The 143,034-nt window shown below is 51.8% G+C and overlaps 5 protein-coding genes and 2 non-coding genes across 8 annotated transcripts; 5 read left to right on the top strand and 2 right to left on the bottom strand.

The window, feature by feature from the left end:
- Nucleotides 1-12,263: 12,263 nt before the first annotated feature.
- muc (dihydrolipoamide S-acetyltransferase muc) lies at nucleotides 12,264-19,938 on the top strand. 2 transcript variants are annotated; one of them, XM_037214756.1, is made up of 2 exons: nucleotides 12,264-12,370; nucleotides 18,113-19,938. In XM_037214756.1, exon 2 carries the CDS (start codon nucleotides 18,133-18,135, stop codon nucleotides 19,600-19,602), a length of 1,470 nt encoding a protein of 489 aa, XP_037070651.1. In that variant the 5' UTR covers nucleotides 12,264-12,370; nucleotides 18,113-18,132; the 3' UTR covers nucleotides 19,603-19,938. The 2 variants fall into 2 exon arrangements, with proteins under 2 accessions (XP_037070651.1, XP_037070650.1); XM_037214755.1 differs by having other exon boundaries at nucleotides 18,110-19,938.
- Nucleotides 19,939-21,851: 1,913 nt separating this feature from the next.
- LOC119092640 (transcription factor AP-4) lies at nucleotides 21,852-29,513 on the bottom strand. The gene is made up of 4 exons (XM_037215604.1): nucleotides 29,324-29,513; nucleotides 25,062-25,233; nucleotides 22,538-23,136; nucleotides 21,852-22,164 (listed from the first exon to the last, which is right to left on the bottom strand). The coding sequence occupies exons 1-4, from the start codon at nucleotides 29,401-29,403 to the stop codon at nucleotides 22,020-22,022; spliced, it is 996 nt and encodes a 331-aa protein (XP_037071499.1). The 5' UTR covers nucleotides 29,404-29,513; the 3' UTR covers nucleotides 21,852-22,019.
- Nucleotides 29,514-37,071: 7,558 nt separating this feature from the next.
- LOC119092055 (uncharacterized) lies at nucleotides 37,072-43,415 on the bottom strand. Its single transcript, XM_037215014.1, has 6 exons — nucleotides 43,246-43,415; nucleotides 39,709-39,811; nucleotides 39,281-39,481; nucleotides 38,894-39,017; nucleotides 38,422-38,536; nucleotides 37,072-37,567 (listed from the first exon to the last, which is right to left on the bottom strand). Exons 1-6 carry the CDS (start codon nucleotides 43,273-43,275, stop codon nucleotides 37,421-37,423), a joined length of 720 nt encoding a protein of 239 aa, XP_037070909.1. The 5' UTR covers nucleotides 43,276-43,415; the 3' UTR covers nucleotides 37,072-37,420.
- Nucleotides 43,416-61,430: 18,015 nt separating this feature from the next.
- Nucleotides 61,431-66,893, top strand: LOC119092566 (transcription factor btd). Its single transcript, XM_037215523.1, has 5 exons — nucleotides 61,431-61,925; nucleotides 64,227-64,346; nucleotides 64,795-64,939; nucleotides 66,068-66,222; nucleotides 66,433-66,893. Exons 1-5 carry the CDS (start codon nucleotides 61,535-61,537, stop codon nucleotides 66,891-66,893), a joined length of 1,272 nt encoding a protein of 423 aa, XP_037071418.1. The 5' UTR covers nucleotides 61,431-61,534.
- A 51-nt stretch (nucleotides 66,894-66,944) lies between these two features.
- On the top strand, nucleotides 66,945-67,016 carry TRNAP-CGG (transfer RNA proline (anticodon CGG)). Its single transcript has one exon. It is a non-coding gene; the product is annotated as a tRNA-Pro (tRNA).
- Nucleotides 67,017-68,116: 1,100 nt separating this feature from the next.
- Nucleotides 68,117-68,188, top strand: TRNAP-AGG (transfer RNA proline (anticodon AGG)). Its single transcript has one exon. It is a non-coding gene; the product is annotated as a tRNA-Pro (tRNA).
- Nucleotides 68,189-83,486: 15,298 nt separating this feature from the next.
- Eip78C (Ecdysone-induced protein 78C) lies at nucleotides 83,487-122,627 on the top strand. The gene is made up of 10 exons (XM_037215522.1): nucleotides 83,487-83,611; nucleotides 83,780-83,925; nucleotides 101,748-101,872; nucleotides 111,209-111,350; nucleotides 111,872-112,083; nucleotides 112,809-112,956; nucleotides 115,145-115,308; nucleotides 115,767-115,946; nucleotides 118,505-118,719; nucleotides 122,309-122,627. Exons 1-9 carry the CDS (start codon nucleotides 83,487-83,489, stop codon nucleotides 118,703-118,705), a joined length of 1,443 nt encoding a protein of 480 aa, XP_037071417.1. The 3' UTR covers nucleotides 118,706-118,719; nucleotides 122,309-122,627.
- The last annotated feature ends 20,407 nt before the right edge of the window (nucleotides 122,628-143,034 follow it).

The raw sequence follows: 143,034 nt of genomic DNA, 5'->3' as shown, positions 1-143,034 counted from the left end.
TTGACTTGGTGATGGGCTGATGTGTAGGAGTCCAAGGTGTTTTGTTTGAGTGTTGTATCCTTGTTGAATTTTCTGTTGTTACTTCGTTATTGAATTCCTTTGCTTTGTTTTGTTTTAAAAGTGCTGTGGAAGGGAATAGAAAAGTGCGGCATCAGATTATTGGTGTTAAGAATTTGTTATGCTCATAATACTGTCATGAAATTACTATGCTTTAACACGTGCACGGTTGGCCCGTTAGATGCCCTTTGCTCGGGTGGGGGGGGGGCAATTTGGACCCCCCTCTGAGATCTCGGGAACTAGGAAAGCTAGAGACACCAAATTTACAGGGTGTCTTGACCTATACGTGAACTCACTTAGGTCAAGGTTTCAGCTTCCTAGGTCATGACCTTCAGGACGAATAATATTAAACAAGGTCAAATTCCAGGTTGGTCTCCAAAGCGCCCCCAGAACCTAGGCACTGTCTCTAAGCAAAAGGTCACAAGCCCATTTGAGGTCATTGACCTTGTTTGAACCTTTCAAGATCATGGTGACCAAAATGATATGACTGCTCTGCGTTTTGAATTTGAATAAGCGACAAATATTACGCTAGGCAGTATGTTCCTAAAACAAAATGTTCGACCCGGGTCATCTTAAGTCACTGGCTTTTTCTGACCTCTAAGAAGTCAATTGAAGATGCATAATGCGTTTCCTGCTGTCAATAAATTCGAAATGAGCACCAGGAACTATCCCATACAGAAAGCCTTAGAGTAATAAATCAGGTTGGTCTTAACCTTGGTCTGATCATCATACCTGACCATAGGTCAACGTAATTTGCAAATTCAATATTTGTGGTGCCTAAGAAAGCATCTCAGAGATTTATGTCTTCGTCAAACACTCCGTTGTTGTATCAGGTCGAACGATTCCCTACAAATTGCCTTCGCTGAAACCATGGGCTGACTTTGACCTGTCATAGGTCAGCGACCTTACAAGGTACATGTCAAATTTTTGTGTCGAACGATCCACCATGCAATTTTCTGCAGCTATGCAAAATTTGGCGCGGCTACGCCGCGCCGTTCAGAAACCATTCGGGAAAAGCCCTCGGGGGGTCAATTTGCCCCCTCCCCACTCCCGAGCGCGTTTTAATGTATTTTGCTTCATTTTCATGGCCTAAGATGTTAAAAAACGAAGTAGTTTTGATCGGTTCCTGATATTACGTCCATGCCAACTTGAAATAGATGTGTTTGCTGAAGCAGTAGTCGCGAGCTCATAAGTTTCATCTTTTCTGAATTGATTTTTTCACTCCCTTACGGTCTTTTTGTGATGGAATTTTTCACTCCCACCCTGGTTCAAAAGCGATTCTAGCTCCCTGTTTATTCAGCTACTTTTGGTTTTCTTGGTATCATACCAGTGTGATACCACTTTATTCTTCCTTCCTTTTCGATTGTCTTTAGACGTACCATCTGCTGCTTAAAATTGTGACCAATTTCTCTGCCAGATGCTCCAACTGCAAACCCGTACGTATTTCATGCATAAATTGGATTAATTCGCCAGCCGCCCAACCATGTTTGATATGCACCAAGGGGGGACAATTTACAGGAAATGAAGGAGACAATTTGAGGCACGAAACATATTTTTACCGCCATTTTTGCCCTCTCAGACCTTTGTTAACCGTTTTCTCGGCTCATGGCGGTACTCAATAATGATAAATCCAAGCACTTCGAGTGTCTGACTCACCAGGCTACCTGGCAAGGCTATTCAAATGCTGCCATACAGAGCCTTGGGACAGACCTGACGCAGCTAATACAGAAGTGTTTGATGGCGAAGTTCTGCCCCCTCTGGAGATGTTTATCATGCACACCTCTTACCTATTTCGTATCTTTATCTCGAAGGTTGGTGGGCATGATTGATATTTATATTCGGGGGGGGGGGGGGGTGAGTCGGATGACTCCGTCTGCCAGCAGACCATTGCAAAAGGCTACTGAATTTTTGTTTTTGGGGAGCAGGAAAAAGCCAGTAAGTCTCCTGCGGACCAAGTAATTGCTTGCCTTACCTGCTTTCAACACATAATTGATGACCAGAGTTAGCCATTTTCTGTCTTACTGCACTGAGTTTTGGCATAAGACAAATTATAATGCCACCAGGCATGCAATGGGCTTATTTTGTTCCATGTTCTTGGTTATTTGCCCCAAATTTCTTAAAGTGGTTCCTCATGGCTGCTTTAACCAGATGTTTTCTATAGCTGTCATGGTTTGCTGGCCGGCAAATGACTGTACTGTATATATGCGCTATATTTTTTTAACACAGAGAGGCTCTAAGCTGCATAGCAATTATAATACGAGTTGAATATTGGTATGTAACGAATAGTCAGACCACCCCATTTAAAATGTAAAGCCAACATCTCAGACGTTGTCATTAAATATGAATAAACAAGCCCAAATGGATGCATTTGCTGCAGCTGAAAAGATAAGCAGCAATACTGGCATGGTCATCTGAATGGTACCTTATTTTTGGAGAAGAGAGATTGTTTTTTGGAACATATCCATTATTGCCCTTGACAGGTTAACCATGACAATCATAATAGGTTGTTCAAAGTAATTTAAAGTGTTTTGATTTGTGTGCTGTCAACTTTTCTGATGTCAACAAGCATACACAAATGAACTAAATATAAACGCAAGTTGAAACCAGCCAAAAGCTAGCTTTAAATATCATGTTTTTATCACAAATGCTGCTGTCAACAGATAGGTGAGTTGAGATTATGTTCATCATATGGGCTACTCTAAGTTAGGTTAAGTTGGTCAAATGCATGGCAAATGGCGATAGGAATTGTGCAAGAATCAGTTACCCGGTTTACATGGGCAGCCGAGGATAATTCGAATTAAGATCGGAACGGATCATGCGACGTTAACCCTCTCGGCGAGGGGCGTTTACATGGGCGAAACCGGCTTTACGTCGGATTAACGGTCGATAGTTCGATCCCGCTTAGTTCGAACCAAGGAACGGGTTATGGGCGAAAACTGCGCTTTTGAGGCGAACTGAACAAAACAAGAAGAAAAAAGCCGGTACTCTGCGTATGGATGGCGAATGTCACGAGCCATGGTGGGCGCGAGACAGCTTTGAGGGCGAGGAGGAAGATGGACTTCGTTGGAAAAATGATCTGTGCGGGACTCATAGGCTTTGTAGTTACAGCACAAGCCATAGCACTTGAAACACAGGAGTTGCGCAGTCAGCACTGCCAAATCTGTCACATAAGCAGTGTTATATGCAAATTTTTACTAGCAGGAAACTGGCTAGCACGAAATCAGTATTTTCTTGTATTGGCCAATGACACTCACAAACTTACCACACTCATCAGTATGCCACCCAGCATCATGTCATCTACTTTGCGCAGCCCAAGAAACACATTACCTAATCCCGCACCAATGCATATATGAGCAGCCTGCAACAGTGAGCTAAGCTACAGAAATGACTCATGAATGCTACATAGTTTGTGGCAAAAATTGTGTAACTATGTTGTCTTTCCCCATCCAATGCATCATCAGTACCTGAGGGCAGCATTGCCATTTAGACTTGGCATGGACTGGCAAGTCAGAATGCAGCTATTTGCTTTCTTGACATACTAGGGTTGAAATACTGCTTTGATATCCTTGCAGTCAACAGCATTGGCTGATATGGACTGATGGCTAGGTGGCACAAACAGCCGTGTTCACACAGTCCAAAGATCATAACGTGAACCAGCCCCAGAGCTGTCATGACAAAAGCAATCTGGGCTCAAAATTCATAACAAATGATTAATTATAGCAACAGCTCAATTATCCACCTCATGGTTTGCAAAGATATGTGTCACAAAAAGCACCAAGGCAACATATTTACTCACCAGTACAAAAACAGGTAATGATGTGCACTGCAGATGTTCTCTGCACATCATGTGGCATTAGGTTAGGTTTACTTAGTTTATGCACTGTTTTCTTCCACATGAAATGCACAAACCTGGATTTGACAGAGTACTGATGACAGCTAATTTCATCCAGTGCTCACATTTGCGTTCTTGACATTTTGGAACCATCACTGGGCAATTTTGGTCCCATCATTAAAATAGTTCACATTCTGCACTGACTGCAATGATCTATTGCCTATATTTGTTGATCCTTTGCATCATGCAGGAATTATTGAGTTACCTATCTCACACACATTAAACTGACAAGCAACAAACAGCCTAATTGCATCAAAAACAAATATTCCAGCCCCCGCTTCCTTGCCAGTTGGTCTACCAGTGTGACGTAACTTCATATTTCCTTGACAAGCCAGTCACCAATATCCAGCACATCCCTCCTGCCAATAGGTGGTCAACCAAATGTTCAAGTCACAGGAGGAATGTCTGCAAAATCAATCCTGGGGCATTTATGTATTCACCTAATGAAAGAAACTATTGGTTCTCCCTGCAAGAATTGTTGAACAGCTGAATTACCTACCTCGTGGCCTGCAGACACCCATCACAAAAAAGCACCAAGGTGACATATTTAATCACCAGCACAAAAACAGGTGATGATATGCAACACAGACGTGTTCTCCATGCAGCATGTGCCATCATGTTAGGTGTTAGTTTATGCACTGTTTTCCTGCACATGGAACACACAAACTTGGATTTAGCAGAGTAATGACGACAACTATTTTCATCCAGTGTTCACATTTGCTTTCTTGCTGTTTTGACCCCATCATTGGGCGATTTCAGTCCTACCATTATAAAAGTTCACATTCCGAGCTGAGTGCAATGATCTATATTTGTTCATCCGTCATATCATGCAGCAATTTTTAATCTACCTTTCTCACACAAATTAAACTGACAAGCAACCAGCATCCTAATTTAAGGAACATCTGCAAAAACACTCCTGGGGACTTAGGGTATTAACTTAATGAACGAAACTTGGATGCATTCTCTGCAAGAATTTTGAGCAATCCAAAAATTAAAATGAGAACAAGTCAAAGCTATATAAAATAACCATATTACCTCCATCTGGCTTTTGGAAGCATGGAGCCTGCCCCAGATGTAAACTAATCTAACCTTTAGGCGGAAAGATAGCACCAAACACCGTCGACGCCTGCTGTCTGCATAGATCAAGCGCCTAGCAAGGCTAAATTACGTGAGCATTTCTGTGCTGCTAGCCACTCAAGGCCCTCAATAATAAGAGTAGTTTTAGCAGCATGATGTCAACTTCACCTTCCTTCTCTTTTCCCTTACCATCTTGGACTTGAACCGTCTCGAGCAATAGCTAAAAACCCGTGGGAAAAGCGGTAACACCGCACAAAGCTGAAATGGCTATGAACAGAACTGCGTGCGCCAGGCATTTTTCTTTTTTTTTGTTTAGACAGCTGACGGCCGATAATTCGGACGAAATCCCTTCCTGAACGGATGATCCTCTCACGGGAAGGGATTTCCTCCGGCGCACGATTCGAATCAGCGGAACGGCGCGTGAGTGTATACATGGGCCGGATAGTTCGGATCGAGGACGGGTCCCGGCTTAATTCGAATCACAGCTGCCCATGTAAACAGGGTAAGTGACTCACAACTGCTGCTGTGATACAAGCAGGTTATACAGGATGAGACGATGTTGGGCCTCTTTAGGTTAGGCATAGGCTACTTTCATGGAAATAAGCATTGGTGTTTTGTAAGAAACAGTGACAAAATGTTTCTTTTCCTTAACCCCATCTTAACCGAAGCCAGAAGTATGCCTATTGTGTTTGACTTGGTGATGAGTTGATGTGTAGGAGTTCAAGGTATTTTTGTTTGAGTGTTTTATGCTTGTTGAATTTTATGTTGTTATTTTGTTATTGAATTCCTTTGCTTTGTTTTGTTTTAAAAGTGCTGTGGAAGGGAATAGAAAAGTGCAGCATCAGAATATTGGTGTTAAGAATTTGTTATGCTCACAATACTGTCATTAAATTACTATGCTTTAACACGTGCGCGGCTGGCCGGTTAGATGCCCTTTGCTCGGGTGTGGGGGGGGGGGGGTGGGGGGTCAGTTTGCCCCCCCCCCCTCTGAGATCTCGGGAACTAAGAAAGCTAGAGACACCAAACTTACAGGGTGTCTTGACCTATACGTGAACTCACTTAGGTTAAGGTTTCAGCTTCCTAGGTCATGACGTTCAGGACGAATAATGTCAAACAATGTCAAATTCCAGGTTGGTCTCCAAAGCGCCCCCAGAACCTAGGCAACTGTCTCTAAGCAAAAAGTCACAAATCCATTTGAGGTCATTGACCTTGTTTGACCCTTTGAAGATCACGGTGACGAAAATGATACAAGACTGCCTTGAGTTTTGCATTTGAATAAGTGACAAAGATTACGCTAGGCAGTATGTTCCTAAAACAAAATGTTCGACCCGGGTCATCTTAAGTCAATGGCCTGTTCTGACCTCTAAGAAGTCAACTGAAGATGTACGATGCGGTTCCTGCTGTCAATACATTCGAAATGAGCACCAGAAACTATCCCATACAGCAAGCCCTAGAGCAATACATCAAGTTGGTTTTGACCTAGGTCTGAACAGCATACCTGACCAAAGGTCAACGTAATTTGCTCATTCAATATTTGTGGTGCCTAAGAAAGCATCTCAGAGATGTATGTCTTCGCCAAACACTCCGTTGTTGTATCAGATTGAACGATTCCCTACAAATTGCCTTCGCTGAAACCATGGGCTGACTTTGACCTGTCATAGGTCAGCGACCTTACAAGGAACATGTCAAATTTTTATGTCAAACGATTCACTATGCAATTTTCTACAGCTATGCAAAATTTGGCGCGCCGTTCAGAAACCATTCGGGAAAAGCCCTGGGGGGGGGGGCAATTTGCCCCCTCCTCCATACCCGAGCGCGTGTTGAGGTATTTTGTTTCACTTTCATGGCCTAAGATGTTAAAAAACGAAATAGTTTTGTCAGGTTCCCTGATATTACGTCCATGCCAACTTGAAATAGATGTCTTTGTTTGCTGAGAAGTCAGTCACAAGCTCATTAGTTCCATCTTCGGCGCATTGATTTTTTCACTCCCGTACGGTCTTTTTGTGATGGATTTTTTTGACTCCCACCCTGGTTCAAAAGCGATTCTAGCTCCCTGGTACCCGATGTGATTGGACGACCGACATCCTCGGCGCGACATCATGGCTGACTGCGAAACGCGCTCATGTTTACTCTCTGAAGCATATGTTAGTGCTTCACATTTCTGTGGGGGTTTGAACTGAAATAGCCATTTTAAAGATCAGTCTGTGCAGTTCACAGCCCCGCCCATCGTGAGACCTAAACCCCTCTAGTTTCTGAACTACATGCCCGCGAATATAAGGAGCCTTTTTCGGGGAGAGTATTTCAAGATCACCTTGGCGTTCGTGACGTCATAATAAAGTCACTCAAAAACCTTGCCATTCCATAGTCCGTGTGGTGATTCAGGCCAATAAAGATATAGTCGTTCATATCAGTCACTCGTGAGCACGATTTCCAGATATAACGGTTGTCGATTGGCTCTCAATCAATGTTGTGCAAGGTGTCATGATGTATCATCATGATGTATCAACAATGACGCATCGAAGAGTACATTTAAGGTGTTAAGTGCATTTGCGAGGAATATTATTCACATAGATAAGACAGTGGTAATAGATTTATTCGTCGGTGAAAAACGAGGAAAAAAGAGATATAGATGCCATGATATTTCGGCAACATGCCTGTATCGAAACGAACAGCGAAGCGAATTCACCTCCGCTATCTGTCTGTCACGTACTGCACGACGCTTGAAATCTGCGTTTGCTTCCATTCGCCCCTCGGCCCCCACTTAGTCACACAGCCGGTCGCACGTTTCGTGGCCGGCCGGGGCATCGTTGCCCGCGAGACGGACACTTGCCGCTGAGTGCTACGGCGGGGAGGTCGTGCGAGCCTACTCACTTTGTCAGATGATGATTTGAAATACAGCATCCCCCGACGGATGCGTTTGTCGTGATTGGATGTCACGGGAACTGAAATGGGGGGGGGGGGGACGCGCGTTGAAGAGACCAAAACAGCCCTTCTCGCCAGGTACACGAATGTCTAGTGTTAAGCTGTGGGTCTGTTTTGCGGATCAGGCAGAACCGCCCGCCAAATTTGCAGCTAATGCCTCCGCTCAATCACTGTATATCTGTGGGAATAATGACGCGCAATCGGTTGGACTCGGGGCTCGGACACACACACTAGCACAGAGGCTGCCCAGCTTGACGGTCCGGCCGGCAGCCACGTCCGCGGCGAGCCGGCGGACGAGGCAGCCCGGCCACCAAATAAAGAACGAATTCACGCGCGCGCCGTCCTTCGCCTGAGAACGGAACCCCGCCACATGCGCGCGAGGCCTGCCCGTGGGGTAGCCCGTCCGCGGTCGAAACACTGCCACCTCAGTCGGGAGCGCCGCCATCTTCGCGTCAGAGCCCGAGGCCCCTGACTCGGTTTCACTCGGTTCGCCGCGGTACACACCCCGGCGCACCGGACATCCGGACATGTCGGACATCCCGGGGTCTCGCTCGTGCTGGACCGGACCTCCCCCCCCCCGCCCCTCTTCCTTGACGGGCGTCTTTATGGAAGAGCCTGGTATCAGTCAGGAACCAGCACCGGACAGGGTCCCTCTGCCCGTTTTCTCTAGGGCCCAAATGCGTCGAAGTAGGATCCCTGTGCTATTTATTAAACCCGCTATGCTTGGGACCTTTTTGGGTCGGTGAGTGACCCCATGTTGATCCAGGATCAACCATCCCGGTCAGGAGGCCTTCGGCGTCAGACAGGGGACCAATGTATCATGTGTAGTAATAGTAGCCGATTGGAAGTCTAAAAGGGGACGGAAAGGTCCCTCAGTCCCAATCGAGAAGTGCACGGGGCATCAAGTCTCGGCTGAAAGCTCTATTGGGGTCTGGATGTTGAATGGGGGGGGGGGGGGAGAAGGGCAAGGGGTCCAGGAACCCCTGGGAGGAGCTCTTTTCGGAACCGTGAAGTCCAAAAAATGACCATACTGGGTGACAAGAGTAAAATATATTGCTAACACAAATTCTGATAATACCGTAGCAGCGTCTAGCAGTCCAGGAAGCCCCCTCTGGTAGACTCGTGGACCTCCTCTGGCCGCTCAGTCGAGACTTCCTAGTCGGCAGGGGTACACTAGTATTCAAGGGCCCTTATAACTACTTAGACCTCTGTTGCCCTTCAAACTATGGACACTAAGGGAACTGGAAAACTACTAGGATGCCCTGGTCACTCAGGGGTCGCATTCACCGCTCAGTTACCCCCAGTAGCGCACACAAATGTACAGGGGCCCGTGCCCCGCCCCCTCCCGACCAAGGGCTCTGAGGACAGACGATCAAAGACCCGATTCGTGGCTCCGAAGGGCCCAAAGGGCTCGGTGGAGGTCGCATTAGGAATCCGAGCCCTGCGGTCTGGGTCCGCATAACCGGTGTTATTTGCGCCTGACCGGCATTACAAAAACTGATGTATGTAGGAATAAGATCCATATAAGAACAAGTACGAGATAAATTACGTAAGTTGTTCAATGCACTAGCGAGGAACATTATTCACAAAGACAGGACAACAGTAGTATGAGCGTAATTCCCCGGAGAAAAAAAAAACAGTAGAATGAAGATATGGTTGGGTTGATATTTCGGCAACATGTCCTTATCTAAACAGTAGCAGAAGTGAATTCAAAATTCCTTGCCGATAATCCTACTAAATTTTTCGGCTTGTTTAACAGCAGGCCACATATTTTACAGGACACCAACATTCAGGGGATTTAACAAAGAGCGATTGCCGGCCATTGCAAATTCAATGCAAATTCAGTAAACACAAATTCAATAAACAACGGAAATAAGATGCACGACGTAGACGGTGTGTAAAATTATGTTCGACAATGACAAACACGAATTCATCCGCGTAATCGGCATAACCGTAAATGCAGTCATGGGTCGGTAAGAAGCATTAAATTATTAAGGTGAGATAAGCCCCAATAAAAATTAAGCCCCAAAATAACGCCCCAATAAAAGTTATTAAGATTTAGGTCCCCGTCAAAGGCGCAGGCCCTCCTATAATATGGAAAAACCCGAGACTAATAAGGACGGCACCTGAACAATCGAAACTCCCGTGGCAGGTCAACAAAGAGGCTTCAGTGAACAGTGAAGGGTCTTCATAACAAACGAGAAGAACCTTACACCAATATGGTGGGACCCCTGAACGATTGGAAGCACCCCGGTGGGTTAACATATGGGGTTCGGCAGGAGTACAGGATCCCCGGAACAAAGGGCAATAAGCAAAGATCAGTGTACATGAATAAACACCCGTGTGATCAAGGGTGTCTGAGCAAGTTAACAGAGAGAGCTCTGACAACTGTAGGGTCCTCAGCAAATCAGCACAAAAAGGAAACGAGCCATAGGTCAATGAAGAGGGCCCCTGAGCATCGAGTGCCTCGGAGCGTCACCTTATATGGGGCCCCAGCAACAGCACGGGGTGCTCCAAGCAAGTGGAAATAACCCGATATGTAGAACCCGGTACCAATATGAAGGGCCCCTGAACAACCGAGTGCACTCGTACATTTTTGGGCCCCGGCAGCAGCGGCGGGGCGGGAGAGCCCGCTTGCCCCGCGGGCACAGCGGTCCCCGTCGAGCCCGGCCGCCCACCATGCCTCCGGTCGCGCCGCCGCCTGGCGCGTCTGCGCCCAGTCCGCCGGTGAGCCCCGGGGCACGGCCGCGCCCAGGCCGGACACGGCCGCTAGGTGTCCAGGTAATTTAAAGTAGCCATGCTTGACGGTACGCATCACGTGCTCATCAATGGAACGCCAGGTTGAATGAGCCATCTGTTGACAAAAGAGGGAAAGAGCGGCAGGACTCAAAGGTACTTCTGTAGTGTTATCTAGCGGCAGGAATCCAAACTAGCCTGGTTGCTATGGATACTGGACGTTTTGAACACTGGACTTTACGACTCTGGACTTTGCGACTCTGGACGTTGCGCCCCTGGACCTCATGAACGCTCCCAATGGGCACGGAATTAGACGCATTCTGGACGTTAGGAACGCTGGATGCCGCGATCCTCGATGATATGAACACTGGGCGCTGCAATACTGGATGTTTTGATGGCTCCCCATCACCGCACCTGCCGCTGTTCAGCGGGGACACGCCTTTGGGCACCCCGCTGAACGAGCGCGGGTCGTGACCCGGTCGTCACCGGATCGCGACCGGGTCGTGAACGGGCGTGTGCTGGCTTGATGCCGGCTGCCGCACCCAGCGCAGCAGAGGGACGACAGCGGTGGCTGTCGCCGTACCTGCCGCTGTTCAGCGGGGCCACGCATTCGGGCGCTCCCACGGGACTCCGCTGAACGGGCCAAGGGGGCGACGCCGCCGGGCCGCCGCGATCGGTGGCCGCTCTGCACTCCTAGTCTCAGTCTGCCCTGCGGAGAACGCTGATGGGTAGCCAGCCGCCCGCTGGCCCAAAATTCAAAACTTAAAACATTGCGTACTCGAAAGTGGGCGAAAAGGAACCCGGCCGGCGAATGACCACAGCGGCCACGCCACGTATTCGTCGGTGGGAGCCACCAGCGTGCGGACGACGTACTTTTCTGCAAGTTAAATAGTCGAGGGAGTAGAGGATATTTCAGTTGGGTGGGGGCGATCGTCGGCAGTTACAGGAAACAGGCAATGTTGCTCGGCCGACAGTTGGACAGAGAATCTCCCATACAGGAAACTTACAGGGAATTCGTGCTGATGCCTCACCAGATTGCGCATTGATGCGTTCGATAGCTTCGGATCTTGTAGAGGTTGCAGGGGACAGTCCCCCACGCCCTGAGAATTATGGGGGAGGGGCGCGTTCTACGCGTCCTCCGCGCTATCACCACTCCCGAGTCGTTGACTGGAAGGAAATAACAAAGAATGCCTATCATTCCACCCCCCCCCCCCTCGCCAACTGGTAAGGACCATTCCCGTCCGCGCACATCGAGGGCGGCGCCGGTTGCAACGCTTATTGTACTGTCCACGGTTACTGATTTCGCACGTAGTGCATTGGCACAGTTACAAAACCGCGAGATCCTTTGAGCAGTGACGTTCCAGTGATGGTATCTGAACTGTGAGATATACGATGATACTAAGTCAAAAATGATAAAAAAAAAATTTAAAAAATTAGAAAATAATATTTTTTACTTTGAAAACTGTTCTTATGTTCAAGTACAACTGTTTTTTCCTTTACTGTTCATAAGGCCACCAGGTTTGCCTCCTGTTACAGTGCTCTTCTTTCAAGGTTGCACAGAATGCCTTCTTCGCCGAACTGCGGCGGTTGTGGCTGAGTGGTATTCGTTTGCTATATGGGTGTGTGGCAGCGATTGTGGATTGACAGGAGCTGGTTAAGCTTGCGGACGGTGGTCACGACGTTCAGGTACCTACTGTGTGTAGTGATAATTAAGTAGAAAAGGAATTGACTCATTGCTAGGCTGTTGCTTCTTATTAATGTGGAAGGGACGCAAGATGGTTGGATGCGGTCGGCGTAGAGATGGTGCGCTGAAAATGTCAACTTTGCATTGAGTACATAACTCAGGTCCAGTCTGAAAAAAATCCGTTTGGTGTGCAGTATGCCTTCATGATTTGCATGTACTGAACCTGGGACAAACTTGTGGGAACTCAGGGCAGGCCAAACTAAGCAGGATATTTAATGTATTCTTGTCTCCAAAAATTGTTTGGAATATTATTGCTTGGGATTACCTCAGCAATATTGTAGTTCATTAAAATAGTGGGTAATTTTGCTTTGAAATATTTTAAAACTCTGCATTAAACATAGGCTCTTGTGCTTGTAGTTTGGTATGCTGGACTTGTTGCTGGTGTATGATTATGTCTGGCATAATTTAAATATTTTTAGTCTGTATGTGGGTCCTAGAAAACAAGGCAACACTCTGCTCAATAAAAAGGCCTGCATCAGCTTAATCAAGCAGGCAGACAATACAAAATTGTTAGCAATAGTAGCACCAGACATTTATGAATGGGCAACTTCTTTAACTTCTTTATATAGCACCTGCATTCTATACAAGGTCAATTAATTACATTTTCCCTCATGTTTGTCAGTCCAAAGTTTCCACAGCTGGTGACAGGGATTGGTGGTGCAGCTATCAGCTGATTGTTGTGAGGTTCAGTAACACTTTCAGCTGATTGTATGGCAATGTCACAGAGCCACAAAGTCCCTGCCAACCTGGTCATAGTTTGCGTGTCTACTCATGGCAAGGCTAGGACAGGACCTGGGCACTTCTTGTCACATCTCAGTCCCTGCGAGTCAGGTAGCAAATGATGGCTGAAAGTTGTGTGGTGTAAGAATATGTTCATGGCTCACTTTGAATGATTTTTGAGATGAATATGTAATGAGACCAGATGGTAGTGGGCATGACTGATAGGACAACGCCAGCATACAGATGGGGCCGGACAGAACCTGACAGGAAAAACCAAACCAGGCGAGACCGGGTGAACAAGACGATACTGAACGGGCGGCACGGACTCCGGATAGGATCAGACCCGACCAGTCATAATCAGACAGGAGAAGACGGGATCCGAGGGTACCATGCATGACTGCGAGCAACGGGACGAGGCGGAGCATACAGAATGGGACCAGGCGGAGCTGAATAGATCGTGATGTGGCCAGGCGGGACCGAAGGGGATAAGACTGGATGTTACTGGAATGGACCGGACAGGAACGAATGGGACCGGACCAAACCCGACGGGACAAAACGACCGGGCAGGATCAGACAAGATGGAACGGCATCGTAAGTGACCGGAAAGGAATCGGGTGGGACAGAAAAGGAACACACAGCTTAGAAGAATCGGACCAGATCAGACAGAACCAGATGAAGCGGCGTGCATGGAGATGGAACCGGGCGAAAACAGATAAAAATCAGGGGAAACCGGGTAACACGAGACCAGACGGGACCGGAGGAGCCCAGAAGGGGCTTGGCCGGATCGTGCGGTATCAGACGGGACCAGACGGGACTTGCCGACAAAAGTCCCTCCGTTCAGCACTGCGGACCCCTGACCAACACATGGTTCCTCCTTTTTTCAGGCATTCCGAATAATACAAATCGCGTGCCCGGCCTTGTTCCTCCTCGAGACATGGGCCAGCGTGGCTGGGACTGACACGGAGCTTACTGTTGGGTGTCGGTAACAGGGACTAACTCTGGCCTAACTCGAAGCCCGCATTGTCCCAGAGGATCTCAATGGATGCAAGGGTCCATCTGATTGACATTTGAAGTCATGACCCTATGCGCTGGGATCCTAAATGTGACCTGCAGCCAGCTGTTCGGGCCCCTCCGCCTTCCAATCAGGCTCTTGATCGTCAGCCTCGGCGGATATTTGGGCTTCTCTTTAGACACACTTGAACACTGCCCCGTCGACTCGGGGCATCTTGCCAACACAGGGTCCCCTGCTACGCACTGTGGACTTCTGGCCAATCCGAGCCATTGGCTCAGGGGTCAGACCAGTATAAATCACAGGCCTCATGCTTGTGCTTGCTTAGGAAATTGGTGCTCAGGTCCAGACCGACACGGGACGGACTGTTCGGTGCTGGTGCTGTCTAACCGACCGACCAGGCCCCTGACCGGTGGGAGCCCCATTGACTCAGGGGACCCCCAGTCGACGAAAAGGGCCCTCTGGCTGGCATTCTAGGGTCCGGCACCGCGAGTCTGGTCGGGAGGAAATACGCGTACCCGTCTGCCCCCCTTCCTACCTGCCTTGCTGTCCAGACAGCAGTGTGGGTGTTTCCGAGGAAATGCAAAACAAACGATGGCAGCGCGGAATACTCCTTACTGATCGAATTCATCCGCTCAATGGCATTTAGGACTTCTACCAAGAGCGACCTCTGGGCAGCACAATGAACCTTAAGTTTTCTCCCACCACTTTCTTATTCAGCGGATGATAATTTTTTGTCTGTTCATAGGTGCTTCACTTACGCTTGCGTATGTTTTTGGTCGCTTGGAAGTCCAAAGATATCCAATTCCGTTACGTTTGGTGCTAAAAACAGCTTCCGTTATGTCGGCTATGGGCCCCTTCAGAGCCCATGGAGCCCCTTTGGGTCACAAGAAAAGAAGCGGTGTCGTAATTTCCTCTCTACATCCCCCACCAGGCATATGCGGTCCCTTACGAAGTTGTTAATAGTTTGGCAGTAATATTGTAGCTTTGTGACGCCACCGTACCATCAACTGAAGTGTGAGCGAACCCTACTACGATCAGCTGACAGCTGCATCGCCGATTCCAACGCCCGGTTGTGGAAACTATTGAGTGACAGCCGTAAGAGAAACTTACTTTATTAGCCTTATACAGGACATAGAAGCTATATGAAGGCATTAGAGAAATTCATCAATGTCTGGCGTGTGCGCTGGATAAAAATTTGGCATGGTTTGCTAGCTAGATTTAGCTTGTGCGGGGCGTTTTGCTGAGTGCGAGACCTGTTCCGGTTTTACCGAAAACAATTCATTGCGCTTTAGTTTAATGTTTTTTTACCTGCTTCAAATGTTAACCACATTGTTGCACTGAACATCATTTAGTGATTTTCATACTGTGGTAAGGTTTCATCATGTGTGTTATTTACTACTTTGTGTTATTAGCTACCTTGTCAAGGTTATGAAACTCATTTCAACACCTTGCACATAATATTGTAAGAGCTATGTATCTGTTTAACTCAAAAGACATTTGTTGGTTAGTTAGTCATATCATTTCTCAGTGATATGTATTAGGATCATGTGGCATGGAAACATGTTAATGACTTATTTAGAGAGACATGTTTGATATGGGAAAACATGTGCACCATATTTTCTTCAATGATAGAATGATGGTCTATGTTTTTCCATGAAAAAACTCGGGAAGCCCACCAGCTCAGGGAGGGGCCCCGATTAGAAAGACCAGACATCTCACAATTCCAATAGGCTTTATTCAGGTGTATTTGCCTATGTTATCTTTGTAAAAATAGAGGAAATCTGAGAAAATTATCTGAGACAGTATTTTGAATAGGGGCCCATAGGTCTGCCTGGGGAGGGGGGGGGGGGGGCAATGGAGTTGTTTCCTAGTGGAAAAAGTCTTGTTCTGAACAGACTTGATTGGTTGCCTACTTAGGCATGTACCTATGTAATGTCAGAGATAGCGACCGTTCAAATCTGAGAGTGGAGCTTGATATTAAAACTAGATCTTGCCTCACCCCACACAATTGTGTCTGGTGTAGAGAAAGCATACTTTTGTGTCTAGGCCAGATGTTGGCTGAACCTGTACAACATGATTTTGAAGTGTGAATGAACCATTCACATCTTTTTTGATTATTATGTTTTCTGGTTTGTCATGTTGTTAACAAATGTATGTCAATCCACTATGCATGAGCTTATGCACACCAAAATTTGAGCATGATGTAAAAGAGGCCAAATAATTCAGCCACAACATGCAGACTGAAGCTGGCCTTTCTGGAAACTTTATTTCCAGGGCAGGTGCGAGTTTTGAAATTTGCTGAGTGCAGAGCAAGGACATTCTCAGACTCTCAAAAAGTGGCAGTAGTAGTTAAAGTACATGACTTAACAACCATGGGGTTGCAAAAGAGCTTTTTTAACATCCTGCACTGCACCCCGTTCGTCCGTCCACGCAGTGCGGCATGAATTTCGGCGGTAGCGCCACACAGAAGTCAGAAACGCCACACGTTGAACAGGCGTGCCCTGCGCCACCCCTGCTGTAGCAAGCGGGCCTGCCATTGCCGTCGGAGAATGCGGCTCTGTTCAATATTTGGCTATGTGAGCGTGAACACCAAACCCTCACATGTGCCAATGAAACTGCGGTGGCGCACGCTGTGGCCCCATCCGAAGCGCGGCCGCTCAGTACTTCACGTGTCGTTCGTTCGTTTGATACAGGTGCCGTTCGCTAGTTTGAGCTGTGAGCGGCGAAAACGCTGCGTTTCTGCTTGGGTCGTTTGCTCGTGGGCTGTCTCGTGACTGCCCGTGGCACCAATTCTGGAATCACGGGCTGGCACGAGCGACAGAGCCACAGCGTCCATTCGTGATACAGCCCTGTCACGCATACAGTCACGGACTTGTACCTCATGGTTTTGCGTGGCACCGCAGTTTGCGCGATGGATTCAGGAAATGAGTATTTCTGCTGGTGCACGGAAATCAATACAGGCACGGTTCTTACACATGCAAAACATAGGAATGCAAGCCCCACCAGCTGAAGAGGAGACCCCGATTAGAAAGACCAGGGCTTTACAATTTCAAAAGCCTTCATTCAGATGTGTTGCCTGAGTGATCTTTTGAAAAGGGGGAAAAATCTAAGCCATTTGTCTCATGCAAGAGTTTGAATAGGTGGCCTGCAGATCTCCTTGGAAGGCAAAAGGTCCGTTTCCCAGTGGAAAATGTCTTTGGCACAAGCTGTGTGGTCGGGCACATCTGTCATCTAGTCATGGTAGATCAGGCTGTGTGGTCAGGCACATCTGTCATCTAACCATGGTAGATCAAGCTGTGGGTCAGGCACATCCGTCATCTAACCATGGTAGATCAGGCTGTGTGGTCGGGCACATCCGTCATCTAGCCAGGGTAGATCAGGCTGTGTGTTCAGGCACATCCATCATCCAACCATGGTAGATCAGGCTTGCATTCCTGTCCAATTTTAGTTCAAAGTCCTCAAGATGTTTGGTGGTGCAATGTGACCAAGGCAATTAGCATACCCAAAAACTCCAATCACCACCACCACTGGTTCCAGATGTTTGATGTGTTGCCATCCCCTTTAATTATTGCTTCATGGATTGATTCATCACAGGTGTCCCAAACATGATGTTGAATGGTACTTCACTGTCTGCTGCTTGCGGCATGTTTGTGAGGACTCCAAACTGATCATCTGCCAGCTGTGTTTTGATGTGATGTGATGTTTCCTGACCCTGAAATATTATCTGGATGATTTGTCTGGCCCTTGTGTGTTTTGCACCACAAGTCGTGCCCTGCTTCTAAGATGCACTGTAGATTGACTGTCCACTGTTGTTTACGAGTGCAATTCTATGGGTCTGTGGATGGGTCTCAGAGAACTCTGTTTCCCAAATCAGACGCCATGAGGCTGGCTCTCGCTGTCCACTGCCGTGTTTGTGCTCGCACCCTAACCTCCGTGGCGCGTCTGGCAGCAGGTGACCAGCCAGCCGGCGCCATGCTGCTGCGCCCCGCCGTGCCGTTCAGCCGGGCGCTGTGCCGTCAGACGCGGCTGCGTCACCAGCTGGGCCGTGCCTGTGCCGCCTCCTTCCAGACGCGCGCGCTGGCCGACGCGCTGCGGCCGCCGGGCGCCACACTGTGCGCGCGCGCGCTGCCGCGGCCGCCGACCTGGGCGCGCCGGTACTCGTCCCAAGATTTGCCGGCGCACCACAAAATTGTGCTGCCAGCGCTTTCTCCCACCATGGAGTCGGGTTCCATCATCAGCTGGGAAAAGGCTGAGGGCGACCATGTGGCCGAGGGCGACCTGCTGGCCGAGATCGAGACCGACAAGGCGAGCATGGGCTTCGAGAACTCGGACGAAGGCTACCTGGCCAAGATTCTGGTTCCCGCCGGGACAAAGGACATCCCGCTTGGTAAACTGCTCTGCATCATCGTCGACAACAAGGAGGACATCGACAAGTTCAAAGACTATGTGGACACGTCGGGGCCGGCGCCGCCTTCAGCACCATCCCCGCCGCAGGAGAAGGCCGCCGCGCCCGCCGCCGCGCCCGCTCCGCCGCCTCCTGCCGCCGCTGCTGCTTCTCCGGCCGCCGTCCCGGCGCCCTCCGCTGGACCTCCCACTGGCCGCATCATGGCTAGTCCACGCGCGCGCCGGCTGGCCGCCGAACAGGGCGTGGACTTGGCCTCGCTGCGCCCGGGCAGCGACGGCCTCGTGCGCGCCGCCCAGGTGACGGCCGCGCCCGCCGCCGCGCCGGTCTCCGCTGCCGCCCAGCCGTCCGCCGCGCACGACGATCTGGAGTTGTCGGCCATGCGCAAAACGATCGCTAAGCGGCTGCTACAGTCGAAGCAGACCATCCCGCACTACTACCTGTCCGCCACCATCGACATGACGCACGTGACGCGCGTACGCGCCGAAGCCAACCAGCGCGCTGGGAAGGACGGCGTCCGGCTCAGCATTAACGACTTCGTCATCAAGGCGGCGGCGCTGGCCTGCGCCAAGGTGCCGGCCGTCAACTCGTCCTGGATGGACACGTTCATACGTCAGTACCGGTCGGTGGACGTGAGCGTGGCCGTCTCCACCGAGCAGGGGCTCATCACGCCGATTGTGTTCGGCGCCGAGGCGCGCGGCGTGGCAGACATCTCGGCGGAGGTGCGCCGGCTGGCCGAGCGCGCGCGCGCCCGCCAGCTGCAGCCGCGCGAGTACCAGGGCGGTACATTCAGCATCAGCAATCTGGGCATGTTTGGCGTGAAGAACTTCGCAGCCATCGTGAACCCGCCACAGGCGTGCATCCTGGCGGTGGGCGGCGTCGAGCAGAAGCTGGTGCCGGGCGAGGCGGGGCCGCGCACCATCGACGCCATGGCTGTCACGCTCTCCTGCGACCACCGTGTGGTGGATGGCGCGGTGGGCGCCCAGTGGCTGGCCGTCTTCCGCGGCTTGCTCGAGCAGCCGGTTACTATGATTCTGTGAGAGTCGGCAGCGGCGGCCGTAGTGGGGCTTCTTACCTCGCCGCGCGCGCCAGCGTGGCGACGCCGACAATACTGATCAGGGTGGGGCGGCAGCCGTCGTGGCAGGGCAGGGTCCGCTCCTCGGTTGCACGCGACGGCGGAGGCGCGGAGCTCGCCGTCCCCGACAGCCGTTCGTGAGGCGCGTACGGAACGCGGGTCGGGTGGCGGGTGGAGGCCGTTAAGCGATCTGGATGTGGTTCGTTTTGTTAACTGAGTACGTGTGTGTTGTTACTTTGTGAGGTGTCGTGGTTCGGTTCTTGACTGATCTGACATTAAAGTCAGTTGGGCGCAGAAAGTGGCCGTGTCTGTTTCTTAATCGGAATGTCTGAAGGTGCCGAAACCGGTTGAATCGGACGAAGTACACAATCCCAAGTAGGTAACGCAGCATAGCGCATCATTGGTCGTTGCGCATGGGGCGCTCGATACACTAGGAGTGTTGCGCCGATTTGTATTTACCAGAGAAAACCAAAAAAGGCTATGTGCGGTACATACACTGGGGCTGTCCCTCGTGGGGCGTGCTGTCCTGGATAATCCGGCACGACTTCTGGTACCAAGGGTAGCAATGGCCGATTTTTGGCAGCCAGCCCGCATCGTAGTGGTTGCCAACGCGCGTCCGCTCGAAAACTGGTGGTCGTGCTCTTCACGCGGAAGGCTCTTGTAAATAGCGTTCCGGCTCAGTCCGTCAGTACGAGTTCCGTCTGCAGCCGCTCACTGATGCTGCGATATTTGCTTATTATCGCCAATGGCTTCTTACTATCGCCAGCGGAACCTGACGTTGGACATGACAGCATCAGCCTCCTTCATGTCCCACGACACGGCTTGGAGCACCGGGCAGCCTGCCGCGCCAGCCGCTGGTTGGCGGCGCCGCTGCCGGTTCGCACCGGGAAGATAGGACCGCAAACGCCACCTATTTCCAGGTCCAGGTTAACTCGAGCCACCACGCGGCCGCGGCCAATGAGGCAAAACGCTGCCGAGGACGTATGGGAGTGGATGCATAGTGGCAGCCGAGGGCTGAGCAATTTGTGGCTTCGGTTTGGCAGCGGGTTGCGGGCGGTCATTACATGAATACCGCAGATGACCATTCCGCGCCCATTGTCACACCGTGCCCCTCCGCCAGTAACACAGTGGAAGTTCATTTTGCTCGGTCTCGCACCACTGTACATTACAACTGTTGCGAATATCCGCGCCTTCCCCGCCTCGAGTGTGGGATCCCCCACGTTACCCAAGTACTTTGCTTGTCACCATCCGGCAGCGCTGCGGGGCGCTTGCAGAAACTTCAACCCACACACACTTGCAAACCACAAAACGTCAAAAACTCCTCCGCGCCATGAGGGAGCAATAACTTGCATACCAGGCGCGACGACTCGACGCCAAGCAGCTGCAGGTCGCTTCCCCCGCGCGTCTAGCACTAACGCCGGGACGCCGGCTCACCTCCGCCCTGGCCTCGCTCGCGCCGGCCCCGTCCGTCCAGTGCACGCCCCGACGCTGCTTCCTTAGCCCCACCATTCAAGACACGCTGAACAAGCTGTTTATTACAAGAATGACGCCTGTTCAGCGGCGGCCGGACCCGCGCCAGGTCCGCTTAATACACATAACATAATCTGTACTTAGTCGTAACACCGATAACGCGCCATTAGATATTTCCGAGACTAAGGTCAGCGTCGTATTTACACCAACGTTCGAAGCTGGATTTCGAGACGGTTCCGATGCGTCGCGCCGTTTTGTGCCGGTGCTTCACGACTCAAACTGCGTACAAAACAATGAGAAACCGTACGCACCCAGAAAGAAAGCAGCCTTCGGCAATCGCTGGCAAAACAGTAATCAAGGAAACACTAACTCAACTTTGGTAACGCCATCTATATAAAACAACAGAGCAGAGCCTGGCGTTACACAAGCTCCAGTCCGCTCGTGGGCCCAACGCATGAGTAGAGAAACGCTCTTCAGCGCCCGGACGCTGACCCCGCACCCGTGAGCGCTCAGCGCGCGGGCGCCCGGACACCCGGAGCGCGCCCCGCACCTGACCGACCTGAGTTCAACACGCCCCCTACAACCAAACGTCAAAAGCTCGTCCAAATCAGTAAATGCAGGAAAACAGGGAATAAGGCTGCCGGCGAAGACGCCCGGCCGCCACGGCCGTCGCGCCGGCGCCGGGCCCGCCGCGCCCGGCCAGTTGAGCAAGCGCCGCGCGCGCCGGCGGCGGCGGCGCCCGGCCGCCGCGTCTGCGCCGCTCACGACTGCGGGTGATGGTGGTGCGGAAAGTGCTGCGGCGGCAGCACGTGGTGGTGCGTGTGGTGCTGGGCCACGATCACGCCCGGCCGGTAGGCGGCGTCGGCGGCGGCGCGGTCGTGCGTAGTGAGCTCGAGCGGCGCCTCCTGCGGCTCAGGGTTCCTCCAGGCGCGCCTCCACCTCCAGCGCCGGCTCCGGTACCAGGTCCTGGAACAGGTGGTCGCCCTCCAGGTGTCGGATCGCCTCCACGATCGTGTCCAGGTTCTGCCGCGACGTCGTCGAGCTGCCATACAGCGCCCTGCGGACACGAGAACAAGCCGTCAGACAGCACCGTCAGAAAGGCATGAAAAGGCGCCGTCACTCTATCGTCAGATAGGTCATAGAGAGGGGCTTTCAGCTGCACACAGACTCGCTGCCGGTTCGCCCGGCAGTTACGATCGGTCAAAACGGCACTTGGACGGCTCCACCTGACGATGCAGTTGGCGGCACCGCGGTAAGCCAGCATCGAAAGTCATACCGATAACATAAAAGTGGCAAACTGGCAACATTAAACATTTCGACACCATCACCGCGCCCAAACCAGCAGCAAAACAAACCGCATGCCCCAACCCCACCATGGCGGTCCAAGCGACGTTTCGCGTTACTGGCGCCCGGCCGTGGCAGCTACTGACCGGTGTCCGACAGGCTGCGGTCGCGGCGGCTCCACCGGCGCCAGCTGATGGGTCGCCGGCTCGGGCAGCAGCAGCGGCGGCAGCACTGTCTGACGCTCCAGGCGCGTGCCCAGGGCCGGCGAGTCGGATGCGTCTGGCCGGCGCAGCGGCGACGCCGCCCGCTCCAGTTTCGGCTTCTTAAGCGGAGGCGGCGGGGCAACGTGCAGCCGATCGGTGTAGCCTGGTGGTGGCAGCGGCGGCAGCGGCGGCGCCTCCGCCAGCCGCAGGCGGTCCTCGGTCAGCAGCCGGTGGTGCCGCTCCTGCTCCAGTTGGGCGCGCAGCTCCGCCAGCTCGCGGCGCAGTGCGGCCCCCTCGGCGTCGGGCGGCGAGGGCGGCCGCTCGGCCGGCGGAGGCGGCGCAGGCTCGTCACTGGCCGCCTCAGCGCTCTCGTGCGAGGCGTTCCGTCGCGCCGACGCCGGACTATCGGCAGCCGTGTCCGAGTCGGCGCCCTGCTGCTGCTGGCCCAGCAGCCGCTTCAGCTGGCAGTTCTGCGTCAGCAAGCGCGTCTTCTCCTGTTCCAGGCTGTAGATGAAGTCTGACGTCTGCTGCAGGATCGCCGCCTGCCGACGCAGAGAGCGCTAGCTCAGCCGAGGGTTGTGCTGAGCACCGGACCACCGCCGAACGGGGGTGGGTGGGGTGCGGTCAACAATCGGACACTTGGCTACCACGGAGATATCACGATAAGGTCCTTTCGTTAGCGGCCCCAAGAAGCGAAGCCACTCATCCGAACGAATTTTGATTGCACAAGTTTCTCCTCACCCACACGTTACGGAATACCTATGTAACAAAATCGTGTGGCCACCCACGCCGCTCGTCTCAGATAGCTAAAAGTATATGAACGACACAGAAAGCGAGATGCCTACAACATGTGGATGGCTATAAAAAGGGATGTTTATAAATGTACCAAACAACAGTATTTAGGCCAACGTAAAGGCCAGGGAAGAAAACAAAAAGCAAAAGCCTGTCTCAGCTATGATGAACTTTCAAACCAAATCCCGAGGCGCGAGGGTAAGGCCAACGTCCAAATACAAGGCCTGTAACCTTATCCGGGACCATTGTTCACGTCCGACAGTTTGCGCGCTGTGCAGGCGCACGGTTTCAGTAGGAAGCTAAGCACAATATTTGACAAGTACACCGGAAGCACAAAATGCATATGAATGTCACAATATATATAAATGTGTGTGTGTGTGTGTGTGTGTGTGTGTGTGTGTTGTGCGTGCGTGCGTGCGTGCGTGCGTGCGTGCGTGCGTGCGTGCGTGCGTGCGTGCGTGCGTGCGTGCGTGCGTGCGTGTGAATGCAACATGTAGATACGTTTATATGCACTGGAAAATTAAGGCACCATTTTATGACGGTCAGGATAGTGAGCAAAAAGTAAGAAGAGCTTATCCAATGCCGGTCTTGAGTCAAAAAAGCACTGAGATGGTTCGCGTCCCGATTATAGGGTGCACAACACCAAAATAAAAAACGGCGTAGATTTGGATCTTTTACACGCCTTGTTGGGTTCCGCTTCATTCGCGTCTTTAAATATTATCAGTACCACGCATTGTTACCTAATGCATACTCTCTCGGACCCACGATGAGCAACAATCATGACAACAGCTTTAACATTACATTTTCTGAAGAAATGAGCCCAACCATTCAGATCCCAAATCACCCCAGGTTCTTGCAAATTGGAATAAGCTGTGAGCATCAGACGAAAACACCGAAAGTCTCACAGATTGGATAACGTGCTCGCACACCAGCCGACAAAAACTGGTTTGCCCCTTCCGACAGCGATTTCGTCGCAAATTATTACGCTTCATTCGACGTACATTCTCCTGATGGTCGCGCACAAAAGGTGTCCACTTACCGGACGCCCCGCCCCCTCCCTACGTCCGCAAACATCGCGTACTATGGGCTCCGGCCGCGCCCCTTTGTAGTATCCGCCCGCCACGCTACCCGTCCGAGCCCGCGGCGCCGTCGCCGCCGCCGCCGTATCGACCGTTGCCGCGCCCAGCCGGCCAGACACAAGGCCGGCTCATTGAACGGCCGCACTATTTTCAAGATTGCGCCAACCCGCGCAGCGGCTACACCACGCGGCGGCCAACGCGCCAATTGGCCGCCGCCCGGCCGGCTAGCCTCTGCCACAGCGCCGCGGGGCGCATCGGCCGGCCGCCGCCGTCTGGCGTCAGCTGGAGAGCCAGCTGATGGTGATTCACCGCGGCCCGGACGCCACCTGATCGCTGGGACCTTGACTGAGCGGGCTGCGAGCCGAACGGGACCGGGGCCGGGCGCGCCAGGTCCCGCCGGCGCCCTACAGCCGGACAGGCGCCGGTGCCAGCCCACATTTCCCGTTTCGCGCCCAGACGGGCTGCGGACAGGCGGTGGCCGCAACGAGGAGAGCTCCAGCCGATCTCCGTATCGACCCGTCCCAGTGACGCGGCCGCTACAGACGTCGCACCTGGACACGTCGGCGCCGCGCGAGCCCAGCGCACGGGAGACGCACCTTGCTCAGCTTCTCGCCCTCGTGCTGCGGCAGCAGGGCGCGCAGTGTCTGGAAACCGGCGTTGATGCTCTGCATACGGCGGCGCTCGTTACTGTTGGCGATTTCGCGCCGGATCCGCTTCTCCTGCTCCATGGCTGAGCGCGGGCTGGTGGTGGCGCCGGAATCGTCGAGCCTGTCGGCAAAGTGGCATGTCAGGGGGGTACAGACCGACGGTTTAACTGACAAACCAGACTGGCGATGTCAAATTACGGGTTAAGTGGTCTGGGAACTCAGTGTTATTTCGGGAGGGCACAACTCCTTTCTGACTGTCTTTCCAAAGTTTTGGTTTATTCTGCATTTATCCATGGCACGTCTGATGTTGACATCATACGTAGCACGGCACGATCCAAAACTACAAGCGAGCAATTGTACATTTTCACTAGAGTACCGACACATGTACAGAAAACACAGCTTGCATTAGGTGCAACTCAAGTGATGGGACGCTAGTGCCGTCAGCTGGACCCCACTCCTCCCCCCACACATCGTGATGTGCAATTTCAGCGCAGGGCAAAGGAAGCAAGGATGAGAGACAGGGCAGGGCACAGTGACACCGATTAGCTCAATCACCGACAACGGCATGGCCAGTTTGATTACAAAATATGGAATGCCACCCTAGACAAGTTATTCGCGTTTGGACTTCGATTGAAGAGCAGGCCGAACACGTTTAGGTGCCATTTTTGCCGATGACGATACCTTTTAAGGCCAGTTCTATCGCGAGACGTCGCACTGTGTCGACGTTCACCAAGAACTTTTCAAACAAAAGGTACACAACCGTCCCTCGGCCCACAATTACAGTACGCATCATGCAGTACCACAGGTGTCATTGCGCTTAATAAACAGAACGGCGTTGGCTGGCTCGATTGGCACACGGTATGGAACGATCTGCTGGATCTCCCGAAGATCCCAAATGAAACAGAAACACATCTGGACACGCGTTGTTCGACGTTTCTGGAAAGGACTGGGTCAGAATGTCCGATTCAGTGACAATGTTCAGTTAAGCGTTTCTGAATGATAAGAATGGCAGCATTTATGAAACCTACAACCGCTGAGTCTTCATCGTGTGTAATCAACAGTGCCTTGGTACGCGCGGGGATGTTTGTGCGCAATCAATGAAAAAATTACGTAAGCTGTTCAGTGCATTAGCGAGGAATATTATTCACATATACAAGACGGTAGTATTAGCCTTATTCTTCGGAAAAACCAGGAAAATGGAGACAGTTGGGTTGATATTAAGGCGACATGCCCTCATCAAAACAACAGCAGAAGTGAACACTCACTCCTGCTGTTGTTTCGATAAAGGCATGTCGCCGAAATATCAGCCCAACTAAATCTTCATTCTCCTGGTTTTTCCGAGAAATAAGCCCAAAACAACTGTTTTATTACTGAAAAACAGAACTTTCTCAAAAACCCAAACGCTCAAGACGGTTCCCACCACGCAAGAGAAGTATATATGAAAAGCAAGACGCACCTGAAGTCCAACTGATGTCTTTTAAACATGTAGGGGCGTACGCACATCGTAGTCCCGGAGGTACGTACCTTGCATTTACCAAAAGCGTGGCATGCATTACTGTGCACACGACTAAATGCTGGCAGTTAAAAATTTACTGTAGAAAAGTATAAATACGGGGATCAAGAACAAACGATGTTATAGTACAACACACAACAAAATGAGTGCGCCTGTGGCACACTTAACTTGTTTTTCAGACGATATTTTTGGTTGTGGCCCTCCTCCACAGTTTCTGCGCAGATCCCTACTCACATGCAAAGGACCTGTGATCGCGATAGTGCAATGTCTCTAAGCAGGTGCAGAACACTGATAGGGTTCGGACTTCAGGTGTCGTCGTCGTCCGCCCGTCATTCGTCAGGTGTCGTCGTCGTCGTCATTGGGGCTTAACGACGCACTTAGCTACTGAAGCCACATAGCGTCACCTGCCTCCCACACTGGCGGGAAGCGCGGACACCGTGTGGAGTCGAGCCCGCACCTCTGGTTTCCCAGAAGCGCAGCTCAGCTACTTCACTGCCATAGAATTTCAGCTAACATTCACAGCGTTATGGGATTCGGGTAACTGGGCAGGTGACTCGGTTTCAAGATTTTTACCATTTGAATTTTGTCATAGAAATCTAGAACTCGTACATTGCATTGCGGACGGTGACTGATGGCGGTGCAGAGCCGACGTGAGCGTGCTCCGTTCAGTTGATCGGAAGGAAATGTTGGCCCAGATAGGTTAAATACATTTAAAAGCATTTTCAAATGATAGCCTCGTTTAGGATTGGTGTGGTTTTTGGATTTCAAGGATTGGCAAGATTTAATTCATATCTAATTGACTGCTACAAAAACAGATCCCAACTCTCCTCAGGATATATTTCAGGGCCACCGTCAAGACGATCAATGGATGATTTTCGGAGCATGGAGTATTTGTGATCCACACGCCTGGGCATATACACATACACACACAGGTGTGAACTGCTACGAATGGGTGGTCCACAAACCACAGGTTTGCCCAGTATTCCTCAATACATATTTAAATAAACGCAGAAGGCGATCGTTGGCAATGGCTGATTCAACTGCCATCATCGCTGGTGAGGAGTCACACAGGGACCATTCGTATTATACGTCACAAAACAGAGTGCACTCGGATACTAGACCGGCCGTGGCGAAAGGCCACGAGGTGGGCACGGGCGCAGCCCATTCCATTACAGAAAACATTACCATTACCTCTCAGGCATTGGATGGACGGCCATGAGCTGCCAGCGGTCACCCCGGTCTTCTGGATTCCCCGAGGAAGCCGCCTTCTCATACCCATACACAATATGATGACTTTACCAACATAGCGGACAGTATGAACGCAACACCTTCCCAGATGCGCATGCACGCGAGCTCGGTCTCAAATACCACGTTCGGCACATCGGGACTCGTGGGACACATACCGTCAAATACATTACAACTAACCGCCGGTGCAGACCATTGTCAAAGACCAAAGAACAAACCACAAGGCAACTCACCCCATTCGCGGCACCGATAACCACGCACCTGCTACGGCGTTTATTTCTGGAGCGAATTCGCGCACAAAGTTGCGTTGGTATACTCACGAACTCAAACCCACGGACATTATACTTTGAATTGCCTATTTGAAGCCGGGTGCAGTTGCACAGGCAGTTACTGGACACGGCTGCACGACCTCAGGGCCATACAGCCGTATGTCGAAAATAGCAGCATGAGCCGCCCTTCAGGCCATTCAAGCAGTCGACGGTATCATGACGCGACAGTTCTAACTGGAGGCCGCTCATACGTGTCCTATGTATTGCAGGAACTAGCGTCAGCAAAGCATCGGCATACACTTTTCGAGCGCACATTGCCAGGAGATCCACATGCTTCCTCCCCGCACGTGACCGCCACCCCACGTGGGGGCACACGACGTCCACGACGCCTGTCCGGCTTAGGTATACGGCAAACCTGATGGCCGCTGGTCATGACGTACCTGATTCATGCTCGTCATTGATCGGTGGGAGCAGTCCAGCTCATTGGTATCGTAAGGTACGAGCCGAGACAAATTTCGAGCCGAGACAAATTTAGCAGCATAGGAAAGATAAGGAATCAAGATATTTCATGAGGATCATATGCTGGTTGGGTCCACACCGGAGCAGACTACACCCTGGCAATGTGTTGGATCAAAATCGTAGTTTTGATTCTCCTGGCCCTATTAGACGCATGGATTTCTCGCCCGCCTCTTCCAGGCCAGTGAAATGAGCTTTTGTCACGTTGGGACTGAGCTATATGTACCTTAGAGGTGATTCCGTAACCACCCCTCTCAGCAGCTAGCGGGGCTCGACCCGCCCCCTCACTAGTGACGCGGCAACCCGACTCAACCCACCGCCCACTGGGTGCATTACGGCCCAGCCGCTGATACGACAAAGAAGTGTGAGATAAAATGAAACCATTCATTGCCATCTCCAGATGTCGCCAGTCCACTAACGCGGCCAAGCGCTCCAGTCGCAACCCAGCTGCAGGCCGTACATACCACAAGACAGCCATCCAGTAGGTCAGTGCCGCCCACACGGTGATATGCTGTGCACGGCCCAGACCCCATGCAAATGCTGGTGCGCATACATGAAGCTCCAAAACGCAATGAGCTGACCAACCCACCCGCCCTCCACACCTCCACACGCACATCACTACACATCGACCGCGCGTATCAGCCGGCGGGCAGGCACATTGGGCTCACCTGCACGCGCTCCCGGCGAGCTCCTCCCGGCTGTCCGATATTTCGTCAAAATCGGGCTTCTCCGACGGATCTGGGTGCATGTCCAGATGAAATACCACCTGAGAAACAGTTTGGTGACCAACGGTCGCTTTTCACCCCCCAATTTGCCCAATTTTTGGTTCCACTACAATGCCGCTCCCACCACTACCGCCGTCCACAACGCAAACTAATGGCGGGGGTCTTGGCGGGAAACAGCTGCAGTCGTTCGTGAGTTCATGCGCACCAAGGTCATGGTTAAATGTCCACGCGATCAGTCTTATCCCGGCTTGGCATGTGTTAGAATTTCCGAACAAGTAATACTCGCGGTAATAAGGCACGGTTTTCCTCAGAGACTATTTGTGTCGCGGATAAAACATTAGGATCTATATTTGATGGCGGAGGCGCATTATGCCATTCGTCCACAAGATGGCACCACGAGTCACAACCGGCCGGTCAGCTGGCGGAAAGGGCGGATTCGTCTGAGGTTGGAAGAACATTTTTTGTCTGCCAGTAAGCCTGCATTACATTGGCAATAAGTTACTTCAAACAGCTTAATTTTAGACCTTTACAACTACTAATGCGTAACACATGTCTCAGGATAACACCAAAGGGAATATGTGTGTTTATTTTGTAGGTTTCAAACACTGATTACAGCATTCAACGAAGTTTATCTCAAACCACGCAACCCGGCTCATATGAGACCACGTGGGCAAAATGGGTAGCAACGCCGGCCCCGTGTTTACGAGCAAAGGACCAAATGGGCGTGAGGAAATTTATGTCTTAAACATTTACGTCATATCGTCTTCGATACGAGGCATGGTTTGGACAGGATGTGGTGTGCATGAAAAAGTAGGTCTGAGCCACGGGTGGCAGTGAAAACTGGAGGGTGTCTGGTACCCTGGCCAGGTTACAGCCGGAACTCTGGCGCTGGCCCTCACTCACGCCTAACACACATGCTCGGCTTCGACAGGCGGGTGGTGTCTTTGCTGCGTTTGGACTCGATAGATACCGCTTAAATTCGTCTGCATCCAATTTGGAATGGTGAGCTAATGCTGAGGAGCTCCGGAGGCAGCGGCACAGATCGGAGGAGCCTTACCGCAGGAGGGATAACAGTGGCACGGATTGGAGGGGCCGTTCGGCGAGAGGGATAACAGCGGCACGGATTGGAGGGGCCGTATCGCGAGAGGGACAGCAACGGCACGGATTGGAGGGGCTGTACCGCTAGAGGGGTAACAGCGGGACACGCCCAACTTGGAATAATTCAGAATTGCACCCAAGCGCATACTCCGGGGAAAAGCCCTTGGAATTGATACCTATATTTTAGTCATTGCCGCGGGGGCACGGGAATTGGGGAGGAGGGCTCAGCGTCCCAACTCGTGAAAATTTAAGATGGGCCCGTGGGCGTCGACTGAAAGCAAATAACCAGAAGTGACGATTTACTCACGCCCCCAGCCCCAGAGTGAGAGTACTTCAGCTGTCCATCCGTGGCGTGGAGCCCAAGAATGCTAGCTACACCGACCTAAAATGAGGTGCCGACAGCTACTTCTGGCACCATGGGGAGTTGGGCCCCAGGGAGCACGTTGGTCAGGCGCACCTCAAGCGCCAGGCGAAATGTCCCCGTACGCTCGAACTCTGATCTCTGCGCGCTTCGCGATCGTGACGTCATGACGAGCCCCCGGAATGTTGACCATCATCCATCGCATGAGCAGCCCGGCATTGTGCTTAGAAAATAGTCCAGAGGCCGCGAATTATGCTGGCCAATTCGGTCGGATGTCAAAACGGAAGCCAAAAAACAAGCCTCCGAAGTACGGCTCCCATATACGGGCGTAACCACAAGCTCCCACCGGAGTCGGCAGGGTCCAGTCGGACCACAGTAACCTCAGGGCAGACTGGATTATATTGTTTGTGTTTTGATCACACAAAACGGCACCTGAACAGAAATGGTCCCAGGAACATCCAAGGCGTCGTTGCTGCCATCCAGCAAGCGCAACAGACCAGCAAACACATACCGCTGCCCGTGTTTTCGTCCGTCCGCGCCTCAGCCCGCTTCAGTTCACAAATTGCCACCCACCCAGCATGCTACTCGCAGATTTCGGACGCCGTCGCCGATCGCTGCACGTGCCAGTACGAGGCAATGCAGCAAAATGCATGGTCTTAGACTTGACGTTTACTCATGGCAGCCATAACTTCAAGCTTCTCGGGCATCTGAACCCGATAGGCACATCGCCGTCGTCGGCGCATTATACCGGCACGCACCAAACGGCGTCCTGGTGGCCGTTGCCGACCCCAACCTGGTGACGGCTGTCATAGTTGAGGGCTATGAAGACTCTCGGAGGTAAGCTCTCCTGTACCTAATCATTCTGACACCCACAAGGTTGTGTTCACACCCATCTGCTACCCATTCATGATCATTTGTACCCACTAGCTCCCAACCGTTTGCATTTTCCTCACGCTGAAGTCCTAAATCTTGGTAAAGCTTCAGGGAAGTTTGCACCCAAGCTTTTTCCTTTGTAATATTTTCAAAAGTAGTGCGAACAAGCGTTACGCGCTTGCTTCGCTGCGCAAGAGGAAGCAATTTCAATTCGCTATATTTTGCAGTTCAATTCTCGTCTCTGGCCGCTCCAGATGCCGAGATACCGCGCAAAACGTGAGAAAAAGACGTGGTCATAGGCCGCGCGCTGATGGCGGCCTCTGCCGGCCGCCGACAGCAGCAGCAGCTCTGGAACATGGACAGGCCTGTAACATGGGACCACTGATTGATCATGGGACGTGACTGGTGATTTTTCTCCATCCCATCATTCGTCTGCCCTAGAATGATGGCAGCACGCACTGACCTTGTATTGAACAGTATTGTATTGTATCGAACGGTGAAAAACGGTCGGCAAGGGCCAAATCCATGTTCCCTTGCCCTGCACACGTGACGCTTCAATGTATACCACGTGATTGCCCGTTCGTTTCCCTGGCAATGCGTGCCACTCCCGAATGTGTCCGTGCCCTGGGTGCAGAGATGTGGCACAACACGTGTAAAAGTGTGGAAAAGAGCAAAACCCGCCATCCTAAGCATGGGTGTAGGAATAGGGGGAGGGCCAGGAGGGTCATGGCCCCCACTTTTCAAGGTGGGGGACCAGGAGTGTTAACTGCCCCCCCCCCCTCCCACACACACACTTTTCAGACTAAGGCTGTGATTGGCTTACTTTTGCACCACATTACACGTATATTCCGATTTGCCTAGTTCACCAGCCATCTTCCTTAAGATACGCCATCTTTTTCGGTTGCTCATTGGCCACCACTTTGTGTTACAGCCGCAGGGCCGCCGCCGCTCGGCCCATGGACTGCAACGCCGGGCACCGAGGCTTTCGGTTTGAGTTGTGAGCGCGCATGTTCAAACCGTGTTACATAATTTTTATCAGTACTCGATTCGGACTGAATCTTGAACATTCTAAGACGAACATGGATTAGCCACGCAAATACCAATTTGAAACTACATTTTATCTACAATCTACGTTCAGGGCGTCCTCAATATCTCTGAAGAACACAAAAAAAAACATGGAACCGGAGTCAGTGTGACAATTATTGGACTACCTGCGGCTGTCAGGGGTGTTGTTGGGCCAGTGATGGTTTTCGTGGTGATCCAGGGCCAGCTGCGCAGGTCGGAAGACCTTCCGTGTCAGGGAGGGGAACAACTTGATATAATATATCCTTCCAATGGCCTCCGGATCGACCAGGAGATTCCGCCTCATGTTGTCGAAATGACAGCCGAAAGGCACTTTGCGATGGGACGGAATGCCCCTTGAGCCCTTGACCTGAAAGGTTGATGTGCCCCGGGTGCTCTTCTCAAGGGGTCCTTCCCTGGAAGAAAATAGGAGGGATCAATGTTCTTAAGTAGGGTGGTAGTCTATTGTTGAATGGAGTGGGTTGAAATGAGTCAAGAAAAACGAACAAGGACATCCCATGTTTGCCTGAGAATGTTCATTCTTTTCAAGAATGGATTAGCAAAGCAAATAACATCAACGTGTTTGAATAGGCCCGCCCGCAACCTCGAGCGCAAGGACAGGGATGGCCTGAGTTGAGGCTTCCGTAAAACCGAACGGCGCTGGCCACTGCAAATGCCACCATACGGCCGGCGCCGCGGTAATCTGTCTTCTGGACAAATTAATAGTAAGTGAAACATGAAAAATAGTGATTCTACTTTTACTCTTCCAATTCCACGACCCGATTCCAGCACCACTTTGTGCTGTTTTAAGAGTCCGCTCTTATCATCAGTCTAAAAATCGCACACGTGAAATATGTGCCCAGACCGTCTTTTAAATGTAAGATTAAATTCCTGCAGCTTTCAAAGGCGCTTCTTTCAGCAGCGACATCATTTTCAAACACCCGTTGGCCACGGCTTAGCATTAGCTGCTGGGCCGAGGCTGCGCGGCCTGGGGACACTGGAACGCCTGGCGTCGAGATTTTGTTGCTAAGATTTGCCAGTGCGCATGCCCAAAATTATCCCACATAGCTTGTTTCACTAATCTATTCGAATACTTAATGGCAATTATTTCAAAGGTGTCATCATTTTTGTCTATCGATGGGCCATGCCTAAAAGCTAGCCACTGAGCTAACGCTCTGCGGACTACGGAGACTGCAATGCCTGGGGTGGAGGTTTTTGTTGCTAAGATTTGCGAGCGTGCATGTTAAAAAACCACGTTACATAGATTGTGTCACTAATCGATTCTGTCTGGTTGTTGAACATTTCCAGCCAACCATGGCTTGGTCATGGCAACACACATTATTGACCACTCGATCTGCGATCAAATTTTAATCTTAAAATTTCCATTAAACATATCGATCCACAATCTACTTTCGTGATGTCATTAATGTCGACAGAACCCAGATAAAACATTCTGACAAAGCTCCTGAATGCTATCGTTTTAGAAAGAGTTCACCAAATCAGCGTAAATTAAGGGTGCCAGTGGTTTATTTCATGCGGTCGTTCAACGCCTGCTTTTTGCAATTTATTGACTTCAAAACTTAAACATGATTGATCTCACGGTAGCTCTTGTTTTCTGTTCTGAATGCAAAATAAAAATAGAAACGAGAAAAACCGCGTCCCTTGTCAACAAGTAAGCTATATCCGGGGCAGGTCAGCATAAGATGGGCCTTTTCAACCCCGTGTTCCTCCCTGGCAAGGCTCTGGCTACGCCACTGTCTACACACAAAAGCAAATCAAGTCGTCTACGTTGGATGACGGGCGATGAAATGTCCGTTGGGCCAATTCTCACCTGAGGCAGCTCCCCGTAGGGTTTTCTGCGGCGATGTGGTGTCAGGGAAAATAATTCAGAAAAAAGAAACTGTGACAGGTGTCCAACATGTCTTACACACCAATTATTTAGTCAATATAGTCATTGCACACGGGGCCCGTGCTACACGCACGTGCTCGCAGTGGGGGCTGCGAGCACACCACCAGCTACTGGGGAAGATGCAAGCGCGCAGTGCCGCTCGTGTTTTTCGGACACAGCACGGGAGCTGGTCGAACCCATTTGGCTGTGTCAGAGCAGGTGAAGCCCTGGCCAGTCAGGAATGGTGGTGTCTGTGGAGGCCAGGGCGCGCGGGTATGGCGCTGACTTGTGACGGAACGCGCGCGATCACTGTGACGGGCTGCCACCCTCACTTTGCTTGTTTTGAATCGGAAATGTGTAGACGGCCGCCACGTCGAAGACACCGAGGTTTTAGGTGCGCTATATTCCACGACCGCCCATCGCCAACACCGCGCCTCAACTCCTCGTGGACGCCGGCAGGAAAGCAACGAAACCTCGGAAATGGACAGACTTGACCTAGAACTAAACAGGGCGGAAACCGACAGGACAGGGACTAAAATTAGCAATACAAAATGAACACGAAAATAGCATGGATTGACTAACACTAAATTAGACCTCAAGATAATAGCAAACTAAGTGACTCAACAAACGAGGAGCAAGCACTAAATCAAACCAGACCTGCAAGCGGTACACCGACTACACCCGACCCTGTTAACAAAAGAGAACGCATCACTTTGCAATCTTCCGCCGCAGCGCATGATCACAGAGCATGGCCGCAGAAGGCCGACGCGGAGCTCGGCCGCAGAACACCGACGCAGATCTCGGCCGCAGAGCTCGTCCGCATACAACTCGGCCGAAGAGCTCGGCTGCGGAGCACAGCCACGGAGCTCGGCCACGGAGCCTGGCCGCGGACACCACGGCCATGGAACTCGGCCGCGGAGCTCGGCCGCGGACAGCACAACCGCGGGCAGCACGGCTGCGGCAACGACCCATCTGCGAACGCTGGGCAAAACACACGACATACGCAGCACACGCGGTCCACAGTTCAGTGTTAGTTAACCCACACCGCACACAATCCTCGGGCCGTGTGCGATGCAGCTTTCAGCTTCACTAACTGGAATAATGAAGAACAGCTTCGGCTTGAGGCATGGCTGGGGGACTGGGAAACAGGGGTCGTGAAGTCAGAGAGCAACACTCGAATGACATGTCATGCCTATGTACACTGTCCCATTAACAGGACACAACAACCGGTAGCGCTACACCGGTAGGCCTGCGAAGACATTGCCAAACACGACACCAGGACAACACCCAGACAGTACATTGTGTCCTGATATCACCCCATCGCATTTCATCCATTCCCATTGCATTTCAGCCACATTTAGCCAAACCTAAGCAAATCTTAACTCTTAACTTAACTTAACGACTTAACTTAACGACTTAACTCGGACAATAGCGATCCGGTGGCCTAGAAGCTCTGTCAGAGCGCTGGGGGGCTGGCACAGGAGCAAAGGCCATCGGAGACACATCAGGGACCAACACAGGAGCGGTCACGGGCCCATCAGGCACCAACACAGGTGCGGTCAGTGGTCCATCTCCACCATCTGGAGTTGAAACAGGAACATCAAGCACACCAGGGGTGTGCTCACACACATGTCCCTCCGGAACCACAGTGGATAAATCCTGCACCTCTGGCGGAACAGGCATCCCTGTGGAGAGAGGCGCCGGGCCACCCACAGCAACAGCCGCGGCCACCGAATTCTCGCAGGCTGGAAATGTGTCACAAGCAAACGGCGACAAGTACGAGTCGCCCTCCGGTGACGCGCCTTCTTGTGGCTGAGGTGATCGGGGTGAAGGCTGATCTCCAACCTCGGGGTCCGCAGATAATGCCGAGCCAGGAATAGTCATGTCTGGGCCTGCGACAGGCACTGAGGGGTCATCGGAACGAGGCTTCAGTCTATTGTGGTGAACAACGACAGACTTTTTCCCTCCCAACACCCTCACCCTGTAATTGACATCAGTCAGCTTGGCCATAACCACCGCAGGCTTCCATGGCCTGACAAACTTGTAGCGCTGGCCTCTCTGAGCTACACTCCTGAAAAGATGCACCGCGTCACCAGCCTGGAAGTGGTACATGGTCAGCTTCTTGTCGAACAATCTCTTGTTGCGCGCATGACGCTTGTTTGAGGCATAAGGCATAGCACCAGGCATACGAACGCCGGGGTTGGCAGAACTAGTTAGCATGAGCAGACAACCAGAGGGAACACATTTTTGCACGATATCGTAATGTTCACTTTAGTTATTCCTTCACTGGTCCGAAGCTTATGTAAAAATGTTCAGCTATTTACGCGATGTGATGACTTGAATAGACCCTTCATATTGTGACTGTTCACGGTGACGTTTCTGGCCATCACCCTTCAAAGCCAGCGGGAAGAACACGTGCGCGATGCAAATCAGCATCATAATTTATTCATTCAACACGACATGAGTGAAGCCATGACCACGAAAGCGCACCCGCCCCGGTACACCGTAACGCTGGTGATTTCCTGCCGACTGGGTCGGGCAGCGCCCACATGCACGATCTGGCTGTTTGGCTGGGCTCTCAAACGATAGGCTTCACACGCCACCCAATGCCACAAACAGCAACATGAAATTGATTGCTATGAATAGAAACACACGTGACCCGTTGACCACGTCACTGGTCGTGCTTGCGTGATTTGTGCTTAACACGTCCCCGGCGCGCTGCCGCTAGCTTCCCGCGCGGAGGCCGAAGACTCGGCGACTATGGGTGCTTCAGGACGTCACCACGCGGCGCCACCGGGGCCACCGGCGGAGGCGGCGCCACGGGCGCGGCGGCAGGCAGCGAGCCGACGGCGGCGCGCCCCGCCTCCACCAGAACTTCCAGCAGTGCGGCCCAGCGCTGCCACTCCTGCGGAGGGACACGGAGTGACGCCGAGACTGCCGCACGAGCTCGAGAGGAGCGTCGCTACATCACGGCATGCTTCTCTGCACGCTCGGGTGCAAGCTGCTGTGCCAGGCTGCTTCCTTCGATCTGCAGTCAGGCAACAGCCGAGACGTACTGTACATCCTGCCACAACATTGCTTCAGGCAGCTAGGTGGCCGGCATCTGGCCAGGGACGCTTACATTAGAGATTGGTCTGTCCCAGGACAAGGCAAAGCAGTCTTCAATGTTGAACCGCAAACCTAGTCCAGGATTACATGTTTCCACACGTCTGCTTGACATTGCCTGGCTACTCCACCTCCTGCCCCCGTGCCGCCACTAGATGTGATGTTGGTTGGGAGTTCCAACTGTCCCCAACAACAGCATGACACTGGCTAACATCGTCAGTAGTCCAAGCGTAGACATCGGCCCGATATGACTTTCATTCCTAAGAATCCCCAATAGAAGCACAAATATGCAGTTGACGACCAGAAAATTGTACGAGCGAAAGGTCATGCTACTCAGTTCAGTGCAAGAACGAAAGACTTATAGCCTAGAAGGATCCCTGTTCGAATCTCACCAACTGCAAGGAGAAAACTCTGATTGTGACGAGTGCATGGTTGAGAGCTAAATATCAAGCTGTCTTCCCAGAGCCCCTGAACACCTGACGACTGCTGAAGAATTACTGGCCGAAACGGTGTGCAAATATGAACACACCGGACGAGCATGTCAGCCCGAACATGATCCTATCCGCACTACCAATGATTCGTCTCCTCCCCCGCATCATGCCGACGTCGCATCACGACACTCGGCTGCCAGGCACCGTCTGCGCCGATGCTCACATAGTAGCCGATGCAGCACAGGCCGACCAGCATGACGAGGAAGAACAGCTTGACGCCGCGCCGGACCCATGGCCGCCGCTCCTTCTCGTGGCGTCCGCCGACCTCGGCCGACACGCTGGGGGCCACGGCCCAGTGTCAGGCTGACAGCTCGACCATCCGCCCCCCGGCAGCGCACGGGCTCCAACATTAGGTGCGGGCCGCTCAGCTCGTGCCGCCCACTGTCTTTGGAGATCTGCGGCAGGTCCAGGTGGTGGCCGAGTTCGCGAGTGCACGGCCATGAGGACCGCTGTTGAACGATCTCCAAACACCACATACGTGTACAAAAAACAAACGCCCTATACATATTGCTCCCCGAATACTCTTGAACAGCCCGCAGCTTCTCGCGAAAGGACAACCCAGCGTGTCCGGTGGGCTAGTACATGCACAAATGTCACCGGGGAGCGAGCTGTCGACCATGAGCGCTCCCTCGCACCTGCCGTGCCCGATGTCCCGACCACCGGTGTCAGTTCCGTCGCGGAGCAGATGTGGCTGGTCGGCCTCCTCCTTCACGAGCGTCCCCAAGTCGGGGTATTTGGCGGCCAGGTCTGCCACGGGCTCTGACCGGCGCACGCCGGGTCAGCTCCCACGCCACGGCCACACAACAGCTCACGGGCCCCGGTCACGTGACACCGGGGTACGGCTACGGCGTCAGACGCGGCTCGGTCACGGGCGGCGACCGAACCCGGGTCGCCACATGCGCAGAACAAAAACGCTTCATCTAAACGTCCTTCATTTAACAGCATACGCATCATGGCAACCACTAAACACCCTTCGTTTCACCCCGAACGGCCAGAACGTCAGAGAACACTGGCGGCCTCACCGTCAGTGCCGCCGGGAAGGCGGCGCCGGATGGCACTGGCGCCGGGCGCCGGCTCGCCCACACGAGGCCCGTCTGCTCCCAGCTCGTCCCCGTCCGAGCAGTCGTCAGAGAACTCGTCCACCACGGGCGGCGCCGGGCGGTCCCGGCGGCCGCCAGCCAGCAAGCCCACCAGTTTCTTCTCGTAGAGGCGCCGCGTGGAGCCTGCCCATGTAACCGAGGACCAAAGATTATAGCACAAAAGCCTCATTGTGAAGACACACATTTCTTCTCAACAGCCAGGACAGACATGACAATATCCCCCCCCCCCCCCAAATTGAAGCAACTGGTTCATGAACGTACTTGTCACATACTTCATGCTGGAGCTGCGCCGCGCAGGGTGGATAAATATCTCATCTTCACAGCCATCAACCTTTATGAAGTGCACTTACCAACAATGGGCCCCACACGCACACCACAGGATCGGAGCTTCTTGGCAAGCTCATCATTGCTGAGACGGGAGACATCAAAGCCCGTTTCAAGATTTCTCGGAATCTGTAAAAAAAAACCATCAAGAACAAGAAAAACGCACCTGCTTTCAGCACACCTGCACCAAACAAACATGCGAGGGCAAAATATTGTTTTACAGCATGTAAATTTGTTAAAGAATTTGCAGAGGGTCACATATTACTACGCTTCGTGGTAATTGTGGCCATCTATGTCTACTTTGTTGCAGCTAACCTGACATGCTAATTCCGTACCCTAGAAGCAATACTTCAGAATTTAATTGGCTGGACTACCTGTTTTGCAAAAAAAAATTGCGAAGATTTCAAGCAGATTTTTGCCTTCTTCAATTCAGGTTCAGAACCATGTCAAAAAAGCATATATTTTCAGCGGATTGAGACCGATTTAAATGCCTTCCTTTCGCAATTAAGAATTGGGGTTTATTTTACTTATGCTATTTGGATTAGCCAAATATCATTTACTCCAATTGGATGAATACCAAGTAATCAGTGCCAATAACAATTTGAAAGGTAGTTCCACTGACCGGTAACATCAAACTGGATATGTCCGGGCGGTCTTCTTCCAGAAGACTCACCGCATGGAACACAAACTGCGGCCAGGGCCATGTGTCGTCACATCGTGGCTGTCAGTTTTTTTTTGTCGCAAAAAGCTGTCCTGGAAAGGACTTTCGTTTCGGGAGGTCCAACGTCGACACAAGGATGCAACCACCCACAAGGACCTACAGAGACGTCCTCACTAAACTGGCAATAAACTTTGCCAACCGCTCCCAGCAGTCAGCGAGATGCTGAAACTGCCGGCTTGATAATATTTAAGGCATGACCGTTGGCGAGCTTGTGCAGCTGATTTCATCTGGCCCTGCTTCCCAGTCATCCAGCAAATCTGATCCTACGACGGAGGAGCCAGCTGCGGGATTGGCCCCTGCTGGGGAAGCCCAGCCTAGGGGGTTGGAGCCGGTGGAGCTGCCTGTAATCCCGGTATTGAGATGCGAGCCGGGAATGGGGGATGGACCACGGTCCAGCGGGGCCGTGGGGTTGGCCCCCACCACCATCGCAGCCCAGCCCAGTCCCTGCTAGAGACGCGTCCAGACTGTACAATAAAACAGACTGTAGTATCACGGCGATCGTAATGCGATGGACGCGCGCTCTCACCGGTATCAGAAGACTGGCACTCCGGTGACCGCTGACCGCAGCGACAGGTCGGCCCCGCCCCCGGCGGTCGGCCGCAGAGGCGCGCCCAGGTACGCGCCCAGGAAGCATACCGTATGTCTCGGAGGGCTGCTTACGTCGCTGACTGAGCCAGTCCTGATACCAGCTCTGGGACGGACCGAACTCCCGACGCAGTGTCGACTTCAGGCTCCGAACATCCCTTGTGTCCTCTTCTGACAGCGTATCCATCACCGCAATCCGCGAACCGAGGCCAAGAAGCGCCTTCCCCACCGCTTTCTTCTCGTCCCCCACCGCCAGCCGACAGGCATCCAACCGTCGCAAGAGGTCTTCCAACTCTTCCCCACCACACCAGCCAATTTCTCCCTAGACTCCGTTTGGCACGCCCCCACTCGCTGCCACTAGTACAATGGACGCGCGCTCTCACCGGTATCAGAAGACAGGCGTCCCGGTGACCGCTGACCGCGGCGGCAGGTCGGCCGCAGAGGCGCGCCCAGGCACGCGCACCCGTAACGCAATACACCACAGTATGACGTTCCTATGACATCGCCATTGCGGAAGTGGCTCTGAAATAGCCCCTCAACAAACTTTTTGCCGCTTTTGCAGGCATGTAACTCAGGAATCAGAGGACTTTGGATCTTAAAAGGGCATGGCCTTGAACTGCATCAAAAGGTCCTCAAGATGGCCATTTCAGTCCAAAACCCCATGTCAATGTGGAACATTCCCTTTCATTGGGCCCTTTGCTGATGCAGCAGATTATCCTTCTATCAAAAAGGACTTGTTACAAAAGCCAAGCTAACTGTGGGTTGTGCTTATTTCCACTTATGCACAGTGCAGATAGGATGTTATCTAATCCAGGGCACAGTTTTCCAAGATGAGCTGAGGAGGGGGGGGGGGGGGGAGTGGCTGAAAGTGAACAATGGTGAAGCCAGCCCCCCAAATATGCCAATTAACAGTTCTTCCTCATGTTTTGCCCACTGTCTCCTCAAAGTTGGGGGAAGGCTTGAGTCCAAGCTGGGGGGGGGGGGGGGGGAGGGCTGTAGAGAAGGAATGGAGGTCCCTTCCCAACCTCAATAGAAAACTACCTCCCTGCTCAAATCTTACAATGCTGCTGTACAGCTATGCTGTCTCGCACCTAGCCACCCATGCTGCACAGGAGGAACTCCTAGCCTCAGCACATCTCAGCTAATTTGGAAAGAATTCAATGGCAAATTGACTATATAACTTATCTAGCTGAAAATATCAACAAATTCCACAATGGTAAACATAGTACTTAGTGACATGCTGTAAATCAGTTGTGACAAATTAACACAAGCTGCACAGTAAAAGAAGACACAATGTTTATCCTGTGGTATTCAATGCATAATGATGTTTCTTACAACCTACCCCAGCTTAATCTACCACTAATCACAATTCCCCCATCCAACCCCATTACCTTATCCATCTACCATTAAGCATGCACATGAATTCTCTCCCATACTGCAGAAGTTTTATGTGACCAAAGGCTTTTAAAAAGGCACACCCTGACATTTGTAATCAAGTCATAGCCATGTATACCTATCAGCCCATCATATCCCTTACAATCAATTGTAACCCGCTTCAGATATATGCACATGATTTAAGTACATCATCTTTTAAACAACAGATCAACATGATCAGGCTCATTTTGCTGTCACAAACATCCTTAATGTAATGATTCTCACCATGAAAAATATGAGATCACAATGATATTTGTTGTGCTCCCAATTCACTACCAATCATGGCCAATAGGTGCACATCACTATAGTACTTTTATTCCAGACTCTCCACAAACTAATCACATTTGTGTGCAAAATCTAGTTGACAAGTACCCAACCATATTAATTATGTTATGGAGGCCCTTTTGATAAAACAAGCAGGCTGCTTTCACATCATCATTGGTATTGTGGGCTGCAGAGTAATCACTTTATTCAGCAATTTTTAGTGTCATTAGTCACGGGCAGCTCAAGTCACATTGCATCTGATATTCATTTCATTCTGCTGCCTAAAAACCAATATTCATAACAAGCAAATCAAAGCAATGGTTCCAGCTCTACTTTAAAAAATGTGCTTCATACACACCAGTAAACCATTAACAATTGTCACCTTTCCTGAACTTAATCATCACTTCAATATGTGCGGGGCTGTCGTCTGCTGGAGTAAGTGGCGGCCCTCGATAAAGTCGAAATTGTTCTTCGATTTCACTGCGAGCGCGGCCGTCGCCGCTCTGCACACACCACTTCCTGTACCAATTGGAACACCATTCACATCTGTCTCGCTCACCTCTCCCTCTGCTGCCAATGAGGGGTACATCTTCGAAAAAGGCTGTTGGCCGAGGCCCAGCCTTGATAGATAGCCTCGATAGCCTTGATAGCTACCCGTTACATATCGCTGGCTGATGCCCAGCCCTCCGATCCCTGCGTATCGGCCAAGGCTATCTAACGAGGTAGAACCGTCCGGTCCGAAAAAGTGGCAACATAGAGCTTGCTTGAGAAAAGAGGTAGTTTGGAAGCAAAGCCTGCATGACGTCAAGTATACCATATTTGATGACGTCAGTGGCACGGAGCCCTGTCGGTTAGCCAGTTGACTGTTACACAACCCATAAGTTTGAATAGTGGGCATTTCTTGGTGGCGTGCGGCTGGCGGTTCCCCGTTGGACTGAGAAGAAATTATCCGTCATTTCGCTATTCGCACACATTTCTGGAATGAGCAGTGGGTCATGGAACAGTTAAGCCTCATCAGAATGTACGATTTTTGCATGCATGATGATATAACACGGGGTTATATGTCATGCGGCGTTTGTGGCGTATTGCATTCCATGACCAGGCTTGTCGTTAGATAGCCGTAGGCTTGTCTGTGCGGTTTGTGCCTGGTGGCAGAGTTGAACAGCTCAGCTTGCATGATTTACTTTGCCTATAAGTATGATTATATGAACATTTGCAATATTGATTTGTAATAGCTCTCGCTCTTCTTATCACAGTAATGTGATTGCAGTAAGGTAAGTACAGTAAAACCCTATGATATTGGCTTTATGATGCTACTGTCAAGTGTTTCTTTACATCAGGGTTTGTACACACATGCATAATAAAATGTTCACAGACTGAGCATTTTAAATGCTACCAATTATTCAAGACAAACTGCTCAGGAATCTCTCGTACGAGGCGTAGTTATGGCAACTGGCCACAACCCACTGATATAAGGCGCCAAGCAACTGCGACACGCGATGCGCTACAAACGCCGCATGACGTTTAGCCCCTAGTTATGTACACCCCACGAAAGAATATAAAATTCTGATTAGGTCAAACTATTCCGAGATTCAATCTCCCTTCCAGAATTGTGTTTGCATGAAAAAACCGTGGACCACTCATTCAGAGTCCAACCGGGAAGCGCCAGCCGCACGCCCCCAAAGTTGAGCTGTTCAACTCTGCCACCAGGCACAAAAGGCACAGACAAGCCTGAGGCTATCTAACGACAAACCAGCCTTGGACAAGCCCAAGGCTATCTAACGACAAGCGTGGTCATGGAATGCAATACACCACAAGCGCCGCATGACATATAACCCCGTGTTATATCATCATACATGCAAAAATCGTACATTCTAATAAGGCTAAACTGTTCCAGGACTCACTGTTCATTCCAGAAATGTGTGCGAATAGCGAAATGACGGATAATTTCTTTTCAGTCCAACGGGGAACCGCCAGGAGCACGCCACCAGAACATACCCACTATTCAAACTAATGTGTTGTGTAGCAGTCAGCTGGCTAACTGAGAGGACTCTGTGCCACTGACGTCATCAAATATGGTATACTTGACGTCATGTAGGCTTTGCTTCCAAACTACCTCTATTCTCACGCGAGCTCGACGTTGCCACTTTTTCGGACCGGACGGTTCTACCTCGTCAGATAGCCTTGCCAGTACCGCATCCCACTTCAAGTGTCTTGCGAGTGGGAAACGTGATTACACTTAATCGCCACAAACAAACCAAAGATGCTGCTAGCACAGCACTGCCAACTTTTGGTACAACATACTAAATCTGTTGTTAATCCCGATTCTGGTATACTTATAGTATGTGTTGAACCTACTAGTCAAAACTTTGGAGTACCCGGTGTTGTTTTGCCCTGGGTGGCTCGTGGTTATTTACCAAGGCCCTAGTTATTTACATAGCAACGCATAGCAACGCCCACGACGCGTTTGTGGATGGGGTAGGGTGATGTGGAGGGTTTCCTCGAGCCCCTAGATCTGTCATTTAGGAGTAACGCTATTGCCATAAAGTAGTTTACTACTGTTGGTTGAAAAATGCGTTAGTCAGGCTTATTTGCTTTCCCGTAATGACACGTCGTCAGCGGTTGCAGAGCATGACATACCTGGCTGAGGCGCAGTAGGTACACTGATGTGTCAGCCATCATGGCCTGCTTAGTGATTCGATCGCAAATGCACACTTACATGCATTGTTGCTAACTCCTATGCCCAGGTCCTACTGCATTGTACCAGTGAAAGTATTCCTGTAATGCAAGCTGATCTGTTTAGTAGGTCTGATTGATTACTTTGAATTCCCAGACTGCACAGGCATGGGTTGGTAGGGGTCAACCAAGCAAACTTACAGTTGTGTGACCTGTAAGCATGTTGTTATGCTGCATGAAAATTACATTATTGGTGCGCTTTCCCATTTTCTATGTCACTTCTTCCCTGACCTGTTCCTCCTCTGCATGCCTGACAGACTATGAACAACATAGGGATTGTGGAGTTTTGGAGCCCTGATGCTGAACAGCGTGTCATGGTGACATTTTCTAACCGACTCACCGAAGACCCGGCGGATGGTCTGACGCAGGGTCAACCGAGCCGGCCGCGCCAGGCAGCGGAGAGGGATGTGGACGGTCGGCCGCTCACCCGCTCCCAACCCGGTGCGCGCCGGCAGGTGTTCCACGTGGACCGGTGTGGCACGGCCAGCGGCAGCGGCGGACCCAGATGGTTGCGCACGCGGCGGTCGGGTGAGAACGCGATCATAGTCGTGCCGCGGACCGCGGAGTCTCTCAGCCTCCAGTGGCCCCGCGCGGCGGCGCTGCAGACGGCGGCCAGCCCGCCTCCCTCGGCGATGCCCGGATCCGCCTCTGCGCAGCAGCCCCTGCTCCGGCGCCGGCGGCGTGACCTCTGCACAGTAACGTGATTTTCTGTAGTCAGTAGAAGAGTTGTTGGTGCTCTCATTGGCTCGCCAGTCTGGTGTACCTCTCCGAGAACCGATGCAGTGCAGGACGTTCAAACGTGAACTGTTTAGGATATGGCATTGTGAGTGTGGTGTGATTGTGCGGGGCGTGCGCCCTCGCCCTCGCTGTCTTCCGAGCTCTGCATCTGACTGGGTGCCGGAGGGCGTCACGTGACTGCGGGTCTCCCGATTCGCCGGGGGTCAAGGGTCGGCCGCTGAGGCGGCGGCAGAGGCCCGACTCTCGCAGATGCCAGTCGGCTTTTTGGACAAGTGCGGGCGGGTACATGCCACGTTCTCTTACAGCAAATGCATTTCGCTATTCAATGAACATGTGGCTACGTCATGCATCAGGCTTGGCGTCGAGGAGTAGTCTAGTGCCGACCTAACATAAAAGGTCATCGTATCTCAAGTGAATGACATTCCGGATGGAAGCGTCTCCGTTAGCGAACGGTGCTCTTTGTGCGAACGCGAACATTGTGCTCTTGTGAAACTTCTCGAAAATGCCTCTTCTTGCCGTGCCATGCACGTCATGTTATTGCTGCATTGCGTATCAGCAATGATGCCTCGCGACAAAATAATTGTCATGTTGGTAATCGCAGCAATGGTAGGCGATACATTCGCTTCGCTCCATATTTGCTTGCTCCTTGCTTGACCTCGCCCTGATCCCGCCTCCAAAGACCAACCCATGCGCCAAGTCGTGCTCTGTCCGCGGTCCGGTACCGATTGGCTTCGACGCTTTTGAAACTTCTCCCGCCCGACCAATAAGAACATCTCCATCCACGCGCCGAAGTGCGCGCGCTTGGCGGCGGGCGAGTTGGCGCGAACAAACGTGGCATGAACGATCAGCTGATCGGCCAAGGCCATTGACCGCCGTAACAGCATAGGCCAGATTACGGTGAACCCGGCATCGAATCAGACCGAGTGATGTAACGATGATATAACAATGTATGTGGATGAGATAGCAAACGTTTTGCATAAGCACAGTACACTCCGCTGTTTGACGAAATCTTAAGTAATGGAGGAACGGACACCGTGTGTTCAGGGCAAGGGCAACAGAGAGCAGTTCTGTGGTGCTTGTTGCAAATTCTCTTGAAATAGAGTGCGCGATAGAGTAGGAGCGGGGCAGCGGGCCGTATGTAGCAAAACCACGTCAGATGCCAGAGTATCATGATTCTGTCGGCATTAAACATGATGCGCCACGAGCTATTAGGCACAAACCCACAGCGTACGTTCAGGCCGACGCAGTACCTAACCGCCTGTGAGCATAACACAAGGTTCGCATGCAGCTACATGTGAATGTCATGAAACGTGTGTTGGTCTGAAAAACGTAGTGTGATAGTCACGCATGGCATAAGAGAAAAACCGTCGCATTTGGGACGGGAAATCAATCATGTGCCTTTCGGGTTGCACGCGAGGAAACGTGGGATCTCTACGTTTCATGGAACCCCGCCTCCTCCCCCTTCTGAGATTGCTGAGATTTACCCCATGGCAACCAATGGGAGAATTAATTGCAAAATGAGTATGGGCGACACCTCTTTCTGAGCCGTTGCTCTGCCTAGGTTTTGGCAGGCAACGCCAGGCCACGTATCACCTTTCAAACCAAGCTCTTCCATTTACCTTCCGGCCGTCTCCAGTAAAATCTCCAATTTTGCTGCATGGCCTAGCTTTTCTGCATTTACAAACTACTGCAAGGTGCTCCAAATGATTCCTGGACACAACGTCGCTGAGATAAGTCCACTCCGAGTTACCAGTAGGGCCGGTGATAGCCATGAGCAGACTACGTTTCGGCCGCCAGCACTATCTGCCCATTTCAAACGTGTCAGAATAGTTTCCATCGGTGCAACGACTAGTGAACATTATCCTAAAGCCGTTTAAGCGGTATCTGAAATATTCTAGCCCCGGTTAACTTTTCATGGGCAGCACTGGACACAGTCGGAGCGTGCGTTAAGGCCTGCGCATTACCTACACGCCTTCCAGCGTGAAACAGGGTGTGTATGCGGCTAAATGTATTTCCCATGAGAGGTATGTTTACCTGAAAAATCAGGTCCAACGGTCACATCTGTCACGTTGAAAAGAAGCATACATCCCAACAAGCACACAAGAGAAGCGAAGTTAACAATGGAGCCGGCGGTAGGCATGAGTGGATTGTACGATTCGGCTGTTAGCATTATCTGCCCATTTCAAGCGTGCCAATCAAATTTCCAGTAGTAAAATCACCAGCCGACACTATTCCAAAACTGTCTAAATGACAATTCACATCTTCTCGTTGGCGGGTTATTCCCGGAGACCAGTGCTGCTAACTGGGCAAATAGGAGCAGCGTCCCATGTGCCCAGCTTTCCTACATAATACCCAGCAGCCTGCCAGCCGAAACTCGCTTTTTTCGATGTGCAATGTACCATAGAACGTGTGTTCATCTAAACGTCCATGCGTCATTGTCAGGACCCTGAAAACATTGTAGCCTCGAGAGATTATTCTTCGAGGCCCACCATGGCCTATTGGGCACAAAGCCACAGCGCGCGTTAAGGCCAATGCAATATCTAACCGCCTGCCAGCCTGATACAGGGCTTGTATGCGGTGACGTCTATATACCATAAAACGCGTTGGTCACACGTTACAAAACAGAGAAAACACTACATAAGTGCAGAAAAATGAAAAAGAAAATCCACTTCCGGCTGGTAGCGCCGGTCGTCAAGTCCCCACTTTGAACTAATACTCATTTCCGTTATGACCGCCTGCCATGAAATGTCCTATTTGACTCCATGACCTAGCTTTGCTATGTTTGGAAAGTACTGGGTATCCAAATGATTCGTTAATAACTTGGCTGTGAAATCAGTGCAATCGATGTTACCGATAGCGGCCGTTGATAGACATAAGCGGACTACGTTTCGGCCACTACGATTGTCTGTCCATTTCAAACGTGCCAGTGTCGTTTAAATCGATTATATCACTAGCAGCACCATTTTAAAACTATGCATACACTTTCGCTATCATCATGGAGACAATGGACTCGTCCTTCCTGAACAAAATGTCATTCGGGTGTGCCAATTCGGAGTCACCAATAAGGCCGATGATAGGTGTAAAGCGAGCTCCACGTTTCGCCTGCCAGTATCATTTGTCCATTTCAAACGTGTCGGTATAGTTTCCATTGGTGCAGCGACTAGTAGACACCATCCTAAAGCTGTTTGAATGTCATCTGAAATATTCTAGCCCCGGTTAGCTTTTCACGGGCAGCACCACTAGTGAGCAGATGCAACTTCAACTCACCCCAGAGTGATAGTCATTAGCGGATTCACAATTCAGCTAAGTTGCACACAAGTCTGGCTGGCATGTTTATATAGATGTGTGAAATCCTCCATTTTAGTGGATGATTGCCTAGTTGTGTTGATCACATGAGGCAAACCGGCATTACTTTGGCATCTTGATTGTGTTGTGGAAAAGTGTTCGGTATTTCACGTCTAACATAACAGCTAGACTTTATTTGAGTCGTAAGTTGGCCTCCTGGATGTGAACTATTTTTTTACATATATACACAGTATGTATATATCCCAGTTTCTGAATGAGCTGTGCAAATGCATGCTGCATTTCCGGATATTGCCACTTATCAGCCATCTTATTTACTAACACGGCATTGGTAGAAATTATCAGCTCATGATTCAGCTCATGACGTTTATAAGGAACGTGATTAGTCCATGGCTCACAGTATCATTTTTCCTAGTGAGCTCACTCAGGTCACGACTCACCTTAAAATCATCGACTCCTGAGTGGATTCATAGTTCAGCTTGAGGATGCTGAACACTTCAGATGGAATATTTGGAACACGTGTTTTTGTGATCGATGGGTTGATGTTGGCGATATCTAAAACTACCAACACTATAGAAAAGAGAAAGAAAAAATTAGCTCCCTATTATAATCTAACAATTTTGTACAAGCTTTGCTGTGCTTCATTTTCGCACATGAATGTCAAAAATCGGCCTGTTTGTGGTACCCTGCCAATTTGCCCACACCTAGCTTGAGCCGTTGACGTGCCAATTACTTTCACAACCGACTTCTGACAGCCCGTCAAAATTTGTAGCAATTAATTGACGGCGAGTGAAAATCGACGCATTTTTAGAGTTGCGTGGTATATTTTGATATCAAATGATAAAGTATGATTAAGCCCATGAACCGGCTTCTTTACAAGATGGAATGACGCAAGTGGTTCCAATCAAAGGACAATGCATAACGCTGTCTTTTGTAGGAATCATGACTAGAAATGTCAGATGAATCGCTTTGTAATATTCCAAGGACATATTAAAACACGTTAAAAATACCTACAACAGTTCTGACTAATTTCAGAATGTGAAATCCACCACAAGGCATGTGAGTGTATTGTGCCTTAAGTCTTTTCACACAATGTTATGCCTGCACCATGTTTGTCAGCTTCCCGAACTATGACTCTGATCGCCTCATTCGATTTTTAAGCAACACTGGGATAGTGATTGTTGCTTGGCCAAAAGGTTTTCTAAAAATAATTTTTCAGAGGTACATTGCGCAAGAAAGGGCGTACATTCCGCACGCGGCGTCCATGGGGGACTGGGATTGTAACGCGGACTTTGTTTTAGAAAAATCGCTACAGGTAATCATTGTGAGCGAATTTGGTGTTGTGCTGGTGTCCAATTTTGAGAACTAACACAAAGGTGGTGATTGTTTTCCCTGTCGACGGTGAATTTATTCTCGCTTGGAAAGTCCGTGCGGTAGATTCATCCTCAATTCCAAATACTCTTTCATGTCACTTGCAATCAAGCTATGGTCATCAAATTTACCAAGGCACTAGTTCGATCCATTATGGACACAAGGCTTTGGGAACCTAAATCAGCAAGCCGACATAATGTGTTATCTGCGCTCATGCGTATATAGATTACTGTTCGAGCGTAGTGTTGAGCCTTAACACACGCTTGGGCGGGTGTCAAATTGAACCCCCCGAAGGTTTTTCCAGAATGGTTTCCGAACAGCACGGCGTAGCCACGCCAAATTTTGCATAGCTGTAGACAGTTGAATAGCGGATTGTTTGACATAAACAACTGACATGTACCTTGTAAGGTCGCTGACCTATGGCAGGTCAAAGTCAGGCCATGGTTTCAGCGAAGGCAATTTCTAGGGAATCGTTCAATCTGATACCACAACGGGGTGTTCGACGAAGCCATGCATCTCTGAGATGCTTTTTAGGCACCAAAAGTATTGAATGAACAAATTAGGTCGACCTAAGGTCAGGTACGAAGGTCAGACCAAGGTCAAGGCCAACCTGATTTATTACTGTAGGGCTTACTGTATGGGATAGTTTCTGGTGTTCATTTCAAAATAATTGACAGCAGGAACCGCATTATACATCTACCAACGACTTTTTAGAGGTCAGCACAGGTCGTTGCCCTAAGATGACCCGGGTCGACACTTTGTTTTAGGAACACACTGCTTAGCGTAATCTTTGTCGCTCATTCAAATGCAAAACTCAGCTTAGTCTTGTATGATTTTGGCCACCATGACCTTCAAAAGGTCAAAAAAGGCCACTGACCTCAAGTGGGCTTGTGACCTTTTGCTAGGAAACAGTTGCCTAGCTTATGTAGGCACTTTGGAGACCAGCCTGGAACTTGACCTTGTTTGACCTTACTTGATCTTAAGGTCATGACCAAGGAAGCTCGAAGTTTGACCTGAGTGAGTTCACGTACAGGTCAAGACACCCTGTAAATTTGGTGTCTCTAGCTTTCTTAGTTCCCGAGATCTCAGGGGGTCAAATTTACACACACCCCCCCCCCCCCACACACACTCTAGCGAAGGGTATCTAGCCGGCCACCCGGGCGCGTGTTAAGAGGATGATGTATATTGAACTCGCACGGTTAAATGAGATCAAATGTTTTGATGGAAAAGTAGTAATGGTTGCAGAACACCAGTGAATCCAGTTTATGGAACGGCTAAGTGGACGCCCGGAACCATAAAAATCATGAAAGATGCTCGAATATGTCCATAACTACCGGCAGAAGTACGCCTTATGTGTTTGAATAGCATATTAAACTGATCGTGCTATGTTACGTTTCTCAGTATTCACAGCTACCCAACTAGGCCTCGGGCCTGGTCACAGCCAGACCTGGTAACAATGCCAGAGCGTCACAGACGAACACTATCGCAATTGGTCAGCGGTAGCCAAAATCGGCAACAGAACCCGAACTGTGCATCCGCACAATTACGCAGCCGGCGGTGATGACTGAGCCAAGCCAATTCGCACCATGCGACTGCAGTACAACACGTTCTGTCAAACAACAAGGGTCATACTGAAAGGTACTACCGAATTTTTCCCAGGATGGAGGCCGGGCAGCCCTTCTTGGCTATTTATTTACAACCAAAGCCCATAGCATCAATGCTACATGCTCTTAAAATTGGGGCTGAGACACCCTGGCCCATGCTCTTTCCCCCTCCCACCCCACCCTTTTCCTGAGCTCCTGTCTCCTGATGCACTCAGGAATGTGAGATGCCAACTTTCTACCTAATCTACGAGCTTGCTGATCCACGCAGCTCAGCGGTGTCATCATCCGCATAAAATGCTCCATAATCCCAGAACACAAGTTGTGTGAAGAGCGTTTTTGAAAGAACATTACACAACATTCCACCAAATTGTCTGGAGCTCATTCCAACGCCACCACTTAGAATCCCACAGCAAGGAACGGCCAACCAGCTCCTCATTTATTATGGGTAGTCACATGGTCGTTCATGCAGCAATCCGCTCGCTCCGGGCGTCTACGCAACAGCCCGTTCTGACGGGTGCGATGAGCCACTAGGTCGGCCTCGCTGCTCGTCACCATACTGTTCGGTACAAGCACTTTCACCAGCCTGGTCGTGACAATGAGCCGCGGCAACTGATGTGCGGCACTCGATGAACAGATAGAAGACATTAGACGGCGACAGCTCGCCGGCCGAGATGTGCGCAGACGCCACCAGCAACGTATTGAGGTAGCCGCGCAGCAGGCACTGTCACACCTCGTGGGCCCTTCCACCGCCGCACACCAAGTCCGGGGTGGCGTCGGCAGCAGCAGTCTAAAGCCGCTGCACCGCCACCGAGGCGACGGACGGCAGCCGGTCGGGCGGGGAGGGGGCGGAGGGGGCGGCATCCAGCTAGCATCGGTGGGGCGCACCAGTTAAGCCAGCTCCGTGGGCCCGCGGCGTGCTGATTAAGCACGTTGGTGAAGCAGGACTGGACAGCTGCCGCTGACTCCCGCCGAAGTAGGACGACCAGAACCAGACAGGCCAGCTGTGCAGCTAATGGTCATGCTCCTACGACCAGATGCACGCCGCCTGTTGAAAGCTCACAAGATCACGAAGTGTCCCAAACCTCAGTACAGCTTCCGAAACACACATGCTCTTTCAATTATCTTGCAAAACAGCCGGTCCGTTGCCAGTGCAGTGGGTCAACAGGTCTTTGCATATGTACAGGGCAGGGGAAAAATGCACAGAGCAAGGAGGTAAAACAGTTTTAAAATAGCTGGTTCATTGCCTCATTTCCATGCAGTGACCAGGAGTGCACAATGGATTTTTGTGAGGAGCAGCCCAGCCTTCAGGTGAATATGGAGGATCTCTCATGGCCACTCTGGGTAGCAGCACCTGAAGATCTTGACATGTTTCCTATATTTCCTTAGTACCCTGCTTTTGTACCATAACAGTTGATGTGAAATGTATGAAATGTGTGAAGTCACAATGGATTTTTCTGAGGAGTGGTACAACCTTGAGGTGTATCTGGAAGAACTCACATGACCACTTCGGATAGCATTGCCTGAAGACCTTCACATGGTTGCTATCTTTCCTTGATACCCTATTTTTGTGTCATAATAGTTTATGTGAAATGTGCTATTCCCTGACATCATTCATTCTTCACCCAGTGCAGTGGGCCAACAGGGCTTTGCACGCAGATCACATGTAATGGCCTTAAAAATTTGATATCAGTCATAAAAGTATCATCAAGGGAATACTTACTGTTTTTGAAGGATTCAGGATAGAATGATCAGCAGCTGTACAGATCCGATCAAAATTAACATTATATCAAGCGCGGCACATGGTTGCCACACGGAAAAAATCAGATTCTTTGAGTACTTCACCTTTTTTAGAAGCAGAAAAATCTCCACTGAGCATTTTATGCACAGTATGAAACTGGCTCAACCAGCTTGTGTTAAGCAGAATTGCCCAACTTTGAAAAAGGTGAAGGTGAGGTGAAGGTGAGGCTAAAAAGGTGAAGTACTTGAAGAATCCCTAATTAGAAGGCCCAGTATTTTTTATTGTCAGCATCTATGTACCTGGATATGAGGCTTACAACAGCTTGGTAAACAAGCATGTGAGTGCATGTCTCCTTGCCCTTCAAGATGATGTGCCCGGGAGGCTCCCTGTGAGGCAGCCCCATTTTGTGTAGGAGGCCCCCTTGAAAATCCTACTCCAAGCTGAAAATCCATGGTGTTAAGCTACTCCCTCTGTCAGCATCAGCAGGCTGGACTGATTTTCCATCACCTGTTTCTGATTTGCATTTAGGTAATCCATTAAAAGTAGCATGTACTTTGTATTCATACCTTTTGTTATAGTTGAGATTAGCTATTACCATCTTATCAAATGTTGCTATGTCTGGGTATGTGATATATGGTAATGTTCATCTGGTTCTTTTAATGTCTATCTTCTGGTTTGCAAAGAAATAGGCCCTTTCTCACAAAAAGCAAGACTGGGTTGTTGTTCAAATCAAGGTCTGTGGATTTTGTTCAAATGCTGGTAAGAGTTTACATCAAGTAGTATTAAATCAAGAAAAGGTTTGACAAATATTTACACACAGTGTACAAAATGGCTGGAAAACTGTTAAGTAACAGCTGGCAATCACTGTGTGCTCTTAAAACTCTAGCATTCACAAGCAGATATCTTGTCAGCAAGGTATGCAATTGTAAAGAAACACAAGTGACCAAAAACAGCTATCTATCAATTGTACAAACTGGAGACAAATGGCAGCTGTGTTTGAAAAGTGACTTTAGATCTGGCAAGGTAAGAAAATATGTCACTGTGGAGGTTAGCTTGATCAAAATGTGTTTTAGGACCTCCCAAGGCTAGAATGCAATTAATAAACATGATTGGCCATTTTTAACTGTTCACGAACTGTTAACAGGCATGCAAACTTCTTTAAAAGTAGAGTTTGGGTCTTATGAATGAAAAATGCCAGAAAAATGCTGGCTTTATTAGTTTATTATAACTTACCAAGGCTGCGAATTGGATGGACTCCCCTCAGTGCCCTTGTTTGACTAATATTATTCTAATGGGCTGACTGGCCCATGCAGTGGGAAAAAAACTGGATGTATGCTGCATGGTCCCTGCATTATTTATCAGTTTGAGAGCCAAACTTGACTTCAAACATTCTATGTGGCCTACAGCCTTGATGTTTTCATTTAGCACTGATGGCCTGACTTGGTATTCCTGCCCCTGATAGTCTCATGTGGTGCTCCTGCCTTCTGGCGCCTTGGGCCCTGGTGGTCTAGATCAAAAGGCCCAATGCTGTGTTATGGAGGGCCCTCTGCTGGCTCAAGAGGCTGTGCTACAGGCTAGGAAGCCCTGTACTGGGTTAGGAGGCACCTTCTATTCAAGAGGCTCCTTTGATGCATCAAATGGCAGCAGTTCCAGGCCAGGGGTTCTTTACCTGATACCATTGCCCTTGAAAGTTTGACCAGGCACTCCTACCTCCTGGTGCTCTGGCCCCTGGTGGTCTGACCTGGCACTCCTGTCCCTGATGGTCTGACCTGGTACTACTTCCTCCTGATGGCCTTACATTGTACCATGACCACTTGATAGTGTGAATTGGTGCCAATGCCCCTGCTAGCATAGTGCTGTTGTCTCATGGTGGTCTGACCATGTTACCTGTGCCACATGGTAGTGGGACCTCATGCCTCTGCCTGTGATGGTCCCACCTGGTAGCCCTGCCCCTGCTGGTCTGATCTGGTATCCCAGCCCCTAGTGGTTTAGCCTGGTATTCCTGCCACCTGCTTGCTTGACATGGCACCCCTGTACCTGATGATCTGACCTGGTGCTCCTGATGATTGGACCATCAGTGTGTGGGGTCACCAGGTCAGACTACTGGGATTAGAATTACCAGGTCAGGCCACCAGGGGATGGGTACCAAATATGATTTCACACCCCTGATGGTTGGCCAGTACCCCTGATGATCTGACCTTGTGCCCCTGATGATCTGACCTGTGACTCCTGATGGTCTGACCTGGAATCCCTGGTGGTCTAACCTGGCATTCCCACCTCCTTGTGCGACTTGGTACACCAGCTGGTAAACTAGCTGGTTCTGCTTTGTGAGTAATGTGTGTGGATATTACCAGGCAGTGCTTTTAAGTAACATACTTCACTATCTTTCAGATGCATAGCATCTGAAGAGAAGACAGAAGATGGCTATGTTAAGGAAAGGTGGCTGTTTTGCTTCCTTTGATTAACTAAATGCTCGTATCAGTGAGTTGGATGCTGAGACGAATATGGAAGCTTTTAAGTCGAGTTCTGCTACTCTTGGTAAATTCCTACAGATGGATCCTGGTCACTACATTTCAAAGTCGGTCGCTGACCGGCTGACAAGGAGGCGCTTTTGCAGCAGACCTAGAAAGTACCGTCTGCCGTAGAAACCGCAGAAAGTACCGTCTCGTTAAGTTTTCATGCACTCATGGTGAGCGCCAGTACGAAAGCAAGGCCGGTGATCATCGTATACGAAACCTGAGAACCAAAAAAGTCTGCTGTACCGTAAGCATCTGGGTACTTTGGAAAAAATAATTGCATTTAGAGATTAGAACATCTTAGAACATCATTAGAGATAGGAACATCTCACTGAAGCATTCCCATCCGGTTTCGAATGCAAGCTTTCCGCTGCAGCCAGACAATCGTGGCCGCACTGAGGACACAAAGAAGACTGCCCGCCAGTATCATGCCATTGGCGCCGACGAAGAGTGCATCCGGCAGCACTTCATGGACTCATACGGAAAAACCCTTACGCGCCACGATCTTAATAGCGTTTTGAGGGCCACCGAGAGTACCGAATCCGACCTGGAAGTTGCCGTGAATCTGTTGACTGAACGTGGATTTACATTCACAGTCACGGAGCACGATAGCACCGTTTGCGGCCTCTTCAGGACGAGGAGATTTTTGTCGGAATACGAGAAGTTCTCAGAGCTGCTGTTAATGGACTTCACCTACAAGCTCCATGTCTTGCTGCATATTTTTATTCACTTGTTTTTTCTTCAGAGTGCTGAACAGCAGTGGTGGATGGTGTGAGCGCTGGATTATACCATCCACGTACTTGGCTTCGAACTCGTCATCATCATGCACCGCGTGATCACGGCGTTCCATCAATTTGACATAACTTCGCGCACCGGAAATACCTTGGCTTGTCCCGGACACCTATGGAGCTCTTAGGCTTGTGCTATTGTAGAGAATGTGCTCGATATCTACCCCTGTTTGCATGGCATGATGTGAATAGCTAGTTTGTCGAGACACACCTTCATGTACATATATGACTATTGCAAGCCCATCCAGAGACCCGAAAGGAATGAAAGCGTTTCTGACTAACTGCGTTGATTGGTTCCGAACTGAATAAGTGTTGTAAAATAGCGTCGCTCACCAAGCAATGGTTGCTAACGTCCGACTTGTTGCGTCCCTAGATGTGCTTGCATTATCTCCTCGCTAGTCCAGAAGGACGGGGAGCGAGCATAGCTCTGTCGTGTACCTGAACTAAGTAGCTGAACTGAACTAACAAGCCCCGTTAAATGGCTTTTGTGCGTTCTTCGTCGACAGTTTTACATGTGCGAGAACTGACTGGGTAATGATATATTTGCCCCATGTGAAGAAGACGCATACAAACGTATGTCCAATTTTGTTCGATGCATGTTTGACCAGTGACCCCTGAGGCGAATGTGCTGTCAAAAATACCAGCTTAAGAGCATTGCTGTGGCTTCTTATTCAGCGTGTCGTGCCGCTGTTGTATAATTGCTCAGTGCGGTCTACGTTCTTTCCAGCCATGGTTGTTATTGGTTATGTTTGTTTTTTGGCACTGGTTGTGCTCGCACACTGAATCTAGTCGAGGACGTTGATAGTCGTGCCGAGTGGTAGATTTCGGGGCATCTCAGCACTCAGGGTATGCCTTTGCCGGTGTGCGGGGTTCGTTGGCATGTGAGAAAGGCTTCCTGACATAACTGGACATGCCTGGCCGCTCCAATGCGGTAAAAGATCTGCGCTATTATGACATGGCTGCTACTTCTCGTGACATGCATCTGTGATAAGCTCGTACGGCTGCCTGCCCAGAACTGTATGTTGTGTACCTTCCAAGGCTGTGATTATTCCAGAGAGGTCATTGACCTTAATACTCGAATACATTTAAAGCTGACCGACTCTGCTGTGGCGACTAGCGCGCGTTTTGAAAAGCCCATGTACACGTAAATACGTCTAATGAAGCCCAACAGATGTCTTGCGAATTTCATCGGTATGTGCACGATCACTATCAGCTCCAGTGACACCTCTCATTGGGAATTCGTGACTGGGTCATATTCATGTTCATTTAAATCACAAATTATTCCAGCAAAAGGGTTGGTTGACTTGTGCAATGACAATAGCAGTATGGGAGCGATATTCAAACATTTGAACGGCGCAATCATATTCGCACGTTATCAGCCATCCCTTTGTTCACACAACTTGGCCAAAAATAAAATAATTTATCAAAATCTAAATCATCAAAACGTTACGACTCGGCCAACACGCAATGATTACACAACGGGACAGTCTATATACCGTCCACACTGGTGCAGAGCACATTGCGGGCGTAATGGGTGGTGATGGTCGGTGGCAGCAGGATGGCGCCGTGCAAATACAAAGAAGACCTGCGCGCCGCCGATAGGTGAGGGGCCGGCAGACCCAGGGCGCCCATCACTGCCGCGCGGGGGACACGCTGGCGTGAAGCGATACGTGGGTTGAACGGGAACCGAATCTCCAGCGGAACCCGCGAGTCATTAAGGGTCCTGAACGCAGCCAGGCTGCCATGGTAGACGACTAGGTCACGAACACCGCGCCAGCCCAGCGCTTGAACAGTCGCCGCCAATGGATTTCGCCGAAGAGCATCGGTGGCGGTCCTGGTCCCACAGTTAATCACCCCTTGCACTCTGTTTAGGTGACGCGCCGCAGCCCCACCCGAGACCGAGAGCCAGTACAAAAGATGATGCAATGGGGTCTGTAATAGGAGTTCCCCCCCCCCCCCCCCTCCAGCATCTTCACGGGCGGCGAAGAGCTTAATTGGTGTCCCGCACTGTCCACGTGAAATGATAAGGTTTCCTTCGAGGATTTTGGGTTGGGTTAGGCTTCAGCATCAATGGGCCCTCTGTCAGCCCTCCGCAACCCTCACCCGTTGCCAATACTCTGGATAAAAGACGCACACCGCGGACCGCCGTGGGACAAGCATGCGATGCTGCATGGCGTACCTTGCAAACAATATGACAAGTTCGGCATCTACCTTCCTGGGACATGCACACGTGCACGCACAAGCGTATGAATATTATATATATATATATATATATATATATATATATATATATATATATATATATGAATGTGTGCATTCGTGTCCTTAGACAGTACGTTCTTAATAAAGTACGCAAATGTGCAACTTAAGTGATGCAAAAACGCACTGCGCGTAGGCAGATGCACGTTTTCAGCTTTTTGCGCGTTTGTTTGATTGCTGGAATCACTCTTTTGCCTTACTTCACCAAGTCATAGGTCAATTCGTCAGTTCTCTCCGCTGAATACGCTCTGTCTCCTGTACACATTACAGCACGATGTAATTCACACGTGTGTGCGTCACATTACCAGTACATCTTCCCAGAACATGTCCTCTGCTTGAATCCACGCGCGAGTCAAAACATACAGTTTGACGTTTCCGTGTTGATCGCGCCGTGAGTAGTTCTATACAGAACATCACTGCCTAAATCCACCCGCAGGTGGAATTGCACAGAATGGCGCCTGTAAGCATATGACGTCATGAGTTCATCTACACAGAGCATTCTCTCTGCCTAAATCCACTCGGGAATGGAATTACACAGAATGGCGCTTCTGTGTATGTCATGCCATGAGTGGATCTACACAGAACAGCTCGTCTGCTTAAATCCACTCCCGAGTGTATATACACAGAATGGCGCTGCTGTGTAAATCCACTCAGATCTGAGTTGGTTTACTCCTGAAGCCACACTTACACAGATCTACTCACAAGTGGATTTACACAACAGTGCGTTTATGTTTAGATCAACTCATATCTGAGTCAATTTACACAGGAGCAGCATTCTGTGTAAATCTGCTTCGTACTTGATTTAAGCAGAGGAGCTGTTCTGAGTAGATGCACTCATGAGTCGATTTACACGCGTCCATTTGAAGAACTATGACTTTTCTGATTCAGCAAACCGGCCCAAAATTGTGTTTTGTAATCAAAAGGTTAATGAGTACCACCACACAGGTTTTGGAAGAAATTGAAGGAGTCCCCACCTTTTATTGTGTTCTTTCATATCGTTATATCTCCGGGAAAAGAGCGTACCAGTCCGAGATTGTGTGTTCATTAGACTCAACATATACCGCATCTGTATATAAAATTTCAGACCAGTCTGAGGAGCCAGCTGAATATTGAGTATGAAACTGATTCAAGGATGATAAAATGCAATACATGCTGAATTCACGACCTTTACATTAGAACAGCTATAACTTTGTTGATACAGCGTACCGGTCCAAGGTTTTGTGTTTATTGTTACCACGTCAATGTCTACCAGCACGCGGGGTTAAAAAACTTGAAGGAGCCCGCCTTTTTATTGATCTTTCATGTTCACATATCTCTAGAAGTCGGACATACCGGTCCGAGATGTTGCGCCCATTGTGCTCAGGAGATTAAACTGCATTGGTATACAAAGTTTCAGCCCAGTTTGAGGAGTCCGTTGAATCCCAAATGTGGGCTTGGATCTAAATGTGAATGTGATGCCCAGACGAACTGACCATCACTACGAAAGGGCGTCATTCCTGCGCCAGATTTGAAGAAACATCAAGTCCTCCCAGTGATATTTCACGTTTTGATATTTTTATGAAATTATTAAAAATGTTCTTGTACCCGTAAACGCCACTTCCTTTAAAGCCAGTCACGTGATTTAAACCGCGGACCAATGAGGAGCTTTAAATTGGCGTTCGCGCGCCAAGTGTTTGAGCGTTTTGGCGGAATAGTCCGGCGTCTGGTCGCGCCTCGGTACCTTTAAATGGGAATTTCCTGGAACGGGTGTGTGTAGTGTTGTGTCACTCAGTGGTGAATTGAGCGCTGGGGCAGGATGGAACAAGTTTCAACACCGATGACCGAGCGTCTGCGGAATTACTTGTGTTTTAGCCATGATGTGACTGGTGATGCGTTGAATGTGCAGCCGGGGTTCAGCGTGTATGACCTACTTCAGTCCAGCAAAGCAAAGAGTGAGCCCGATTCGGACAGTATGACATTCGAGACAAGCGTTTTAACCCCAGACCAGAAGATCCCCAGTGCTGATGCTGAGAGTTCCGGTTCTGGTGAAGTGGACCATCTTCGCCGAAGGGGTCGTCCCAGGAGTGAGGATATTGAACTGCTACAGAATGTTGGAAAGAGGGCAAGGAGCCTCATACAATGCAAGTTCTGCTTCAGAGAGTTTCCCAGGGAGAAGTCCTTGCAGGCACACATCCGTGTTCACACAGGTCAGTGGCTGTCACACATTTCTTGACTTGATTGTGTTCAGTTTACAAATGCATAATGCACCTCAAAGACTTTGTGTGTAATTGACTATTGTTTAGGTAGGCTGTGTTACTGAATAGGTGCATTTTCACTATGCTAAGCTTAGCCTTACCTGCTTAGGAGTTGGAATGTTTGGAAGTGTTTTCCAGCACAATGCCAGTTTGCAAAAATTTCATGGCGCATTGGGTGAAATTGAGTTATTGGTCATCTTTTTATTTTTTCGTGGAACAACCAGCCACTATTGAAATTTCTTAAAATGTTGGCTTTCACTGCACTGAAATGATATTGGCAGCAGCCTTGAACCAGAGTCCTTCATTGTACAGTATATGAGCAGTGAAATTGCCAAAGGTCCCAATTTGTGACAAAAGGTCCCTTCTAATTTGAGAATGGGAGAGCAAATCTTAGCATTAATGTAAATGGTGGCTTTCAGTATGAGAGCATCTGTTCATAATTTCAGCACAATCTGGGCTGAATTTCATGTTAGCACAAATTTCAATGATGTGCTGGGTGTCATAGGTGTGTGTTTCAGGATGGCCCTCAACATCACAATATTAACTTGTCCATGCATTCAATGCTTAGCTTCCCACTCTGTGAAAATCCATTCTCATGCCCAGGTCATGCAGGATCCACCCATAATCAGCTTTAATCTGAGTCCATTTCTCCTTTGAGTGCTTTTGTATAGATGTCATTCTCCATGGAAGATACATGCATGTATTCTCTTTGAAGCAGATTTCAGGCATACTCTTGCCTGTGCAGTAAAGCCCAGGTATTTGAATGACATGCACATGTCTAAGAGTTGGGAGCCTCCTTGAGGTTCCCCTTTCCATCCAGTTTCTGTTATGTGAGCATTTGGTAAGTGGGGGGCCTCCAAATGATTTCTGGTTCCAGCAAGCTCTTTCTCAACATGCTTCAACTCAGAAGATGACACCAATCAGCATGGAGTAGCAGCCCTATTATGGAATTGAATCTCTGTCAACTGGTACTCAGAGGGTTTCTCAGGCATGATTTGCCTTCAGGTATATTTTTGCCTTCAGCTGTACTACCCTACTGAGCATGTGGCTTCCATTTGATGGTCCTGCATCATTGCTTGGTTGGGTTCTTGTCTACCTAACTTCAAATATAACATTACAGTTTAGTGTTTTTGTGTCCTTTGGCAGGGTTTGTGAGAGCAATCAGATAATCAGGACAATGCCTTGACTGATTAAAAGCAAATCTCAGCGAAATGCAGTGTATGAATGTTACAACATCTGACAAAACAGCACTGACTGACCAACATAAATTAGATCTGCAAGGTGAAACAGGAAAGGACATCTTGCTCCCACCCATATCTTCATGCTATGATTTCACTACTTAGTGTTATGGTTTCCAGCCAAATATTACCTTAACCCTCACTCCTGCAGCTCAGGAGCGAGGATTGGGGTAATCTGTGATGATAGTATGGTCATTGAGCTGGAAAGAGAACAAGATGAACAACAAAATGTATGAAAAATCTGCATTAGAAACCACTGCATTTGCAGAAAATGTGATCAAGGGATGGGACTATGGTTGTTGTCAATAATTTGTTTACACAATAGGGCATGTCCTGTTGTGTGAAGGAGGTACATAACTGGCCAGTGGGCACATTGGGAATAGGGCATAGCTAAAACAGGGCAGCTGAAGACCAGAGGTTGCAGTTGCCTTACCATATATTAATTAAGTGGAAATGTGCTTAGCAGAACAGCGTAGCTGCCGAGTGACAGTGGCTCATTATGACGGATGGTCCTGGAACATCACTTATTACTGATGCCAGCATATGTATGTGCAACTTCATTGTGTGCCATGTTGATGCATGTTGAAAGCAGGATGGCAAAACAGCCTTAACAAAAGTTGCTCTGCAAACTGAATTAATATCTAGAAAACTCTGATGAATACAAAAAGGAACACAAAATTCAATATCCCTGAAAATGAGACCAAAATTTTGAAGAGTCGAAAAATGGGTCTTACACTAGCCACAAAAGTTGGCACATTCCACCAAGTATCTTGAATTTTGATACTTTAAATTTTGAATTTTGACTTGACGTGGGTGATTTGGAAGCACACTATTTTGTCGTCCGCCATTCGCTTCGGTATCATGCTAGTCCGGCCAGGAAGTGACTGTGTCTATCAATAGTTCCCGCTTTAGTGCTCAGGGGCGCTTCGATTGCGTGGTTGACATGTGGCGTGGGATGAGCACATGCATGGACGGTTGGCCCATGCATCAGGCGCGTGCACTGCCCGTGCTGCAGGCGAGCGGCCGTTCATGTGCGACTACCCGGGCTGCGGTCGGCGCTTCACGCAGAGCGGACAGCTCAACACCCACCAGCGGCTGCACACAGGCGAGAAGCCCTTCACCTGCTCCACGGCAGGTGCGTTCCACGGCGTGACGCCGATGTGCCGGGCACCCCGCGCTGGCTGGGCGATATCGGTGTGTTGGCTGTATGTTGTTTTGTTGAGCAGCGCATGGCGTGTCGCGTCTGCCGATGTCATTGTACGCGCGAATTTGTCGGCTATTTGGAAAATGTGAGCGAGGCCTTCGGTTAAGTTGCTTTAGTGGGTAATGGAGATGCCCCTCTGGCAAGTCTTGCGGATCATGTGAGACAGGCGTGTGTTTCCTTTTGTAATACACGCAAAGTTTTCGGTGAACGGAGTCGCTAAGCGAAAGTAGCTGTAAGCTGCTTCCTCCTGATCAGTGGTTGACGTTACTTGTCAGCGGTCTGTCGGAGCGCCATCACTGGCGTTGCGCTGACGCCTACGCAACTGACGGTGACCGGGTGGTCGGGAGGCAGGCGACTGACGCGCCCCTCTGGGCTTCAGGCTGCAGCAGCCGCTTCACGCACGCGAACCGGCAGTGCAGTCTGCATCCCAAGTCGGCGCTGCAGCGCGTGCCGCCCGAGGAGTGCATGCCTTGCCCCAAGATCTTGAACGAAGCCTCGCCGGACGTGCGCGAGTGGTTCCAGAGGTGAGCGCCGACTTGGGCCCACGGGGATGAATAAGTAGAACCGATTGTAAAATGTACGAATCACTTATTTCCAGGTGACACCAGGCTTATGCTCAAACCTTGGCGTTGGCACCGTGGTAAAGACCTTCCAACCAGCACTTTGGGTCGTTTCATGGAATCAGTTAGGTGGGTTCAGACATGGCGTAAGCAGTAGGCACTGAGTTAAAGAAAATGAAATGGCCCTAGCACCTAGCAATTGTGTTTAGAATTGGTCAATATGATAGGTTTGCGCGCTCGTAAGAAGTTCACGAACTCCGTGCTTACAAGTAAACAAACCATAGGGACTCGGACTTGGTATTGCCTGTACAGTTACGGTATCTTGACGGGCGTATGAATTAGCCATCGCCCTGCCAGCGGGTAAGGCTCAGAGCCTCCCTTGGTTTTACCGGAATAATGTCTGAATGGCACGGTGCATGGTGTTGAAATTGTGGGCCCCTGAATCTTAAGTCATTTTCGTGCCTGAAAATTGTGAGGCTGGCTTCGAGGTTTCATGACCTATGACCTCTTTCTCAATGTCACGTCGGTGATGTTTTGCTCAAAAGTGGCACATAACACTTGATATGTAGGATAGCAGGCATTTATCACAGGGAACTTCCCTCTCTCGTGTCTTTGTGTTACTTACAGGACTGCTTAGGCTTGCTCGCTCACTCCATGTCTAAAAATTGCTGGTGATGTTGCAAAGTTGCATAAATGCGACTTTAGAAAAGAAACCAACCATACATTACGGCACTATGAAGATATAAGTCCGTTTAAGGAATGGCGGGGCAGACTGAGTTGCTGCAGCTTAATGAATTGGTTAGTTGGCTAAATACTTGCGCATTCATCCAATAACATGACTGTTATTAACGGCTCCGTTCCGGATCCGTTAATAACAGTCATGGACATGGTGAGAAAAGTGAGTGGTGAGAAAACTAATGCTGCATTCGGTGGTCGCTGCCTGTTACTGACAGGTTACCAGATCCGTGATGATACGTAGGATAGCGAATGATGCCGTTGGGTGGAAATGGCAGCGAAATATGTCCAGGTCATGTACCACGTTCTTTGCGTGTCGTGTGGAGCGTGCTGTGACCGGCCGCAATCTGTGGCCAGGTTCTACCGTCACCGCATGGAAAGGACACCAGCCAAGGGCGGCCGCAAGCTGCCGGCCAAAGAGCAGTGCGAGACACCAACCCGCTCGTCGGTGATGGACGGCGGCCGGCTGTCCCGGCTGAAGCGAGGCCTGGCGCCGCTCATGCAACAGCACAGCGAGCCGCCGGAGCCGGCCGCCGCCGCGGAGCCGGCCGCCGAGCTTGCGCCGGCGCCTCAGCCCGAGCCCGCGACCCAGCAGCAGGAGCAGGAGATGGCAGCCGCAGCGGCGGCGCGGGCGCCGGCTGCGCCGCCGCTGCGGCTCAGCCCACGCAAGCACCCGCGGCCAGCCATCCTGTCTCCGCCGCGCCGGCCATTGCCCGTCACAGAGATGTTCCCCGAGCCGCTGAGTCTGGTGGTGCGGCGGAGCCCGCGCCGACCGGCGCCGGCCCGGCCGGCCGCCGGCGGTTGGGACAGCGACGAGAACACGCCAGTGCGCCAGAGCCCGCGCCGTGAGGAGGCGCGCCGCCGCTACCAGGCGCTGCTGGCTGGCAGCCCCGTGCGCAACCCCAAGAAGCGCTGGTTCATCCAATGTCTGAAAGACCAGATGAGTGGCCGCCTGTCGCTCAGTCCTGCCAAGACGCCCGCCTCGGCGACGGGCTCGCCAGCCGCGCACGTGCCGACCATCACCCAACGCCGACTCAACCTGGACGCCGTGGACGAGCCGCCGCCGCGGCCGAGCGTCATCCGAGCAGGTGCCTCGCGCATGGTAGGCGCGATGGCGCTGGTAGAGTTGTCAAACACTCATTGCTGGGTGGCAACCAAGACCGAGCCCGGCGTGGAGAAGTGAAGGCATCGCACAGCCTGTCGCTGCCTTCGGTTGTGGGGCGGCGACCCGCATGGCTCGTTGGTCTAGGGGTATGATTCTCGCTTCGGGTGCGAGAGGTCCCGGGTTCAAATCCCGGACGAGCCCGGGCGTTTTCTTTCTTGTGTCACTTATTTGTCGCCGTGGCTGCACGCGTCATCTGACTGGTAACGCAAGGGGGATGGATTTAACGAGCCAACTTTTGCCCTTTTCGATCTAGCATGGTATCATTGGTTTCAGCATACGTAATACTCAATGTGCTCGTACGGTTCGATCCGAAGCCAGTCATGTTTACAGGCGACAGCCGCTGACGGTTCGAGGTGGGCAGCGTTGTTGGAAGCTCTTCTCACGTTCATAGCCCTGTATGTTGTGATGTAATTTTGTAAGGGGTTGGTGGGATTTGCGGCTTGGAATAATTGGCGGCAAGTCAGCACCATGCTGTTCTGCGTCGACAGCCAGGCTGGTTCGTGTTTTGAAATGAACAATTTTTGTGGTCTCCAACTGAACAGGCCTTTTGTATTTTTGCCAAGTAGTGGCCAGATTTGTCTCGGTGATACATCATCCTGAGCACAGATCTTGTTTTGAGGGGGGGGGGGGGGTCTTTTAATGTGTGTAACTTACAACTTGGGTGTTCATCAGTAGAACTAGATGTTCAGCCTTTGCTCCCCAGAAGTTTTGGGGGGGAATTATGGGCAATTTTAGACGTGTGAACGTTTTTAAATCCAGACAACCGACGTCCAATTTTTACGGAAGCTTTGAGGGTCAGTGTGACAATGAGTTGGTTGTCAGGTGTAATTCATGCACGTCTGTCAAATGATCACCTGCTTATGTAATTGTCTCTCATGCTAGTGTCGGTAACAGTGTGCCGGTTGTCCCCTTCAATGACACCCAAGGCTGCAGACCAGTGTTTGCAGTTTGTTGTTCCGGACCTTGTGTGGTCTAGTGATTTGTAGCTTATTGGCCCAGTTAGCAGCACGAACTCAATCAACCTTATTTTTATTCATATTCCCACGCTTCTGACATCTGACACCTGTGTATACTGTGTATTCTGGTTTCGCTGCGTCTGGCCAGTATAATTCATGGTTTTGTATAAAAAAGACGGAAGTGCTCGCGCTTGTAGTACTACCGCACACGAGAGCTGCGGGGTCGGTGGCCGTCCGTCCGTGCTCGTAGCATTTCGTATTTATGGAAAGAGCGGGTGCTCCCGTGGCTCGTTGGTCTAGGGGTATGATTCTCGCTTAGGGTGCGAGAGGTCCCGGGTTCAAATCCCGGACGAGCCCTGCTTTTCAGTGGACTTGTTACGCTTCCTTTGTTAATATACGGATGTACGGCCATGCTCTTTCTTACCGTGTTACAAGCAAATCCACGGGTGATCTTGATCTTGTTATGGACAACGATTGTCATGTTTTGGAAAGCCGCAAAACCGTATTGCGAAAACAAAAGATTTAAAGGGATGTTTCATCTTTGAAGGTGCGGAAGCAAGCATAAGGTTCGATCGTGTGGCGTCATTCCCTTTGGCTGAGTTTGGCTCCCGACGCTGAAATGTCTTTAAGGGCCAATATCTGCAATCTTCATTCCAATATGCTCACTATGGCAGTCATGTGCCTGACAGGGTCACGCACGGTTATGAAGGAACGGCGGTGCTTTGGAACATCGCGATCCGCTCTTTCACGCCTTTCCGTCCACGAGAATCACTAAAAGGGAAATATTCCCATTGATCGAAATTTGGTGCGATTGAAAAGTTGTGCCATTTTACTAGCAGTTATCAATTGTCCCGAACAAATCCAGTAGCTGAGCTTTTTGGTGCACCCAATCTGTTGAAGCATCTGTTGAACGCTGAGGTCTTCTAACTGGGATGTCCCCCGATGCTTCTAACAAGAGGACTGCAAAGCCCAGGGAGAGACAGACGGATAGCACAGATGAAATAAAGATACTGGATGCAGTGAACATGGCGAAGAGAGGAGAGAGCTGGTAGAGGGGAGAATGATGGCAAACAGGGACAGACACCTTGCACCAGTCTCCCTTCGCGGAACTCGCTGACAGAAAGGAAGCGCTGGACGTTTGATCGCGATCTAACTGGTCGTTGAGGATGTAACTACATCTGAGCAATATCTTTTTAAGTATTAGCACTGTGTCTGTCAATTGACAAAAGGTCATGGCATCGCACAAACACAATGGTTATGCTGTTGCCAAGACGCGTTTTCAAAACACGCTGCTGAAAAGATGATCTGAAAGCTTATTATGTGAGATTTTCAGGCTTTGCGATTTGCCTAGACTTGGCACATGCATGCAGGTAGTTGCAACTGCAGGGAAGATGGATGCGCAGTAAAACATCATCAACGATCAAATAGCAAGCAACCATATGAAGTGAACCAAGAACAAAAAATCGTACTGTGGTACCGGAGCAGAACCCGGACGCCAAAATCGTGAGCAAAAGATGCAAGCCCAAGATTTATACTACCCATGATTTGCATTACGAGTGCCAAAGATTGCCAGAGAATTAAATTGGAATAAGCCATCAGTATTACAAATTAAATACCAACAAGCGCAAAAGTAATAGCAATGTGTCGTGTGCAAACATTTGCGCGCAAAATCCCTCGATATCGATGCTTAGAATATTTGCGAGTGGAGAGGCCGAGATAAAATATCCTCGCCGGGCAGTGCCTCAAGATACACCACAGGGTTCGTGTGTAAGGCATTGAACAGTCGGGGATAATGGGTGGCGTTGAAAAATAATACCTTCATTTTCGTAACTACAAACCGTTCAAATTATCAGCATGGAACCTAGATAGACAGGCACCTTGAACATTTTGCCCTTGCCTGCAACTCTTTATTCAACCTAATCAATATGTGCGCCCAGGCATGACAGCCGCTGACTGCACTGCCGTGCCAGTTTGGCGAACCCGTTACGGAAAAAGATCGGCGGGTAGTGAAGGAAAACTTTCCCAGCTGCCCCTAGCTCGCCCTCAGATGGCTAACTTTCCTGAAGGTGTTTTTTGTTTGTTTGGAAAACTGATAGAAAGACATCTGCATAAATTACAAGTCATCAGCTGATCACATGGCCTAGCTGGCGAGCCGACGTAAACTGGCTGGCCGGAACCAACCTTGGAATTAAGTACCGCGCTTGGTTTTGATATTTTTTAAGCAAACACATTCTCTTGCTATATGAGATAGTTTCTGGTGCTCATTTCGACTTGATTGATGATGGGAACTTCATAAGACATCTTCATGGACTTCTTGAAGATCAGAATAGGTCACTGGTCAAAAGTGATCCAGGTCACGCTTTTTTTTAGAACGTACTGCCTAGCGTAATCTTTGTCGCTTATTAAAATGAAACACTCAAAGCAGTCTTCTATGATTTTGGTCACCATGACCTTCGAGAGATAAAAGAAGGTCACTGGCCTGAAATATGCATATAATCTTTTGCTTAGAGTAGGTTCTGGAAACACTTTGGAGACCAGCTTGGTGTTTGATCTTGTTTGATCTTTTTTGACCCGAAAGTCATGACCTAGGAACGTTAAACTTTTGCCCAAGTGAGTTCACGAACAGATCAATACACTCTAAGAATTCGGTGTCTCTAGCTCTCTTATTTCTTGAGATCTCAGGGAGTCAGACTGACCCCCACCCGAGTGAAGGGTATCTGTCCAACCGGCCACCCGGGCGCGTGTCAAGGCGCTTGCCAAGCGGGGGACATTTTTCGCAGCAGGCAGATATCAGCGCGCCCTGCCGACCTACTGATAGCCTTGCCGCATGTGGTAGGTCTGATTTAGTGCGCCAGCTAGCTCATCACCCTCTTAAGGCCACCGTGGCCCTGATGGCTCTTTCTGTAGACAAGCCATTTTTAGAGCCTCCATAAAGACGATCTAGAGAGGCACAGATCCGTAGGGTGCGCTGACCATGGGTTGCCAGTCGTTCGGATGATAACGCAAGCTCCCAAGCGTTCCTCTAGCTATGTCAAGGCCATCTTTGGCTCGTGGAGGGTCGCCCCGCCATGGCGAAACCAGTTGCTTTCCGTTTTGCCCCCAGGTCTCGCTCCAGCTGTCTCCAGGAGCGCTCCGGCATACCGATGTTTCGCTCTTTGTTGACCGTGGCCGTGGAGCCGTCTGCACGTCGCAAGAAAAGGATGCAACGAGGCTGCTCGAACTAATGGTGCACCACGTTGTCGCCTTTTGGCTGTGCAAGCGGCCCTCCAGTACGGTGTCGGGCAGCTCTGGGGCTCAAATCCGACAGGTTTGGGTGTTTACTGCCCCATTCAGGTGGAAGTGGGTCTCGTCGCCTAACTAGACGCGGTATGAAAACCAGGGATCTGCCTGCTTCGGTCCGCAGTCATTTGTACGTTACGGAAGGGCTTAAATGAAAGGACTTAACTGTATTTGAATGGCGTGCGTTGTGCTGCGTAGTTTTGGAAAATTTCATCGTTTTTGCTCTGAACTTTCAACAGATCATCGAGAAAACATGGCGAATGGTGGTCGTCCCTTGCCACAGCTCAAAACGTCTGACGAGCGCCCTCTGGCGGCTCACCTAAGACAGCGTACCGTCATCCAGGTCCGCGCACAGGTCCTTACAGCCGCGAGGGTTCCAACGACACACATTCAGATTCAAAGCTGTTCTCAGTGATGCATGCATTGGCATGAGCTCAGTCTGTTGCTGGTTAAATCACGTCACTAAAGCCAGCGATGGCCGTGGCCATGACGGGCTGGGAAAGGTCTGGGAGAACAGCAGACCTCCAACGGCGATAACCGAGCAATGCCAAGGACGTGGAGACAAGCTCATCCTAAACAACCGCCGCATGTTTGGCTTCGTATGGCGTCTTTCTATCTGTTTTCCGAACGAAAGAAAGACCTCCAGTTAAGTAAGCCATCTGAGGGCGAGCTAGGGGCAGCTGGGAAAGTTTTCCTTCACTACCCGCCAATCTTTTTCCGTAACGGGTTCGCCAAACTGGCACGGCAGTGCAGTCAGCGGCTGCCATGCCTGGGCGCACATATTGATTAGGTTGAATAAAGAGTTGCAGGCAAGGGCAAAATGTTCAAGGTGCCTGTCTGTCTAGGCTCCATGCTGATAATTTGAACGGTTTGTAGTTACGAAAATGAAGGTATTATTTTTCAACGCCACCCATTATCCCCGACTGTTCAATGCCTTACACACGAACCCTGTGGTGTATCTTGAGGCACTGCCCGGCGAGGATATTTTATCTCGGCCTCTCCACTCGCAAATATTCTAAGCATCGATACCGAGCGATTTTGCGCGCAAATGTTCGCACACGACACATTGCTATTACTTTTGCGCTTGTTGGTAGTTAATTTGTTATACTGATGGCTTATTCCAATTTAATTCTCTGGCAATCTTTGGCACTCGTAATGCAAATCATGGGTAGTATAAATCTTGGGCTTGCATCTTTTGCTCACGATTTTGGCGTCCGGGTTCTGCTCCGGTACCACAGTACGATTTTTTGTTCTTGTTTCACTTCATATGGTTGCTTGCCATTTGATCGTTGATGATGTTTTACTGCGCATCCATCTTCCCTGCAGTTGCAACTATCTGCATGCATGTGCCAAGTCTAGGCAAATCGCAAAGCCTGAAAATCTCACATAATAAGCTTTCAGATCATCTTTTCAGCAGCGTGTTTTGAAAACGCGTCTTGGCAACAGCATAACCATTGTGTTTGTGCGATGCCGTGACCTTTTGTCAATTGACAGACACAGTGCTAATACTTAAAAAGATATTGCTCAGATGTAGTTACATCCCCAACGACCAGTTAGATCGCGATCAAACGTCCAGCGCTTCCTTTCTGTCAGCGAGTTCCGCGAAGGGAGACTGGTGCAAGGTGTCTGTCCCTGTTTGCCATCATTCTCCCCTCTACCAGCCCTCTCCTCCCTCCGCCATGTTCACTGCATCCAGTATCTTTATTTCAGCTGTGCTATCCGTCTGTCTCTCCCTGGGCTTTGCAGTCCTCTTGTTAGAAGCATCGGCGGACGTCCCAGTTAGAAGCATCGGCGGACGTCCCAGTTAGAAGACCTCAGCGTTCAACAGATACTTCAACAGATTGGGTGCATAAAAAACTCGGCTATTGTATTTAGTCGGAACAGTTGAAAATTGCTAGTAAAATGGCACAACTTTTCAATCGCACCAACTTCCGATCAATGGGGATATTTCCCTTTTAGTGATTCTCGTGGACGGAAAGACGCGAGAGAGCGGATCGCGATGTTCCAAAGCACCGCCGTTCCTTCATAATCGTACGTGACTCTATCAGGTACATGACTGCCATAGTGAGCATGTTGGAATAAAGATTACAGATATATCGGCCCTTAAAGACATTTCAGCGTCGGAAGCCAACCTCAGCCAAAGGGAATGACGCCGCATGAGTCAGTAGGGAACTCCGCAGGTTTCTGGGCTTTTAACTCAAAGGTTTTCTCAGAAGGGTGTAAATATTCCAGGTGAGAGACCCGTCTCAGTTTTCCGACTGCAGTTTTAGAACCGTTTGAGGAAGCACTCAAACTTGGTTACTTCTAAAACATCATTCTCAAACATACTCTCAAAAGTTCCTGCCTATGAAGAGTGTGCGGTGAAGGCTCCAGCATTGGTGGGTATATATTAGCAATGTCGTAAAGTGGTGGCACCCGATAACACATGCGTGCATGCCATCAGAATTACAGACGCGGATCCATGCGTAACGTGATGTGAATGTGATAGTGATACCAATATTACGTATGCATTCATTCACTTAAAAAGTCCGGGCCTATCATCTATCTATCTATCTATCTATCTATCTATCTATCTTTCTATCTATCTATCTATATATCTATCTATCCATCCATCTATCTATCTATCACCAATCGTCTTTCTCCCTCGATGGAGACATGTTGGTTTGAAAGTTCCTTGACCTAAAAATAGATATGCATTTGTATAAGCTGATAATATTTCTTAACAAACGACTTAGGTGCACATTACGAATTCTCTGAAGGTTTGCATTAGAATTGTTTGAATGCATTTTGTTCTTTGATGAGATTACGAATCATTGTTCTTATGGGTCCTTGTCATCCATTTTGTGTTTGCTTATGTTGCTGTCGCCAAAAGTAAGGTTTTTAAATGGTGAATTGATGACGATGGTTACAGAAATTTGATTTGGACCACTTCCGAGACAATCCAGTTGTCATACAATGTAATTCGCTCATGGCATTGATCCAGAGCTCCAGGAGTCCCACAAGAAAAGCGATAAAATACTGCCGGAGCCCAGACGGCTTGAGCTGCGGAACAGCACGTGCGAACAACGGCTGGGTGTTGTTGGGGCTGTTGTTCCGAACTGCAAGATGACGCGTCCCACCAACGTCACGTCCGTGTCCGCAGAACAACACGTCCGCCTCCACGGTGAATTCCGAACTGGCCACCCCACGGCGGGTTCCGAACTGGAGGCCACCCCACGGCGGGTTCCGAACTTCCAAGCGCCGCGTCCGGCCGCCAGCCGGGCGGGTTCCGAACTGCAGAGCACCACTCGGAAGTCGATGGCGGCGGCCGGAGCAATCAATAGGGCGGCCGGGCCGGGCGGCGCGGCTTGCCATGAGCCTCCCCCTCCCTCCCTCTCCTCCGACGCCGCGCCAGGCCCGCGGCCGGCTGCGTGGCCGATCGCAGACGGGGCCGCAGCTGCGCGCCGGCCGCCGCGCGCCCCGGACCAGGTCAGTGAGCGGGTCAGGCGGGTCGGAGCCGGGGTCACGCGTAGGGTGGGGTGTGAAGTGGCCGGCGCCGTGGCCGGGTGGTGCGCCGCAGGCGGCACCCCGGACGCGGGCGCGGCGGGCGTGTGTGTGTGTGTGTGTGTGTGTGTGTGTGTGTGTGTTTGTGTGTGTGTGTGTGTGTGTGCGTGTGTTTGTGTGTGTGTGTGTGTGTGTGTGTGTGTGTGTGTGTGTGTGTGTGTGTGTGTGTGTGTGTGTGTGTGTGTGTGTGCGTGTGGAGTATTGATCGCGGGACTTTGACACCGACCGGCTGCAGTAATTGGTCTGCGGCATCCGTCAGCCCGGCTGGCGGCCTCCCGCCCTGACTTATGGCGCTGGGTAGGCTCCGCACCGCGCTGTGCGTGCAGCATCGCTCTCCGGTGTGCCGCTCTGGCCTTTTGCCGAGCCCCTGCACTGGCGGCGTCCGGCGCGGCGTGTTCATGTCTGTTCGCTCGCCCGCCTTGTCCTCAGACCCTCACTGGAAGGCAGTGTTCGCGTTCTTAGTCTCGTGGCGTTGACCCTCGCTGCGATGGCGACAATTTGAGGATGCCAGGAAGACCATACGACATAAAACACCATGTGTACAACGTGCCTACACGGGGCTCTAAAGAAGGCGAGGCAGTAAGCAGGGGTCGTCTGCTTCCAGGCTGTTGTGTCGGGCACCTGACTCCATAATAGCGGCCGTGGTTTGTGCAGCAGCGCGCCATGGCCAGAGACCACGTCGTGTCGTCCACCCAAGCCAGTCTGGGTCATTCAGCTCGTGACTACGCAGAGCACGGCAAGTCCAGCTCATCTTTTTATGGCGTTGCTTCCAGTGTCCGCACACGCATGCAACTGGCTTGCAACTAATGAACTTATGTTGAACTCCGGATTACGGGGGAGGTGATCCCGCAATGAATCGAATTTATGTTGAATTCGGCTGGAAGGGACCTCTTTGGCATTTCTTATGAGTTAGAGCTATAGTTGAGTTGCCCTTGTCATCTGCGAGGAAACATAAGCAAATGTAAGTAACAATTTTATGCATAGCCTGGCAGCCCATACGTCATCGAACAGATCGTCGTCAAATGTGTAACCGCATCGTTGCTAGGAAAGCCTTCGTGACGTTCATTTGTTATGAGACCCGTAGGCGCGCTGTTTCTTAAACTGTTGTCCCCGGGATAGACCCCATCATGATTGGTTCCGGGATCGGGCCACAAAACCAAAAGCGGTAATCCGACTCGACTCGTTGAGCTATGCTGCACGGGATCATTGTCGGAATCAATGGCATGCGCCGTGAGTCAGAGTCGTTGGGTATTAGGAGAGTAGTGGCTAAGTGGTTAGCCCCTTCGGCTCCCACATGGGGGTCCGTGGGAGCCATGGCTCCTGGGCGCTAGTATGACCACTGCCGGCGATGGCGCGCCACCAAAGGTGCGTAACGGCGCGCGTCGCGTTCCCTTAAAAAGTCGGAGTGATTACGCAGGCGTAGAGTCAAGCTTAAGTCTGATGACCACTGGATATCTCGTATTCGCGCCCCTTGCAGACTGTGTCTTCCCGATGAAATATCGGACCATTTGTCGTCCCGTACATGACATTTGCGTCAGCTGTCTTACTGTCAAATGCAGTATTTAGACTACAAGGTGCCCTAATAATGTAGGCTATATTTTGTTGTTGTTGAGTGACAAGTTCGTAGAGCGTGGTCGTGTAGGCAATGCCATGCACTGGAATTGCCTCCTGAATCATGCAGACTCTAATTAAGTTATGGTGGCAGGGATTTCTTAAAACTGTTATTGTTCAGTGCAAGATTTGAGCCAAACGCATGACATATAGAAAATATCAGCAAGTGTGCCAAAAAGAGCATTGCATGAATGTGACCGCATGAGAAGACCCTCACGCGTTAAGTAGTCGATTGAACACTTCAATATGAGCGCATCTTTTGCACAGGTTCTTGCATAGGATCTCAGTGTTGTTCTATCAATGCCCACCTTCATTCGACGCGTCGTGCTTGCTGCTTGCGGCCCAGATGTGTGGCTAATCGGCGGTCACGCGTGGCCGTGCGGCCATCGTCACCCAAAGTATTACAATCTTAAGCAAAACAGAACAGTTCACAGCTAGGTCTAAAAAAATACCGAGCTTTGCTACTGGCCCATGATCCAAAAGCATCCAAACCGATAACAAACCCTTCGTACAGGTACTGCTTGCCCCACAAAGTATTCAGAAAGTATTGATGTCTTGTATTTTGCCTAAATGTCCAAGCTCTGTTATCTGTATTATTTTATAGCAGCACTACATTTGAACGGGTTGCAAAGTTGGCCAGTCTTCAGCTGTGCGTATTGGCTTTGATCAAATTGGTCCTGAGCATTCATTGCTTATTTATTTACATACAGCACACCGCAAAAATAACATCCAATCCCACTGAGTCTTCCAGCCAAATTGGAAAATTGTACTTATAACCAGGGCGATCCTTCCCAGCATATCAGGTACCAGAAACCTCCTGATTTAGATGCACATTAACTACTTCCCCTTAGCAGAAAACTTAGTTAACTCAAAAATAGATCAAAAACTCTTAGAAGAATATAAATCTGGGTTTACAAAATGGCATGGTGGTAATGAGACCTGCTTGCTGCTCTCAGGGTACGCCTACCCTCGAACCGTGGGCAGTCAGCTGCACTTGGGACACGTAAAACCTAACCGGCTGAAGTGCACGGGTAGTAGTAGTAGTAGTTAAACAGCACGTGCAGCAGTCACTTAGCCGGTTTGCCACCAATGCGGGGTCAGGGGCGCGGGCCGCACTGAGGCCTTGCGTGCTGCCGCTCCCCGCCCCCGCCTTGCCTCCCGACCCCGTCGCCAGCTCCACTGCTGTCAGTGCCTTGGCCCACAAATTGCCGGTCTTTCACTTCCCCTAAGCACCAGCTTATCCCCGTCCCCAGAGCATTGGCTGGCCTTTCCTGACGGTGAATCTTGGCAACGACCCAGCTCTTGGTAGATACAATTGAGGAATCGATGTCAACGAAGAAGTTTGAACGCGCTTCGTCATGCCAATAGCCTGTTGTACCTTCTATGGTTACGTTTTGGAGATGAGCTAGTTCAAGCTAATTTCACATCGGGTTGAAAAATGAGCAAATCTAAGTTCACTTCTGGTGGAGATAGAATTTGAAGCGCCGTTTGCGAAAATGGATCATGGAAAGATCATGTAGCAGGCATGGTAGTCACACGAATCCCAAGTACTAAAACACCTTCAACAAAATTATGACACGTATTTTGAATCTTGCGGAATTTTGTGTCAGAATTTTAAGATGAGCCGGGACCACAAACGATTATCTTGACGTAAAGATGTTCGGATGGTGGATTCAGCCGTTCCCTTGTAACTCGTTGGGATCCCATCATTTGGGATGGATCATGGTTTTAAGAAGGTATGAGAACCACCATTCAACGTCCAGATCCCACGATTCATTCTCGGTATCCACAGATATGGCTGTACTCGATGAGTTCTAGCCGGGGGTTCAGGTGTGAGATCAAAGTTTGACGGACTAACACCGATTTGTTTTACGCGAATCCCTGGAAATGACATTGCAGATTCGCTACGACTTCTTTCAGCAGGAAGACCAGGCACATTCGACAGCGTTCTCGCTCTATTATTCGATGGTTGTCCGATAAGAGAACGCTGCATCCAGTTTCAGTTCGAGTGAAGCGCATGCAAGGCTAGTCGCGAGCGGGTGTGCCGATCATATCAAGACTAGTCGCGAACGGATGTACCGATCATATCAAGGCTAGTCGCGAGCGGGTGTACCGATCATGTCAAGGCTAGTCGCGAGCGGATGTGCCGATCATATCAAGGCTAGTCGCGGGCGGATGTGCCGATCATATCCGGGCTAGTCGCGAGCGGGTGCACCGATCATATCAAGGCTAGTCGCGAGCGGATGTGCCGATCATATCAAGGCTAGTCGCGAGCGGATGTGCCGATCATATCAAGGCTAGTCGCGGGCGGATGTGCCGATCATATCCAGGCTAGACGAGAGCGGGTGTGCCGAGCGTATCAAGGAAATAGTGAATGGAGTATGCGTCTCTCCATCTGGGGCATAACTGGTCACTGGCTACCGAGACCGAGGTCGGGGGAGCCAGCTATGTTGCTGGGTTTGCGTGAGCCTTGCAAGCTTCGCGTGATTTTATATTGAACTTTCGGGTACTGCCCCGTATACTGGTAACCATTATTTGTATGCAGGGGCCTGCACAGCAAGTATGCAGTTTGTTTCCGGTCAAGGGCCGAAGGGCCACTTCGTCCCAGCACGGGGTGCCTTCCGTCTGCCGTTCTGGGTACACAGAGATGGGTCTCCTGGTCGATCCCAAGACCCCTAGAGGGATACATCATATCATGTTGGGCCTCACCCTGACGCGGGAGGCATTCTGACCTGCGCAGTTGACCCCAGGTAGGCGCAAGAACCCTCACTGACGCAACGGGATCCCTGATCGCCGCAGGTGGTCCAACAATTGGCACATTGACTACAGTTCGGCTTGACGAACCCGTGGCCGGATTTGGGTTGGAGGGCCCACCGCTCGGCACTGGGGGTCCTGATTGACACATGGTGTTTTATTGTCTCAACGCAAATTTTCATCGTAAGATATCTCACTGTCAGCGGGACCAATCGGTGCGAGAGACCCTTTGGTATTCGGGGTCCCGTTCCCGTCCCCGTTCAGAAAATGTTCCTCTGACCGTCTTGAGGCTCTTTGTTGACACATGACACTCGGTTAGACGCTGTGGGTCCCTGGCCGACACAGGAGCCCCTTATCGTTGCAAGGGCCCCGGCCGATGCAAATCGCGAGCCCGGCATTGTCGCTGCTTGGGAAGTGGGCCCCCAGAGCTCTGACCGAAACTGAGCTGGCTGTTTGGTGTTGGTGATCTCTAGCCGGAATAAACATTTGAGATCATGTCCTCACGGGCTGGGGTCCTTAATGTGGCCTACAGCCAGCCCCTCGCGCGCTTCAGCCTTCAGGTCGAGCCCTTAATCTTTGGTTTCGAGGAATCCTTTGGCCCTTCTTCGGGCTCCCTCAAACACGACTCCTGGCCGATTCGGAGTCACTTGCCAACACAGGACCGCTGTCACGCCCTGGGGGCCCCTGAGCGATACAGGAGCCGCTCATCGCATCAGAGAGCCCGAACATTGTAAATAGCGGGACCTGGCCATGTTTCTGCTTGGGAAATGGGTATCCAGGCCTCAGACCGACACGGAGCCAATGTTTGTCTCCGTTTCGGGCCTATGCAAAAGGGATAGATGGACCTAATAAAAGGCCTCCAGTGGAGTTACTCTCACTGACATCTCAGGTCAAGGCACTACGGGTTGGGGGCCGACCCCAGTCCAATCGGACCCTTGGTCTTTGGTCCTGATGGGCTCTTCGTGGTCCCTCAAACACAGCACCTGGCGACTCGGGACCACTCGACGACACGGGACTCCTTGTCGGGCACTGTCGCCCCCTTGACCTAACACCATCATTGTTTCAAGGACCCGACCAATACAAATCACGGACCCGGCCTTGTCCCTGCTCGGTAAAGGGACGCCAGGGCTCAGACCGACACAGAGCCGGCTATTCGGTGTTGGTGGTCTCTGACCGATATTGAGGCCGCGCTGTCCCACGGCTCCCCAATCAATGCAAGAGGCCCTCTGACTGGCATTTGATACCACGCCCCTACGGATGGGGAGGCTGTCTCTATTGTGACCTACTATAGTCCTCCGAGCGCTTCGCTCCCATAAGCCTTTCTATCGGGCCCTTAATCTCTAGTCCTCAGTGGCTCTCCGGTCTCTCCTCGGGCCTCCTCAAACAAGGCTTGTGACGGACTCAGAACCACTTGCTGACACATTCCCCCTCTTGGGGTCTGCGGGGCCCTGACCGACACAGTGGCCTCGATAATTATTTCGGGGACACAGACCTATGCAAATCATGGGTCCCGGCCTTCTTCCGGCTTGGGAAATGGATCCCCAGGATTCAGACCGACACGGCGCCAACTGTTCGGCGTTGGTGGTCTCCGACCGACATAGACACCCGCACTGTCTCAAGAGGTCCTCATTCGGTGCCAGAGGCCCTCTGACTAATATTTCATGTCGCGGCCCTACGGACCGGAATCCCTCACGTGATTTACAGCTAGCTCTCCGGGCCCTCATGTCCTCCAACAAGCCTTTAATCTTCGGTTTTGATGGGGCCCCAGGCCCCTCTTGTTTCTCATTTAACACCCCCACTGTCTTTGGTCGAATCGGGGCCCCTTGCCAAACAGGATCCCCTGTCAGACACTGTGAGCCCTAACAGACGTTAGGACCCTGACCAATGTAAATAGCTGGCCCCAGCCTTGTCCCTGCTTAGGAAATGAGCCTTTGGGCATATGCTGACACGGAGCCAACTGTGAGGCACTGATCTGGTGGTGGTGGACTCTGGTGGCCGCGATCGCCGCCGAGGATCCTCTGACTGGTACTGAAGTGCCTGGCCCCGCGGGCAGGGGCCTTGACTACGACCTCCGGTCGGCCTGTCGGGCCCTTCAGTCCCCCAAATCGGGCCTTCAATCGTCAGTCCCAAGGGGCCCAAAGGGCTCGTCGGAACCTAAAGGGGGGAGCACGTGCGCCCTGTGTCATCTGCCTGTGTCACGTGCGCCCTGTGTCATCTGCCTGTGTCACTGTTTGTATGAGATGGTTGCACGCTCTGGCTATGTAGTGGAGTCGCGCTTGATCCCGTTTTGAAAGCACGACTGCACATGGGCCCGATTTGCGTAAAACCCCTCTGGTGGCGGGATGGTGCTGCCATCTGCATAGAGAAACAAGTAACAGCCAACCAGCTGCGTGTGGCCCCCCGCCCCATCTATTCGTACTGAACGCTCGTAAGTTCGATGACGCATTACGGTGCGTGATTCATGAAGCCGAGATTGGAATGTGAAAATAAGAAGGGACAATCAAGCACAAAATTAGCTATTAGAATCTGCAATCATTTCAATGACTCATCTCATCTCACTGCAAATAATCGCGACTTTCACTCACGCCAGTTGAAAAATACAGTAAAAAAACAAAAACTAATGAGACACTTCGGAAGCGGGGCAGTGTCACTCACAAGGCAAGTCTATGAGCGACGTGAGCAGCTGAACATGGACGATGGATGACCTTCCGAGGCATTCAGTTCTCAGCAACAGGTGACGGATGACACCAAAGGAGCTCCATATGTGAAGGTAGGTCGTTGGGAACAAATGGCCGTGCTGGTCATAATGCCGCGTGCCATCCTCAGTGTTCCTGACTGAACCAGTGCACATGCCAAAGAACTGAGAAAGCAATCAGAATGCGCATCTGTGGGGTTGGCTTGTATTCTGCGTCGCAAGCACACGCGCCAGCTTCATCGTTTTGCTCTACCGTTTTTGACAGTCATGGCACGCGCATGCAGCCATGCAGTGCCAACGCGAGCGCAGTCGTGGGCACGCGACGGCAGAGTGTCGGCCGTTGGGCCTGGCAGGCCGGCGTGCCGGCGTCGCTCCTCAGCGGAGGACGAGTCGTTCTCAGAACGGCACCCTTCCGCAGCGGCTGCTTGGCTGACGAAGGGGCTGCTGCTGCTGTACAGGCGCCGCCGGCCTGAAGCAGCGTCTCTCTGCGGTATGCTGTCCCCGCGGCAGGCAGCTGGGGCGCCCCGGCCCGTGCCCCAGGCGCGGCGCCGCGGACGGTGCCACGCGGGCCGATGAAAGAGTCCAGCGGCTTGGCAGACGAGCCGGTCCCAGGAATGCCGACTCCGGGGTAATTACATGCCTTCCCAGGGTGTTGTTTACACGTTGTTTGTATGAGCGGCGTGCCGGGTTCGACAGGCGCCAGTGCACAGCCGCACCCGCCGCTCGTGGCCCCAAGGAGACTGATCCGCCGCAGGAGCACGCGCCGCTCCACTCTGAACTGCGCCCGCTCCACTCTGAACTGCGCCCGCTCCACTCTGAACTGCGCCGCTCCACTCCGAACTGCGCCGCTCCACTCTGAACTGCGCCGCTCCACTCTGAACTGCGCCCGCTCCACTCTGAACTGCGCCCGCTCCACTCTGAACTGCGCCCGCTCCACTCTGAACTGCGCCCGCTCCACACTGAACTGCGCCCGCTCCACTCTGAACTGTGCCGCTCCTCTCTGAACTGCGCTGCTCCACTCTGAACTGCGCCGCTCCTCTCTGAACTGCGCCGCTCCACTCTGAACTGCAGCGTGCTAAAGGTCCGCCTGGGTCCTCTCACCGTGTCAACGGGCGCGATTCTGTATTTCCTGGGAGGCTCCGGAACTTTTTACCGTCACCGGCGCCGCGCCCATAAACACAGCTCCAGGCGTGCCGCAAATGACGGCAGCGCCCCTCCGAGCGAAATTAATTAAATCGAGCCGAAAAAGCGGCGGTCATTAGCGATGAGAGGAGCTGGCGGTGCGGCTCGCGGTACGTCGGCGGCGCGCGGTACAGTTAGAAGACGGCAGGCGCGGCGGTCGGTCCGCCCGCGGCGCCGCCAGGTCGTTGAACCGGCCTCCCGTAAGAGCCAACGGTACCGGCTCCGCTCGCCTTACGGCGCACCCACCAAGCGGCGAGCGCTGGAAACACCGGCGAGCGCAGCGCGGCGGCGAAGACGGCACGGCGGCACGTGCACCCGCGCGCGAACGCGCTGGTGGCTATGTGCGCGCGAGCGGAGCCGGCAGCGGACGGAGCGGTGTACGTCTGAGAGCTCAGCACGGAGCCGAGTGCGCCAGCGAGCTGGTGACAAGGCAAGCGCGCGCTGAGAGGGTGCAGCAGCGGCCGAGTGGCGCCTGCCGGCCGAGGACGGAGGGGGAATGCGAGCGCGCCGTCCACGCTGTCGCGACGGACGCTGACTGGTGACGCTCGTTCGGCGGTGTTGCCACGCTCCCTGCCGCGCACCGCCGTCACCATGGACATCTTCACGCACGACCAGAGCCTGGGCGTGGCCGGCGGCAGCATCGCCGACCTCAACGACTTCCCCAAAGTGACGTTCGACACGACCACCGACCTGAGTGGCTTCGCGTTCTTCGACGCGTCGGCGCCGCTCTCGCCGGCGGCGGCCATCAAGAAAGAGGAGCCGGAGCCGGCCACGAGTCCGGCTACCGACTACGACGGCCAGCTGGAGCCGCTGCTGCTGCCGGCCGCCGACGCGCCCGCCTCGCCGCCCGACGCCACCCCGTCGGAGCCGACGCTCGTGATCAGCGACGCGTCGTCGTCGACGCCGGTGGCGTCGCTCAGCGTACCGTCGTCGAGCACGGGCGCCGGTCTGCGGCCGGCCGGGGACAGGGTGACACTCGTGTCGCCGGCCACCTCGTCCGGCAGCCGCTCCGACGGCGCTGGAAAGTCAGGTGAGGTGCGCTGCGACCGTCATGGCGCGGTCCGACGCGCTAGGCACGTCCGTTGTGGCTTGTGCGGTAGCTGGCGTCCTCAAATCGGGTGTCCAGGCGCGCTTGTGCAGGCCACGGCCAACGAGGCATCATCGGTGCGAATTGGGGATGGGTCTTCAAATGATATGGATTTGGAAATGAAATCCGCACAGAAGAGTTCTTGGACCATTTCTTTTGTCCGATATTGAATAGCTGACTTTTTGTTTATAATAAGATTTGAGGTGGAATCTTTAAGATGCAAAGTTTGAGGCTCGGCTTACGTCACATTCCTGAACAAATTATAAGCAATCACCAGTGCCCCAGTGCCCATAGCATTGTTGGTTTACGAGCTCAGCGCACGACATTGAACAGACAGGTATTTGGGTATCAAATTAAAGAAAAAATTGCGATGTGGTATGTCTTGCGTTATTTATCACTCACAATCATGGTTTGCTCACGCAATTCACATTTATACCCAAATTTGCGCTACCCCAATATCCTTTCCAAGTTTTTCGGAACTTTTGCAAATTCTCCAATGCAGTTGGCTTTGAAAACCAAGCCTCATACTACTGATGGATTTTGAAAAAAAATAAAGGTTTTGTTGCTTGATTTCAACATATTTCGTTTACATCAGGCAAATGTATGTGTATCTTGTAGCGCATCTATATGGTTGCGTATAGTTTATTAGTTGCATGGTATATGGTTGTTCCACAGTTGTATAGTATATACTTGTTTATATAGTTGCACAGTACAAATCGCTAATCTGGTTGCATAAAGTTGATAACGCGCGGAGTCCGGTGTGGGGCCAGCTGGAGTCCAAAAAGCAGGCACCTGATCGAGAGGCTATGTATGCGGGCTTGCCAGGTGAGGTCTTTCACAAGACGAATGGCAGCATCCCATGCTACTGAGCTTTCGTGATAAGCCTAAACAGCATTCTCCCCTATCGTGTCATGGGAGAGGAGACACGATCCCCTTCCCTCTCCCATGCCCTGGGCGTACCTCAGCGTCAGAGGCTGTGGCAGACCTGACGATGGGCAGATCTGGCGCGGCAGAATGCGCGTGGAGCGCGGGCCCGGTGTGCCGTCCCCGGTAATAGGGATCTGCACGGCTCGCGTCTCGGCCGGCCGACACCTCGTCAGCCGGGCCCACGCCGCATTCCACCTCTCCCGCGCGCCGCTAATTCTCCTTTCAAGCACTCTCATCGTTTATTCACTGCGCAGCGGCGACTGGGCGGCGCTGTGGCGGGCTGGGGCCCGCGGCGCAGCGCTGCAGCCGCGGCCATCGCGCCGCGCCGCTCCACCCCGCCCGGGCCGGCCTCCGAGCCGCGGCAGGTCCGACGACGGGTGCGCCGCTCGCGCCGGCCCGTCACAGCCGACGCCGACGAGACGCGAAGCCGCACCGACGCGGCGTGTCGTCGGCGACGACGCCCGCGTCAAGCCGTCGCGAGGAGACGGTGCCGATCTGCCCGCAGCGCTGGCTCGGCGGCCGAAAAACTGCCGTCGCCGTGCCGCGCTGAGTCGGCGCTGCCAAACCGGTCGTTGCTGAGGACGATGACACTAGTCTGGCTGCCGCCCGGCTGCTTCTTTGTCAGAGCCAGCAACGGCGAGCGAGTATTTAGGTTATCCCTCCTGAGGACATTCACCATGCAGGTGCTTGTCAGCCTGCCCTGGCCAGCGGCTATGATGCAGCAGAATGCAGGGCAATATCTGCAGCATACCCAAAGCCCAGCGAATAGCCATGTGCTTTATGTGACGCTGAACTGTACCTTGTTGTTGTGTGCAGCTAAAATATGCTGTCGATTACTCACTCGTGACTTTGGTTCCGCATTTAATGTCTATTGTTACGGTCAGCTCACAATTCAGACCACGCAGTTCTCCGGCCCTTCTCATCAGCCGCGACCCAACAAACTCGGCGATCCCCAACCTCAGCGGTCCTCAACCTCAACTTCAGCGGTCCTCGACCTTAACCTCAGTGGTCCTCAACCTCAAGCTCAGCGGACAGCGGCTCAGCTGTCAACCTCAGCGTGCTGAGGTTCTCAGCTGATGGGTACTTGGAGGTTGGCCAAGCGGTTTCGTCCGGGTTAGTTCGGTTCGCGTCACGTTGCGCGCAATGTCGGTAGCCCGGATGCCGACTACGGGCTGCCGCCCCTCCCCCCACACGTGGTGACTGCACCGCTACCGGCGGCGTCAGAAGCGCGGCCACGGCTATCTCGCCGTGATCGCCCGGGGCCGGGGAGCAGCCCTCTGTGAACCAGGTCACGGGTCGTTGTCCCTCGGCGGCGCTGCCGGCAGCCGCCTTATACGGCTGGGCTGGCGGGCGGCAGCACTCAGCGCGTATCGACTCCGGGGACGGGTCGCCGTGCCAGATCGCCGCCCGGCCGCCGGGAGCATTGAACTACCGGTTTATGTAGATACTGTGGCATCGCCAACCCATCCACGCCGGTCACGAGTAGGCTGACCCGGAGCCGGGGCGCTGACGGGGCGGGACGGAGAGCTCCGTGACGCTGGCTCCGGCCTGTGCCGCGGCACACCGCAGCCGGATGATGCCATGGCGCAGTCGTATGACGCACGACATACAGGAGCTGCGTGAGGCGATGCTGGGTCAGTATGGCGGCATGTCGGAACTAGCATTTGTTCCGGCTCTCACCGGCAACAGCCAGCGCATGAAGGCGCTGTATGCCCGCCCAATGCAGCGTCAGACTGTCTGTCTTTCGCAGGGTAGTTATACATGTGGCGAGCTGAGTTTGCGGCTTGTCTGCGCCGCCTTTGGTGAGGAGAGGAGGCGCTGCCGTCCTATACGCATTGTCTGTGCCGTCTGTACTAACGACCTACAGTGCTTCAGGACAAAAAGTTGAAAGACGAAAAGTAAAAGGGCAAAAAGTCAAGTGGCAAAAAACAGTACATCAAAAGGATAAAATTCAATGGCAAATGGTAAAAAAGCAAAAGTAAAAAAAAAATAGAAGGCAAATAGAAAAAGTAGAACGGGCTGTTAATCTCCACCCAACTGCTCCGGTCAGAAGCCCGAATTTCATAGGGCTTGCGACTGAATTAAAGGGAATGTCCCACATTTGAATATATTGAAGCAAGCAGGAGGAATGAACAGCTCACTTAAAACTATTGGCGTGTTTTTCAAGTGCAAAGGACGGCTCTAGACAGCACAATTCTCCGTTAAGTAGATATGTTCCTCAATGCGTTATGGTTTGATTGTCATGTACCTTGCACAATATTGGTGGGGAGTCAATTGACTGCCGTCATATCTGGAGATTACGCTCACCAACGCCAAATCTGAACGCCTCAACAATTATATTTGTCTTTGCCTTGATCGCCGCATGGCTAAAAATATCAGGATTTGAATGACGTCGTTATGATGTCATGAATGCCAAGATGGCTTTGAAATGCTCCACCCGATATACCTTTCCCCATTTTCGCGGGCGTGTAGCCTAGGAGCTAGAGGGGCTTAGGTCGTAAGGACAGGGTTGTGAACAGCATCGAAAAGTCTTCAAGATGGCTATTTCAGTTCAAACTCCCATATAGATGTGGAACATTCCCTTTAAGGGCTCTTGATCTTAGGAAGGGCAGGATTGTAAACAGCACCGAAAGGCCTTCAAGATGGCTATTTCAGTTGCACCCCCATATAAATGCGGAACACTTACTTTAAGGGCTCTTTTGATCAGTTGCTCATCCAGGAGGATGGGGAGGAGGCTAGGAGGCAAAACCTATTACACTTTTATCCTGTTAACTTTTTAGAGCTCCGTTTCTTGTCAACTGAGTTTTTCGCATTCGACTTATTCACCTTCGACTTTTTCACATTCGATCTTTCATATTCGACTTTTTCACATTTGGCTATCAGTCGTTTGACTTCTTGTCTTCAACCTTGGGTGCGGTGACCGTGCTGCCGGGATTGCCGTCGTGTTGTGGCCAGAGGTGCTGTCCGGGGCTGAGGAGGGCCGTGCTGGTCCGTGGCGACGCCGGGGGCCTCTGTGACCGACCTGCCGCCGGCCGGCGTCGGCCGGGTCGCAGCCGACCGCAGTCGGGCCAGCTGACTGCGGGTTACAGGCGTGACTGACCGGCTAACTGGTACTGGGGAATGCCGGAGCACGATCCGGGAAGGGCTTGTGAAATACCTATCGGAAATGCGCAACGGAATGAAAATGGGAGAATAAGCGGATCTGTCTCAACGAAAGTGAAGGAGACCTAACGTGCTGGTGTTTCGGCTAATGAATCGCCTTAGATGGAAAACCTCGGCTGGAAAACTTATGAAAGTGACTTTTCGTTCTCTTTAAGGGCGTTTCAAACCGTTTGAACCGGCGTGACAGCGGTGCACCAAAAATTATAGACAGAAGGATGAGAGGATCCCCTGCTTGCACCACGTAAGGCATAGGACAGCGAACGGCTATGCCTTACGTGGTGACTTATGCCTATGCCTTATGGGTATTACAAGGCTTATGTGGAACACATTCGACGTTGGCCACGCCTTTGAGCTTAAAAATAGAGTACACATAGCTGGTAAATCTGAACATGCCAAGCTCACACCCATCGCTCTATTTGCCTAGGTGTGTTCGGGCGGGCGTCTGTATTGTCCCTCAGCACCAGGGAGTGTGTCTCACCCCTTTTATCCATGTGGCGTAACCCTTAGGTTCTGGCGTCACCTGAGCCCTGCGCAACAAACCGCACAGTTTAACAAACTAGCCTCATCCGCAACGTATGCGGAAGAACGGAAGGCATGGCGAAGCAGCCAATGCCCCTGTTAGCAATGCTAGCAAAACAATACATCTACAGTTGACTGTATCGCTGACGTGTTAGCAGCCACATGGAAGGTAAATCGATGCATCAGTGCGGCGAGGGAGGACACGGCGAAGTGTGACGGCGAGGGAGGACACGGCCAAGTATGACGGCGAGGGAGGACACGGCCAAGTATGACGGCGAGGGAGGACACGGCCAAGTGTGACGGCGAGGGAGGACACGGCCAAGTGTGACGCCTTACGGTCACCCGTAACTCCTCCAATGAGGCCATTATAGAAAGGCAGGGTAGGACGTCTGCCGGCGCAGGCCGACCAGTGAGATGCCGCATCCATGTGATAACATGTCAACTACACCTTTGGAGCTGCCCTGCCACGATATGTTATAGGTTGACGGATTAGTGTACCGGAAACGTGAAGATGCATAAGGTTTGGTGAAACGGTGCCTCAACGTCGCCGCCATGCTAAAAAGTGAAGGAACGAGGAGAAACGTGTGGGGCAAAAACGTATAAAGAAGCCTGTTATGTGCGTAAAAGTGGCGTCCAACGTTTAACAATACACGTAATATATATATATATATATATATATATATATGACATGTAAAAATGCGCAAAAAGGTTATGAATATGGATAGATATAGATGAGGAAACATATTACCTTGGCGAGCTTGAGTTTACGGTTGCCTGGCCCTTTGCGACTTACAGTGTCTGTGCGCTCCCTCAGCGTTCGTCCACTTGTCCACGCGCTCTCTCAGCGTTTGCCCACTTGTCCACGCGCTCCCTCAGCGTTTGTCCACTTGTCCACGCGCTCCCTCAGCGTTTGCAGCACCCATGTGCAGCGTCCGATCGTTTTTGGCTGCGCCTTTCATTCGCGCCTCACGTAACCATCACCTCGCCAAAGGCTTTAACTCACCTCCCTTTAAATCGCATTAAGATCTGCAGGTCCGTACTTTGTTGCGGGTTCGTACTTTGCTGCGGGTTCGTACTTTGCTGAGGGTTCGTACTTTGCGGCGGGCTCGTACTTTGCTGTGGGTTCGTACTTTGCGGCGGGTTCGTACTTTGCGGCGGGTTCTTACTTTGCTGTGGGTTCGTACTTCGCTGCCGTATGTGCTGCGGGGTGGGCTGCTCAGCATGGTGGACAGAGCCCGGCTCGGTCGGCGGAAACGTGTCTGTGGCAGCCGCGGTCTTCGAACCCGGTACCAGGCAAACAATCCGACTGTTTCTGAGCGGGACCGACGGCATCTAGCCACCTCCGTGTGAAACTGCCGACGCCGCCGGCGGCGCTCGCCGGCGAGCTATACTGAACGCCTACGCACGTGTTGTAGACGCCCGGTAGGTATCGCCGGTCACTATTTTTATCTAAAAAAAAATACGTATGACATGTTTTACCCCAACGTCGCATAATGCCCCCGTCTTCCTGAAGTGGCCGATATGCTGGGCTTTCCCGGCAGTAAAAGACTGGCAAGATGTGCAAGGGATTTCCGGCGTCAGAACACCAGCAAGCCCGGACCTGCTGCACTGCCGGGCTCGCGTGTGGCCCTTGGTAGCAAACTCAACGTAACTGTCGCTGAATTCCTTAAGCGTGCTCATCGCCATCTGGACTGGTATTTTTTCGGCTGGTCCGGTTCTCGCGGGACCAAGAACCGCCGGAAAGTAATCCGGTGATCCCTGTCACCGCTGCCTGGTTCCTGCTCGTTGATCAGATGTAGTACCGCTTCGGCCGGGGGACGGGGGGGGGGGGGGAGTCAGGATGTCTCCTCACCGTGTTCGTAGCGGACAATGCAGGCGGCGTTCGCGTGACCAGGTCGGCCACCGCCCGCCGGGGCAGTCCCACCACCTGGAGAGACATATAACCCCCTTGAGAAGGTCAGTGCCGGCTGCCGGACGCCAATCTAGATGTCGCAGCCAGGCGGCGACCCAACAGGCAGTCTGCGTAGTACCGGCACTGGCTCAATCTCGGCCAGGATGGTCTTAATCACATGCCCTGTTACGCGACGCCGCCCCCAGGCGTCACCTTCCGCCGATAACGCCACCAAGTCGGCTGCACGTTGTTAGCAGAGTCTCTGCGAGTCACCTGTGTCATTTGTCACAGCGAGAGTCACCTGTCATTTGTCACATCGTTGCTCGGCCTGCGCGTCGTGTCAGCATGGCCGGCACGCTGAGACGGCGGTGCGAGTCGTGGCGTCGCTGAGACGGCGGTGCGAGTCGTGGCGTCGCTGAGACGGCGGTGCGAGTCGTGGCGTCGCTGAGACGGCGGTGCGAGTCGTGGCGTCGCTGAGACGGCGGTGCGAGTCGTGGCGTCGCTGAGACGGCGGTGCGAGTCGTGGCGTCGCTGAGACGGCGGTGCGAGTCGTGGCGTCGCTGAGACGGCGGTGCGAGTCGTGGCGTCGCTGAGACGGCGGTGCGAGTCGCGTCGGAGCCGGGCGACGGCACTAACCCGCGTGTCCCGAGCACTTATGTTAACTTCGGTAACAGACTGATGTCAATCATGTGGTAAGATGAATCTTCCCAGTGCATAATTCGTGTCCCATCTTCATTCAGCTTTCCGCCCCGTTGTTGATTCTGTTCATTCATCCTCTCAGGTATGGTTGGAAAATGCGGTATGCCAGTTGGGACAGTGCAGCCACGATCACTTTAGTTGAAACGCGCGCAATTGTATTGACTCTGTTGAAAGACACCAGTCCTGGCAGCTCTGCCGCGCTCTGTCTCAATGGTCGCTGACGGTTCAGTCCATGAGTTCTGCCAAACAGGCTTGTCTCGATGTTCCCTGGCCGCTCAGTCCGTGAGCTTGGAACGCTGTGAGTGCAGGCAGTTCGCAAAAGCTGTCCGTGAATCCAGTTTAACACAAAGAACATCGTAATGACAGCCTGTGCATTGCAGCGTTGTCTTTTTTGACCAGCAGACTAAAGTTGGTTCCGCCTCATTGGAATCGCTAAGACCCAGACTAAGTGCATAGAGTTTATTCTGGCCCCGACTCGAGAAGCAATGAATTTCAATGAACTCATACAAATTTCTGTCCACTCTGGATCCGGCTCATGAAGATGCGGCCGGACAATGCAATTGATTGCAGTAGGTTTGCATCCCGTTACCGGTCTTAAATGTATCGCTGCGTCTGGTCTGTGCAGGAGGGTCAAGACCTATAGGTATATAACATTTATTTCAGGGAAAAATAAGCAAACCAATTACAAAATTATGCCGGAGCATATTAATTGTTCGACTGAGAGCACGCTCGATCGGTCAAAGTGCCAGCCTTGTGAGCCTGTTGTCGTCACATTTCGGTCGTCTCGTCCATCATTCCATCAAAGGGTGCGTGAAGTGCAGTGGTTAGATGGCGCGTCTGGGAACCCGGTGCAATGGGTGAAATGCCTCACTGTACCTGCCCCTCTTGTCGGGGCGCAAGCCAGCCCATGCCACAAAGCCTCAACAGCTGAATGCATTGTGAAACCACAATGACGATGGTAACATCGTCAAGCTTATACCGCCGTTCAGGCCGTGGCTGGGGTTTGTCTCCCCATACCTCCACTCAGGCCGGGGCTGGGGTTTGTCTCCCTATACCGCCGTTCAGGCCGTGGCTGGGGTTTGTCTCCCTATACCTCCACCTAGCATTCAGGTCGCGGCAGTCCAGTGCCAGGTGTCAAGCCTATACCGCCGTTCAGGCCGTGGCTGGGGTTTGTCTCCCTATACCGCCGTTCAGGCCGTGGCTGGGGTTTGTCTCCCTATACCTACACCTAGCATTCAGGTTCCCGGCAGTCCAGTGCCAGGTGTCGCCGCTGGAGGGGGGCCACCCACGCCCAGCGTCCGGGCGCCCTGACCGCCGCCCGGGCTCGGCGCGGGGCGGTACCACGCGTGACCCAGCGGCGCTGGCCGTCACCGCCGCCGCTGCCTGGTCACTGACTCCGCGCCGCCGGCAGAGCCCTCACATACTTCCGGCGCGCTGCAGATTGGCGGCTGCACGCGGGCCGATCAGGCTCGCGAGCCGGTCGTTAGCCGCGGCGGCGGCGGCCTGCCGGCTGGGAGGCCGAGTCGCGCGCCGCCGAGCCGGCACAGCGGCGCATCGCGGGAGGTGTGACGCTCCGGATCACGGGCGGTGTGTCATTCCGGATCACGGACGGTGTGACACTCCGAATCACGGGCGGTGTGACACTCCGGATCACGGTCGGTGTGGCACTCCGGATCATGGGCGGTGTGACATTCCGGATCATGGGTGGTGTGACATTCCGGATCACGGGCGGTGTGACACTCCGGATCACGGGCGGTGTGGCACTCCGGATCACGGTCGGTGTGACACTCCGGATCACGGGTGGTGTGTCACTCCGGATCACGGGCGGTATGTCACTCCAGATTAGAAGGATGGCACGACTGTGGACACGAACGTTGCGGCACTGGACCACGAACGGTCGGACCCTGGAGCGGTGTGACACTGGGTCACGACCAGGTGCCGCTTCTCCGGGGTCAATGACCGTCGCTGGATCAGAAGTCGCCCCTGCACTGGACGGTGCATAACGGATCACTGTTTGGGGCGACCTGACGCGTGACGCCGGCTGCAGGCAGGATCCCGGCCTGTCGTGACAGATGATCGCTGGTTGGCCAGCCCGTGGTCGCTGATTGGCCAGGTCTCGGCCAATGACGTAACCGTGACGTCACTTGCCGGTGATCCTGGAGTTCGCTGACGTGGCGCATGATTTACTTCTGCGGAAGAAGAGTACGAGGCGACAGGATCCCATATGGGTCCTATGGTCACGACGGCTGAGACTGCGGTGAGCGTTGTGTTGCAACATTGCAAGATAAGTTGCAAAATGGAAACATTATGTATGCACGTAGCATGGTAAATTGGGTGTGTAAGAACACTGAAGACAGGGTTCAGACTTGCATTGCAAAGATTCATGGAGCCCAAAGGCGTCACAGCCAGGTGATGAGAGCACCGGACCAACAAGCGTAAACTAAGTTGGCTGAGCGCCGGGCAACTGTAGCATAATCAGGGAATGGCACAGGATGCACCAAGCGTCCTATGCGTTCACGTCGGAGTAGGAATAGACTCCGGGATGAGCAAAAATCCATATTGAGTCAATGTGGGGTTAGGAAAATTTGGGAACGTCAGAGTCAGACTTGTGCTGGACTGGTCGTCGCCATCGTCATTATGGTTGATTATCTGAAAGAATGTTCATGTCATCGGTGACCTGGTCAGTTGGCAAGGGTGTGGTGATTTCTCGCTCTTTTGTGAACTGAACACGGGGCGAGGGAAGAGTGGCTTCATTCTCACACGAAACCTACGCTGTTGGCGAGTTGGGTTGCACTTCCTCCAGCGATGACCTGAGAATTGTGGTGAGAGTGGAGTGGTCACATTGCCATCCGTGACCTGATCACAGGGCGTGCACCATCTGGCGTGCATCCCCTGATGTGGCGACACAGAGTAGGCATCCTGACGGGTGGCCGTAATTTTCTCCATAGACGTGTAGTGAATTTCTGCTGCTCTCGAGGGTAAGGTGAGAAAGCAATTTAATGATACGTGATGGCTTCTCCTTTACAAATGGAATGTCTTTTGCAGTCGGAGTGTCGTGGTCAGTCTCCAGGGGTACCCCAGACAAGGCATGCTAGAGCCGCAGCCAGGCGTGATGATCAAAGTGATGGAGCGGGCATGTCAATGGCATCAACTACAGACCGACGCACTCACCATGTGCAGCCAAGACATTGTTCCAAATGACAAAAAGAATGATCCACAAGGGACCATGTAATCAGTGACTCTCATCGCAGTCATGATGTGTTCTCGGATGTGCAGCATCACAATGCGGTCGTTACAGTATTGAGCGACATCGCGCGCACTACTTCTGAAGTAATGCGACAGGCTCTTGACACCACTGTATTGAGCGACACCGCGCGCACCACTTCTGAAGTAATGCGACAGGCTCTTGACACCACTGTATTGAGCGACACCGCGCGCACCACTTCTGAAGTAATGCGACAGGCTCTTGACACCACTGTATTGAGAGTCTGCTTCAGTGGGGCGCGCTGTAATGAATGGTAACTCAGATGAGAGAAGAGATACACCTCCGCTGCGGAATAACGAGATGTTAACTAATGCCTCACAGTTGGTGTTTAATAACAGATTCCATATATATTAGCACCCAATATGTTCTAGCATTTCCACACCGAATACACATGCCTTCTTGAAGGATATGGTGTTAAAGTACCTGGCAACATATTCATCCAGCTTGGGCCGCCCAGGCTGAGTCAGGTGTCTTAACAGCTGGGTAATGAGATGCAAAAGGTATCGCAAACAGTAATCATCACGGCTGTTCTTGTGCGAAATAATTATAGATACGTTGTAGGTGTCCTTCAAGTGGTGTGCTGCTCATACCCAATGGCGTAGTGCTAGGATTAATGACGCGCTCTTTGTCAAAGCCGAGTTACACCTTGTTTCGTAAGACACGTTTAAAGACCGTCTGAAAAATGCCGGACCACATACACATTTTAACTTTGCGCTTTAACGTGCCCGCAGTCATAAAGCAGGAAATCTGTGCGTATCGTAAGTGGGGTCCACCTTTCCTTGTCATTTCCATACAGACGTGGTGCACAGAAACGCTCCATGCACTTTGAACTACTGCTGGAATTTTGTTGGGAGAAGATTTTTCAAAATTATTGGTAGTAGTCGTTACTCATAAATACCGTCACATTTCGGCCCCAGATTTTGTACCTATGTTAGATGTGGTCGAGGTTGAAGCTTCGTGAGATTCATTGGGCGTCAGGGGACACACGGAAACGGCATGTGTGAAAATAACTTTTCTTTAAGTATTTCATTGGGAGCCTTTGGTGGTTTGAGCCTCAAGCTCCGCAAAGAGGGCTCCAAAGCACTCCCAAGGAGGTGCAAAGCTCCACCCAAGCACGTGGTCTGGATTTTGTGATTACTGACGTAGCATAGATGGGAATACCATCCAATACCATGGAATTAGAGGAGTGCCTTGAACAACTGAATATTTCTGAAATTTGTCGAATGGTTTTGTCATGCTGTGTTTTTGGCATCAATAAGTCTACATTCGTTTGATTTCAATTGTATCAAGGAGCCATAAGCTTGACACACTTTTCAAATTTGAACCACAACCACTGCTGCCCGTACGGGCGCTGGCTGGTTGGTTGGTTGTTTGGATTAGAGCTTTTTCGTCTAGTCATGACCATTTCAGGGTTATGGCATGAAGGAGAGTGGACAGCGGAGGGGCGTGGACAACGGGGAGGGGGGGGGGGGGGAGGAACCATGCGCACCTGGGGATCCACTCGCCGAGTATTGGGCCACTAGCTCATGCATGTGGCCTGCCCAAGTGAACGAGGTGTGGCGAGTGCGCAGGATGAAAAAAGACGGAGGATAGTATGGCGGGTGAAAGACGCTGTCATACTTAGCTCTAAGCAGCTTCGAAGTAGGCGAGAACAAGTCAAGTCTAGAGGAACTCTGGAGCTGATTCGAAGCCCTTTCGAAGCGTTCCGCGGCTTGCGGACGGCGGCGGTCAAAGGCTCTGTGGGCGCCTGACCGCCTCCCCCAGTTCGCGCGCGGCTTCATGGTGCGTGTGCGCTTCGTCACGCCTCCGTCCCACAGGCCCGAAACACACTCCTGACTCACAGAAAGCATGGCTGAAAAAACGGGACCCACTGCCGCCGCCGCGCCCATCGTCGCCCGGTCATTCACCCCTCTCCGTGAAGGCCGCGCGAAACCTGACGCAACGGACGGGCGCCGCGGGCGGCCCGGCCGGCTGGCCGTTGGACTATGCAAAAGAAGCGTCACTCGCCGCCGATTGTTTTGTGAGCTGGGCCAGGACGAGCGAACTGCGGCCTGGAGACCCACGGCCCGGCTGTGCTCATGACCGCCTCGTGGCGCGCGAAGTCGACGCCGCAGCGAGGATGGCCTAGGTGTTTTGAAGAGTCTGATGCCCCTAACACCGCCACGCAGTGACGTCAGGACAGCGTTCCTCAGTTATTTCTTTTGGATGTTTTGAGATGTACTGCATGCGGTCAAGAACAGGCATGCCTGGGCCGTGCCTAGCTTCTGGACCGTTTCTGACTGAATTTTTTTAAAGTTGGTTGGCCAGTTGGGTGCCAAGACTGCATGAAGTGCTACTTCTGAAGCCAGTTGTTTGCTGGTTTCAGAAATAGCGTGAGGCGTAACCCCGCAAATGCGCAGTGGTTACGTTTCCCGCTATTTCCAGTCAGCATTTATCATTGCTTAAAAAAACGCCACACTGGTTGTGTCAGTGTTCATGGCAAGCATGCAGGCAAAACAAAGGTATAACGCTTAATGCCGATTTGCCAGGAGGCAGAAAGTAGGAAAACAATCTCTCCAGCGTGGGCACCTGTTTTGCGAGATTAGTTGTTTTCGTGTTCCTACTTAACCAACCGGATTCGCGAAAACGCATCCGCACCACAGCTCCTTCGCCAACTGGCCAGCCCTGACTGCTCTCCCAACTCGTCCATCTCGACCTGTGTCCTAATCCGCCAACTGGCCATCCCTGAGTGTTCTCCCAACTCGCCCATCTCGATCTGTGTCCTGATCCCCGCTCTGACAGAGCGCCTTGGCGGCCAGCATTATCGCACGTCTTGGAATCCACCGGCGGCCGGCGGGTCCGCCTAATCGAAAGTGCGCAGGAAGAGTGGCCTGCCGGGCCGGGCCATAACGGGACTCGAGAAAGAGTGGTGGCTCGCTTGATTGCCGCCCGGGACCCGCTGGAGGAGAGAGAGAGGAGTCGGACGCGGGAGTGGAGAGAGCGAAGCTGATGCCGAGATGGTGAAAAAGAAAATGGAGAGATAGGAAGAAACAGGAAGCGAGAGAGAGAAGAGAGAGAGAGAGAGAGAGAGAGAGAGAGAGAGAGAGAGAGAGAGAGAGAGAGAGAGAGAGAGAGAGAGAGAGAGAGAGAGAGAGAGAGAGAGAGAGAGAGAGAGAGAGAGAGAGAGAGAGAGAGAGAGAGAGAGAGAGAGAGAGAGAGAGAGAGAGAGAGAGAGAGAGAGAGAGAGGAGAGAGAGAGAGAGAGAGAGAGAGAGAGAGAGAGAGAGAGAGAGAGAGAGAGAGAGAGAGAGAGAGGAGAGAAGAGATGAGAGAGAGAGAGAGAGAGAGAGAGAGAGAGAGAGAGAGAGAAAGAGTGGTAGAGAAAGGAGGAGCGGGATGCTGAAGTCAAGATGGTAATGTGACGCACCAGGACTGCTGCAGAGTAGCAAACAAAACAGCCTAGACTTTTAATGGTTATCAATACCGGAGACGACAGAATGCCGTTTTGTCTCGAATACCGCCTGCAGGCCACCTCAGTCTTTGGGATACAGCACTTTTCCCTCCTAGTCATGGTTTGTGCAGTGAATGTGGCGCATATTTGATGGAGCGTCTACGAGCACAGGAAAATCCAGCACTACACCTATTGCAGGGCCAACGATTATCATGAAAATTGTTGGTCGAATCCCATTTTGAAGACAATTTTATCCACGTGGCACGATAAGCTAAATTTTAAACCTGCACAAAACTGGGGTAGAGCCTCCTGATCCCTTTTCCTGCCCATATAATCTGTGCACTGGTGCCTGTTTATGTTCGTAGTTGTTCGGTTTGCTGAACATGCGCACCAACATTTCGATATAATGTTGAGATTGCCAGCAATCTGGTCATTCATGTAGCGTGAAACGTCAGGCGGTTCGTCCGAGCCGTGATATGGGTGCATCATTAATGTCATTCCCGTGGACGACCGCGGTCGGCAGTGGTGTAACTGTGCGCGGATTGGTGGCCGCGGGCGAGCGCGCTGTGACTGGACCGATGGTGGCGGCGGCGCCTCGGGTTGCCAGCCGAGCACCACACCGTTACCCTGGCAACGGTGGCTTTAATGGCCGGCACGCCCGGCAGGCTACTGCCGCCAAAACGGGACTGGCCGCTGTACCTGCGCTGCTGAACGGGGCGACGCCGCTGCCGCAGATCGGCGAGCGCCACTCGATGTCCCCCGCTCTTGTGGGAAGGCTGAGGTGGCTCCTCTAGGCATCTAGAGGGAAGACTGGTGTGGGCTGGCTGTGTTGTCTCTTGTGCCTTGCACAACATTGCCATCGTAATTGGGCGACTTGACACGATACATAGAGGAAATATAGGTCGCCTTTCACCCGGAGGGCCATCATGCACCATTGAATTCACCACGAATAGCCATGCATGATTCTGTGGAATACTGCGTTTCTGTGATGGCGTGGAAACCTTTGCTCTTTCATCCAGTCGTTGGTTGTGTTCAGGGTAGTACCAGTACCCATAAAACTACCGACCCCGCCTTTCAGGCTTCACTAGGCACATCATAGAGCCCCAGCTGAGGACTGCATCCTATGATCCTGACGGTAGAAGCCTCATATCAAGAGAGCCCATTGAGCAGCACGTTTAGATTTTAAGCTTAAAAATGGGTTTCTGGTATGGGCTCTGCTACCGCAGGGAATGCAGTGCAATGCACACGCCCCCTTCTTCAATATTTGTGAACGCAGCATTATGTCAACAACGTTGCATGGAGAAACGTCCCATGAATGTTGCCCTTAATTGGTCATAGCCATCATCCCCAGCCATTAATCGGTGATAGAGCTCTGCTTCTGGTATCTCTTGGGTCCAAAATTACGCAACTATCGAGAAGGTCAGATGGTATTTAAGACCTGAAACGGATCTGTATCTCTTAACATGAATCCTTTGGAGAACGTCACATGCTTAAAGGCCCAGCTGGACTGAAAGCTTTTATTTGTCCAACGTTGAGCAGTATGGGTTGTGTCTTACTCCCCAGAAGATGGATTTTCTTTTTCGTTTGCGCAAACGCACACGCACATAAACACACGATTGTACTACACTGGCTACAATATGCCAGACTGTCACGCTTATGGTGGCCATGAGAAATAAACCAATGAAGTTGGTCCACACTTTTATGAACGCTGCAAACGTGCGCAAGCATTAGTCGGAAAACATATGTACTGTACATGGGTGAGCAAGCTGATGTAATCGTTCACACTGTAGCATGGTGCTGTGGCCTGACGAGCAGGTGCTGAAATCCAGTGTCGGACATGTGTTTAATCCTTGCATTATGCGTACATGTGTGCATTTGACACGTTCATGTCAGCAAAGAATGCAACAAACCATGCTGTGAAAGTCTCTCGTGCCGCGGAGAAGTCTTTAACCCATGGGATGTGGCATAAAAATTGCGACTAGGATTTCATGACGTGTTAATAAATGCGCTTGATATGCCAAAAACCTCATGTGTTTTGTCACTTACGTGGTCGCATACTTGTTGCAATAACTTAGTACGAGAACACATCTTGATTGAGGACGTGCATTTTTCTTATATTCGTTTTGCTTTATCGTATCCCATCTGAGCGGTAAGGTCGAGCACTTGTTATTATAGCTATCTTCATTGCCACCACGGTGATGAAAACGTGGGTACACCGCTGCTGCAGCGGCGCTTCCTATGCACATTTTGATGGCAAATGCTCAAAGGCGTCAACGCGGTCTATCATGCCTTGCTCACAGCTCACTTACTCGGCTTCTCTGGTTTTTGCCATGATCTGCAAAGGCTGTGTTCATAAATTGTGGCTTAGTAATGGTTAGGGTGACTTTTCCGTGGAGGTTCCCTCGTTCGGGGGTTCCTTACGTGTTTATCTCATGCTGCACATGCCTGTCCTCCTCTGCTGTGCTGGATCGCCGTGGTGGAACAAGCTCTCTTGACCAGTTGCCAATTAACTGTCAAAGGGAAGTCACAAAAAGGCAGTTTCTGGGGCTCAAACCCATGCGCCTTACACACATATGTCGGAGTGTCCAGCGCCCTACAAACAAAGTTACAGGAGTTTGCTAATATTGTTTTTGAAATAAAATCGATATCTGACTTCAGACTCTGCCTTTGCTCCACGCCTGCTTTTTGAAACCGTTCGTGGTGACCAATTCTTCTTTTGTCCTTATCGCCGCCCATCCTGTTAATTGTTCTCTCGACACCGTTTATATCCGCACCCGCCTTTTACTCCCATCAACCCTCTTGTCTCTCTCCATTCTCCATTCCCAGTTCATCAACATCAACACCTTGTTCCCGGACCCCACTCTGTCTCCTCTTTTCCGCCACTGCTCCTGCCCTGCCTCCTGTTCCTGGGACGGCCCCTGCCCTGACCCCTGCTCCTGGAATGGTTCCTGCCCTGCCCCCTGTTCCTGGATCGGCTCCTACCCTAGGAGGGCCCGTCCTGACGCCGCCCCCGTCCGCCCGGCAGTGCTCGGTCGAGTCACGACATGCCGTCGGTCGCCGCCGCTTCATAACGGCCGGCCGGCCCCGGCCAACGCGCTCGCCACGGCGCCTCGGCGTAGCGGTGCAGCGGCAACGCTGGCCAGCGCACCGCCCGCGGCGCCGGCCCCAGGCGTGTCGCTGCCGACGGCGCGCGCGCCGCAGCCGTCGCTCCGTTCCCAGGCGCACGCCGTGTCCGGAGCCGCAGTCGGAGCGGGAGTGGGCGGGGTCGGGGTGCGGCGCCGCCTCGGCCAGGTCGCGGCCAGGCGCTGAGTGACCCGGCTGGGGGGCGCCCGAACACGCCGCGCCGCCCTGGACGCTGCGCATTCGGCGGGCCTGTGAACGGCGGCGCGTCTGAGCGCCGGTTACCATGCGAGCCGGGCTCGCGGAGAGTTCGATGAACTGCGATGGATTGTTTGCATGGGTACGGTTGATTTTGAATGGGCACGGCGTAGGTGGTGCGGGAAGCGTCGACCCCAGCTGGAGTGAGAGCCATCTGGATAATTCTGTGAAAGACGTTTAGTGGTCGGCTACCATCGACCGCGTCATAAAGGGCTGAATGATGGAGGGGTTTTCCAAACAGCAGATGTCAATAGGCCATGAAATCATCGTCGTGGCTCGATTGTCAATGGTGGATGAGACTTTTAAGTTTGGGTGCTTTTCCACATGATATTTTCATAAGCTTTCAGATCCAGACTCGGTATACTAGGCACAACTAATTTGGAAAGAGCATGCACAAGTTTAAATTATTGGTGTTTATGTGCAACATATCTGTGTGCGATAGTCACACAAATTAAGCGTAATCGAGCAATGTGATGACGATTCGTCCTTTTTCAGAACAAAATGTTGTGCTCGCTGACTCCAACACCTCGTCGCCAAACAAGACATTCGTGCCGTGTCGGGTATGCGGAGACAAGGCTTCAGGCTACCACTACGGCGTAACGTCTTGCGAAGGCTGCAAGGTAAGAACAGGGGCCAGTAATATGGCAAGGTAAGAACGGGGGTCAGTAATATGGCAAGGTAAGAACGGGGTCAGTAATATGGCAAAGCAAGAACGGGGGACATTAATATGGCAAAGTAAGAACAGGGGTCAGTAATATGGCTGGGTATGTGTGGCCCGGCTACACCAACTCTGTTCAATTTAGGGACGTTACGGCATTTCACCGTTTCAAATTACTCACCCAAACACTTCACCACGTAACCTTTTTCTAGCATGATGCTCCCTCCCGTGGGTAATAGTAATACATTGTGAGGCGAGCCTGCTTGCTCAGCTGGTACAGAGCTCCCTCCGGGTGGCCTGCATTTGCTGTGCCACTGGTAAACGGTTATCAGATTCAAACAAATCAAGATATAAGTTTTTCCGCATTTCTGCAGAAGGCAGACACCAAATGGCACTCACTCATCCAATGTACCAGTTGTTAGCACTTGGGACTATGCGTCGTAGTTCGTAGTTCAGTTGGGACTATGCGTCATAGTTCCAAGTGTATGTGCGAGTGCAAGCGGTAAGCAGAGGTCGAGCTGAGTTAAAAGAGCGCGATCATGCAGACCTCTAGTTAACGACCTGGTGCGGACGCCAGAGCTTCTGATTTGTTTTGTTTCAAAAGTGACGGCTCGGCAACACTGGGCCGGACAGACTGCATATCGGCGTCGCGCAGGACGCAGACCTGCTGACAGCTTGAGTACAGCAGCGTAATACGGACGTTACGGCTGGCGGCAACACTGGGCCGGACAGACTGCATATCGGCGTCGCGCAGGACGCAGGCCTGCTGACAGCTTGAGTACAGCAGCGTAATACGGACGTCTGCATACGGATGTACACAAACGTCCACACAGTGCATACGGATGCCATTGTTTAAGTGCACCACAGGTTTCCTGTACACTTTGGATATGTTCATCTTACCCTACAAATGTATATTGGTTTTTGTCATTCGTATGGGTCGAATCATGTTGAGACAAAAGCCGTAAGTCTAATGCTTTATTCAGCCTGCTGTAATCTTTGTAAGCATCTTTTATTGTGAAAGAAGCGGCTCGTCGCGCTCACCAGGCCGTTTTCCACAAATAGCTAACGTTCGCACTTGTTTGCACAAAACGGCCGTGTCATGACGTAGCATGACATTCCAAAGTATGTCCGCGAAATTCGATCGTTGAATTGGAATTGCTGTCCTGACTTAATGAGCTCAGTCTTTTTAAGCAATCTATGCGTGGGGGATACATTGATGCCAGCGCATGACACGATAGTTGGGTAGGCGATGGGGGGGGGGGGGGGTGGGGCTTACAGTGATCCGCGACAGAGCTCTAGAACTCTTTAGGACCGGATGCTGACCGCATTCCCAGTACCTGCGCACCGCGAACAAACCACAGACGCCACAGTAACGAAAAAGTGCTGCTCCTAACGTATCCGTGGGCTATCAATGTTAGTGTGAGCTGACGCCGAAAAATTGCCCCAGGTGCGTACCGCACATGTTCTCTCAGCTATCCACTGTCCTTTTCACTACATTAGGAATGTTGGGCGGGACGTGTCACTTTCCATAGAATTCGATGAGATGAAAAAACAACTTTTTCCCTGACAACCAGGTTACGAAATTATATTTCGTAGTGTTCTATTGAAAAACCACGCTCGATCCCCTAAGGGTAAACAGCTAAGGTGTCATCCGCCCCTCGATGACTGCGCCCCTGTGCCAAAACCATTCCCGCACAGCATTTAAGCTCTGAAAACGAGGTGTGACATCCTTTGAACTTGCGTACCACTATGAGTCTGTGCCGCATTGTCGTACTCTGTACTGCTCTTCCGCATTCTTCTACGTTATTTACGTTTAAATAGAAAATAAATGAAGAAAAAGACATTCAAACAAAACCTTATCAAAGATTAAGGTGGCTGGACCGGTGTAACCAGTTCACTGATGTGTGATTCTGCAGACCGGAAACGGAGTTCGGGTGCCGGCACATAATGATGGACGATAACATTGTTTAGAGTTGGTGCAAAAGTGCATGCGGGAAAGGTCAAACATCTGGTCCTCGGCGATTTCCCTGGGCCCTTGCCCCAGACTTTTTGGCGCTAGTTTCGGGGCGGAATACGGCACGGCAAACGGCTTTTGTTGCAATACGTACGATGCAGTCTATCTGCGCTGGTAGACTATCCCGTATTTCACCAACTTATTGGAGACTGCAGTACTGAACAAAGATACATCCGCTGTATCACGTATTAACCGGTCGATGGCCCGGATAGTTTTTTTTTTATTTCAGCTGGGTGCACCAATAAGACATGGGCCTTTATGGAAGTGACATAGTTCTCTTCTTGCTCATGAAACTCTCAAACGGCTCATTTACATCGATTTGGTGTCCTGCCCACGGAACTACATCCATGCTTAGTGAAAGGCGGTGTGACGTGGCCTTGTCGACCACTGGCGAGCGTGTAGAAGCGACTATCGCACTTTCCAGGCATATCAGATGGCGTTAATGCATGATTACAGATTCCTTGAGACACTACAGCGTTCTCGTCCTTTGATTTAATGTCACAAGGGCACCAAAGCGCCTTGGTGCTAGTGCTCTCCTCAGTTTGGAGTTGGCCGCCCGTGAGACACTGCGGTGCCTTTGCGGCTGGGACTGGAGCCCCCAAAAAGCTGTGGGGCTATTGCGTCCGGTATTTTATGCGAAAGCCCAACGCGGATGCGACCCAGCTTTTACTCATCTACGTCACTTCGGGTCTGCAGGAGTGACGCTCCATCTGGTCTGTTTCTCGCGTTTTCGGAAATTGGCATTGCAGGGAAAGGCTCCATTTGTCGCCCATCAGATGTCTCATCCGCAGCCACACACCATAAAAACCTATAATACCGCGTTATACCAGTGTAGTACAATGTTGAGGGATGTCATTGGTACAGAAGATCGAGATGAAGCTTAAAGAGAGCATGCGAAGCTGCTGCTTTAAATGCTGCTGCCGTGAACTCGCACGGGACGTGGGAGGAGGTAGCGGAGATCCCCAATACAGTGCACTTGTTCTGTGTGGCATTGACGGGTATCAAATAAAACCTATGGATATGAAAATCGCTTAAAACTCTCCTCAACCTCCCTTTTGTATCATCGATGCACAAAAGCTCTGCTCCACCAACCAACGATTAAAACATATCAGAATATCTGAAGCTTCTGCAGAAATGCTCATGATCCTTAGCAGTTTCGGCTAAATATGGTTACTTGTGACAGCCAAAATGTAGCTCATTAGCTTACCTTTTCAACGATGCGTGTAGTGAACATTTCCAAGTCACTGCAGTGATGTGATATGTGCATATATATCATACGTCATGTAATATATATATATATATATATATATATATATATATATATATATATATATATATATATATAATATGTCACGTAAAATATAAATATGTAACATATGTCATGTCATATATATATATATATATATATATATATATATATATATATATATATATGTGCACAAACGCTACAAACGAGCCCACAGGCTATGCGTGTCTCATGTCAGCTGATCAGAAACTATAGCGTCAGTGAACCGGCCTAGCCGGCTCGCCACAACCCTGTCAGCGATGCCTTTAGCGGCCTTATCTACTTACAACCACTGATCGCTGTCACATGCAGGTTCAGCAGCACTCTATTCTGAACTAAATCTATGCTTCATGAATTACATATATCCTTACTGAAGTTCTGGGGTGCCCAATCATGGTTCAAATCAAGTTTAATTTTCAGGTTCAGGCAGGTTCAACAGCACTCTCTTCTAAACTGAAGCTATTCTACATGAAATTAATTCATTCTGACTGAAGTTGTAGGGTGCCGAATCATAATTCCAATAAAGTTTAATCAAGCAATAAAGCAATTAAGCAAGCATGTAGGAGCAACTCTGGCTTTTATTCCTGATCCAACGAAACATTTCTGAATGTGGATCAATTAGGCAAGAATTGAAGAAAACTGAGAGTCATAATACAAGAGACGATAATGATAAGTAGCACTATGTCAAAACGCAGAAGCTGGTCACATTCCAAAAGTATAGTGAGTGCAATCCACCTTAGTATGGCCCACGAATCAAATGAGACAACTAAAATTCCCCCAGAAGTAGGCGTTTTAAAGGACACGAAAAGCAGCTTGACACTTAAGAGTGCAACACGAATTTCTATGGAGGTTTTGGCCACCCTCCTTTCTCGAATCCCTTGCAAGCCTATGATGGCGGGTCCAGAGGTAAACAAAACTGGCAAGTGCGTTTCCCAAAGAACACCAAATAGCGTGATAAAACAATGTTTTTGCCCTCCTCAAAGCCTTGTACAAATACCCAAACTATGTTTCCCCAAGCACATTTGTGCTATTTTTGCGAGCATGTTTTTCATCAATGGTGACATTTAAGTTTTTCATTGCCAGCTTAGTTATACTCCGGGTTTTTCTACGCAAAGCAATTCCAACCTTTTCTCATGTTATTTATATTTTGACGCAATTCGCGAAGTACATTTGTAAGGAGCATTATGCACATAGACAGTATTAATAGCCCTTTTCCTCGGAGAAAAACCAGGAAATGGAGATATAGGTGCGTTGATATTTCGGCGACATGTCTTTATCGACACGAATAGCAGAAGAGAATATCATTTAGCGTATTCACCTCTATTATATATATATATATATATATATATATATATATATATATATATATATATATATATATGTGTGTGTGTGTGTGTGTGTATATATTTACTTCTGGCATTCGTTTCGATAAAGACATGTTGGCAAAATATCAACGAATCTACATCCCTATTCTCCTGGTTTTTCTCCGAGCAATCAGGTTTTTACTGCTGTCTTATCTTCGTTAATATTTTTGGCGCTACCATTCTAATGAACTGCACTAAGTCGTTTTCAGTCACTGAAGCATGGATGTGTGCACGCCAAATTCTTGCATGTTAACTCGGAAATCAAATGGCAAGATGAATAACCTTGTCTGCCCTTTAGATATGACATTGTTTGGATAGAAGTGTGAAATATATACCCATCAGTGTTTTTTCCCGGTGTACAATTTTGTTGCGTAACATATCCATACCATTCAGCATACAAACTTACCAGTTTCCTAAGGTTAGTCATGCATTTCAACATAATTTCCACTATGGAGGTATGTTGAGCGATGCGAGCATGTTTTCGAGCAGGGGACTTCGCGACATGTTTTTGAAGGTTTGGCTGTTGCACAACTCGTTACGCCTAAAAAACGAAAGGTGCATGTCTGCCAAATGCCGAAAAATGCCCCTCTCTCGTACGCTGTGACCAACAGCTGTATTGGACGGTCGTGAATTTATGCCGTGGATCGCCACGAAGGTTCAACCCATTGTATGTGCAAATGTTACCGCAATCCGTGCAGCCACATGTGCTGTGCGTCCCGCTAGGAGATACGGACATACGCACATACAGACAGACGCACAATATTAATTTAGTAGCTTTCAAGACGGGGGCTTCAGTTTACTTTGCCACAATAAGAGTCGACGCAGTCGGTGCTGGTAGTATCGAGCTCAACGACGTGCGATTGATACGTGTACCATTTCCCACGTAGTGCTTAGCGACGTACGATTGATACGTGTACTATTTCACACGTACTGCTTAGTGACGTACGATTGATACGTGTGCCATTTCACACGTACTGCTTAACGACGTGCGATTGATACGTGTACCATTTCCCACGTAGTGCTTGTCTACACTTTTCGGAAAATACATGCCAAGCGCGGACCTGAAGCTTATTGCTAATTGGAGAACCTTATCACTATTCGAGCCGCTACAGTATCTTTCCACGGCTTGGCCTCTGCGCAGCCTGTTTCCCCCATTCGCGAACAAATGTCTCTCTGTTAAATGACAAAGCATACCCCCTTGTCCCCCGCGCTGCGACTATCACCCTGGCAGACCGACATGAAATTATGCGTGGGTCATCCCAAAGCTTGAGCAGCTATTAGTGCAAATTTCGCCACAATCCGTGCTGTTTTCTGTGCCGCCCATCTGGTTGAGAAACCAAAATACAAAGCCATGGTAGATAGACGTAAGCTGTCAATACCTTATCTTAGATATGACAGCGTTCAAGAAATGCGCTGCTTGGTGAAACATTTTAGATGCCACCTGGCTCATTGCGCGTGGCGTCATGAAGCCATGTAGATGTCTTGGAAGCCTCATAACACAGCCTCTAGATAATTGTGCTACTCGCCCCGGGCCAAAGCTTGCAGCGATATAACCCGCCGAAATGCTGACTGGCCGGACCGCAGTGGGGAGAGGCCGAACCCCTCTCAAGTTGCCGGAATTTCGGTTAGTTGACATAAGACTTGCTTAGCCTGCGGCCTCGCTTGTAGAATTCACTCAATTTAGTTTGATTTTAATTGTGAGGCTAAATGAAAGCCGGCATTGAAATGTCTAGCACCACGGCTGGGCTCAGTATCATCACATCTATTTCGGTGCAATTAATCATTTGATCAGCTGATCCAAGTTACAGAGATTGGAGCAACTCTGGCTTTGAATCATTGCAAAGGATCAATAACAGACCAGGTCATGGGATCTGATAAGCTTTGATTTATAAAAAAACATATTGTGACTATTGCGCAATTCAGGGCGAGGATCGAAACCAAGCTGAGTATTTTGTCTGCCACTATGCTATGTAAAGAAAAGAAATATTAATCCGCAAGCTCCGAAAAATCGACACAGCACAAACCAAAACTTGTCCCAAGTCTCGGCAGCCGCACTCGCAGCGACGCAGGACCAACATGATGCTACTGAGAGAGGACCGTTGTACACAGCAGCTCACTCCAGCTGGAGCGAGAACCACGGGACCACTGTTTAGTGGCGCTTTCCATCCTGTCGGCATTCGACGACATATGCAGAGTTGGCACTACTCCCTTTCCGGTTCCGTAACCGACATGCTAAAGCAAAAATGTGCAAGCAGGGCGATAGCTCCGTACATTTGTAACTGTTATAAATACCATTTTGCGGGTTTCCTTACGGTTATCAAGTATCGTTAAAGAGGTCAAGCAGAATTGATGCGGTTTCTATGCAGTTTCAACAAAGCCGCTCGCGGGGTCAAATTGATCCATTTCAAATTATGCCATCACTTACCTACAAGGTTAATGTGACATGAGGTAGGGGATGCATGGAATAATGTGATGTAGCCTGAGATTATTACACGACCTCCAGGGACCTTGGAATTAAATGATTGATCGCAATCGGGCGTTCACCAAGTACAGACCTTCACCTTGATATATTCTGCAGTACTGTATTCAAAATTGATAGCGTTGGACCCCGGTACACCAAGTGTCCCAGCGCCGCGATGCAGAAGGGCTTTCAAAGAGGCATCCGTCAAGACAACCTACGCTCAGCCCACCTTTAGTCCATAGTCGGCCGATACAAGTGATCACTTCAAAAAGGCAAAACAGATTGCATGGAGGACAATCACGACATGAGCACATCGACAAGCAAGAATAATACGGTAGTTCTGTTTCTTTCTTCTTCTTTTTTGGTTTTACGAGGTCAACATCCAATCAATAAACGTTCACCAAATCAGACATGTCATGTACTTAAAGCAATTGCCTTTGATCCGTGAAGTTAACAGAATGCAGGTTACGCCGAACCTCTGTTATTCCTACCTAAATGCTTTGTTTTCCAAAAAGACGCAACTGAGCTGGTTTCGTGTGTCCCTCCCACGTCTTTGCTGACTTGAAGACAAACGGTAGTTGTGCACGTAGCATGTCAGCCTTTATATAAAAAATTAGGCTGTGGAAAATCTGCTCTCACCCCAAAAGTGACCGTGAGATATCTCACCCAAAAATACATCTCAACGAACACCGCCGTGCCGCACATCAAACGAATCCTCACGCCGAGCCGACTCGAAACGCGCGCCCGTGCCGCACATCAAACGAATCCTCACGCCGAGCCGACTCGAAACGCACGCCCGTGCCGCACATCAAACGAATCCTCACGCCGAGCCGACTCGAAACGCGCGCCCGTGCCGCACATCAAACGAATCCTCACACCGAGCCGACTCGAAACGCGCGCCCGTGCCGCACATCAAACGAATCCCCACGCCGAGCCGACTTAAAACCCGCGTCTTCCTTTCCCTCAACTTTTCTCGTTCCAAAGTTACTGTAATGACATCGGGTAGGATGTGATTTAGGGTGATCTATCTCATCTAGTCTGCACGCGAATAAATGTGGTACATGACCAGTAACCTTTTATCTAGAAATCCGTGAAATCGCAGTTACTGACAAAACCAGGACCGGGAGCTTCACGTGGGCCATTTCAAGGAATTAAAGCATCCAGTAACATCGATGTGAATGAAATTCTGCTCTTTAAAAATCCCGAAATACAATTAATGTTATCGGACAAGGACGATTGTGTTAAATGCATAGCATGTTAAATTGGATAGATATTTACGGACTGGATGCGGGTCTTGTCAAATCAACGATAGATGCCGAGCTGCTGCATCCTTACGCATTGGAGTGCATCGATGCATTCACGTCGTAAAGGTTCCCCATATAATCTGATGCATCGCATTTGTAGCATTTTTGAAGGGCCACTCATGGGGAGGGGGGGGGGAGGGGCGTGTGCTGAGCGTGGTCTGAACGTGGGCTGTCTCGACAGAAATTTCAAAGAGCCTGGAGCCCAATTTGCGACTCCGATATCATAGCGAAGACCGTCGGTTAAAGACTTGGATACGTGATACCAGTCATACAGCCATCCATCACTGTAAAACAACAGCATGCGAAAAGATCGCACACGCGATCTGACTTGCTGTCATGGTTATCACTGTCAGAATAACAGCTCGCAGTCCTCCTAAAAGTGAAATAAACGGCCTAAATTTACCGACGGGCACCAACACATCGGTTCTGTCCGAGGACGTTGTGGTGCGATGCAGGATAAAATTATCACAATCATCCGAAAAGTGTCACCAACAAATAAGGATCTGTAGCATCTTGAGAAAACAGAGGCACGGGGTTCGCTATCCCGCGGTCGTTCCCCCCTGCCAGGTGAGAGACTGACGGCGCCATAAAGTCTCAGCTGCTGAGTACGCCGTAAAGCCTCAATGGCAACAACGAGTTGTAACCAGTTTTCCCTTTTGCTCTGAGTTGCCACCAAACCCTTCTTTCCTTCATCCTTATCGCAAGGTAATGCAAACGTGAAGTACTGCGTTTAGTTTTGAATGAATGATGCATACTGTTGTGCCTGAACTGCTTAGCTTGACTATTTTCTTATTATACTGAGACAGCTGTTCATGAACGTAAAGCGTCGTTTAAGCGTGCAATGTTTCCTTACGTCACTCTTCTTTGCAGGGTTTCTTCCGAAGAAGTATACAGAAGCAGATAGAGTACAGGTGTTTACGAGAAGGAAAGTGTCTGGTGATAAGATTAAATAGAAATAGATGTCAATATTGTAGATTCAAGAAATGTCTGGCAGTCGGGATGTCAAGAGACTGTAAGTATTAAGCTTGTCGCATTCCAATTCTCTGTCATATTTGCATGCATTTATTCGCATAAAAACTCCTAGAATCAGTGCTCAGATGCATGCTTGGTAAGCCTGAAATCACACTGCAGATATGGCAGCCAATGTTAAGCTGTCTTTTGCTGCATGTTTGACGCGCAAACAAAACATGTTTTTGCACGCCTGAACCTAAATTCAGACGTTCTAAGCAGAAAACGGAGTGAAGTGAACTTTGCAACGAGTCATGCTCTATCGTATTGATAGCTGGTTAACTTAGCTCCAAAAATCTGCAGTTACCAATTGATGACACTTGTGCGCTTGATGTCAATGGATTTTACATGCGCTTAAGTGCTTACTAAGACATGTCACGTCTTTGTTCCCTGTAGTTCTTTTGTTCCCTACTCCCTATATTTTATTTGATTTTATCCGGCCTGTACTGTGCATTAGTGATATCACCTCGGCGTGAATCGCCTGGTCGGGCCCGCACGGGGCGTGACGTGACGTCACGCCGGCAGCCGTCAGGTACGGCCGCGTGCCCAAGCGGAGCCGAGAGCGCTGCGAGCTTGACGGCCGCGTCATCAGCTCCGACGACGACCAATCACGCGACATCGAGACCAAGCAGCTGGCCATATATGACGTCATTCTGACGGTTTCGCAAGCGCACCACGCCCACTGCGCCTTCACGGAAGAGAAGACGCGGTCACTGAGCAGGAAGCCGGTCGCCTTCGTAAGTAGGCCGACGGCGGAACCGTGGTTTTGTGACGTCACCGCACGGCTCGCCGGGTGACACCGTGTATTCGAAGACATGGACTGGGCTGAGCAAGAACGTGTTTGTCTGCCTCGGGCTGCCGTCCCAGTTCTGCGGCAGGGCACGACAGTGCATTCCGCAGTTCTTGCCGTGTGCAGTGCTTTTAGCGACATCTGTGCACTCATGTGGCTCCATCACGTGATCCCGTCCAATTCATGTGCAGATGGCGGGTGTTAATGTGTAGCTGTTGCAGTCAGTGCAGCTGTTGGTGTATTATGACTTTGCATGCCACTGCACGACATATTTCAGCGCAGCGGATTCAAATTATGATGAAGACACCGTGATCACATCCTTATATGTCCGGCATGCTGGGTGGGGACCATCATTCCGTGTATTTTCTGGCCCCTTTGCCATTGGTATTTAAGCATCGTGCAAGACCTTCAGCGGAAGTTAGTGTGATGTGTTGAGATTTAGAGAACGCCAAATGATGAATATCTCAGACAGCCAGACAGCAGTTAAACCCGATTCTATATCTTCAGTCTCCCAACTGCTCTGGCTAGCAGTGACAGTGATGTGTCCGTTCCTGTCAGAGGCCTTGAATCACCGTATGGGGCACTGCGTGACCTGAGCCGATCTCCTCTTCCCTCCCTTTCTGAGCAGAGCGCCGCTGGTGTCACCATCTGACACTCACTGGCCGTCAACAGGACTTCTCCACGCCCTCGGGAGAGCCAGATGGCGCCACCTCAACGGTAGAGTCGGCCGAGCGCAGGCGCATCGTCGTTTGGCAGACCTTCGCCGCGCTCCTCACGCCATCTATACAGAGGGTGGTCGAGTTCGCCAAACGGATACCAGGTGGGGCGAGAGGCGGCGCTGCCGAAATCGCTCCCATTTCCTCTATGTGATTACGACGGGTGCGTGATGACAGGCACATGGGTCGAGTATCATTGAATAACGACATGCGATCTGATCATATCTAAAATATCATCTGGCATACCTCTCTTTTTTAATTGTTTGATGACTTAGAGACGAAAAATGTACTTTCAGAAGCTTGATGTGCAACGAAGAGCCATTTGTGCCATCGCGTTTTCATTGTACGCAATGTAACAATATATTAAATTACGTGACCCCAGAACGTCCGCATGTATTGGCTCACACCGCCGCACAGCACACTGGTGTTTAGACGAAGTTCCAGGCCTAATTTAGCAAAAACTATTAGAAGAATTTCATAGCAGACTGCTTTCGAGAAGCCACAATCGGATTCCTTTCGTGATTCCCATAAGGGTATTTTTTAAAAGATTTATTCCAAACATTTTGAAAGGACATATTTTGGGTGACAAGCTCACGCCAAGAAGGGATTGTTGTGTAGGCCCTGTCCCCCACCATCCGATTGCGAAATTCCAGCTCAATGACGGACTTTGGTAGCGGAGGTTTTGCGTGCCGCAACATTCGGCATGATCCTATTATTATGTTTGAAATTATATTTATTTCAAAGTTAAAGGCGATCAAAAGCAAACATGTTTTGCTAACTTAGAGTTTGTCAGTGTCTGAAGACGACTTGAAAACCTCTATTACATCTGTTCTGCGGCGCTTGTGGCACGGTGACTCTAGATCAAAGCCAACCAATCCGTCCGGTACTCCACTCCGTGCATTCCTCTGGCATCCCGCCGCGGTGGCCCTGCGCTGCGCCTGTTCCGCTACGCTGCTGATCTTCTCATAATTTAATACCGATGGCCGCAGACGGTGTTCTCGATCGGCCCAACACTCCCAGCTCGTGACGTCATCATTCAGGTGCATGCATCTCATTGTATGTACTGGTCAAAACGATATGAATAGCATATCGCTTCAAATAGATACATGACAACGGAACATAAACGCCGGCGCAATGAAGGTTACTGGCTATTTTGGTATGCCTAACGAGAAACGGTGGGTTTCGCCCCAGTTGGTCTTATCATTCGGGATTTTCAAGGTTGATGCTAAATTAGATCCCTGCTTAATATTCCTTTCGTGAAAGGGGCAATGTGTTTCGGATATTTTGGGATTGCCTAGAATGTTTTAAGCCATTCTGAGATAGTTTTAGAGGTAATAATGGATAATCTGAGAGATAACTTGGCATATCCTCACAATGGCCTGATAAGTTGGTTTCTCTAGTGATTCTTGCCGTGGCATGAGCCGACCCGGCATCCCCGTGGTCGCCTGATCTGCACCCCAAGAATCGTTCCGTAATGATGACTTGCGGGCAGGCGGACTAGAAGGATGACTTGCAGTTAGTGCGTGTTTGCTTTGGCTCAGCTAGTGCCCTAACACCATCGGAATTATGTCAGCTGACGGACATCTGTGTTTTTCACCACAGGAAGCATCTGTGCTTCCTACCCCCCCCCCCCCCCCTCCCCCCGCTCTCAAAGCCCCACCGATCTCGAGTGTTGTCAGAAGCGATTACCGGGAGGGGCGTGTGGGAAAAACATTCGTCCACCCACTCCGGTTCTGGCAAGTAATCGATGCACAGCGAAATAATGGGGCCTGCACAGGTGGCCGCCGTGGAGCGCATGCACTTGAGGCTCAGATGGGACGTGCATTGCCGGCCGACGCGGCGCACCGGGCGCTGGCTGTAGGTCGTACTGCGCAGCCGCAGCACTGGGTCAGCTATTGGGTGCGATGGTGGGACACCGGGGACACTTCAGCGTGTTGTTGCGATTTTGCAACCAAAGCGTTACGAAAAGCAAATTTCAGAATCGATGCTCCTGCTTGCTTCTTGTGTTGAGATCTGACCTGAATAAAAAGAACTTGATGCACTGTTTGAAATCTGCGCAGACGCACTAGCCCAGTTTCACTTCCTCTGCTCCCCTTTCTTGCCCGACTGTATTTCGTTCATTGATCCTTATTTGGAGAAGAAATCTTAGCTGATGGAAGTCATACAGCTCAATATGCTCCCGTGCATTGCGTTCATATGTCGTTTCACTTTTGTTGTAGATAACAGTGTCTGCTCGATCCGCCGACGACCGCCGGCGGGAGTCATGCTGACGGATCTCTGCTCTGTTATCAGGCTTCCTGGAACTGAGCCAGGACGACCAGCTGATCTTGATCAAGTCCAGCTTCTTCGACGTATGGCTGGCGCACGTGTCGCGGCTGGTCAATCCACTGGAAGGCAGCATCACTTTCTCGGACGGACAGTTCATCAGCCGGCAGCACATTGACGCCATGTTCAACGTGAGGGGCCGATCGCCGCCGGAGACCCGCCTCCGCACGCGGCGACGAAGCCGAGCAGGGAGCTCGGGCAGGCAACGAGCGGCAGGCGGCACAGAGACACCGCCGATAAGAAAGCGAAGAGAGGGAAAGGGAGGAAGATAGAGAAAGAGAGGAATTATCAATGCAATATGACAGAATTGGGAAACAGTGTTTCTTGGCTTTCCACTTAATGTTAACATAAACAATCAATAATTTATCTTCCTTGCGCATGCATACGAACCCTAGGTATGCGTTTGGACTAAAAAGTGTATAACACTGCCCACAGAGTATGGACTCCGAGCAGTCACATAACCAACGATGTGTTTGGGGTGGGAAGGCAATGATAGCAACCATCCGTCAGTCGGGGCATTTATCCCGCCGCAGCTGAGGGCTCCGGCCAGCACACGACCAGTACTAACCCGGGTCCGCGTCGTCCGCAGAGTGAGATGACGTCGGCGCTGTTCAACTTCAGCGTGGGCCTGAACGCGCTGAACCTCAACGACACCGAGGTCGCCCTGTTCTGCTCAGTGGCACTGATGGCCTCCGACCGGGACGGCGTCTCCAACCACAAGCTGATCGACGCCAACCGCGAGAAGCTGCTAGAGGCGCTGAAGATACAGGTGCGCAGGGACATGGGGCGACGGCGCTGTTAAGATACAGGTGCGCAAGGACATGGGGCGACGGCGATGAAGATACAGGTGTGCAGGGACATGGAGCGACGACGCTGTTTAGCGACCTGGGAGCAGAAGAGACAGGGAATTAAAGATGAGGTCGGGGGGAGAGAACTTTAGCATGAGGAACGGATGTGGCGAAGAGGGCGGGCGAGGGAAAGAGAGGGATGGATGAAGCCAACCGCATTGGGGCTGCTGATAATATATGGCTAACTAACTGCTCAGTCTTGCTGAGATGCGCTCGATGTGTGCTAGTTCTTATAGATTCAAGTTGTGCAATGAGCATTGGACCAATCAAAACCTTCCAAAAATAGCAAAACATTCCAAATCATGTGTTGCCATTTGAGCGTCAAAGCGTCCGTTGCATTAGCGTCGGAAACAGTTAACGCTACCAATTATGCAGCCATCGTTCTACAGCACACAAATTTTCCATTTCAACTTGGCTGATACTTTGTTATAAGTACAATTTTCTGACCAGCTACTCGAAATCCGGCAGGCGTCATGTACAATTTTGTGATATTTCGGCATAATAGCGGCGCTCCTGTGAGCGTGCGCTGCTGGCCGTTCGTTGGCGTGCATAGCTTGCTTGGTGCCTGATGGTTTTCGGCAGATGCGGGCTCATTCAACCACCCTCTACGCACTGTAACACAAATGCTACTCCAAAGCGTTACACCATCATACCTATTACACATTAGCGTTACACGTTACGCCTCTCGTCCGGATGCGGTGCGGGCGGCGCCGGCGCCGGCGCTCGGTCGTTTGCGGTAGGCCCGGTAGCTGGCTTTCGTCGCAAGGTCGGGCGGAGATGTTTTCTTTATAAACGCTCAGTTGTCCTTTCCACTTGGGTCACGTGACTGACCGGCTGGTGTGGTATGTTACGACGTTGAGGACATTGCTGGGGAGCTGAGGAGAGCCGACGGCAGCGTATTGGTCACTACGGTCGGCTTTGTCAGGCATGGCCGTCTGGAAACAGGCTGAATTTGCAGTATGGATTTGCGCATTACCGGACTTCCCGGTGAGCGTAAGCGGCCTATCGCTTCTGGTTTTAAATCACACGAACAGAAACCACAAACAGAACGCTAGGCTCAGGTATTATCGAACTGATGGCCGTCATCCGCAGCACAACCTTATCGTGTGCTGTAATTACATCGTAATCAAATTTCCTAAATTGTTGTGGCTGAAAACTTGGACCGTCTGCCAGACGATTGATCGCTGTGCACCAGTTTCCCTGCGGACGATCAAACATCGCTGAAATCGATGAGCAATACCCGTCACATCGTGACGAAGGGTGTGATGGTGTGACGTCTTTGAATAGCGTTTACGTTACAGGAAGTAGAGTTGGGATGACAAACTTAATCTACTACATAACCCGTTACAGCCCTGTTACCAAGCTACTGCCCAGCCCGGCTGCCCGCGGCCCCGGGCACCATGCACGCACCACTACGGACCGTAATTGTCTTCGCTCGACACCGCACAGTCAATGGGGCGACGTAAACTGTGCACAACACCTAATGCAAAGAAAGTTAACGTCTGATCACCGGAGGATGTGAACATGACGGCTATCTTACGTCTACGGCACCCAGATCATCTGTCCAGCCCCATTAGGCTTATCACTCGCATCGACCGCAAGACGCCTCACCCATGACAACAGAGACGGAACCGGCTGGCCCGTACACCGCCACCCTACCGAAACGCGTCTGTCACCTATCGAAGCCTTCAGCACGCGAGTGTGTAGCTTTTCCGGCGATATTTTCCAAGTCCGTAATTTTGCGCGGCCAGCATTTCCCAAGTTCTTACTTCTTGTCCGTCGCGAACCATTTTTCCCCTCGCAACAGATCACGCGATCTGGGGCTGAGCTTAGCTTGCGCGTGCAAGGCCATCCTATAGCGGGCTTTGCTGATCGGCGACTTAGCGTGCCGGAGACTAGAACAAAATATAGGACCTGTCGGGATTCGAGCCGAGACCCCTACTTATTCGAAGCCGGCTTACTGACATGTTATGATGAAGCACTATGCTAGATGGGTTGAGGTTGCGGACTTCTGTGTGCTGGGTCGTGACCTGTGTACCCTTCGGTGTTAGCCTGCTCTTTTTGACTTTGTCATTATGAGCAGAGAGACGTTAAAATGCAACACTTGCTTATCAAAAACGCCTTTCGTTTCTTAAACATATATACTCACCTCCCCAAGTCATTTGAGCCTCATCCTGTAGTTCATCAGATAATGCGGAACCGATTTTAGCGGTAGCTTTTAAAGAATGGTTTTTCAAATGACCATATCTCACTTAACGCAAAGCATGACCTTATTAATGACCCCGGTGCACGATGTCATGTCATGGTGTGAACTTCTCCCTCCAATGGCATCTCGTGCACGCCCATTTGACCTCCGAGGTGCTTCTCCTCCCGAGTTCCACCACACACGCGTGTGGCGTCGAGTGTCGGATGACCTGATGTCCTGCCGTGATCAATCTCGCTCGCCGCTCAAGTTCTGGTGACCCCGCTTTGTCTGCAGCTGGCAAGGAACCACGTGTCCGAGCAGAACATCTACAACACGCTGCTGCTGAAACTTCCCGAACTGCACGCGCTGGGCCGGCGACACGGCGAGCAGCTCAACTGGTATCGCAGCCGCTGGCGGCAGCTGCAGCTGCCCGCCCTGTTCGCCGAGATATTCGACGTGCCGCGACACGAGACGGACGACATGGTGCAGGGCTAGCGGCTCGTGACCGGGTGAGCAGCCGACATGGTGCAGGGCTAGCGGCTCATGTCCGGGTGCGTAGCCGACATCGGGCAGGATTTGCGTCTCGTGTCCGGGTGAGCAGCCGACATGGGGCAGGGCTTGTTGCTCGTGTCCGGGTGAGCAGCCAACATGGGGCAGGACTTGTTGCTCGTCTCCGGGTGAGCAACCGACATGGGGCAGGACTTGTTGCTCGTGTCTGAGCGAGCAACCGACATGGGGCAGGACGTGCGTCTCGTGTCCGGGTGAGTAGCCGACATGGGGCAGGACTTGTGGTTCGCGCCCGGGTGAGCAGCCGTCGGCGGGTCATCTGTTGGTCCAGCGAACAAGCGTCAAGGGGTAAGGGACACGCAACAAGGAATATGGGAGAGGAGACATGGGACACGGAACATGGGACACGGGACGCGGGACATGGATTGCGGGACACGGGACACAGAACACGGGATACGGGATATAGGGCACAGGATACAGAATACGGGGACACAGCACACGGGACGCTGAACCCGGGACATGTGGCACGTGATACAGGACACGGGACACGGCGACAAATGGGCACGGGACTCGGGAACTTTGGGTACGGGATGCGTGACGTAACACGTAGTACGGGATACATGACCAGAGTTGTTGCAGCTTCCGCGTAGACAACTTTTCTCATTGGTTCCCGTTGCATAAGCTATTATACCCTTTGAAGTCTTCTGGCAACAGTTTGCACGCCGAAGTTCCTTGAAGGGTTTCGCGCCGCCCTTTTGAGGTCGGTGGTCCCGGGGCGGCTAAGCGGCCGGCAGAGCGGCGGGGTGGGGCGGCCGAGCGACTCAGGTCAGCGATCATGAGAGCACAGCTGGCCCTCAGCCTCGGAGTCGGCGGCCCTCTCGGCGGCCGCACATCTGTTTGTACAGGACGTCGGCACGGCTTATCGGTCGGCGGCGCCCGGTCCGACCCGGTGGGTGGATGGATGGCCCGGCGCCACCCACTCGGCTGAAAGGGCGGGCGTCGGGGCCGCCTGTGACGTGGGATCGACGTGACAGCGGCGGCGGCGCTCCTTCGCTCCTTCCGCCCCGACCGCCCGGCCGCCCGGCCGCCCGGCACAACAGGGCGGTACAGAGCACAGCTTAACACTGAGAGGTTACATAGGCCTGGGGTGGTGCAGGCATCGCCCTGGATCTGATGTGAGACGGAAGCGCCCAGTCTTTAAATGTCCCTGCTCACATGGGAGGAACGGAAGCCCCCGTCGATCGCAGGGGAACTGTCGCGATACTGAGTTGATTTCACAATAAACTTTAAGCGTTGTCAACAGGTATTTCCCACAAATTTCATCATGACCAAAAATAATGTCAACGATATCAGACTTGAGTAAAAATGAGTGTTACTGATTGCGCCATAGCTTTGAGCACTTTTGACAGGTGTCATTGAACGGCTACCTTTGAACACCTGGTCGCCGCGCAAAAATAATCGCTCTTGTGTTGTATCACAGTGCAAATAAATCATGCAGTTCTGAAGCTGTGTTGAACCAATAAGTTATTCCTATGTGTCCGTTTTTATCTTTCAGGGTTTGTTGCACCCTATACGGGTTTGTGCATTTCTTTCAACTAATTTGTTCTCATAAGCAACATTCGAAGGAAGAATTACGGTGTCTTCTCAAAAAAGCCCAGCTTGGAGGCTGGAAAAATTGTTTCAAAATGTATAAACAGATGTGTGATATTGCAGTAGTATGACTTACAATTGTCGTTTTTGGAAAACCAGATCCACGACTGTATTTTCACCAGAAAGCAGCTGAGGAATACTATGTGGACTATCGTCGGCCTGATTGAAGGAGGGCCGGGTCACGGGCCACCAGGCCGTGTCGGTCGTGATAGGCACATTATCTGCAGTTCTCCATCTCGTCAGTGTGCAGTGGGCGCAGTGCCCAGTTGCAATGCCTCTCCTGCTCTCCAGTCCGCGTCACGACATTGAGCGGGCGACAAATTGACGTCCTTGTGGGGCCGCTAGCATTGTTTCCGGTCAAACTGGGGGTCACGACCGACCGGTTCGCGAGGTCATGGGACCGTTTCCGGCGGTTCACTCAGGCGACCGGAAAGCAGACACAAGTCGTGACGCGGTTAACGGGGTGTAGTATGCCCGCCGCAAAAAGCGCAGATTCTATGTTGCGAATGTTCTTGTTTGAGCCCGCACCGTACGGTGGGACGACCTGGAAGGGACGCTGGCATGACGCGGCAGGTTAACGGCGTTGGCAGCTGGACTTCCGCGGGCAGATTATGTGCCGGAGTAAGCTGATGGCTGCAGGCAGTAATGTGTCTCAATAGCATGGCGGGTCATTTTTTCCGATGTTCGATGCACGTTATTGCCTGCATGGATTGTGCTTTGATGAGAGCTGAGGATTAATGATTATTAGAGGAAGCAATTTTCTTCTAAACGATGACGGCGAACGTGCTCCATTGATCTACACCAGTGGTCTTCAACTTTGTGTCGTCACCCAACTTTCCACCGTTTGGTTTGTTGATTGCGTTTTCAAAACCCTCGGTGGAACAATGAAATCCATGTAAAATGGCGAGATAACTAACGAGGATTATCATCATATGATGAATTAAAGTTTGACGAAAATATACAGCACATAGCGCCAACGGATCGTTCGCAGCCAGGAGGCGTCCGCGACTAGCACACGGACAACGGGGCCTCGTATGGTGAGCCAAGTATGCCAAAGCGCCAATTTTAGAAGCACCCGACGATGGCAAGGTTGCTTTTGTGTTCTTTGCCCGACCTTTGGAAAACTGGCACCGCTCTGCATCATTACATTACGCCATCGGTCGCTGGCGGGCCCTCCGATCGGACATTGCCAGCAGCTATGTACGCTCCACCCACCACGGCTTTTGAGAGGAGAGCGCCACATCCTAAAATGTCATGGTGAGCAAACAGATGTGTTCACCCAGGCGAAGGCCAGCCTCTCCGCCCAGTGACGCCGCCCCTGAGAACATGGGGGAAATCTGTTCAGCTTTATCCATGTTTTGCAAGCTGCAACACCGCAGGCTTCAGACTCAATAAAAATTCATTCAAATATATATGCTCCATTTTCTTTTTTGTTTATTCAATCAGCTGCAATGCTTGGCAACTTAGAGTTGTGGAATAAATGGGAGGCTGCACCTGAGCGGTGGCATGAGACAAAAATTTGAAGACCGCTGTCCAGCGAGGCGGCTGCACGGAACATAATACGTGTACGGAAGGCAGTATTGATGCAATCGACAGCCAGCACAGCGATGCATCGAAGGGTCTTCCGCTTGTATCCGGGGAGTCTCGTGCTTGTATCCGGGGAGTGTCGTGCTTGTATCCGGGGAGTCTCGTGTTTGAAATTGGAAAGCATCGTGCTTGTGTTCAGAAGGCCTCGTCTTTGCATCGGTAGAGCTTCCCACCCTTGCGTGGGGAGTCACGTGCCCGTAACAGCGGAGCATCGTCCTCCAAAGCGGAGAGTCTTACGCGATCACGTGGGGAGTCTGACGCTTGCGTCCGAGGAACATTGGAGGGCGTCTGGTGTTCATTCGGGGGTCACCCGGGGCTCATTCGGGGTCTCACGCCAAGTGCTCGATGTTTCAGGCGGTCCCGCCGCTGGTCTGGACCGGCACCGGCGGACTGACGAGCCCGCAACAGTCGGACGGCCGCTGGAGTCGACGACACGGGGCGGCTGCCGATGGCCCAATGACGACACTGCGCCCTCCCTGCGGCCGGCCCGGCCGGCGGGCGCAGCGGGATCGGACCGCGAGGCGTTACCATAGACTGGAGATAAGCCGGGTTTGCCCGGAGGGCATTTCACCGAGCGTGGGAAATGGCCGTGTTGTGGCATTACCATGGTGCTCGCTGTGTGACAGCGGTGTGTGTGTGTGTGTGTGTGTGTGTGTGTGTGTGTGTGTGTGTGTGTGTGTGTGTGTGTGTGTGTGTGTGTGTGTGTGTGTGTGTGTGTGTGTGTGTGTGTGTGTGTGTGTGTGTGTGTGTGTGTGTGTGTGTGTGTGTGTGTGTGTGTGTGTGTGTGTGTGTGTGTGTGTGTGTGTGTGTGTGTGTGTGTGTGTGTGTGTGTGTGTGTGTGTGTGTGTGTGTGTGTGTGTGTGTGTGTGTGTGTGTGTGTGTGTGTGTGTGTGTGTGTGTGTGTGTGTGTGTGTGTGTGTGTGTGTGTGTGTGTGTGTGTGTGTGTGTGTGTGTGTGTGTGTGTGTGTGTGTGTGTGTGTGTGTGTGTGTGTGTGTGTGTGTGTGTGTGTGTGCGCGCGCGCGCGCGCGTGTGTGGTGTTACCTGGCACGTCGCGTAGCGGCAGTGTGTTGTGCGTGTCCGGGCGCTCGCCGCAGCGGAGCACGGGCCGCCGGCTGGTCCGCGTCCGAGTCTGATCCGCGGTGCCGGGCTGCAGCCTGCCCGGGTCGCAACCACAGGTCGGTACCGCTCGAGGCTGGGCAGCCGGCCGCCACCGGTGCTCCTGGGGTCGTGATGGCGTCGCACCAGCGTCTCGGGCCTTTGTGTTCAAAGTGAGTGCCAGTTGGCGAGTCGGTCTAGTACGGGTTACTGTGGGGACGCACGGGACGCTCGCATCCTCCTCAGCCGGCGGCGCCCCCGCCACCAGCTCCGTTACACCGTGTCTGTGTCAGTGTCTGTGTAGACGGCGTGTCTGAATTGCTCTGTAGCCGTGCCGGGCCTCGGCGTGGTGAACTGCTGCGTGTGTGAGGTACTCGGGGTGGGCCCGACACTGAGGGCGTCCTCCGTCGGAGCCGTCGACCGCCTCGTGTCGCGGCCGACGTCACCCCAGCCGAGAACGCAGCCCTGCTGGGAGGGGCAGCGGCACGCTCCCGCCATTGCAGCGCGCCGGAGCGTCAGGCTCCTAGACCCGGCACACGGCGCGCCGTCGGGGCTCGCTTTCTGCCGCCGCTGCTGTGCGCCACTACGGCCCTGTGGTCGTGCTCGGGCGCCGCTGTGGAGGGGGGCGCCGCCGAGCTGCCGCCGGCGGTCGGCGAGCGGGGTGACGCGCGGACGAGGCGAGGGGGAGGCGTGTCCACCCCGCACAGCGGCTCGGGTAACTGACCGGCGCTCGCAGCGCCAGGTCACATTGCGCTTCCCTGGAGAGGTGTCATATAACAAATCGCACATTGGTGCTGAAAGAGTGTGTGTAATGGTGGAGAGAGGACCACCGTGGCTTTTCACGCAAGGCCTAGCCAGTTGTGGTGCTCGTTTTTGTTATGCTTCGTAGGCATGGATAGGCGGCTATCTTCTCACCCAACCCTGATACCACGTCGTTGTTGTGTTGGTCGATTTTAATGCCTGTTGTTGTTTTGTTACGATGCAGCTTTGAGTACGTTACACTGTTGAGTACGCAATCGTTCGCTCGTGTTACACGTGTTACCAGTTAATAGCGCCTAGTTTTATCGAAGCTTCTGTGAATATTGCATATATCAAAATCCCTCCTGTAGCCATAGGATGGGGGGTTCACTCAGTACCTTTGCAAACAAATGGTCGCCGATGCCCTCTGAAGAATCGGCTCCGGAAAATGGTGTCTCGACTTGAATTATGTACATTTATGTATTATTTGTAGAAAGCTACGTTTGTTAATATATTTGCATGGTTTTATGTCCATTGTATTTGTGAGAACTTGTGGAATGCTTAGCTGTGCCTGGCGGGCGCATCTAGTCCACTCAAAGCAACATGGTAATGACCCGCGCTGCTCAATAGTGCAGCAGCACCGCCGTATCGGCCAGCTCCTCCATCACGTGGTGATCAAAGGTTGGGTTGCAGGATTCCACGAGCCGGGGTGATTAGCGCAGTGCACTGAATAGGCTTCGTTCGCCTCGAACCCAGTGGCCGTGTCGCGACAGTCGGCTCACCGACAGTGGCTGCGGCTTTGGCTTGCGGCTGCAGCGGTGTGCGCCTGCGCAGCGAATGATCGACGTTGCAGCAGCACGCACCAGAGTGTGGCCGCTACGAACAAACAGCTCGCAGTGGCGGGCCGGCCAGCCGGGCTCGCCAGACAGCTGAGTACGGCCGACAGACGCGGCCAGCGCGCCCACCGCGCTGCCGAGAGCACAGCTGGGTTCGGCGCGGCGGCGGCGGCGCCGGTGTACTCCGGCGGCCACGACTGCGGTCCCTGAACAGGCTCCACAAGTGCGGCCCTGTCTCGTTATAGCTTAGAGGGATCAGCACGCATGACAAAGGAACACGAAGAAGGACGCCGCCGCGATTTTGCAGCGTGGCCGGCCTCCGTTTTGTGGGGCGCGCGACATTGTAGGAATCTGTGAAGCTCAGTCTGTATGAAACGCGTGATGACGGTGCCAGCCGGGCGTGGGAAGGGAAGCGCGCGTCCGCATCCCCCCCCCTCCCCCCTTCCAGGTGATTACGAAATACGACAATATGCCTATGGCGTTGCATGGAAGTTAAATGTGCACAGCTCCCTCTGTTCGTTATTCCGGCATCACCCGACAGTGCTGCCATCTGACGCATGGTAACGGCCGACTGGCATCACCTCTTCATGGCAGGGTTGAAAATTTCTGACAACAGATATGTGCTAGAGACAAGGCAGGGTATTTTCACGTATGACAAGCACGACCACGTGCATGGTGTAAAGCAGTTTAGAATAGAAAGCAGCTCTCTTTTGTTATGCAGACAGAACATCCAAGTACGCCCTAAAGACATGGGTGGAGAGTGATGCGTAGTAGGTGTAGTTGCTGCTAGATGATCTTGCATTAATACCAACACCATCTTGATATGTCGCTTTGGGAAGCTGTACATTTCTGGAGCTTGGCCCCGCCCAATTAATACTACATTTCATATTTATATTCCACTTGATCCCAAGGGCTCTTGGTAACGCCCACGTTCTGGAGTTACGTTTCCAAAAAGTTGGGTGAAGAGGAAAGGACGGCCTCGACCTATTCTTACATGCCTCGCTGTGGGGCTGAAGTGAAATGCAGGCCTATCCAAAAGTGATAATGGTCTTTCCCTTGCTGTTTCGCTCCTAACGTGGCTACGCCTGTTAGCAGCGGCCGATGCTGGCTCACCCTCCGTCGTCGCTGTGTTTGTCTGCCACCGGAAAAACGCGGGCGCAAGCGAACTACTTGACCCATGGGCAAAATATATACCAGATATAGCTGTTGTGCCCACTCCATTTGGATTCAGGCATTCGAATTGTCTAGTTTGTTTCGTTGCTAGTCCATTTTGCACATGGTGACAACCTTAGAATATATATACATGTATATATATATATATATATATATATATATATATATATATATATATATATATATATATATATATATATATATATATCTCTCTCTCTCTCTCTCTCTCTCTCTCTCTCTCTCTCTCTCTCTCTCTCTCTCTCTCTCTCTCTCTCTCTCTCTCTCTCTCTCTCTCTCTCTCTCTCTCTCTCTCTCTCTCTCTCTCTCTCTCTCTCTCTCTATAACTGAACCTGTCAAGAAATTATATAGGAACTTCAACAACAGTCCTGATTTGTGCTGCATCATGGCTATTGCCGGTTGCTCACTTGCCGTTACATTCGTTTAGCAAATGACTCACCTGATCGGGAAGGACCGGAAAGATCAAGCCTGTACGTAGCACAGTACCTACATTTCAGCGCAGCATTCATAGCATGCCCGTAACAGCGTAGCGAATCTGACCCTCAGATATGCAAGTGGCAACGGTGCTTCGTCTTGCATGGGCTCGGTTCGGAATACTGATCTCAAGAATCACAATCTTTTCGTTGTTCTGGAAACCGTAGGGCTGTTAAGCTCTACGGTAGGTTAGCGTTCCAGTCGGTACGGCCCCGCCCCTGCCTGTGGCCTCTGATGGCTCGGCCCCGCCCTGCCAGGCTACGGACGGGTCACTGGCACGCCCCACAGGCTCCGAGCACATGGACATGCAGGAGTGTAATCACCCGACCCTCACTTCATGGCCGCGTACTCGAGGAGGTGGGGCCGCGCCCCTCCCTCCAGCCGGTCATATAGGACCCGGCATGCCATCCCACCCTCTGGCCGGTACCTGCGCAGAGGGCATGCACAACTTGAGATCTTGAGGTCCAGGCACCAGGGCAATCAGGTATGGCCTCTCAGCCCAAGGTGAACGTAAGGCCCCATGAATACATACAGGATAGATTCCTCGTTAGTGGCTTGGTAGCTATCGGCAGGGAAGGACCTAAGTGTGTGGATCGGCACCCATCCTAATTCGTACTGTACCAATTCTAACTACTGTATTCAGGGGCGTCACTTTGCATCCTTTTGGTGGTCTCCTGACTTGAAGCCCTAAATGTTCTTCAGACCCCTTCTCCCAATGCATATGAGCAAAAAAGGAGTACCGGTCCGACGAAATGTAGCAAGTTATTCTAAACTGCTGCTGCACTATGTACCTAAACACGTCGCTGCTAGATCATGCTCATTTTGTGCAAAATAGTATGCTGTAGGTGCCTGGTGTTTTGCTCACGCCAAGCTCCCCGCATGATGAGCCAGTTTACAAACGTTGGCAGGTGTTCTTGAGATAACACAGGCACATCAGGACAAAAAAAATGGATCGTAATATGCGGCAGCTTTTCAAAGTGCAGGGTGGCCAAGATAAACGTTGACTGAGGTTTTCTTGAAAAAGACAACTGCATTGTTGGCATCATTAGCATTTCCCTATACATTCAATAGCCAAGTAGGAGCAGTGACACTGGTAAAAAGAGATTTCACAACCGTCAAAAAGTGACCACAAATGAGGCTCTAGTCTGTCCCCTGGCGTTCAGAGATGCGCCAGAGCTGAATCAGCTCCAGCAGGTCGGATATAATGTCAATCTTGTCAACGGTGATGCGTCCCATCTGAAGTCTGAAGGGACCATGACCTCTTGAGGTTCGCTGGCTCGTCCGCGTAGACGGGGTCCTTTAGGTCATCCCACAGCATAGAACCCAGTGGCGACGAGAGTGTGAACATTAGGCGTTGTGACACGTTAGTGGTTACGAATATTAGACGTTATGGTACATTGGCGGTCACGAATGTTAGGTGTTATGATACATTAGTGGTTACGAATATGAGGCGTTATAAGACATTCGTGGTTACGAATATTAGGCGTAATGATACATTAGTGGTTACGAATATTAGGTATTATGATACATGGGTGGTCACGAATATTAGGCGTTATGATACATTAGTGGTTATGAATATTAGGTATTATGATACGCTAGTGGTTACGAACATTAGCTGTTATGCTACATTGGTGGTTACGAATATTATACGTTATAATACATTCGTGGTTACGAATATTAGGCGTTATGATACATTAGTGGTTACGAATATTAGGTATTATGATGCGCTAGTGGTTACGAACATTAGGTGTTACGATACGTTAGTGGTTACAAACATTAGGTGTTATGATACCTTCGTGGTTACGAATATTAGGTGATATGATTCACTAGTGGTTACGAACATTAGGTGTTGCGATAATCCCGTTCTGAATCATGCTTTGCCATTGAATGGTCAATCGAACGCCTCGCAGTCTTGGCTGCACGAGAAATACACATGTCTCTGTGGAGTAAGCCGTGGATAAAGTTTTACCCGGTCTTCCTGTATGCAGGAAAGTTTCACATGGGAACGGCTTATTTTATCTTTCTACGACTTCTTTGCGAATCTGCAACTGTTGTATTGTTAAGCCGACGCCTTGCGGCACAATCAGGAGAGCACTTTTGATACGAGGACTGCTGCCATTTGCTTTGGTATGTGCCAAAATACAATGTGTTGTGTTGTGTTGGGGGAGGGAAGGGGGCGGCGATTATATTCTTCTAATGATTAAGCTTGAACGTTTTGATTGGATGTCTTCTGGGTTATGTGCTCACGCTAGGCAATGCTTGTTGCGCGAGCCCTGACACCATCATCCGATCGTAAATTCCGGATCAACGGCAGAATTCCGCGTCAAAAGCATAACGTGCAGCAATGCTCGGCAGTGCCAACTCTGCTCTCTGACGTCACCTGGCCGTTGTCGGCGCTGTCATTGGGCTTTGCGACTCACTAAGCTGATGAGGCATTTGGCGCCACCCGCCTCTCACGCTGACAGGAAAGGCGAATACCGCGGAGAATCGAGCCAGGTTTGAGCCCTGAGTTTTGAGCCTTGAGTTTCCCGGACGCGCACTTTAACCACCAGGCTATCGATGACCAGCAGCCTGAGCGTCAACATGCCGCTCCCACCGGCCACTGGCCATCCCAGCCAGCAGAAACAGTTAGCAAACGTCTGAAGCAACTCGAACCCTCACCACCACTGGTGGGTGCGTCGTAAGGCAGGCGCTCTAACCAGCTAAGCTATCGGGGCGGGCCACAGTACATTCCGGACGAGACGGCCTCAGATGGCAGTTCGACGGTGTATCTTCCACCTCACCTGGTTGTATCCTCCCCTTCCCCACCCTGAATAGCATCGATGAATGAGATCAGCGCATTTTGTGCGGTGTGCTCCAGAGCGAAAGGAATATTTGAGTGGCGTTGACAGATTTTACCGACGAAATCTGACCACGAGCACAGATTTCAACTGTGGAGTTTTCTCGATAGAAACGTTTTATTCATAACGTTATCTAACCACAGCCTTCCAGTGAGAGAGTAGTAGTCGCCTTATTCCTCGTAGAAAAAACAGCAGAGTAGGTATAAAGATGCGTTGATATTTCGGTAACATGCCTTTATCGAAACAAATGGCAGGAGTAAACCCAAAATTGTCTTCCGATGATCTTAATCGATTTTTCAGGTTTTTTTAACTGAACCTGATTGCTTTAATTGAACCCGAACCTTTGGCCTGATATTTTGAAGTTACTTCTGTTATATGTTTCGATAAGTGTATGTTGCCGAAATATCGACGCATCTTTATCTTCATTGTCTTGGTTTTTTTCTACGAGGATAAGGCTATTACATTTGCCTTATCTATGTGCATAATGTTCCTCACAAATGCACTTCACAACTTACGTAATTTACAACATTCCGATACACTGGAGGTCGATGATTTTCACCATGTTAGTTTCCAACCCATCAGGCTGAAACACCAAAAGCTCAAGACTTTCTTGCTTAAGCAACTTCCAACTCATGTAAAAGCTTGTTTCGCGCTATGTTTTCAAGCGATCACTCTGACGACCGTTCAGTCATCAGTCTTCACTCCGATGACCGTTCAGTCACCAGTCTTCACTCTGATGACCTCTCAGCCACCAGTCTTCACTTTTCATGTCATCCCAAGTATCTACATGGCCGTTATGGAGGTCGTGCAGTTCAGTTTCATTTTTGTGTATTATATATATATATATATATATATATCCCGTTTTAGTTTGTGTATACACACATCCCGGCCGTGTAAGCAAATTGCTATAGTCTCTCGTCTGCACGTTTCAAGTCGCGGCATTTGCAAACAGGCGTCTTTTGCGCCCCGAATCACTGTTGACGAAAGAAAAACGATCTCTTTTTCGTTGATCACCGCCAGCCCATTTATTACGATTTTTGCTTTGAGTTACAGTTGCACCACATTCCAGGCATTTCACAAAAAGGCAGCCTTACATCAGCTTCAAATCGGATGTCATTCCTCAGCACCAAAAGCATTTTGGAATCGACCATGTCGACCAATAAACAACAATCAACCAAACAGTTTTTTAAATCTTCGTATCGGGGACGAAAATTTAAGTGGTCGAAAGCCGGGAGAAATAAGGGCCTGGGGTAGGTTACGTTAGCTTTATTGGCTCACACCTCCACTCCCAACCGATGTTAGGAAGTGATACTGTGATCTGATCTTGTCTGATCTTGTGTCGGGCAATAGGTAAAAGTACGCAAGAGCATCACTGCCAGTGGTTCAAATTGGCACACTATGCACAGGAGCATGCTTGCCACACATCTCTGGTGATACGCAGGACCCCTGCTTGCCACACATCTCTGGTGATACGCAGAACCCCTGCTTGCCACACATCTCTGGTGACCCTCCGGCCAGCCGCGGCGGGCAGCGGACCCTGACAGCGCGCGGGCAACATCCGGCCGTCACCAGTCGCGTGCGGGTTGTCACCGGCGGGAAGGCGCCGGCGCCGAACCCTTCCTCGTCCCCCTCCCCGCCCTTCGACAGGCAGCGGCCTCTGACGGCGCTCTAAGGATACCCGGCCATCACCGACCGAGTGCGGGCTGTGCCAGCGGCGGGCCCCACCTCGCCCCTTCCCCCCCCCCCTCCGTCGGACGCGGCTCGGTGGGGCCAGCTAACGGGATGTCAGGCGGCCACGCCCGCTCGCCGTGTCGTTTACCCCACATCCGCCAGCCAAGGTCGAGACGCCCGCGCCGGCGGCCACGGGTGGCGCCGGATGCGCCCTGTGCACCAGGCCAGCGGGCGGGCACCCCGCCGGACATGCCGCGGCCGGTCTGGCGCGGGGCTCTAGCCGCTGTGCAGATTGGTTCTATTGTATGCCCCGGCATGTGAGTGTTTACATAAGCGCGGAGAAGCCGGTGCCCGCCGCAGCGACCCTCCGTCCAGCCGCCAGTCACGGGATCTAGTTGGTCAGATCCGTCCAGTCACGGCCAGTCACGGGATCTAGTTCGTCAGATCCGTCCAGCCGCCAGTCACGGGATCTAGTTCGTCAGATCCGTCCAGCCGCCAGTCACGGGATCTAGTTCGTCAGATCCGTCCAGCCGCCAGTCACGGGATCTAGTTCGTCAGATCCGCCCAGCCACGGCCAGTCACGGGATCTAGTTCGTCAGATCCGTCCAGTCACGGCCAGTCACGGGATCCCGCGGCCGGCCGTCCTCACCACCGCCAACCATTGTCTGCGCCGCACGGCTAGGATCCGTCACCGGACAGTCCCGCCACTGGCGACCCAGCGCCGCCCGCGTCAGATGAGTCCCCCCTAGCGCCGCCAGCGTCAGACGAGTCCGTCAGACGAGTCGCCCCCAGCACCGCCCGCGTCAGACGAGCCGCCCCCAGCACCGCCCGCGTCAGACGAGCCGCCCCCAGCACCGCCCGCGTCGGACGAGCCGACCCCAGCGCCGCCCACGTCAGAGCAGCCGGTTCCGGCTCCCAGGCAGGTGACATCCGCTACGTTCTGCGTGGCATCCGGGTCCGCCAAGACGTGGTCAGGCACCAGCACACCTCTGACCCGCTAACGAGACGGCCTGCTCTGGCAACGGCAGGGATCAGACTCAGTCAAGGGATTAGGGAAGACACGCACCTTAACCATGGGCTGGAGTCAAGGCCGCTTCCAGTGCTGCTGCCGTCTGCGCCGCAATCAGCGCAAGTCCACCACCAGGCGTCGTAAAAGGCACTGGCATGGACAAGTATAAGCGGTCGTGTGTGCGTGTATGGATGTCTAACGAATGGTTATGCACTGCAAATATTTAAATGATTGAGCCCACCAAAAAAATTGGTGTCACATGTCCCAGAACCAGCAGATTAATGTGAACCCCCCAAAATTATGTTTTGACACTAAAGACTTGCTCACACCTGAACACCTGCATGTTTTGATTTTATTCTCCGTCGTAGCGCAATGAGTTAAAACAATGTCATTATGAAAGTGCGATGGGGTGGTCTTTAACTATAATCGGGCCAGTGTTGAAATCAAAACCTTGCAGAATTATTACAGCACAAAGAGAAAATCCTGATACCGGGAAAGCTACCATGTAAATCGCGAAGCTTGCCGCAGCCTTCTAGGGCTTGAACAGAGATACGATTTCATATTTACGTACCATTAGTCTCTTTCAAACTCTTCTATTCACTTTGTGCACATTTCTGTGGTAAAGACGTGAGAGCGTCGTTGAATTAACTCGATCCACCTGTCGTTTGTATGCCTTCTCCGCAGGTCACTCTACGGTTGCCTGCCTACTCAGTAGAAGGTCGCTCTGCGGTGGTCTGCGTACTCCGCAGAAGGTCGCTCTGCGGTTGTCTCCCTACTCAGCAGAAGGGCGCTCTGCGGTTGTCTGCGTACTCCGCAGAAGAGCGCTCTGCGGTTGCCTGCGTACTCCACAGAAGAGCGTTCTGCGGTTGTCTGCGTGTCTGCGTACTCTGCGGTTGTCTGCGTACTCCGTAGAAGGGCGCTCTGCGGTTGTCTGCGTACTCAGCAGAAGGTCGCTCTGCGGTTGTCTGCGTACTCAGCAGAAGGTACTCTGCTGAGGACGCGGCCGGCTGGTGAGCCGAAGGGCTGTCACGTCTGTCGAGCCCGATCTCACGCTGGCTCAGGACTCCGCTGATGGACTCTGCTGATGGACTCTGCTGATGGACTCTGCTGATGGACTCTGCTGATGGACTCTGCTGATGGACTCTGCCTCCACCTCTATCGCTCGATGGTCCTGCTGCCCATCCCCTCCCATCGCTGCGGAGCTCTCCAGCCGAGGCGCGAGGACGGACCTGCTCGCCAGCCGGGCGCGGCCACCCGCTGGCGAGCACCGCCCCTTCATCCGCCCAGCCGTTGTCGGCCGCCGCCGTTTTCGACGCGTCGGAAGCGCCGCGGCAGCTCCCATCGCGGCACAATTGCCGCCACATGTGACAACTGTGACTCCTGCTGTTTATTGGCCTGAGTAACAGTAGAAGCTGCACCAATCTCAAACCAGAACAGGGGCAGCAAACTCAAATTTTGCAAAGCCCTTTTGGAAACGGACAGCCTAGCGTCAGTCACTCATGTATCATAAGAAAAGGACCAACAGGGTTCCATGGACGTGAAAATGCGCTGCAACCACGCCGTTCCCTCGTTACAATCCGTAATTCCCAAGCGTGACACGTCCTCGGCGAAGCATGAGATGGATGATTGGGGTGAGCACGCCGTCGGTCGGCTGACCACCGGGTGGGCTTCCCCTGCTCGAGAATGGCATGACTTGAGAACCGGTCGTCTGGCGGCGCTGCCGGCTGATGGCTGACCGCCTGCTGCCGGCTCTGGACTAGGCATGCGGCCCTGCCTGCCGACAGGACGGCCCTCAGCTGGGCGGGCCGGCCTCACCTGTCCAACAGAGCCGTAACAGGCTAGCACACCTTTGGCCCGCACTAGTTTTGTTGCCTTCGATGGAATCGAGATTTAAAGGCGGGGCTGGGTCCTGCTGTTTTGCTTTTAATGACCGTTTGTTAGTCAACATCGGGTTTAGTAACGTTTTGAGTCGACGGGCAAAATATAGGCTCGCTGACCGTATGTTTTTAGCGTTTATCGGTATTCATTGTCACCATATAACCTGTTTCTTTTCTGAAGAATGGCTTATCTTTGTTAACAGATTGGACCAACCCGAAACGGATGTTTTAGCTAAATGCTTAGAAAAGTGCGCGTGACTTCATTCAGATTCATCTGAGATTTTTCGTGCCAGCTGGCTGCACACCCTCGCTGCGTAGCCTCAATACTTGTGGCTTTGATATGGGATCTATATATGCTTCATAATGACACTAATGTTATGTAAAGCAGTGCTTTAATACTGGTGCTTATGACGCTTTACGACTCAGTAAACGGAAGAAAAAAGTGCAACAGCGTCAATGTTTGCGTTGAATTCTCCGTCCGATGTTTTTTTCCAAAATTGCTGTCTCCTTTTAGATAGATGAAATGCTTCCTTTTTGAAATATGAGGTATTTCCCAGTCACATTGTGGCCTGTTCGTCTGGTTGTCGTCTGTTCCTAGCACGTGCGTAGAGGGAGGATGATGTGTGATGACCAGGAGGTCCTATCCAGTTCCACGTGCTAGGAAAACCTTGCCAGAAACAACAACCCTATGGTAATGCACAGATCAATTTAATGCGAAAGGGGACTACCCTTTCCTTTTTGGAACGTTCCTACGCTCTGGTCAGATTTGAGATGGCTCTGAAATGTTACATGATTGGCTGATGTGTGCTTCATCGCACCCGCATCGCGTTTCATAGGTTTGTCTTGTTTTTCTTTCACCATCTTTAAAACACATCAAGTTCATGCGGCATTTTTAAACCATACCGACGTGCTTCCCCTGAAATCAGAGACACTTCGCAATCCCGCTTGACATGTCAACCGCCAACCCTCGGAGGATGAGATGCGAGACACTTCTGCCACAGCACTGCCGCGAACTCTGCAGCCTTCTTGCTGGGTCCATCTTGCTGATGCACGCCTTCAGGATGTCCCTCAGACTCTCGATGGGGTTCAGGTCAGGGGAGTTCCCCGGCCATGTCGTCTCGTCCCAGAGCCCCGGCGGGTGCGTTTGGCACCACTCTTGGGCTCTCTGCAGCGTATGAGCAGTAGGGAGGCGGCTTCCATGAAGATGGCGGCCGACATGTCCTGCGTCGTCTCCCTCTGATTCACAGAGCCCGTGCTTGCCTTTCGTTTCATGGCTTCACCTAGAGACTTATCGAGAGTCTCCTTGATATAGAGTCTGTGTTGACAGTCTGTTATGCGGCGCCCTGTGCGATTATGTAAGGTCCGGAGAACTCCCTGCCCCCAGACTGTAACCTTCTCAGACCTCTCCTTAAAGAAGCAAGGTGGTGCTTCCGTCATTCTGTTTCGCCCATACGCGGTCATTTTGGGTAGGGTGTGGGGGTCGAGTGAGCTGGAAAACAGATCCTTTGCCTCCAATGATTTGTTTGAAGTCCTGCCTGCTCCAATTCTGTAGGTTTTTCACAGCTCCACCCTCGCCCTCCGCTGGTTTCGGTCAATGTGGGCTCTTTGGCCCTCGATATTTCGGCAACGTGCCACCTTGCCATCCTGCTGATCCACGTTTTCATCCAAGGAGCTTGCACGCAAAACGCACTCCTGTTTACTTCAAGAGTGGTGCCAAACGTACTCCTGTTTGCTTCAAGAGTGGTGCCAAACGTACTCCGTCGGGGCTGACACGGCCTAGGAAAAGGAACAACCGCACAACGCTAGAAACGAAGCTCTTTATCAAGCCCGCCAACTCTGGTATCATTCTGTACGGTGGATCTGCGCATCCAAATTCCACCACGCACAACATAATTCATAACATGTCCCACAGGGCTCTGAACAGCCCATCAAGTAGTGAAAAAGAAACAAAGAGCATGAACAAAATATGGGCTTTGCTGTTTGGCAACGGATATTCTCCGCAAGTTTTATGTAGAATGTTGGAAGAAACAAAAAAGTCTAGAGCGCGTGGCGGGGTGGGTGGCGGGAGACGGAAACACGTCCTATCGAAAGACGGATTCTTAACGCTACCTTACATAGATGAGCATTGACGTTGGAAAATCAAACACATTGTTAAAAAAATCAAAACTACACGTACGCATAGCTTGAAAAAGCGACAATAAGCTTTAAAAGTCTCTGGTGAAATCTTCCATCTTGAAGCCTAAATGTCCGGGTCGCAACAGATGTCATTTATGCAGTTCAGGGTTTCAAGGAGTTCGCGCCCCAAAAAACGTGATTTGCGAAATCAGTTGTAAACTGCGTAAAAGACATGGGAGAGACATAGTCCATGTCGGAGGTCCATGCACCCTATTTGTTTGAGATATAATGAACACCTGCGAGACGCTAAAAACAAAACATTGAATACCCCTTTCGGTGACCATTTCCTGGCAAGGCACGCTCAGGCTGAAATCGAAAGAAGTATGGACCCTATGCCTCTTTTAGAGCTTAAAGTCATCTACAGAGCACAGGACCACCCAGACTGGAAAATAAGTGAGTCCATCCTTATATAAAAATCGGTGACCAGATATTGCCACACAGGGCTCATCATGGCCGATTATGCGAACGTGATATGGGCCTTTATGTGTAATGTGTGCTAGCTCAAAATCGTTTACATGTGTAAGTGGTGCCTGACACGTGATGTGCCATGCCTGTTCAATTGTGGGACAATGAAAATCTGAAAGATACATTGCAGTCGCGGCTGCATCTTACCTTGCTTTTTTAAACGGTAGTTAGGTGTACAATATAACTTACCGAGCCACCCAACATTTTGCTACTTGTTATTGTTTGCCGCGATTCGGGCTTGTGATAAAGAAACAGCGATGCACTTTATAAGTTTCCCTCTTTGCATAACCGCTCTGCATCACCACCCTTAGAGCAGTTACGTAAATAGTTGAGCTTAACATAGCTTTTTATTTCAAGCTTGACAATAAAACTGATAACACCAACAAAATCACCAAACCTCAGAACAGGCTTATCAAATGTTTAACTTTATTCTGTTTGCATTACATATATTTTTCACCATTAATCAAGGCGCCCACTGAATCACGCGCAGTTTCTCGTCCCTTTCGTCAAAAGGCCATACGCTTTAGGGGGTGCCGGTATGTGATGGTCGTCGGCAAGCAGACCGTGACGCCAACTTCGACGCAAGTACAAATATCAACGTGCCTTGACGCAGTGTGCTGTGTCAAGAAACGTCGATATTTGTATCCGCGTAACGCAAATGCATCGCCTCAGCTCTTGGAAGATCTACACAGCGCCGAAGCGAGTTATCTATAGAGTGCTGATTACGTGCATGCGCGCCCCCGTGATATGAATAGCATTTGCATAAATGTGACACTGCGGACGGTGCAAAAATACGCCAGGTCGTCGGGGCTTTGTGTATTGCTAGAACACCGCTCTGATCCAGAAAGCCCAGGATAAAATCCCTCGACGTCATGACAGACGCCTTTCTCTTCCGCCGCACACGCCGAGGTCACCACAGCGCACTTCCTCGAGCCTGTCTTAGCACGCGGGAACGTCCCAGAGCATGCCACTGGAAAGCAGTCATCTGACGTCACTGTGACGCAGCAGTTATGACGCAAGTGGCGGCCACCCGCTGCTGCCCTCTCTCCGCAGGCATGCGAAGCTCCGCTGTAAACAAACCGTGCCCGCCGTGCGTGGGCGAGTCGAGGCCGCGCGGGAGCGCGCGCGGCCTCCGATGACGTCACGCGGCGTACCAGCGACGCGGCGCTGGAAGCCTCGTGAGTCAGGCGCCGGCGGCGATCCGGTGACGCCTGGCCGGGGAGCGGCCGATGAGTCAGCGGACTGACCGTCGCGCATTCTCTGGCGACACGCGACCCGCTCGGCTCCGCCGGCTCGGACCGTTCGCCGGGCACGCGGCCGCGCCGACCGCGCCGCCTGACTGACCCTGGCCTGGAATCGACCGGCGCCTGCGAGCAGTGGCGCAACGCGAAATCGCCAGCTTTCTGGGCTGGCGTGCCGTTGTGAAATCCGTGCATGCTGGTCCGTCTCTCTCCGGCTACCGCCGGGCAACATGTGGACTGATCGGCAGCGGCAGCGCCCTTCGGCCCGACTCCCGCCGGATGGCGGCGGCGGCGCGGCCGGGCCTGTCGGAGCGCGCTGCCATGTTGCGGGACGGCCCCTGGCGCGGCCTCGTGGCTCACCAGCCAACTGCGCCGTCGGCCCCGCGCTGACCCGGCCGCCCGCCCGCTACCCATGGCTTTCCCCTTGGCCCGGCCCGCCGCTGCGCAGTACCACTAAATAGGTCGCGCCGTTGCATCCGCCCGTGAGGCGAGCCGCGGCCGCGGCGCGTGGCGCAACGGCGACGGGCGGCAGCGCGGCGCGTTCTCGTCGCGATGCGCGGCGTAAGCGGCGCGCCGGCGGCGCCTCGGCGGTTCCGGTGTCCAATTGACGCGCAGGCGGCGCTGAATGGTCGTGTTTGCTCGTCGTCGTTCATCGGCTCAATGGGCCGGGCGCCGCGTCAGTTCCGGCCGCGCGGGACGAGGCCGACCCCCGGGTCGGACGCGGTCGTGCCGCCGGAAGCGGGGTCACAAGCAGCTTCGGAAGCGTCCGGAAGCGTCCGCCTGCGTCGGCTGGCCGTCGGACCAGACTGGGCACTCTCGCCGTCCCGCAGCGCCGGCTGGCTGGCTCGCGACTCGAGCAGACGCGCTGGCCGGCAGTCGCGGGTGATGGCCGTCACAGCGGCGCTCTTCCGGTAATGACAAATCGCGAGCCAGCTGCGGGGTTATCCCGCTGAGGGCTGAGGGCTGAGGATAGCAGCTATGCCCCGACATTTGGGAGCGAATTGAGCGAAGCCAAAAACGTCCCAAATGTCCCCTGCGTGTCCGATGGCTGCTTCGTTCGGCAAGGTCGGAAGTAGGCAATACGCAATAAGCTGCGGTTGATTTGCCATCCAGACTCCACCGCTACGTAAAGCAAACATTCCACAAGGGCTCTGAACACCAGCACGACCCTCAGCACGTCTCGCCCTACACCGCCGACCGGCCGGTGAAAGCCGGCACGATCGGCCAGACGCGCCCCGCCGCACGACAGCGACTTGGGCCCGCGCCGTGCTTTCCCACGGTTTCCCGCTGTGTCGGCTGTGGAGCCACTGTTCGGCTGCGGCGGCCGTTAGGTGGGGCGGCGGCTCTCCGCGTATCGACTGCGGTCCGACTGCAGGCTGGCTGCCTGCCGACTGGAGGTGCCGGCGCCGCGCCCCCATCGGTCGGCGGTCTGTCGCTGCGAGCCGCGCTGGGCTGCACTCGAGGCTGGCCGTGTGGCCGCGCCCCACCACCCCACCCGCAGCCGCAGCTGGACCTGAGGCCCGGGCCCGGCTCCGGCTCCGGCTCCCGGAGGCGACCCCGGTCCGGCGTCACCAGGAGGAGCCGCCGCCCGGAGACGCTACGCGGTCTAATGTCAGCCGCCGGGAGGTGCAGGAGACCGACGGTGGCGACAAACGGTGGGATGGGCACTCAGAGAAAGTCGTGCTGGCCGTGGAAAGTCGTGCTGCTACCCGTCCACCTCTGGGAGAGGTGGACGGGGCGGGGAGGCTGGGAGTGGAGCCGTGTCGAGGACGAGAGGAGCGGCTGGGAGTGGAGCCGTGTCGAGGACGAGAGGAGCGGCTGGGAGTGGAGCCATGTCGAGGACAAGAGGAGCGGCGGAGTGGAGCCGTGTCGAGGACGAGAGAAGCGGCTGGAAGTGGAGCCGTGTCGAGGACGAGAGGAGCGGCTGGGAGTGGAGCCGTGTCGAGGACGGGAGGAGCGGCTGGGAGTGGAGCCGTATCGAGGACGAGAGGAGCGGCTGGGAGTGGAGCCGTGTCGAGGACGAGAGGAGCGACTGGGAGTGGAGCCGTGTCGAGGACGAGAGGAGCGGCTGGGAGTGGAGCCGTGTCGAGGACGAGAGGAGCGGCTGGGAGTGGAGCCGTGTCGAGGACGAGATCCACTTTTAAGGAAACGTCGCCTCGATCTCGTTATTGCCGGCTCTGTGCAACGCATATCAATGGCATGCGCATAAATTCTAATGACTTATAAACTTGTCACATGCAGCCTGATCTTATTGGTTGCATTGAAAGAACCCAGCCTGGAACCTGGCATTTTATGATACACGGAAGCAAACCGTGATTCAAAACTGAATTCGCTAGAATTAATGGTGACAACTTCTTAAGGCTCAGCGCAAACTCAAGTCCGGGGCCACTCACCGCTCATCGTTACCACCCTCACTGGTGGTGCGTCATGACCCCGCCACACGCCACGCCGCCGGCGGCCGAGTTCTGGCGACTCCCTGACCCGGCGCCGATCTGCTTGTTCCCGGTGCGGCTCTCAGCGCCCCTGACGGCCGTGCTTCGCGCAGCCCGAGCCGCAGCCGCAGCGTGGCGCGCGCTGACGAGGCACGCTGACGGTGCGCCGGGCGGCCGGGCGGCCAGCAGCCGGGGCCGGCGCCCGGACCGGGCACGTCGCTTCCGCCGCGCCGGCCTGTTTGTAAACACGCCCCCGGGGGCCGGCCGGCTGCAGCGAAACGGGGCCGGCGCCGCACCGAGCGCGCGGTCGCTGGGCTCATCGGTCCCGGTCCAGGGCCATCGGACACATTGCAGCCTCGCCGGCTGGATACGGACACCAGGCGGTGGGTGCACACACCAGGCGGCGGGTGCACGCTAGAAACGCCACTCCGAACGAGTCCAGCTCCAGTCCAAGTCTTGATCCAGCGCATAACACCCAGGATGCCTGGCACCAGTCAGACTCGGCCGCAGTATGCACATTTTCCAAAACCCTGGGTGAAATATCGCAATGCATGTCGACGTATTCAAAACGTCAGCGACCTACGGGCAATAATAACGGATGTGTTAACGAATAGCTAATTGCTTGGTTTGCTCCAAACAGTTGAAATAGTCCAAAACCCCAACACAAAACCTAAGCCAAACACCTGATTATCGTTACTGACATACAAAAAAGACCGCGATCACATTGCTATGGTCGTTGCCCCACGGGGAATCAAGGGAAGCAGGCCCACATTAACATCAGCTACGCCAACGTCCAGCATGCTTCAAACCCTCCCAGGGTATACTCTCCTCGCCTTTATTTGCAGCCACTTCTGGATGACATGCAGACACCTTTGATCGGTCAGCAGAGGATCATAGATCTCCTCCCCGCCGCGCCTCGCGGACAAACAGGCAGACAAGATGTCGACAGCGGCGCACAGCCGGTGACAGATCCCTGTCACCTGGCTTCGCAGGCAAAACCATCGGTGGCCTTCGGCCAGCAGTGCCGTGAATCCCAGATCGGGGCCAGCGCAGGAATGTCGACGAGGCGGCTGGCGCCTGCGCCGATACGATGCCTGCCAGCGGACGTGGTCGCCCTCCAAGCCTGTTTGGGTGGCCCGTGATGCGGGGATGAATGTTCTCTACGTAACCTACGACACAACAAGTGCGCAGATGTTGACGTGACAGTGGGATAGACTGGCTGCCAGTTGAATATCGGGGCTTACAGCGGTGTTATTTGGAACGTTGTCAAGGTTTACGTTTTTTGTTAAGGCACTTTAACGCAAGGTACGTGAAGTACGCTGGAAATCAACTGATGACCATTTCCTGCACGATTACAGACAGAAGCGATTACGGACAAAAAAGTTCCCCTTAGATACACATATCGTTATATATACAGCCATAGATACCTACAACACAACAAGTGCGCAGATATTGACGTGACAGCGGGATAGACCGGCTGCCAGTTGAATATCGAGGCTTACAGCGGTGTTATTCGGAGCGTTGTCAAGGTTCACGTTTTTTGTTAAGGTACTTTAACGCAAGGTACGTGAAGTACGCTGGAAATCAATTGATGGCCATTTCCTACACAATTACGGACAGAAGCGATTACGGACAAAAAAGTTCCTCTTAGATACCCATATCGTTATATATACAGCCATAGATACCTTTAAAACTGCGCCACGATGTGGTTGCTTAGCTTGGAACAGTACTGTAGAAATGCCTTCTGAATTCATAAAACTTATTTAACCAGCTTACTTTTCGCAAAGCACAGCGCTTGAAATGTATCCAGGTATTTTCCCAAGCTAATTCTCTTTTACGCCTGCTTCTGTAACGGTTGGTGTCCCATGCGCTATATCTGAGATGTCGGGTGTGCAGTCATGCGTCGACACTGCTCGACACATTACCGGACTTTTGGATACTATTGCAGCTTTTATACCTCCACATACTTTGTGATGCAGCCCAGGAATAAGGACACAAAGATCGCCAAGAGGTGGTGTCTTTCATCGTTCCACCTTTGTTCGGGAGCCTCGAATACCTTAAACTTGTATGGAGTTGAGCGCGTTTTCAGCCGAATCGTTGATTATAAGCTGCTGCATTTTGGAGCGGGCACCATCCGTATTGCTGCTGGTCCGGGCCTAAGCCGAGCAGGATGTGTGCGGTGCTGACTACACAGCAGCCTGCTCCAGCATCCCGGTCCCACCTCTGATTCACCACATAGGTGCAGGCCTCGACACCCGCCGACGCCCCGAGGCAGCTGCGGCTTCCTGATCCGTCCCGAGCCCGTGCCGGTCTTCGCGGCCATGTGTGTGCCGAGCCTGCGGCACGGGGAGCAGCGCCGCCCGGTGGGCTCGCGCAGGCGCCGCCCGTGTCTGCAGGGCCTCCGCTGCAGCATCGGGTGACAAACGGACCTGGCCGACAAAAACAGCGACATCCAGGTCGACCGACGTAAAAAGCGACCAGGCACGGCCAAGTCCCGGCCTGGCCCGCACCGGGCGCGGCCAGGTCCCGGCCCGGCCCGCACCGGGCGCGGCCAGGTCCTGGCCCGGCCCGCACCGGGCGCGGCCAGGACCCGGCCTGGCCCGCACCGGGCGCTGCCAAGTCCCGGCCTGGCCCGCACCGGGCGCGGCCAGGTCCCGGCCTGGCCCGCAAGTCCCGGCCTGGCCCGCACCGGGCGCGGCCAGGTCCCGGCCCGGCCCGCACCGGGCGCGGCCAGGTCCCGGCCCAGCCCGCACCGGGCGCGGCCAGGTCCCGGCCTGGCCCGCACCGGGCGCGGCCAAGTCCCGGCCTGGCCCGCACCGGGCGCGGCCAAGCGGCCAAGTCCCGGCCTGGCCCGCACCGGGCGCGGCCAAGTCCCGGCCTGGCCCGCACCGGGCGCGCCGCCTCCGCACCACCAGAGCAGCGTGTTTGCAAACACCAGCTCGACCGCGGGGAGGGGGCAGGGGAAGCCACGCGGTGTGGGAGCAGTTATCGGCGCCAACAGCCAAAAATATACGGCGATGCTCGGGATGACGTCA

This window comes from Pollicipes pollicipes, unplaced genomic scaffold (assembly GCF_011947565.3).
Source record: "Pollicipes pollicipes isolate AB1234 unplaced genomic scaffold, Ppol_2.1 Scaffold_3447;HRSCAF=4054_pilon_pilon_pilon, whole genome shotgun sequence".
Taxonomy (NCBI): domain Eukaryota; kingdom Metazoa; phylum Arthropoda; class Thecostraca; order Pollicipedomorpha; family Pollicipedidae; genus Pollicipes; species Pollicipes pollicipes.
Note: the sequence above shows the minus strand (reverse complement) of the source record. Positions and strands in the feature narration are given on the sequence as shown.

Coding starts and splice junctions, on each gene's coding strand:
- muc (XM_037214756.1), top strand. CDS start 18,133: ATGCTGCTGCGCCCCGCCGTGCCGTTCAGCCGGGCGCTGTGCCGTCAG.
- LOC119092640 (XM_037215604.1), bottom strand. CDS start 29,403: ATGCACCCAGATCCGTCGGAGAAGCCCGATTTTGACGAAATATCGGAC. Junction 23,137..25,061: donor AGGGCGAGAAGCTGAGCAAG/GTGCGTCTCCCG, acceptor CTGCGTCGGCAG/GCGGCGATCCTGCAGCAGAC. Junction 22,165..22,537: donor CCGCAGCCTGTCGGACACCG/GTCAGTAGCTGC, acceptor TCGTGTCCGCAG/GGCGCTGTATGGCAGCTCGA.
- LOC119092055 (XM_037215014.1), bottom strand. CDS start 43,275: ATGTACCCCTCATTGGCAGCAGAGGGAGAG. Junction 39,482..39,708: donor GCGTGTGGGGCCCATTGTTG/GTAAGTGCACTT, acceptor TTACATGGGCAG/GCTCCACGCGGCGCCTCTAC. Junction 38,537..38,893: donor CGGGACATCGGGCACGGCAG/GTGCGAGGGAGC, acceptor CGTGGCCCCCAG/CGTGTCGGCCGAGGTCGGCG.
- LOC119092566 (XM_037215523.1), top strand. CDS start 61,535: ATGGAACAAGTTTCAACACCGATGACCGAGCGTCTGCGGAATTACTTG. Junction 64,940..66,067: donor GTGCGCGAGTGGTTCCAGAG/GTGAGCGCCGAC, acceptor ATCTGTGGCCAG/GTTCTACCGTCACCGCATGG. Junction 66,223..66,432: donor GCCGCTCATGCAACAGCACA/GCGAGCCGCCGG, acceptor TGCCCGTCACAG/AGATGTTCCCCGAGCCGCTG.
- Eip78C (XM_037215522.1), top strand. CDS start 83,487: ATGGACATCTTCACGCACGACCAGAGCCTGGGCGTGGCCGGCGGCAGC. Junction 83,612..83,779: donor GGCTTCGCGTTCTTCGACGC/GTCGGCGCCGCT, acceptor GCTCGTGATCAG/CGACGCGTCGTCGTCGACGC. Junction 115,309..115,766: donor ACATTGACGCCATGTTCAAC/GTGAGGGGCCGA, acceptor CGTCGTCCGCAG/AGTGAGATGACGTCGGCGCT.